Below are 130,133 nucleotides of genomic sequence, written 5' to 3' on the forward strand. Positions count from 1 at the left end.
TTACAGAAAGACCGAAATTTAAACATGCCTTTAGAAGTATAATGAGGAATGCAGTGAAAGATTTGTGGATGTTTCTTTTATAAAATCACTTAATGATTTAACATTTTATGTTATGGGTATATTTATATTGTGTTTTAAGCTGTGGTTTTAATTTTATGTTGCATTTGTAGCATTTTTAGATGCTTTAGGTTGTATGGCTGCAACCTCAGTCAGGGCTATCTTGTAAAAGATAATGTGATCTCAGTGGGACTTCCTGGCAAAATAAAGGTAATAATAATAATAAACAGTAGTGGCTATACATCCTTATAGTATAATATTGGCTCCAGCAATGATATGTTATTGCTTTTCATGTTTCTCTCCTTGCCCAGACTTTTCCCATCACTCTAGTACAAGATTTTTATGTATTTTCAGAAACCTGCAGGCTCTTTTAGATGTCTCCTGGTAAATGTGTAATGGGACCTCCGTGAGTGTAGCTAGTGGTTTGCATTTCATTGTTCTCTGTATTTGAAAAACACCTTTGTAGAACTTTTAGTAAATTATAGAGCTTGACAATGATACACTTGTCTCCTCAGCAGTGATCTTATCTTGGTCAGATAATTGTCAACTATGGAAAAAATTCTGTCTTCATCCACTTTACCTCCTTTGGTTTTTGAGTCTTTTGGTGTTGCTCAGCTCGCCATTCCTTCTTTTACGAATGAACTAAATTATTGATTTGGCCCTCCTAAAGCCTTTTCTATCTCTGATAGCTTCTTGTTCTCGTCAAATTCAGAAATTACAACGAAAAACTGTAAAATACAAACTCGACACTTTAACTTCAGATTTGATTTCTGCTTCATTTGTCATGAAATAAAAAGTGAATGGGCTTCATCTGGCCATGAAACTGCAATCAATGGTCCAATAAATAATGTGCCTCAAAAATGGGAGCCTGTGTATAAAAACTACTGTAATTTTCAAACATTTAATGCACAGTTGTTGTAATAATTAAAGATGAAAACCTGCACTTCAATCACTTCGTGTCTATTTGATTTAAAATCGATTGCAGTGGTGTACAGGGCCAAAACTATGAAAACCGTGTCAAACAAATATAGAACTAGCTGTAGATGCAAGGACGGCCTCGTACAAAAACCACTTGTCTTTGCAGATCTCTACAACTCTGCAGGGTTTTACTGTCCTTCGGCTCATTGTTTTGGCTTTATGGTCAGAAATATTTTCTGCTTTCATTCATTCTCACTGCTAGTTTCAAGTAGCAGCTCTAGCAACTGTTTACAAGTAGGCTTTGGTAAATCCACTGCAGAACACCTGCTTACTGTTTAATGAGAGACCCCTGGCGAGCTGGTGGAGGACAAAAACGGAGCTAAAGGTAGAATTTTTATAGATATTTCTATTAGCTGGGCGGAAATAGCCTACCTTAAATTGGATGTTGTTTACTACATCATAAGAAGTTTAGGGTATTGCCGAGGAAAGCGAGACTATAGTTTAAATACATGAAAATAAAATAAATAAATAAAAATCTTAACCAAACACAAACTGAATAAATCAAATAGTAAAATATTGTAGTAGAAACGAATAATTTTGAATGTGCTGAAATGTATTTCATCATTCATACATTTCAATTCAGCTGAGGTGGGCTGAATTTCTAAGCAGGTGACTCTTTTCCGTTTTTATACACGGAACGTGAATGCAGCGCAAAACTGCCCGAGTACGAGAGCGAAAGAGAGAGCAGATGAGCCCCAATGATCAGAAGCCGGGTCTTCTTTCAAACACACACACTCATACACACACTTCGCTCTACATCCCTCACACACAAATGCCAGCACACTCACACAAACGCGATCCAGTAACCACAGCTCCATCAGTCCAACCCGCTCGCTAGTGGCTGCCTTCGCCGACACGCAGAGCTGTGGCAGGAGCTCCTGCTGGCTCTGTAGCACAAAGCAGAGGTGAAGGGGAATCCGGGGACTCAATTTGGGAGGCAAGAGCTAATTCCGCGACATTGCTGGGAGGAGCAGAGAACGGTGAGGGAAGGTGAGTGAATGCACTTCGGTCCAGCTGCTGCTGCTGCTGCGGGAAGAGGAGGAGGAAGAAGAAGCCCAGCATCTGGAGAAGCTGGAGGACCAGCACTGTAACATCATCCTGCACAGACTCGGAGGAGACGGCCAGCGGAGACCAGGGTACCTCCAGGCTCAGATGTGGAGGGAGAGCCGGTCAACTTGTACTCCTGGGTGAGTCAAGTGCCATCTTTTCTTGCAATCAAACAAACACTTTTCCACACTCCTCTGTGATCCATTAATGTGCCACGAAACGAGACCGTGCACATGGCGTTTATCATTTGTGTCCCTCTTCTTTTCTGCATGTGTCTTTCACTCGTTCTTCCACTTTGCTATATTCAACTCGCACCTTAACAGACAACCTGATGAGCCCAAGGCTGCACCTGTAATCATCCACACATCCCATCCCCTCAGACACTTCTCACTCTGTTATGGTGCATTCCCGGCTGATTGATTTGCTCTCTAACTCAGTTGGACATCAGGTCTCATTATCTCGTGCTTTTCTATTGTCAACCTCGGGATGGTGTGCTAGTGCAACCATGCAAGCAGAGCCACTGTGTGTGTGTCATTGGTTACCATTTGTCAATTAGGTTTTGATGATCTAAACGAAGGAAGGGGGGAGGCAGCCTTTGATCGATCCCTGCAGTTGTCTCGGTGTGAGAAGCTCGGTGCCTGTCCTCCGCCTGGCATGTCTTAAACCCTCTGTCGGTGTTTGCTCAGCCCTCTCCCAGCTCTGTTTTTACTGCGCCTCTGCTCTGTTCTTAGTGCAGTCTCTGGAAGACGGATGATTATTTTAGGAAAATTCTGAATATAGTTTTGCTTTAATCTCTTTCCTCCTCTGGTCCAGCAGTGCTTGCATACATACTGTAACTGGCTGCTTTGTTGCTGAAATTGCACATTTGATGTGTTTCTGTTTTTAAGATAGTACAGGAGGGAATTGTAATTCCTGTGAGTTTGATCATCTGAGTATTTTGGGGGTGACTTGTTGACAGAGGAGGATAATGAGATGCAACAAAGGTCCCTGAAAGTACTCGAGTCCAAGCCTTTCGGACTACCCTGTTTTTATACCGTGACATTCACATCTCTACATTGATTCAGTCAGTCTGAGACTGGCCCTTTCAATGATTTTTAACTGTAGTGTCACTGCATGCTTGCCCCAGTTAATCGGTCACCGTTAAACCAATAAGAGGCGGGTAGAGAGCCGCAGAGTCGGTAATTTCACCAACATTCAAATGAAAATCATTTAAAACACCATGTTCCCTCTTTTCATGCGCTGTGACTGAAGAATTATGTTTGGTGTCCTGCAGTGGGGTGCCTTAGCTTTTGTTCAGTCACTGGCTGCTTTCGACCTGTTGAAGTGTCCTTGGACACTGGGTTCATGTTCGTCACTGGGTTCATGTTCGTCACTGGGTTCATACAGTAAGGGTCACATTGCAAATGCTTAATCTGCTTAAGGTACTGTAGGTGCAGTTCCTTTAACATCTTACATTCTTATTAATCCCAGGATTATTACTGGATTTATGCTGTGCATTTCGTGCCTCCATGTATCATCTTATAGATCTCTGCTGAGAGCAGTTACTTTAAAAAAACAAAATCAAGAAAAAACAGCAACTAAAGTGAAGGCAATTATGAAACAGCTCTTAATGGTACCCGAGGTGCCACTTAGCCTCCTTATTTGACAGATTTATGTGTCAGTAATGAAATGTCTGCAAAGTTCCTCAGAGTGCGTTATTAAAACAGGCCTGTTAGCCTTGTCCTTTACTACGCCTACACTTACCTTCTCATTTTGAACCTTTCTGTTGCACATAAAGCTGTCATCCAAGCTCAACAGTCACATTGGCTCAGCTTAACAGTGCCTCATTGTTTTCAACTCCACAGTATTTATGAGGGCAATAAAACAGAGATGCATCCACTGTCAGCAAGATGAGGGCATCGCTGCTCTTACAGGGAGGAGAGTGCAGAGGGAGGAAAAGGGAGGAGGAGGCATGCGATGCGGGACTGAAAGGAGAGAGTGCTCCTGCGAGTGGCTGTCCGATACCTGCAGGCAGGCTGGCGTGTCATCTGTCTGCGTTAAGATGTCCAGCTGGAATGATCGTCGGCCTGCGTCCGCTGGCCGGCCTCCCACAGACTACTGTAATGCCATTACAGACATTCAGACGGGGCTGTAACCTTAATGCAGAGCTTAGAGAGCACGTGGGCGTTACAAGTCTTTTTTAAAAATGAGATTTCTTCATTTCGCATTTGTTGTGACATTAGTGCCTGGTTGACCTCGTTACCTTAGAGCAGTAGTCCTATTTTGCCAGATGGACCACAACAGCCCTGTCAGATCAGTCCAATCGCATCCTCGAACTGAGTGCAGTTGGGATAAAATCTGACCAAAAAGATGGATTTTATTCACCTTCTAGTTGAAGGGAATTTTATCAATTTATCTGTTACTATTAGCTAATTCTGTACTCTGTCAGATGGCTAATCCTTTATTTAACATGTTAAACCAAATATTCCAGCTGCCTATCGCCACTTTTAGCTATTTTAAATAATATTTATAGTAGGGATCTAATGATGTAGCTCGGAGATTAGACCTGCTAGTGCTCACAGAGTACTGGCTAGAATTTAATGAAACTTACACGCAATGATCAAGGTCAAGGTCATTCTGCTTGTCACAAAAAACACTCCTCTTAGAGTAATGCTCAGCTTGTAGTTTCCTGTGTGTGACTGTTTGCAATCCTCCTTGACTTTTTAATAGATTTAAATTTTCATTAGTTTATAAAATACCTCCAACCAATGACTGCGAAGCCTATTACTTTCTTTCTGTACCTCACACATTATAATGACCTGTGAATTGTGATGATAATGAGTCGGACGAGCTACTACATCAGTGACGTTCTGGATTAATCATTTATTCATTACTTATAGAGGGTAAGATTTCCTTTATTCATCCCTGTAGGGAAGCTAGTTCTCCTCTTGTAACCCATCCTTATATTAGTAGTAGTTGCCAGCCACCGTGCCTTGTTCGAGAGCACATGACAGGAGAAAAAGTCCTGTATGTTTTTTTGATGCTGGGGGAAACTGGAGCTCCTGGAGCTATGCATTATACTATTTCACTGTTTATATATTACATTCAACTAACTATTTTAAGATTGCTCGAGCAGCTTGACAGTCTTTACGTAACTGTGGTTGCTGCAGAAACACCTGTGTCCCCTGGATGGCAATTACTGATCTCAATATATCACCTTATGAATGTGAACTGATCTTCAAATGGCATCTAGAATAATTTAGTGAAATTAGACTCTTGCCTGTGTGTGAGTGTGTGTGTGTGTACCTTTTTCCAGGGCTTAATCAAGGCCAAATGTGAGCGTTTTTATTCAAAATTATGCTCCCTGACCTGCGGAAAATAGGCTGAAGCTTTAGACGAATTAGTACGGCAGTGCAGTCATGAAGTGCCACACGCTGCAGTTTGTCATTGCAGGGCTGCTTATTTATGTGACTCTAATGGAGCCGCTAGTAACTACAGAGGCTTTCGTTAGATTTTTTTAAAAGCCATAGAATCAAAGCCAAAGAAATAAATCAACCCAGAACAATACAGATGCAATTTCTGTCACAGCCCACTCAGAAAATATATCTACCTTCAGTTTAAAACTACATTAGCTAATGTATTTTCTTTTTATTGCACAGCCTATTTATAATACCTCAACTTCTTGTATCATCTGTGTACTTTTGAAATTTTGCTCGTTTAAGCTGATGATGATTTTTCTAGAGTGACTTTGGAGGACACAGGCGAGATCCAGAGAGGAAGCGATGGCAGGAGAGAAGTGGTTTTTGCACTCTGGATGCTGCATATTTTATGTTTTCCGCGGCCTCTGGATGAAAGAATGTGTGATGAGACGGTCTTAGTAGTTACGTAAATAATAAGAGGAATCAAATGAGTCTCACGAGTGTCTGATTTTACACAGTTAAGAGGAGTTCAGAGATCACACTTTGTCTCATGCTTCTTGCATGAAGTCAGTTTGTTTGCCCAGCGCTCCTTAGGATGAGAACGTTTGTGGCGATGAATGCTTGACACCAGGCCAGCTGGATCTAAAAATGAAATCATCTATAAAACAACACAGAACAGAGAGATCAACTATTTAAACCTCTAATGTGTCTGAGCTGATACTGAACGTGTGTGTCAGAGAGCAAAGAGTCTCCATCACTGAGCTGTGCTAGGGCTTGAAGAGGAGGGTTTCTAGGGAGCTTATATACTTGTCAGACTCTCCGCCTCATTTCATTTTATGTATTTCTGCTGCTGCTGGCAGCTTAAAGTGGTGCGACCGGACGGCTATAAAACAAAATTTCTCAATATGGATCGACAATCATGGCTGAGATTGCTGGAGAAAATGGAGTTCAGGGCTCCTGCTCGGTGTCTCATCAGAGATGTTATCCTTAATAGCGTAAGAAATTATTTAAACAGGACTCTGAGGACTGCATATGGCAGTTCCTCAAAAAGAATGTCCTTAAATCAAGAATAATCCATCTGTCCAGTCAAAAATAATACATGATATATCATTAGCATAGCATTAGCAGTCTTGAATAAAGTAATAAGTGACACAGATAACTGTTTATTCAAGTTTTAAATTAGGTTTTAAATTGTATGCCAACTTCGTTCTGCTATTAAAAACGTAAAACATGGGCTCACTGTTGTGCCATCTTTGGGCAGTCTGGTATGAAAACTGTCCTTTTACATCTGAGATATAGATTCTGCATTTGACATCACTTGTTATAAGTTATCAGATGAAATGCTTGCAAAAGGAAACAACTAACCAGAGTAAATGTAAATGTATACTGTAATATTGGTTACCTGTCCTTTCTAACTGCTCAACCACCACCATAACACTTTATTCTCAGTCATAGCACTGAGAATAAAGTCACAGGAGTGATCAGCCTACCAAAATTCTCTCAGGAGGTCACAGAAGAACCAGAACAACATCTAAAGACCTGCAGGCATTGTCTGGCTCTGTTAAGGTCAGATGTCATGACTCAACCATAAAAAAGAGACTTGGCAAAAATGGCATGCAAGGAGAACACCACATCTGCCAACAAACATCTGGATGACCTCAGAGACTCCTGGGAAAATCTTCTGACTGATGAGACAGAAGCTGAACTTTCTGGAAGGTTTGAGTCCCGTTACATCTGCATCAGACTAACAGCGTTTCATAAAGAGAACATCCCAGCAGCAGTCGGTGGTAGTGATGGTGTGATGGTCTGGGCTGCTCGGTTTCTTCAGGACGACTCGCTGTAACTGAGGGAACCATGAATTCTGCTCCATACCAGAAAACCCTGAAGGAGGATTTCCGCTCATTACTTCATGTCCTGAAGCTCAAGGGCACTCAACAGTGACAAGTCCACCTCTGAATGGCTCAAACAACAAATGAATGTTTTGGAGAATCCAAGTCAAAGTCTGGACTTAAATCAGACTGTGCTGCTTCTGCGTGACCTTAAAGACGTTCATGTTGGAAAACCCTCCAATGTGTCTGAAGGTATCACAAACATTGCTGTTCTTGCCGCTAAGGGTGGAATAGCCAGTTATCAGGTTCAGGGGGTAATTACTTTGTACACAGTGCAACGGTAGGCTTGGATAGATTATTCCATAATAAATACATCTTTTTGAATTTTCATTATTTATTTACCTGTGTTATCGTTATGTAATATTAAAATTTGATGATAACCTGAAGAATGCCAGTGTGACAAGTAGGCAAAAAAGTAAGAAATCAAGAAGGGGGCAAACACTTTTTGCAGCACCTTAATTCAGTAGCATGGAAACACTCATCTCTGAAGGGCACCCGGTTGTTTTCATCTCACTGCAGAATCCTAAAGCATTATTTGTCTCCTTTGTTCAGGACGTGTTGAGAAACGTTTTGATTCTTCAAATGAAAAAGTACCCAGACTGTAAGAGATGTTAACTCTCTGAATACAGCTTGTTTTAAAAGCTGCCTTTTATCTATTTTACCCGTAACTCTCACATCATAAATTCACATTTAGCCCAAAGTAGAGTTCATGTTTTCAAAAGGATTTCAGAGTGTTTTTCTAAACACATCAATGGAAAATAACTTGCAGATAAAAATGTAAATTTACCTTTTCTACTTTGTATAAAGCGACTGATAGATTCCAGAAATATTATTACTTCACGCTTCGAGGGGCATCAGTCTTTCCAGCTCTGTCATTAAACTGCATTTGCAGCAGCTGAGCCAGGCGGTCGCGGCTTACTGTATCTGGGACCACTGCGTCAAGCCAGCTGTGTCCTATGGGCTGACTCAAGTTACACATATCTTTCATACCACAGACCCCGCACATGAGATCGCTTCATAATCAGCTCTCTTAAATTATGTAACTACGAGCACGATTAGATTAACGCATGAGTGTTTGCAGTCGCGACGTTTTCCCATTTTTCTTGCCCTCACATGCATTAAAACACATCACGATTAAACTGCAATACCTAATTAAACTTCCGCAGCTTTATCTTCAAGCACACCTGCACACCCTCATCCAGTCAACATCATCCACTAATTAATATTTAAATGCTTAATCAAATGTACCTTTTTTCCCCCCCTTTATAGTGTTCCCTCAGTCCAGATACGGTTGATGACTTTGGCTTAATGAGACCTTCATGTGTAGTGGTCAGAGTAGAGTATCAAGGAAGGGATTAATTAATCGGTCTTCAAATAGGTCCTGATGTTCACAATAGTTAAGAGTGTGTTCGATCCAGCTGATCTCTGAAAACACTCAGTTAAGTGTTTGTGCGGTGATGCTTATCTTTATATATTTAAATAGTGGCAATGCACATTAATTAACACGAGTGCTTTGGTACATCATGAAAGATTTGGCCAGAAATGCTTATTTTCATCTACAGTCACATGGCACATAAACATCCATGCATCTGTATTCAGTTCAGTTGCATCTATATAGCACCAAATCACAACAACAGTCATCTCGAGGCGCTTTATATTGTAAGGTAAAGACCCAGCAATAATAATGTTAATGTTAATAATAACGTTCATCCATCCATCCATCCATCCATTCGCTTCCGCTTATCCTTCCCAGGGTCGTGGGGGGCACTGGAGCCTATCCCAGCTGTCATAGGGCGAGAGGCGGGGAACACCTGTGCAGGTCGCGAGTCTGTCGCATAACGTTCATACATGTTTATTCAATTCAGGGCTGCTAAATTGGATATATTAATATATCCCAGCCGGCAGTGAGGGAGCTATGAAGAAAGTAGCAAAGAGCTAAATCGAGAAATATAAAAACAAATAAGATACAAAAGCTGAGATGATCAGGAATGGTAAAACTGTGGCATAACCATACGACAGTTAACAATACATTGAAAGAAGGACATAAGCACAATTACTAAAGCAAAGACAAATTATCATCGAGTCACACGGATGTTGGCTTTTGGATAGTATTTCAAGACAGAGTGTACTTTCTGTAAGCAGTATTTACAATTCTCTGTAGAAAATGATAAATGGTTCTTTTCTTCTCGAGCACTCAAAGCTCTTTATACAACACGGCTCATTCACAGGAGCACTTTCTTTCTACGTCCAAGTGATTTCTGTCTAACAGTCACACTCCGATAAGCAACTCTGGGTTCAGCATGTTCCCCAAGGATACTTTGGCATGCAGACTGGAGCGTCCAGGGATCGAACCACCAACCTCCTAATTAGTAGATGACCTGCACTACCGCCTCTCCCGAGCCACAGCCACCTGCTTAAATACTTAGTAGATGTGTTTAATTTTGCTCAAACACTTGGATATCTGCACGTTTGGCAGTGTTTTCCCAGTTTAATGTATTATATTTTGTTGAAATTGTAAAATGATGATGCTCATTCTTATGTAACGAGCCTTTTTGCAGATTTTGATGGGGTCCGACGTTGTTGTTTCCAGCTGGTGAGCCCATAGTGCATGTCGTAGCGTAAAATTGTTCCAGATGTGTATAAAGTTTGCCAAGCTGAACTGGATTCAGTTGACATCTTGTGTTTTTCACAGGAGCTATGAATCTGTTATTATGTCTAAGTGATTGCATCACTGCAATAGATGGCTTTCTCTCTGCTACTTCAACATCTTGGCCCGGATCAGCTAATTTTGCATTTATATCAAGATCAGTCGAGCAGAATATGAATACTCCGGCGCATCGCTTCCATGTCTACTTTCATCCGTGGAGCTTTTTTAGGTATTGTCTGTTTCTCTTACTCATCCTCATTAAATAATTGTTCTTTGAACCTACTAAAGCTATTTTAAATATCTGACTGAACCGTCTGTATAAATGAAGACTAAACACTCACGCCTCTTTGCATCTTCAGCTCACTCCACGACCTCCAACTCCCCTCTCTGTCTGCTCCGCGGATCACGCTGACAGAACTAAAGCTGACTTTTATCTCCTTTTCAGCTGTTGAACATAAATCAGATAATCAGTTGATCAAATCATTTTCCTGAAGTGGAGATCAGTGGAACAGGGAGATGAGATTGAACTGCGCAGTCAGGCTGCTCCTTCCTTTTATCCTCGCTTCACTTGCCTTATGTGTTGCGTCTTTTGTAGTATATTTTTGCTAGCTTGCGTGCACTTTAGTTGCTCCCTATAGAAACAAGAAATGGGAGCATTCGAACTGTAATTTAAACCTTGTTTATGCATGATTTCAAATCAGTGAACTTCACTTTCAGAATTGAATAACTGTTCATTCACGTGCTCATTGGATGATCCCATTTCCCGAGCTGATGAATCCTTCCTTCCAATGTGGAAACATTTTATTGTCCAGTTTTCGCTTAAATAGTGACTCGGAAATATGTGTAATGTTTCATTTCAGGTTGTATTTTTCAACACCTGCCAAGGACCACATATGTTTTTCTATTATGGCTTTATACGTAAAACCTTAGAACTGAGAGAGGATGTGCTTTCTTTTTACTTGATTACTTCTGGTCTGGGAACAATGAGTCTCCAGCAGTTTGCAGGTTTTGTGACAGCAAATTGGACACAGCAAAGCTAGCGGCCTCCCCCTGTTTTCAGTTAATGTAACCTGATGCTGCCTCCAGCTCAAACAAAATTAAATATAATTCTCAAAAGAACCTAAAAGAAGCTTTCAAGCATTTTTTAAAATTGAAATTTGGATCATAATTAGGAAGTGTCAAATAAAGGAATGGATTCGTGGATACAGCTTTAACTACTGGCTAACTTCTGCTCCCTAAATATATTCAAGAGACTCCTCATTTTTCAGATTTTGATCACCAGAGGTAAAAGAAAATTATTCCTCTTTAATAAATCAAAGGAGGTGACACTGAAGTCAAGTAAGACATATCAGACGTTACTGTGTTCATTAGAGCGTTTGAGCTTGTAGCTCGAAGGTGTTACGGCCGTGTGCCAGTGTAATACATAATTATGGAGATGTTAGTTTGAGCTGGTTTCCTTTTTCAAATAGTTTAACAAGATATAGAAATACCTCCACTTTATGAAAATGCTGAAGCTTTTTATAATGCTGAGAATTAAAGGTTAATTGATTTTTATTTACACATGCCTTGTTAATATTAGTCCACTTAAAACAGCAGCTATAGCAGAGTCCATAAAAGATGACCCTACTTGCCGTGCACTGAGAAGCAAGTGTGTTATTTTCATGCAGTGGTGGAGAGAGGGACAGTATATTTATAGGGGGAAGCTTTTTTCCAGGCTGTCATCTGAAAGGAAGAAAATCTCTCCCTGTTTTCTTCCTGCCTGATTTGAACTAATAAATGTGCAGCTGTAAATGTCCGTGTGTAACCGTGACAGATGGGTGTGATGAGATTGGGCTTAACAGACTGTGGTTCCTCTCATCTTCCCCCCCTTTGTGGGAGTGTACAGATTCGGTTTGCCTGTCAGACGTGTTTGATCAGAAGTAGTCTGCTGAGATTCTTTGCTTTGAACTAAATCACAGCTGTGGCAAGTTTCTTTTCTGTTGTTTAGGTCAATACCTTATGGAGGCTATACTCTACTCACAGAATAGCTGGAACATGGTGGGTACATTTTATATGTGGAGGTGGATTTCATGCTGCTTCTTAGAATTATGGGGTTATGTTTGTCGGTATAGATCACAATCTGTAGATCTGCGTAGCTATAAATATCCGTCCATGCGACTGTGCTTCTGCCTATGTACACAAGTGCATCGTTGCTCATGCTCTGTCACATTTTCGATCTCTGACAGGTGTACTCTCTGATGTGTGCTGTTTGCCACACTTTCGGGCGAAAAGGACAAGCCGGTTCTGGACATCAGGGGAATGTTATGAATTTATTATGCGAGCCAGACGACTACTGTTGCTTTACCCGTCTTCACGAGCCTGTCGCTCGTCTGTTTTGAATTATTCATCTTTTTTTTTTTTTCTTGGAAAACATTGATCACAGAATCAGGGATCAGCTCGCCTGCCTGACAACACACTGTCACAGCCTCTTTCACCTATTTCAAAGGCAGCCCTGCCTGCTTCCTTTTGCCTCTGTCAGCCTATTGTATGCATGCATACTGTCGCTTTCCTTCAAAGAACTCCTCTGCATCTCACTTTTGTCCCACAATCAAATCCTTCACAACCAATCCCTCATCAGAACCACTTTCAGTTTATCTCTCGACTGTCTCAGTGTGAGGAAGGCAGCATCTGCATCCCAGAGTAAACAGTTTCAAAAGAGCCTGTGAATAATTTGTATGTCTGACTGTAGCTGTGGTTCAGTCTGTTTGCACGGGTGAGGTTTTTAGCTTTTTTTTTTCTTCTTCTCCTTCTTTTTTTGGTGTGGCACAGTGTGTGCCTCTTACTCCATCCAGCATGCTGTTTCATCCCGGTACATCCGATGCTGAGTTCCTGCGTGATGCAGAACAGATTTATGTTTAATGTGCAGGCAGGACCCAATTACTGGGTGCCCAAAGCTATGCCTAGAGACTTTAAAGAGGTCCCTTTGCATGGCAGATAAAAGGCCACGATGCCGTAATCTGCCTTGGACTTGGTGAGATGGCGAGGCATGGTGACCTCCTTTAAGGACACTCATTGCTCATCCTTCGCGCTTGTACCGTGAACAGTTGTTTGTTTGTTTTGGGGGTAAATCCCCCCCAGCTCCCAGCCTTTTCTCCCACTAAGCCTTCATCACAGGTGCTGACAACCTGTGTCATTGTTGACGCCATAGAAAGCCTCATCTGAGAGCCTGTACATGTTTTTTTTTTTTTTGCAGAACTTATGTGTACCTTACAATTTCATTGTCAGTATGTAAGTGTTCAATTGGGTGCTCAGAGCGGTTCTATGGACAACGGCAGCAGCAGCACAGTCAGTGACAGATTCTCTTTTGAGTTCAGATTTACAACAGAGCGATAAGAGAGTGTGGCTGTCAACCACACACACACACACACACACACACACACACACACACACACACACACACACACGGTTGCAGTCCACGTTCCTCTGAAGTGCCTCACTTTTGACAAATCCATTTCTAAGGCTCTCTTTCTTCTGTGGCTCTGTCAGGATGTATAATCCCTCATCACCTTCCCTAAACCATTTCACATCTCTGCTTTCTGTTTTTATCTGTCACCCTGTAAAAAAAAAAAAAAAAGAAAACTTAAAAGAAGAAGCTCTTTTATTTCTATTTATAATTTCTTCTTGCGCACTCCTCTGCTTTCCTGTGCTCAATAACTGCTTTTCTTTCCTCTCGTTTCTCCTCGTTTTCTTGACTGCTTTGTTTCGTTTCCCTCATTGGTCAGCGCCTTCTTCTCTTTCCTGCCACTTGACTTCTTGAGTCCTTTTATCAGGCAGCTTGCTGCCACATTAGTTAATCTCTCAGAAGACGTGGCACAGATACTGAACATTCTGCTTCTTCTGCTTCAGCTCAAAGCTATAAACAAGAGTTTCTTTCCAGACTAAACATCCCCTCCTAGTGCGCACAAATCAAATAAAGGGATGAGCGAATAAATTTGGGATTTAACTTATGAATGATTATCGCCACAAGTTTTGTGCAGGGATTTGTGTGTTAGTGAAGCTTGAAGATTAATCAACAGCTGCTGTGAGACTCTGCGCCATGCAGATTCAGTGCCAGCGTCGATGCTCAAGATCCTCATAATTGCTTCCGAATTCTTACTGCAATTAGCGCTCTCGGATAATTACACCAAAATCCCAGACCACGCTATTCTCAAATTATTAGACCCGGGGCAACAGGAAGGAAGACATGCCACTCGCTCACAGCTCCAAACGGCACACAGTCGTTTTATTTGCTGCTGTTTTCATTCATGCGAAGACTGTAAATTGTGGGCAAAATAACGAGATTTAGTTAAAGTATTTTTTGTTTATCAGAATCAAAAACACACTTTAACCGAGGCTGCTTTTGACTGTCAGCCATCCCCACTTTGGCGCTCACCATCACCGTCTTAGCCGAAGTGAGATTAAAGCTGAGTGGAGGAGAGATGGGAAGGGGACCAGGCGGCGTGGCAGTTCCCATCGGCACGGGATTAGAGGGTGGGACTGCGAAGTAGGCCATACAAACAGGCTCAGCCGAAATATGGACAACAGGCCATAACATAGACAGAGCTGGATGGCCCAGTACATTTCATCAGCATGTCATTACGCTGTAATCCCGTTCAGGCCAGCGGCTATTCCTGCTGCATGTGTGTCAGACAGGGATAATTACTGGTCAGGAACACTTGTGGATATTTCTGTGTTATTTTCACCTTAATGTAGACTCACACTGATGTCAGAGGTGCCCTATTTTATCAGGAAATGCGTTCTGGAGCAAAATCGCTTTGCTCGTGTCAAATATCTGAAAGAGAAGTGATCAATTCTAGCGTTTGTTTGCATTTAAGGGAACAAAGCACTGACGGATAACAGCTGTGGAGATGTCACCGGTCTTGGTGTATTTTTCTTTTTTAAAACAAGGCTAGCTGTCAACGCTCTGTTTCTGCAGCACTGGTTTGTGTTGTATTCATTACTGAACGTAAGACGAGAGTGAGAGCTGGGTCTGCTCACTGCTGTGGAGTGAGCTGCGTAGAAATTCTTTACAGAAAACGATTTTAATATAGATGAGTGAACTCGTGGTTACTTCGGATAATCTCTCACATTCAAGGAGCGAGACGAGAAAGATATTCAGCTGTATTTTTGTATTCAAATAGGCATATTAAGATGATCTTCCTCAATGTAGTGTGAAACGATAGCAACACTGAAAATATCCAAATTGACAGAAACAGGAACTGAGATTGTGGATCCTTAATTTGAAGCAGATGTTAGTTATGAGCTGTTGATTTGGATGCTGATGACCTTTTATGACCTACCCTGCTGGAGCAGCAGCCTAATGAGACTCGTTACATGGAACAGCAACATCTTACAAAATATCAGTGACAACGATGAGCCGGTGCAGTTTAGAAACAGGGAGGTCAGGAATGCCAGACACATAGAAAAAACCTCCTGGTTGCAAATTATTGTTCACCTATGGTTTTAATGCCGTATTTCACATAAGCCACGTCAGCCTTATGACTAATCTGTAAAAATGCAATTAGGATATCTACAAAGAGCTGACAAAGCACATGGTGTAGTGAGCTTTACTCTGGAGGTAACCTAATATATCACATCTTTAAGTTAGATTTACTCTGGGTCTGTTTTTGCGTTTTCCAACATCTTGTTCCACTCCTGCTTCGGTAGTCCCAAATAAAATGTAAATATATAATAAAATAACATCATAGGAAGCAAGCTCAATGCCACTCTCATGTCTATATGCTAAATAAAACAGTAATGGCAGCAGTCTGTTAGCCTGACTCAGCACAAACATGAGAAACCGTATAGCCATAAAATTATTTATCATTATTATTTATATTTATTTAAATATATTTACATTTTATAGGAAATTTGCAATCGTGACACTTAAGATGTTATTGTCACTGATGACACACTACCTAATTTGAAGTGTGAATTTGGTGCCAGCTCAGTAGAGAGTGGAGTAGAGTGGTTGCCCCCATGATCGGAAGGTCGGAGGTTTGAATCCACTGAATGGCTACCCTGAGGTACCCCTGAACACTGCTCCCCGGTCGCGGGATTGGTGGCTGCCCACTGCTTCACTGAGTGAATGGGTTAAATGCAGAGTAATTTTCCCATGGTATACATTACTACTATTATTATTATTACAACATAAGTCAAATGTAAAAGTATCCTTGGTGCTTGCATTTTTACTGTAGCAATAACTAAATTAACCACCTTGTTACTCTTTGGGGCCTGCACATTACTGTCTTAACATTTACTTTTACTACCATGTTACTGCATCTGTAATTTGCATCTACCGTTTGCTCTTCCTGTCATATGGAGTGCAACCATTGAGCGCTCAAGCAGTGCTTGACTGAGTCATTAGTTTAGTTTTGGGTTGCACATCACCAGCTGGCCTCCCTTCGTGGCCTTGTTGTACTCCACAGTGTGTTTTTGTTGTTTGCACCTCTACAAACATACTTTTTGTTTGTATACTTTTTTAAAACATATTTTGCATTGTACTTTATTGATTAGAGGTTGTTGAAATAGTCCTGGGATGCTGACACTGCTCTCGCTCTCAGACATGTCCAGGCTTGTTTTGCTGTTGCGTGCACTATGGAACCTAAGCACAATAACATTCCAATACAACACTTTTTTAGCACACAAAACTTTATGAGAGTATTATCACGACACAGGCACTATATGCCATCTAGTAGTTCACCACATCGCATCTTTTAAAAGTCCTTCCTTCTTTTTCTCACTTCCACCGTGTCCTCAGCATCAGGACCGTGTGATGTCAGAACTTTAGGGGGGCAGCCAACATCTCTGACAGCCAAAGTCACCTCCACAGTGTGCAGTAGGCTCAGTGTTGTCACTATGCAAACTGCGCATCTTTGAAGATGAGGACATGTCACTGAACTTCTGTATTCAAGGTGAAGCCTCAACACCCTCTGAGTGCAGCTGTTTTCAGGGTTTCGGCATGTGAATTTGTTTCAACTTTTCCTAATCTCTTTTAGGTAAAGCAGTGCTGAGTGTCTAGGGTCCACAAGCTGTCTGAGTGTCTGTCATATGTCTGTCATCATCATCAATCATGCTGACTTGCTGTTGCTGTCTTCCAAAAAATGTCAGCATCAAGCTGCTATAAGGATTTATGCATCTGTCCCACGAGTGAATTAAATCCTCAGCTGCAGTTATGCTCATGCGTTAGATACCTAATTTGAAAAGTGATGAATGATTCAATTTATTTCAAAGAGTTTATCACAGAAACAGCCCAGGGAAAAGTGACTTTTTTATATCATTGAAATAAACTCATTTTACCCTGCCGAGTTTACAAGGATAAAAGTGATGAAGCAGCTGTGACTTATGTTTTTACAATAACAAGGGATTAAATCATCTTTTTCTTTTTTTTTATCAGAAAAGACAAACCCGCAGAGAATTACAGTGTGATTTGGCAGTTCCTCTGAGTCCGAAGTATCCTCATCGTATGTTTTGGATGACTGCATTAAACCTGGAACCCGGGAAAAACTTGTGATTAAACATTATTTATCTAAATGATTTTACAGCAAAGGTTTTTAGATATTTTCATGAATGTTGGAGGAAACTTAAAGAGTCAGAGAAAAGTGAATATTGAACTTACCAACCACAAGTGTCTGCTTAAAATGTTTAAGCTTGTTCTGAAAATGTGCTACCAATTATTCCTTTCTCTCGCCCTCGGGGTTTAGTGTAGCAGTTTGACTCCTTTCTGGTCAGGAAAAACTTGAACGCTCCAACTGGAGGGAAACTGGTGCCTTTTGTGAGTGATGCTTGGGTGCTGTCTAATTAGGCTTTTGACAGTTCATATTAGACTGGCAGAGGCTCAGTCAGCTGCTCTCTTCTTGAAAGTTGCGGATGGATGGCTGTAGGAGCTAACGCGGTGTGACTTGCAGCTATCGTCTCCGTCTGCCTCTCTGCTTATAACAAGCGCGTCCCTCACCTGGGACGTTCAGCAACACAATGGCTGATCTATGTGATTCTGTCAGTGCCTTTCAGAGACGTCTCTTCTTGCTTTATTACACATATAGAACAATCTTCACCCCACTGCTGTTGAGTGATGAATTATGAATAGACGTGAATCCAGCTGCACTGCTGCCCAGGTCTGAGGATTACTTTCAATTTGCACACCGCCCCCCTCGCCGCCTCGCACTGGTAGTCAGACTTCGTTTTCAAGGGACCTCCAGAGTATTAGATGGCCATCTGAAACTCTAACCCAATCACATAAAAACTTTAAGAAATTAATCTCCATTACAGATGAAACTAATTCACTAGTGGGTGAAAAGTAAGAAAACACAACATTGATCTGTGTCTAAGTGTGCGGCACTTGATGCTTCTCATAGTCCAGGTGTGCTACTCAGCAGTTAATATCTTGCTCCAGGCACGTCGTTACAAGCCAGTTTCAACTGACACAGTTCACAGATTTTTCATTTCCTAACTCAGACTCTCTTCACCAGTCCTGCAGCCCGGGCTAGTAGCAGCTGTCTGCTTAGCATCTACATTTATAAAATATGAACATTAGGCTGCCAACAAAGGACATTACTGTTTAGACAGTTAGCGACTAGCCGTGCACGTGTTCTGTGTATGCTGGATATAGTTACACAATATGCTCCTTATTTTCTACACAAGTGGCATCACTGCTTACACGACATCATTTCAGCCTTTCCGTCTGGAAGTAAGAGGGAGCTGCAGTGCGTATGTGACCCCTTTCAGATAGTTCTTGACTCCTGATCGTGCTTGTAATTGGCCCACTTGATGAGCAGGCGGCAGGCAGTGAAAGGGAAGTTGAGAGGACAGGAATCCTTTTAATGAATCCAATGAGAAGGACATGGAGAGCCTGCAGGCTTCAAGAAGGATTAAAGCAGGCGCCAGCAATTTTTTCCCTTATGATGCTTCCATGAGTCTCTCAAACCAAAGGGGAAAAAGAAAAGCGTTGAAGTATGTACGATTTACATCTTTTATAGACACCCCACGTTTGCCACAACTTGATTTTTAGCTGCTTTCTATTCAGCGTTTATGTTGTAAACAGGGTTGTTATAAAGGTCAGCATCCCTTACACACTAGCCTTTTAAGATACAACTCACACACACTCCCCTGCAGATCGAGGACAGTGGGAGCGTGAGTGAATATGCATGCATGTCTGTTTTCGTATCTCTGTGCATTCGACCATTTTCGTGCGTAAATTGGAACACGCAAATCTCTGCGTGTGTGTATGCGAAGTGCAAAGAACTGCAAGCGTGTGATGTGTGATGCCAGCCTAAAATGCCCCATCGTTGCCTCTCGTCTCTGAATGTGGCAGGCAGTGTGAGAGCGACCGAGAGCCGAGCCAACTGGCATGGAAAGAGCCTGGATTGAAGTGATGGCTGGTGACACTGCAGACAGGCCAGCCAGTCAGAAAATGGATGCCAACAGAGACACAGATCACACTCACCTCCACCTTCTAAGAACTTCTGGCTCTTGTCTCTTTGTCCTCTGTAAAAAAACAACAAACCCAAAAACAGGCAATATAGATTATACAGCTTTAGTTTTGCATTTATGGGAGAAATGACCTCAAATTAAGGGTCACAGTTAAAGTCTGCTGCCAACAGAGTAGCTAGTAATAATTTGAGCTTGTGAATATTACTCTTATTAACCTTTGACCTCAAGTTTTATTCATGCACAGAAGGAAAAAAAACCCTCTTTCCTGAGGGACTGGAGTCTGCATCATGATTTATTACTGCTTACTTACTTTTATTTATGGGATGACGGTCCTGAAATTACCCAGGATTTGTTTATTTCGCTGTGAGAATGGAGACCAAGTGATGAATTGTCACTGTTTGTACAAGTTTACAGGCGGAATCTGCTTTATGTGATTTAATTGGTAAAGAGGGGAAAAAACCCCAGCAGTAATGCTCGGCGTTATATTGGCCCAGGTTCTCTATTTCATAATGGAAACAAGAGAGCGCTATACAGTAATGGGTTGCATGTGTCATGCATACTAAACAGTCAAACTGGAGCAAATGACAACCAGCTATTTACTCTGAAGCTACAGAGAGACAGTGGATGTTTCCAAGTCATTACGTTTAGCATTTGATCAGGGTGCTTTCAAGGACATGAATCTCATAGTTAAATGGCCCGTGACGTCTTATTGTATCAACTTACTAGAAATTGCCAGACACAATCAGGGTGCTGACCAAATTCTACTCATGCATTTTTTTAAAATGTAAAAACAGTCGTGAAAGATCTGGACAAGGACAAATTAACATTTTTGTTCTCCTCGCTGAGCACAAACTGTTAGTCCTCCCAATTATGTCTTCTCTTTCCTGGTGGTCTGTCACTTCTCATCCCTGCTGAAGTCGTGTAACTAGCCCGAGAGGCTGCTCCAGGAGGGGTACTGCTGGTTGACTGACACAGTCTGATCACGAGGGCTTAAAGAGAGGTTGGCCATTTAATAGGCTAGCTGCCAGTGGCAGCCTGCCTATGCGGAAAGTGGGCCGAAAAGACAGACGGGTGACCGACTAGTGTCGCTCCACTGTGAAACCCATGTCTGTTGCTGGAGAACAGCAGAGCCAGAGGGGTTCCAGATGTCTCCATCATTTTTTTCAGTTGTGTTCATAATCACCTTTGTTGATTAATAACACAATCACGGTTAGAAGAAGATTCAGACAATGGGAGGTTCATTTGTAGATTTTTAAGTAGACTGATATCATGTCTCAAGTTAAGCTAAGCCTGAATTTAAGTAAATTTGAGTTACTAAGCAGAGTTTTATTTATATTTCAAATGATTATTATTTTTGTTTCCAGTTTTCAGTATTAGTTTTAGTTTTTATTAATAATGAGGAGCACATTTTTCAGAATTTGTACAGTAATTGAGTAATTGTACACTTTTTGAAGGTATTCAGTGTTTTGTTGCTATAACAATGTTGATTGTTCAATAAACCTCAGCCAGCTTCATACAGTGTGTGTATTTGACCGTAGCAAAGCATGTCCCTCTGCATTACAGTGATGGCCTGTGGCCTCTCTGAGCTTGGCATCGAATTTAATGTTCTTTGGAGCCACAGATCCCTTTGTGTTAAATCAAAGTGACTGCGCTCGGAGGGCTCAGATTGTGTGGGAGTGTTTGTGTAGGGACCCCAATATTTGTTTTAACCTTCAGCTGTGAACATGCCTCAGTACAAACTGATAAGATAGAAAACCGGGTCAGAGCCTGTCACGATAGTGTGTTTGTAAGGCATCGTGGCCCCCACCTGTTCTCTCATCTAAACTGAAAAACATCACAGAATGAAATCTCCTTCAGTGCAGTTTGAGGTATAATAAAATTAGAAAAAGATGCAAGTCCATTTTCTTCTATGCTATACTTTGTCCTTTGTTATGTAAATAAACGACCAAAACTTTATTATTATGCGTCAGAAGACAAAGGAAATATGGACCGAGAGGCAGGTTGCTATAAGGTATTTCTTTGAAGCTAAGATGTATCATTAAAGTTTAACTATTTTTATATCAGCTGAAGTATAAAACCAGTAACTGACCAATAATAATATTTTTGTTTCTCTATGTCTTTGGTTATGTAGCTATTTTAGCTCCAGGTAAGGTCAAAATTTCCATGTCAGTGGGTCATGACCACGCAGCATAACGTCATCAATTATTTAGCTCCTGGTTGTAGAAGCCTTTACGTCCATAAGCCCTGAAACAGGTCTCTCTTATTAAAGATTCATGGCACACATTCTTAATCACCCCTCTGTGTCCTTCGGTTTCAACGTTCATGCCTTGCATCGAACAGAAATGAAATTTAAGAATCTCCCTGGAACCCATTATAATAATGAGAGTCTTATTTGGCATCTTTAGACAAGCGTTTCATATCAATCTGCATCAGATGCTGAGGTGCAATGGAAATATTCGACATAACCGATCAGTTTGTAATGCAGTGCCCGGGGATGAAATCGCTTTAAATAGCTGTTTGTGTACCATTTCTCTCATCCATTCCTCTTTTAGCCTCAGTGTCCACAGAAAGGCCGTGTGCTCGAACACGAAGAGGCGTTTACTTGCGTAAATAAACAGCAATTCTTCTTCCTAAATTTGGAACTGCTTTTATATGAATGCCACAAATTCTCCACTCCAGCTTTTCTTCTTCGTCCTTGGCTGTGTCGGGTAGCGCGACCCTCCCGGTAACAATGATCCATCACTGTACTGCAAGGTGGAAGTTACAGGAACATTAGAGGGAACAAACAAGTCAGTCACATTTATCCCTGAGCTTGTTCTTGCTTACTAGTGTGTGTTTATTTGTGTGTTCCTTGGAACTTGCACTGCCATGGTCTTCAGGGTTTCCCTGCACAGACTGATGGACACTGACGAAGGCTTCCCTCAGTGTAAATGACTAATGTGTTTTCTCTGGAGGACACTTTCAGCACATACCACACACAGAGAGAGAGAGAGAGAGAGAGAGAGAGAGAGAGAGAGAGAGAGAGAGAGAGATCCGCTTATATAAACCGTATTGAGTGGGCACGGTGAAAATCAGCGAGCGCAGCCATTTGAGGAGCTTTTGTGGATGTTATGCCTCGGCCTGTGTGTCTTTCTGGAGGGTGCCTGCTTACACCTACACACTCCAACACGCTTCCTGCTCATTTGTCAGCTGTGTCCTACACCTGCAGATAAGTCTGCCAGTCTCATCCTCTGCTCTGCTTTAGCTGGTTCTGATTCAGGGCCTTGCTGTAGGCAACACAAACACACACAGACTCTTCTTCTGCTGCAGCAAGAATGACAGTGTTTACATAATGCCAATCAGCTTAAGTTGCTAGTTTTCAAGCTCTGATTGCTTTTGTGTAAAGAGAGACCAGGGAGGAGATGAGTTGGCAGTAAAGATAGTAAGTGAAATAAATCATGTAGTGGTTTCTGCAAGAAGAGGTGGTGGTGGGGTTGAGAAGTGGCAGAACATCTCAGCGAGCCTCCCCGCTGCTGTGGCCTCTGCCCACTCTAGTGTCTAATTATGGCGCTGTTGCTAGCTAACCTGCATTTGGTTTTTTTCGAGCTAAAAGCCACACATCTCCTGCTACACCCCCGCTCTCTGGGTATGTGCGATGTCTCAGATGGTAACTGGGCCGGAGTCAAAGAGCACATGAATTCCAGGTCACCTGCTCCGTCATCTGCACTTTAGAGACTCAGAGCTCAGGGGTTATTTACCACAGCTACGCGTACTAGAAGAAAACAACAAAATCTATCAACAAAAGCAAAACAGGCATGATTAATAAGAGCTAATGGATTCCTGGACATAGACTAAAACAGTGTTTTCAGTGCAAACAACACGCTTATTATCATCCTGATATTTGGTAATTTGCACTAAACACATACTAGAAGTGAGCCTGCTGAGGGTCACATCCTGTGATCCACATATCTGGATCAAAATCAAAAAGTTCTTAAACTCCATCCTGTGGTGATGTGTTAATAAGTTTTAAATCATTAATATTTGTTCAAAATGTTGTAAAACATGCACCCGAAAAGATGACATACACCATCAGGATGTCAGACAGCTGGATACCGCACAGTCAAATTTGAAACGTTTAATTAGTTTAATACTAATTAAATTTGAGTTCAGTATAAAAATTAATTAAGTGTGGGAATGATTCACCCTGAGAACTTAGGGGTCTTAGGAAGGTAGAAATGAAATTTTAATAACACCACATTCATTTTTGACAGCTCCTGACTAAAGTCTGCTTAAAGCTGATTCCATCCCATTAGACAGACATGTCCTGAATATTGTAACGTGGCTCTTACGAGGCTGTGGTTAATTCATGTGTGCATTAGGGTGCCCTGAGTTCCCCCAGAAAGTTTAATATTACATGTACCTTTGGTGCTCTTAAACATCAGAAATTATAGCTAGTTTCTAGAACTATTTTTTATTCAGAGCTTGGAGCCCCTCGTTATTTCGATAGTACGGGCTAAATTAAGTTGAACAACACAGTGCAGAGCAGCACAGGATTAAGCCATCGTCTGATTTTTGCTTGCCTTGTGTATATTCCGCTTTCATGGCAGCAGTTTGACTGTGTACTCATGCTTTTCATCTCCACAGGGACACTGACACGTGTGTTGATCTTGCATAAGCAAACTGCTGGTATTTTTCAGGTAATTTTTAGTCACAATTAACAGATCATTCCTACAGTTTCCCACATTCCTTTAAAAATATTCAAGTATTAGTTAAATTCAGATCCAGGTCGAGGAACACTCTGTGTTTGCCTCTTGAATTATCCATAGTTTGACGTATCACAGTAGAAAAGACATGCATGAATACAAAAGATTTAGCCATCATGTGCAAATTCTAATACAAATTGCACGCTTTTGTAAGCTTAGATGTCCAGAAATATAAAGCTGCTGCAGCTAACAGTGCAGCGTTCTCAGGAAAAAAATAAAATAAAATGAGTCCATCCCCCATGCATTTAAACACTGAGTCAACTCTGGAGTAGAAAATGACTTCAGGCAGTGAAGCTTTTTTTCTAACAGCATGTGCTAAATGTTGCCTGGCAACAAAAATAGTAAAACAAAAGACAACTGACCACTTGTCAGTGCTATGAATGTGTGCACATATTACACAAGCAATGTGTGAAATGACAGGCAGCTGTGATGGTGGTAAGTAACAGGAAATGGGACCTAAATGCACCTACACCAAGCAGGAAAGGGAGGGGGGGGGGCAGAAAATTCTACAGGTATGAAGCAGAAAGGATGTCCTACACATCAGCAACAGCACAGTATAATTGAGCTTAAAATACTTGTTAATAATTAGCAACATTTATCAAAGAGCTAATGAGCAGTGTCTCTGTAAACAGGAACAGCCGCTAGGGGCGGGAAACTTACTGAAGCTATCTGGTGGACAGGTGCATTTGAGCTTGATATGAAAAACAGGAGACTGGGAAGGACAGCGTTTCAAGGATGGGTGGGGGGAGATGGTGCAGCCGTTGCCATGGCAACATTAAACACCTACAGTATTGTCCTTTGGAAGCTTTGCGGTTCATATCAGAGCTGCATATTGATTCTGTCTGCGAGGCGTAGCTGATGTATCTCAGCTTGTTGAACATCCTCTGACTTCACAGATGAGTGTTTACATAACTGAACTTTACTGAGCAGCTCACTGACAGCCCCTGTATCCCATGGACCGGGTATTTTAAACCCTTCAGTTACTTTACTGACTCTAAAATAGTTAAAACTGGGACACGATCACGTTAGCACCGCTGTTCACAAGTTTTTTTTTTCTCTTCCTTTGGCGTCCGCTTTTGGAAGTCCTCCGTCCTCTTTAAAGTTTCTGTTTCACTAGTGTCGCTATTAATGACTCACGCCAGTACAATAGTGATCAGTTTTACAACTTGGCTGGTGAGAAACCACAAAATGTTACTCTTTTTAAAAATTCAGGGTGAAGTGAGTTATGAGTAACGAGGAAGAGTTGCTGTCAGTCACAGCTTTGTCAAGAGAAGCCACTCTTTAGCCTGAGCAGCAGCTTCACTGTAGCTCATTGAAATAGCCGAAGGTCAGCGGCAAACATAATAGTGCATAATCAGAGAGATGTGACACTGACTGTGCTCGGTGACTTTATATTTAAAACTCGTGGCATTACACAATTACTGCTATTAAAATAGAATATTTTAAATTATAATATTACCTATAGAAAAAAATAGCCTGTGAGAGTAAGTTTGTGCTAATAAAAGCAAACACTTGTGTGTTTCCTGCTGTTCATTTACATGTGAGTGTAGTAGCTTTACCTCATTGGTTAATAATGATCTCCACCACTGAACAACCATGACAAAATTTCACTTTAGCCACAAAGCTAACCATTGCACCATCCTCATTATACGGAAGGTTTTTAAAAATAGAAAGCAGAGCTCCTTAGCAGCTGACAGGCATATATTATCACCCAGCAGAAAACCATGCTAATACAGCCACAGTGTAAAGGCCATGCTCTCTGCCCCTAAGCTAGCTGGTCTGACTGGCACTCCTATAGGTCTGGGTACTAGTGCTGTGCAATACTGCAAATTTTGATATTGAAAGTAAATACAGAGCCATTATTGCAAATATCAATACCGATACTTTTTTACTTTATATATGTATATGTATATGTATATATATATATATATATATATATATATATATATATATATATATATATACATACACACACATATATATATACATACACACACATATATATATACATACATACACACACATATATATATACATACACACACACACACATATATATATATACATACATACACACACACACACACAGTAGAGTGCACACTTCTCTATCCACCTGCTGTTGACTTATGGTGCATTCTCTGGCCAGGGGCCTCTGGGCTTATTAGTGAATGTCTGCTACCAGATATGGGTTCGTAAAGCATGGCTATGTGACTGACAGAGAAACTGGAGACATTTTAAAAGCAGAGGACTGAGGACAGTAGGACTCTAGGGAGGAAGTTTGTGGCTAATACTCTGGTGGTGAATACTGAAAGAAATATTTTTACTTGTGCAGACGAGGTGAGTTTTTACTATTTTACCAGCATGACCCTGGGTCACACAGTCAAAACATGTCAGACCAACTAAAGACATGCTTGGCATGACATAAAGTCCTTGAAATCATGCAGACAAGTTCAGCAATTCAATTTAGAGGTCTATATGATGTATATTTTTTCCCCAAAAAACCAGTCCCCTTCTCATCAGCAATGGAAAGAATGAAATAGGAAATAGAAGCATCCTTCAGTGAGTGCTTTCCAACTTAAAACCTCATATTCTCTTAAGTTTTGTAAAGATCAGAGTCGAATGTTGGACCATCAAATGAAGTAAGATGATTTGCATTACGTTAGCGGTGCTCTATTTTAAAACGGCATTGTTTATGTCTGTGCCTTGGGAACATCTGCTTTGCCAGGCGATTAAATCTCTTAATTCTTTGCCATTTTCTTGCTACCAAACCATCTGCTGCGATTTGTTTTCCATGCACAAAGTCTGAGCCACAATCTAAACACTACCCATGGGTGCAGCGCGAGTTCTTGCTCCAGTGTCTACTGAGCCTCGTTAGATCGCAGTGAATAACACAAAATTTCTGGGTCGACTGCAAAAGGCTATGTGTCAGGCTGTTGCGTGTGGGTGAGAGTGTGTGGGATGTTTGGTATATCGCTTTCTGTCACAGCGTCTTTGATGGTGGCTCTCGAAAAATCAGTGTCATTAAGTCAATTTTAAAAACAATGTGCTCATTTAGCCCCGTCTCTTATCAGAGCTTTCTATACACATTTTCAGGTGTGTAACTGTATTTAGTGGCAGGTGGGGTATTGGGAATAATCATCTGTCAGCTAAGACGCATTGTAAATTTTCCAAGAGGAAATAGGTATAAATAATAGGTATTGTTTAAATATGCAATTGATAGCGTGGCAAACTAACGGTGGCTTTTGATCGTCTCTTAACACACAGTTAGCGTCATAATCAGGTACTAAAACAAGGTGAAATATGGAGTTACTTTCCATCCTACTTGTTAGTCTTTCACAATGGGTTTAAAAAGGATTGCCAATCTGCTGTCAAAGCATCAGCAGATAAAGACGTTAGGTGGGAGAGAGGGATTGTGCACGTGCATGTGTGTGTGTCATATGAAAACACTAGCAGATCAGCCTAGACAAGCTCCTCTCATGATAAGCCTCATGCCTCAGAGACTCGTGCAGATGATGTGATGGGAGTTATACTGAAGCACCCAGTCGTGGCCTCCTTCTGCAGTGCGAGACAGTGTCGGGCTTGTACTCAAAGACTCTGGGGTGGATGTACTGTGCTTTATGTCTATTGATTATTCAGTGTCGCTTTGATGTTTTAGTCACTCTGTTCACTTGCTTGTGTTTTCTTCTACAAAGTGTTAAGTATAGCTGTTAGTGTTCTGTTTCACAACATACGCTTTATGTGCACCATTTCAGGTATTTGCTGTTAAAGACTTTTGAGAGCCCACAATCACTTTAGCTTGCATGCATTTTAAGATTTCTCACATGGGGTGCTTTTAATACAATAGGTTCTCCATTTCCCCGTTTTCATTTACAATGCATGAGTTTCATACAGACAGGCTGGGGAGCAATATACCCTAACCATCATATATCAAATTGAGTCATGGCTATTAGAGGTTTTGTGCCACGGCAAGTGATTATAAAACCAGTAAGCTTACAATGCACAGTCGGCCATTGTAAGCCAAACTGTTTCAACTCAATGCCGAATCAGTCCTTTGAGGATTATCTTGGCATCCTGGCTTTAATTTCACTGCTGTGTCGGGTCAATTAGAGTTTGTAATTGTAATTCCGCTCATTTAGAGTGTTTGATTGCTGCTGTTTAAAGAGAGCTGACGCTAATGAATTTCTCTCACTATCTGTCTTTTTGTCTCCCCTCTCTTTCTGTTCTTGCCTTACTGTTTTTTTTTCTGTCTAACTCTTTCTATCCCTTCTTCTCGTTTTGCAGGTGTCTGGCCCAGTGATTCGACCCCAGACAGGAAACAAAGGAAGAGGAAGAAAGGATGGCCACGAGGGCGAGCCTGGGTCAGGATGTAGGCTGGCTGGTGCCTTTCCTTTTCTTGTTACTAATGATCACAGTGTCACCTGCCCAAAGCCAAGGATGTCCCCAGCGCTGTGAGTGCATTGCTAAGCTCAAGACTGTGTCTTGTTATGGTAAACGCTTGTCTGCACTGCCCGATGGAATCCCACTGGACACCAAGATCCTGGACTTGAGTGGGAATAAACTGCGTTGGGTAGAACACGGAGACCTGCTTCCATATTCACGTCTCGAAAAGCTAGACCTGAGTGAGAACATGATCAGTGTCCTGGAACCAAATGCTTTTTCTAGCCTTCAGAACCTTAAGTCGCTTTCACTGAGAGGTAACCAACTGAAGCTGGTCCCTATGGGAGCTTTCTCACGTCTCTCCAACCTAACTTCATTGGACCTTAGTGGGAATAAGATTGTAATTCTTTTGGACTTCACTTTCCAAGACTTGAGAAGTTTAAAGAACTTGGAGGTCGGCGACAATGATTTAGTTTATATCTCTAACAAGGCCTTTCTGGGTTTGGTGGGACTGAAGGAGCTGACAATTGAGAGGTGTAACCTGACTTCGGTGTCCAGTCAGTCTTTGTCTTACCTGCATAACTTGGTGACTCTGCGGCTCCGCTACCTCAGTATCTCTGCCTTAGAGGACCAAAACTTCCGGAAGCTGGGAAACCTGAGGGGCCTGGAGATCGATCACTGGCCCTTTTTGGAGTACATCTCTCCTCACAGCCTGCAGGGTCTCAACTTGTCCTGGCTGTCTATCACACACACCAACATCACCTCTGTGCCCACCTCTGCCCTGCGTAGTTTGGCTCACCTCACCAGCCTCAACCTATCTTACAACCCCATCACTGTGTTGGAGTCCTGGGCATTGCGGGATCTCGTAAGGCTGAAGGAGCTGCATCTAGTCAAAACCAACCTGGCAGTAGTGCAGCCCTATGCGCTCGGTGGTCTAAGGCAAATCCGCCTTCTTAACCTTTCCTCTAACAGCCTGGTGACCCTGGAGGAGGGAGCCTTTCAGTCTGTCAACACTCTGGAGACGCTGCGTTTGGATGGAAACCCTCTGGCCTGCGACTGCCGCTTGCTTTGGATCCTTCAGCGCAGGAAGACCCTGAACTTTGATGGTGCCTCCCCGGTGTGTATGACACCTGTTGAAGTGCAAGGACGTGCTCTCAATGCTTTCTCTGATTCAGCTCTCTTTGACCACTTTACTTGTCAAAAGCCCAAAATCCGCAACCGGAAACTGCAGCAGATATCTGCCCGCGAGGGACAGGTAGTGTCATTTATTTGCAGAGCAGAAGGTGAACCCACACCGGTGATATTCTGGATTTCTCCTCAGCGCCGCCGCATCACCACAAAGAGCAGCGGCCGCCTTACCGTGTTACCAGAAGGCACGCTAGAAATCCGCTATGCCCAGGTCACAGATAGTGGGACGTACATTTGCATAGCCAGCAATGCCGGTGGAAATGACACATATTTTGCCACACTTACAGTGAGTGGGCTGCCGCTGGATGCAGCCCTCATGGCCAACCGCACCTACTATGCTGGGGATCTTAATGACACAAATCTGAATGATACCAGAGTCTTCTTGAAGTTTACTCTGGACCTCAAGACGATCCTCATATCTACAGCCATGGGCTGTATCATGTTTCTGGGGGTAGTCCTTTTCTGTTTCATTCTGCTGTTTGTGTGGAGTCGAGGGCGAGGGCAGCACAAAAACAACTTCTCTGTAGAATATTCTTTTAGAAAAGTGGACGGGCCTGCAGCCAGTGGAGGACAAGGTGGAGCACGGAAGTTCAACATGAAAATGATTTGATATGTTTTAGTGTTCTCTCCTCAGTGCTGATTATAAGCACACATCAAAGTGGACTGCTGTGCTTGAAGAGCATCAACGTCAAATCTTTGCGAGACCTTGATATATTTCTATAGCTCTTTCTTGTGTATTCACATTATTGTGCAGAGAAAAGCTATATTATCATCGAATATGTTTTAAACTCTTGAACAGACTGTTAAAAGACCAATCGGCAAAGTCCCATCTACACTATCTTCATGCTCCGACCAGCTCAGTTCGAGGAATTCTCCCCCGTTTATCTCAAAAAGAATACACCCTTCTCCTCCGTCTGCTCTGTCTACAAACCGGTGAATACATAATATTAGGGTGGTGCTCAATAAATGCCAAGGACATGCCAATATGTATTTTAGTAGTTCCAGCTATATACTGCATATTTAGACTTATTCACAGTCATAAGTTGAGCGCAACAATATATTCGCTCTGCTTGAAGACATTTTGCTGATGGTGGGTTCGTACAGAATATATTACACTTAGAATACACTCTGCAACACTGCCAATTCGACCGGAAAGCACCAAGTAATATCACTGTCAGTCCAAAGGGACGGCAAAAAGAAGTTTCACATCAATAGTTACGGCTGGAAGTTGTTTAAAATAACATTCTACAGATTTTTAGCTACAGTGGGACCTGGTGCACAGTAATGTGGTGACAAATCAGCACATGCCAATACACGTTTGCTAGTCAGATTTCCCATTGTTGTTCAGTAAAGAACTACAGCTTCCTCCTAATCTGCAAACATGTGTATAAAATGAAATGCATGTACAGAGTTGGCTTCTTACTTTGAATAACTTGTATTATTTGTAAAGGAAACACTCATAGGGGTGCATAAGATGTATTATATATTTTGTAATTACTGACCTTGAAGTTCTTGTGGTCGTTTATAGTACTGTTGAGTGATTAATAAGGTTTTAATGTTATGCTGTTATTAAAGTGTTAAAGTCCTATTTGGAATGACTCATAACAGTTCAGTTAGAAGCGTTTTTATTTTTATTTCGTTTCGACTGAAACACAACCCACTCCCTGAGCTCACTGACTCAGCAAATCATGAAGGGCATTTGCATCAAGTTTCACTTCGTTTACCTATTTGTAGCTGTACAAATAACACGAAGGCTTGTCTGACCTGTGGCTGAAGAAACTCTAATTGCGTTTGAGGCATTCAGTGTGAATGTTTTTTAAAAACAATCTTTGCAAAACTCTAAATGACACCAGCCAAAGTCATTTGAGGAAAGCTTAATGATACAATCAACAACAAAAAGCTGCATGATAACTGTGACTAACATTGATGCCTAGATGCTGATAACAGAGGTCACCCGCATGCCGTTCTGCCCTCAAGCTCTATCTCATGATCTGTGGGTTTAGGGCTGGGACCCAATGTCATTATCACAAACCATTTATTTCTGTTTGGCTTTGACTGCTGATTTCTAACAGTGTTGTTCTGCTGCCCTCTGTTGACTAAGACGAGTATTGTACTTTTCACTATTTCTATAGTGCAAGCAGGGTTTTACTTAATATTAAGTCATTTTTTTTAAATTTCTCAAAAGGCAAATGTGGAATTCAGCAATGGTCGACCTAAATCAGCGCTGGAATTAAAAATGAATTTATTGTTGCTCAACAGTATACCCTGCCTCTTCAAACACACAAAACTGAGTCCCGTGTTTCAACAACATAGACACCGCACAACTAATTTTTCAGTTATTAATACTGAACTTTGAATACATCCGTGGACCGATCTCAAATCAGTTAGCCTTCCTGTTTGTATTTTTCAATATGTAAACACTTTGGTTTCAGTTTTAATTTTCTTTTCCTCCCCCCGATCCCTCCTGTAAATATGGAAACCACTGTGTATGGAAATTGTGCTATACTGTTTTGTACTTTACTGTTTTATAAATAATGAAGTCCACTGTTTATAAAGCATGTGATATTATCTGCTACAATCATGTCTTGTCCCCTGTTCCATTTTAATAGCAGCTGGCCAGCGAATCAGTCTGTATGGTGGTGGTCTCAGGAGTGTATCGATAGACCTGTGACCCAAACCCCCATGGAAATTTTGTTTAGAAGATTTTGTGCTTTTATTTGCTCCTCTTTCCCTAGGAAGTGCTCATATTTTAATTTCAAAAGAAAGTTGCATCAGAAGGATTGATGTGCTATCAGCACCACAAGTAAAGATATAGAGCTCAGCAGAGAGCATCCTTGTCCGGACTTGATGAATGAGTAAGCATGATATAGTGTCTGGGGAGGGTTATTACTGTTCATTTTCTATGCATTCGTCAAAAGTTACAAAAAATAAATTCATTTTTGTGAGCAGATAAAGTCAACTCTGCATTCACACTTTCAGATGTGTCTGTTGTGGGCTTTCAAGATTGTTACTCCTTAATCGTGTGGGTATGATGACTTAATCCATGGCAGTGAGTTTAATATAAAACAAAATCAAGCCCTGTTAGTGTTCACTGGGTAAATGAATTCATTTTGTACTGATATGACCAGTTATCTGACTGATAACTGGTCATATAAATGACACTTAAAGTTCTCAGCATTTTAACAGTCAGTATACAGCTTCACATTAAGAGTCCCATCCATTTTCTTCTCCTTATCCAGTTCAGGGTCATGGAGTGGAGGGATCAGGGGCTGAGAGGCATGGTACACCCTGAATAGAAAGCTAATCTGTTGGAGGGTTGAGAAAGAGACAGTCTCATATTCACATCTGCAGCCAATTTAGAATCGCAGGTTAGCCTAGCCTGTGCATGTTTTTGGACTGTGGGAGGAAGCCGCAATGTTTGGAGAGTACCCACGTAGGCACGGGTGAGAACACTGAAACTCCACACAGGACCGTGTGAGGCAACAGTGTGAACCACTGCCCCATTAAAATCCCCGTGCATTAAAAGTTTGTTTGAGTTATTTAGTTAAATTGCTTCCTCATCCAGGAATATTTTAACATTAAATTTCAATGTTACTTTATTTATTTCTATAGTACCAAATCAGAAGAACAGCTGTCTCAAGTTGCTTTATATTGTAAGGCGAAGACCCTACAGTAAGACAGAGAAAGCCCCAGCAAACAGACAAACCCCTATATATAGAAGCACTTTTTAACAGGAAAAAACTCTGGGCATAACCAGGCTCAGGGAGGGGAGGCCATCTGCTGAGACCAGTTGGGAGGGAAGGGAGGAAGATAGGGGAGCCAGAGATTAATATTAAATAAAGAATAAATGCAGAGAGGTGTATAAACACATGGTGAGTGAAAAAGAAACACTCAGTGCATCATGGGAATTCCCCGGCAACTTAGACCTACTGCAGCATAACTAAGGGTCACCTGATCCAGCCCTAACTATATGCTTTAGCAAAAGGAAAATTTTAAGCCTAATCTTGAAAGTAGAGATAGTGTCTGTCTCCTGAATCCATACTGGAAGCTGGTTCCACAGAAGAGGGGCCTGAAAACTGAAGGCTCTGCCTCCCGTTCTACTTTTAAATACTGTAGGAACAACAAGTATATTTATAAATTTGATTTTAACACGTTTATGTTCAAGATCTGTGGTATCATTGCTAGTCTGGAAGCCATGAGGGTTTCAGTATTTAAATTACACTGATGTCACGTGGAAAGCTGAAGCCTGCAGTACACATATACTGAAACTTTCAGTGATGTAAGACGCATTTTGCTTTTACTCATAGGCCTGTATTATTTTCTATCAAATTTTCCTCCTTTTTAAAAAAAATAGGGTCTCAAAATATATCTGGAGTTCATCTGCAAAACAACAACAACAACAAAACTGTAGATTTTATTTTGTATAAAGGTGAGCAAACAGGTCATAAGATCCCACATTTGCAAATGTGTTGACAAAAACACGCCACACGTTTACTGCCCCTTAGCCCAGATGACATCAAGGTGAGCATTATCTTTCAAAAGCTTTTCCCATAAACGTGAGTCCAAAATCACCCACAGGTATTTATCATAATCGCACCATGTTTGTGCCCCCAACTGTTGAAACCACTCAAACCACCACAAAATGTTTGAAAACGTGCAGAGAAGAGAAGCGTTCCTCAGAACTAGACGTATAAGCAATTTACCCCCAATGCATATCAGACATATCCATCCCCTGGAGGGGGGGAGGGGGTGTCATTCACACTTTAAGAATTTTTCTGTGTTTACCAGTCTAACACTTGGCTACTCATCAAGAATACAGACTAGAGTGACTCATCTCGCCTTATAAGGTTTTTTTTTTCATACCTCTGAAGGCACATGTGAAAGTGAATGGTTTTTGCACCTACAATGACTCTACAATGAGTCACCTCTGATCGTTACGTTCTTGTTAAATTTTGATCATCACATCTCATCCGTTTTTATACTAGGAATGAGAATACCTTTACCGCTCATCTGTGTCACACGTGTGGAAGCCTGTGCATTTGTTATGACTGTCCCCTCTTTCTCTCAGGTCTTTCTAGTGATGTCTCACCTATATACACCTCTTAGCCTGACGCAGGGGAAGATATCTGAAAAAAGTGACCATGAACAAGAATTTTGGTATTTAATAACATTTGTTTTTCTTTTTTTAGATATCGAGTAGCTGATTATGTAGGTACTGTATGTAAAAGAGAAAGGACTTATTGATAATTAGCTTTTTAAGACCCCTGCTGCAATCGAATCAATAGCGTTTATGCGAATAGATAAAAACAGGCTTCCGTGTTAAATATTATTCTGCTATTTACAGTCAAGATAGGATTTTAACAAAACCTTGTTGAAATTGAATTTTAAATTTTTACATTTTCTTTGAAAACAAATTATTATGACAGTTTTTTTTCATTTGTAACTTCAAAGTAATATACCTGAAACTCCTTCCGCCTTTGCTGAGCACTGACTGTGGCTACCTATGCAGATTTCGGCGGTCTCTGAAGAGACATAACGAACATGTCAGATGTGTCATCACCTGCTTTAGATGCCAGAATTAGTGTGAAATGACATCATTACTCAGTTGGGTCTGCCTTGCATTTATACCATTTATTAATTTATTTGGAGTAGACAAAAGTGGCAAAATACAGAGCGTGTTAAAACCCTGCCCTGAACTACCTTCTTCATTTGGCTGCCAGAGGAAATGATGTCAGAATGCACTTTAACACAGAGATACCCAGCTTCTGCTTCAGCAAGGTTATTTCCATCCGTACCATGGGAACAAGCATAAAGTGGCTGAAATGATGTAACACAGTGGGTGTGTGCATGTGTGTGTGTGTGTGTGTGTGGGGGGTTCGTAATCACACGTTTTTTTGCTACCATGTTGTTGAGGTGTGGTGGTCTAAATGGGAATGCAGTGGTTAGCAGTTGTTAAAAAAAACAATTCACCTGCTGCAACATGTGCGCCGCTTTTCATTTGCTTGCAGCGCTTCTGATAAGCTTTTCAAAAAGCACACCTGCACTATGCACCTGTAAATTTGTGCGTAATAAATATGTATTTGCATTCATTATCCAAATCCTGTGCCCCACAAAAGGTTTCAAAGGTTGCATTTCACACAAGTTTAAGGCAAGATCTTACATCTGAATCATTAGTTTGAACAAAGACTGCTGATGTACAGTGTCTCCTGCCACAGCTGCTCGTTGGTGAGGGTGAGGGTGAAAAAGAGGAAAGTAACAATTTGCAAGCGCAGGTTCTAGTTTAAGTAGAGAACAAATGCAGGGCAGCTAAACTGAGCCTAGTTTCTTGCTTCAAAATCCCCAAACCTTCCCACATGTTCTGATAAAGAGTTTCTCAAAAGTTTAATAGATTACTGTTGATTACTGAGCTAGCATATGACTGAGAGTTGAACAAGAAAAGTGTGCAAATCAGTACTAGTTAGTGTTTGCAATGTGTCATCTCAGAGTGGTGATTTGTCTTGGGAATTGTCATTTTTGTACTGGTTTAGATTTTAACTAGTAGTGAGATGACATTTATTGATACCTGTGTTTGTCAGTGTTATGATTTAGTTTGCTACTGTGACTGGAATAAAAAGTCTACGATCAAGTTCAAACAGTTCAAATTGTTTTCAGTTATATCACAACATAAAGTGGTTAAAGTAGTTGTAGATTAGCACGCTCTTTCATGCCAGCAGGTCGCACAAAGAATTACCAGCAACCACCGATGGCTGCATGTCAAAAACTGTGGTTCTAATATGAATAATACAGAAATAAATCAATAAAGGCAACGTGGAAAAATACACACTGAGATGCAAATAAAAGAACACACTTAGATGCATATCATTCATATTGTAGTCATACTACAAAAACAACACAGCTGAAACATTTCCAATGTGTTTTGAAAAATATGTGTTCATTTCCAGAAATTTAGAACTGTGACGCCAAAAGGGAGGGAAAGTTGTGTAATACTTCAAAAAACATCCTCTGGAATATCTCACTACTAACTGAAGTTAACTGTCAGTGTCAGAGGGATGGAGTTTCTGAGAACTAAAAGGATTTCCCCGTGCTGCAAAAACACTGTGTGGGCATGAGTTCAGCAATGTATGACAAGGCCTTGTCAACATAAAATTGGTGAATTTATCATTTGTGATGCTTAAACGACTCAAAGATTCTAGAAAAACTTCTGAACACAATAGACAAGGTCAAAAACCAATAAAGGAAAAGATACGTGTGTATAACATGACGCGCGACTAATTGATTCTGTACCACACGGGCTCGGGAACGTCAATCATCTGACCACAGAACAGCTTTCCACTGAAGCCCAGCCTTAGTTCTGGTCCAGAGGAGACAGCAGCGTTTCTGGAAGTGTTCACGAGCCCGTGCACTCATTCAGAATGACAGAATCATCCTTGTTTTTATGTAGTGCTGCACGAGGGCCCAAATATGACAGTGATCCAGTGCAGACTTTCAGCCGTGTGCCTCCTGCACAGAGATTTCTCTAGATTCTCAGAATCGTTTGAAGATGTTATGTACTATAGATAATCAGATTTTCATTATCTTAGCTGTAAAATTTCACTTTGAATTTGTACATAGAGAAACATCCCTCTAAAATAGTTCTGTGTTTTTTCCAGATTGCTAAACTTTTGCCGATCTTTATACCCAATCATGTTGTTGACCTGCTGCCACTTAAACTAAATAGCTGCAAAATGCTCACCCAGTTTTCTCTTCACTTAGTTTTCTATTTTTAGTTAGATATGAAGTTGAAATGATGGTTGCTCATCCAGCACTGTTTTACTTTTAGGCTACAGTCTAATATGTTACCTTTAAAAAATAATAAAAATGTAACATGCACAAATATGAAGACCAAAAGCCGTTTTCTCTAAAGCTATTGGAAAATGTATTTCAGGCTATGAATATGGTATCACTAACTGCTGGATCAGCACCTAAATGTGAGACTCAAAATTTACGCTAATGAACAAATAAAGATAAATAAGGTCGAATGCTGAGAATATAAAAATCCAAAATGGGGTAACTAAGCAGGAACACACAATGGCACATTGACAGACACCCGGAAGAAGGAAAAAGGGAAACTGAGGCTACGCATAAACACAAAGTAATCAAGAAGAGTACAAGCAGCAGGGTAACAACGCACAGCTGAAACAAATTAAGACAATAACAAGGAAAGACAAACCAACGGTGAGGCACAAGAGGCTAATAACTAACAGAAGAAAACAGGAAGTCACTAAAAGGGGAATCACATAACATACAAGAGGGTACTAAACACAAGGAGTCGAACAGTAATAAAACTCCAGTCCAACGAAAATACTAAACAAGACACAAAATGTCAAACAGAAGCTAAACCAAAGAGCATAAACTAAAACTCGATGTGAGAAAAATCTACAGACAAATGGAAACTAATAGGCAGCAAATATGCTTATAAAATATAGCCTACAGCATTTCAGTATGTCTCTGCTAATTTTATATGCAGTGGTTCTGTACATGATAATTATAGAAGTTACTAAATAGAAAATAAACAGTGTCTGCTCTTTATGTTTGAGAGGCATGAAGTCTCAGGGAGCCTGCCTGCCACTGAATAAAAACAAACAACATAACCCAAATATAATTCTGCACTGTTTTTATACGTAGTAGTATTTCAGTATGCCTGACTGTGATGACAGTGTGCAAATGGAAAATTCTGGGCCTTTGAGTTATTGCGTTGGACCAGTCTAATGATAATATACTGATTACTATATTGATATGTAACCAGTACAGAGAGGAGAAATAATCATGATTCATTCATTGCTCATTATTCTTTTCAAAAGATCAAACTGTCATACAGCAACCAGATCTCTGTTTAGAGCACTTGCTCTGGCTGGGCTGACCCAGCGAGGCTGTGATTGAGGTCACAGCTCGGACTTTGTCTGCAGTTGTGGTGACACGTATGATGCTATATGTTGCTTTACTGTAACTTGCTTGCTTTCATTTGATGTAACTGAAGTCACCAGTATATCTCAATCAGGGTTTCACCAAATATAAACTTAGGCCACCCCCACCTCCCTCCAGCCCTTGAAATTGAACTTGCTGTTCTGGTCCCTTGACCACTATAGCAGTGCAGCTTTGCTGTAATAGTTTTGTGTTCATACAAAACTATTTTTAGAAAGCCAAGTTTTATTTAGTGTTTTTTCTGATCACTTCAATTTCACCACTACAAAAAAGAAAACAATATATCATAAACTAGTCTTAATAACAGATCTCATAGATCAGAACCACTGGTGATCAGCTAAAACATAACCCTGGCTGTGTGTAGCCCAGAGGTAAAACAAAGTTATTTAGGAAAAAAAATTTTTTTTATTTTATTTGTTTAATCTAATGTCCACAAATGCTTAAAGAGCACCACGAGTACTTCGGCAGCTTTAAAAACCTGTAAGTGCATCTCACTCTGAAATTACCACATTTTCTCTGTTTTAACTACATGGAAGTTTTGTTTAGCCACCAGATCAGTAGCTTCCTGCGCTGCTTAAGCTCACTGGGATGAGTCGGCGACCACAATGCCGTATGGCTGAGGGCGCGTAAAAATAATTTGCGGCATGCCTCCCCCCTCTTTCTGTCCACTGTTCCTATTTGAAAAAGGCTAAAAAAAAATAGCTTATAGCTTGCTAGCTGTCCGTCAGACTCCTGTTGGCTGTACTCTTGATGAGAAATATAACCCAGCTAATAGCTTAAGGGGAATAACAGCTGCCTGTTATTTCAGTTGGATGTCTGCTGATAACAAAGTTAGGCGTTACCCGTGAGAGACAATTATGACAAATAAGAAGCAAGCAAACAGGTGGGATTTCTATTGCTCACTCTTTATTGAATGCAAATTGTTTCCGAACATAGTCCAAGTTCCAATTTACTTTTGCTTATCTGATGTTGCTTCGTAATTGATGTTAAATAGCTGGTTAAGTTATTTTAAAGTAGTGTGATATTATAAAAAGAGTTCATCTGCAGTCAGCTGCTGTCTCTCTGTTGACACTGAATGTTTCTTTGAGTTTGTCTTTGAGCCACTGGGACTGGCTGCCTGCCTGGCCAGCAGCACTGTCAATGAGCCAGCAACCCGCTACAGCCGGGGTGGCTGGCTGCTGACTCAAAAACACACTGAAACACAAGCCAAATCCAAGAAAGGGGTCACAGCTACTGTTTTTGTAAATCCTATGCAATAGTTCTGTTTTTATCTCTATGAGGTTAGACTGTCACACTTTATTAGCAAAGCCCCAAAAAACCTTAAGCATGGACACAGAGGCCCAGGGGTGGGCAATCTTCATGGTTCAAGTCAGAGAAGTGTTTTTTATCTTTGTGAGCACTGTGTCAAAGAATAAAGCAAAGACTTTGTTCAAAATGCTGTTATTCATCTGTTTTAATCAATTTTACGTGTAAAAATATTAAAAACAATGTCAGGGTTCTGAAGGTTAATGGAACAAAAACAAATTGTGGGCACAGTATGGAAGAACATGACTACATCTGCTCACACGGCAAAACAGATCATCTTATACTTCACTCTTTCCGTTTGGAGGCAGACTGTGGCCTACAGTTTGTAAAGGCAGTGTGTGATATGATGACAGAGAAGTTTAATTGTAAATTCTGCATTAACACCAGTGAAACATCGTGACACCGGACACACATCTGTAGCTCAGTCACAGTTTTGCATAACATTAACAGATTTCTGAACTGAGAGTGGTGGGCAAAGGTGAGCGTGTGTTGTTATCGTCACTGACCCACATGTGTGCGTTTTATTCTTTGTATACTTTCTCAGGAAAGTACCAAACAGCGAACTGCACAAACACCACAGCATCGTGTTCTGTGAAGTTAAACAGCATGAATGGACTGTATGGAAAAAATTGTACTCCTACTTTAGAATGTTCTTTATGTGGCTGCAATGGGAATGGTCAGCAACTTAGAGCTGACAGCTGATTCTGTAGGAACAAAAAGTGGAGAGGGGGGGAGGTTTGCATGCTGCACACACTTGAAAAGTTCTCATTTTGAAAGGGCTGCGCACCTTGAGCCGTTAGTTCCCAGCAATAACGTTACATCGTCAGCAGGCATGTATGACAGTACTGAAAAAGAAATAACACATTTGTTTCTTGGTCGATGAAGCTGTACGCTAGATTCGTCCTTCTGTGTTTCACAGTCAGTCAGACATGTATTGTCTTTGTGGAGAATGGACTCTGCCTGCTCTGGCGATGATTTTATGAGGCGGAGGTGGGCAAGACATGGACAGCAGCCCTGGAACCTGCTGCTCCTCCTCTTCATCTGAGGGGGTTCTTGTTGCCATGGGCTTCAGTAGAGGACCTATGGGATGAGGGGAATGGGTTGGCAGGAGATTTCGAGGAAGCACAAGGGGCTTGAGGATGCCAGAGCCGCTAGTAGCTGGTCTGTTGAAATACGAATAGCCTCTCATCGTATGAAGGGCGTATGCAGGGATCAGAAAGGAGTTAGAAGGCTGGTGACTGGGCAGGACAGAAGAGTCTCTACCACCCCAGTAGTAGTTTCTCTGCAGGGATTGTTGGTGGGTGCTGGTGGTGCTTACAGGCTGGCTGCTGCTGTTGAAATGGCATTGCAGTGGATTACTTTGTTGGCCTGTGTACGCTGCAGGGTGAACCAAGCCAAAGTGAAGCTTGATGGCCATTAACTCAGCACTGAGCCTGGCGTTTTCTTCTTTCAGAGCCATGAGATGAGTCTCCAGCACATAGTCATTCATCCTTCTCTTCTCCCGTGACCGCTTGGCAGCTTCGTTGTTCTTGCGACGTTTCTCCCAGTAGAGCTCATCCTTCTTTTCTTCAGGTATGAACTCCCTCTTGCGACGGGGTCCTTTACGTACCAGATCGTTTTCCATGTGTAAAACATGGTTTTCTTGGCCCCCGTGAAAAGCTAGCGGTAGGGACTCCATGCTAAATGAAGAGCGAGTCACAACAGAGACCTGAAATCGAATAGAGGAGAGCAGTTAGTGGAGCTGAAGCGAGCAGCTGAGTAAGCAATGAGTTCTTTATCAGGAAACTACTCTGCAGTTTTTTAATGAATAATGAGACAAATTTTAACAAACTGTCAATGTGACACCGCTCTACACTCCTGCAAAGGTTGGTCAGAATTCAATAAAGACGTTTTGAAATATCACGTTTACAGAATGACGCACGTGCAAACGCTACCAAAAACGTCCTTGGTGGAGGTAATTATAGATATAGCTTTACATTAAACAAACAGGAACCACAAAATATTTATGCTTTGAGGTTCTTTTCAAATAACATGACGATTTCCTGTATCCTTACAGCTGTACTGTGCGCTGTCAACATATAGAAAGTACCGTGTGAAGATTTAAAATATGTCACATTTGACCTCTGACCTCTCCTTCAAGGTCAATAGATAAGTCGACGTGATAATAGTGCTGCGTTGAGCTGTTTAAAACTGTTTCTAATTACCGTTGTTTATATTGACAGCATAAGGGAATATGAGAAATGATATAGGGGGATTCAAAATATTACTTTGGACTTCTGACCTCTTCTTCAAGGTCAAACTTCAGTAAAATGTCTTATGTTTAAAATTCTGCTGCCTGTTTGTCCTGACAACATTTAGGAGATGATTGTGGTATTTGAGGATTCTGAGTATCGTTTGCATCCAAATATCACGTCACATTTGACCTCTGATCTCACTTTTAATTTCATATCTGCCTTTCTTTCAAGATGATCCTCAAATATGTTAAATATTTAAAGAAAGTATCGTCAAGAGAGAGAATGAGCTAATCAGAGATATGCTGCAGAATATAGTTAGTTATTTACAAATCAGTACCCGTTATCCATTACCTATTTTAAATGCACTTTAAAGGAACGAGGAAAACAAGGTGAACATACACCAAATGCAATCCTAGTCCCTTAAAAGGAAGTCGCGCGCACAGAGCGAGCTGCCTCGGTGAAGGTTTGAACGCTCTGAGTGATTCTTGTCATTAAACACATTTATAATCTGAATATGTCTTACATTTGGATTCTTACACTTACGGATGCAGTTTCAGGGTCTGGTTAAAGAAAACAGCAGACACTTCTCCATATTTTTGTCACATTGTTAGGGCAAGCTGTTTAATCGCACCACTGAGAAAACAGATTAGCCGCTGATGACAACGGCATGCTGTTGCAGTGCTAGTCCCTAATCTTATAATGTGTTGAGTAATAGAGGCACATATACTTTGTGTATTTGCAACTTTGTGTTTGTTTGTCTCGCTTTAAGCATATAAATGGCTAATGTTCAGATATAAAGGGCTTTTTAAAAAATCGGATATAATTGTATAAAATGCTGCACGTGCCTGTAGAGGCTGTCCATCTATGGCAGACCATTTTCATACCATTATGTTTTTTTTCCTCTCCAAAAATATTTAGAGGCTATTACAGTTCAGTACTTTATTACACTCTGTCTAGCACCTCGAGACCCACAACCCCCTTTCCTGAACTAGCCTCACCACCTACCTGTCTCAATATGAAACGTATGAAAATAATAAGGCTGGAAACAATACATAGAATGGCAAGATTGTGGCTTTGTGTGTTAGCTCCATATTCCATACTGAGTCATCAGTGTGCTTTGTCTGCATCATGGCTGATGAGGAGCCAAATTAGAGGAGTTTGCATTTGTGATTTTACAGATCTGTGTTGTCAAAACCAAATAAAAATACTCGTCGAGCCTTTCTCTTTTTACTTTTATATCTGTGAAACCAAATAAAACGCTTCTTAACGGAAACTTTTCACGCGAGGTTTTACGCGACCGAGAAGATGCTGTCGCACCAAGCGGCTTTTAGTTCAGCTGAGGTGACCTAAGCTCGGCGTATGCAAATTACGCATAGGTATCTTTAGTTAACGTGAAGTCAAACAATGCTTCATGTTTCTCACTTTGTCTCCCCCTCATCTTCCTCTTTGATCGCCTTGTCCTTCTAGTCACTGCTTCCCCTCTCCAGCACTTTCATCTTTGTGCGTCACTTTGTTGCGTGAACAAACGTGCAGCCAGTAAGAGTTTGTCCATTTTGCTGTACATCTACCTCGAATCCTTCTTTAAATGAATAGAATAGGAGGAATACTGACTGCTGCTAATGAATTATCTTTTATTCACGTGGGTTTGTGGGTGGTTTTTATGGGAAGCTGTGCAAGATGGGTGAACAATGTGTTAAAAACCACAGCCAGCCTCCTGTACGTGCAATCAGAAACACACATAGACTCATACAGGCTAGGCTTACACTTATCTCTTTTAACTCATTGATGTTTCATTCACACCTTATTCTTGCTCACAATATAATACCTGATAAGTGTTTTTTTTAAATCATACACTGCACAGTACTTTATGATAGTAGTCAATTGTGACACCTCATAGAAGAGCTGCAAAAAAAGCTGTCACTCAGGATGTCACACATATAGCATGCTCTTAAATGCAAACAATAACTTCACAGCTTATTACTTACCGTGCAATGCCCTGCAAGGCTGTAGAATGGCCTTTTTTTTATTTCAGTTGTACAAAATGAAAGTACTTTCTTAGCATGTCGAGTGACCGTACAGTCAGACTTTGCCAGAGGCAACAAAACTGTAGTTTCAAAGAGGCCATGTACCGTGTGTGTAGTGGTGAGAGTACACATTGGTTAAAAATATTCAAACCTTTGCCCAGAGAAACCCCGTGTGTTTCTGTGTGAGAACGTGCACACCTGCAAACTGGTGTCTGACACAAAAACTACTTGTTGTACATTAAAAAAAAAAAGAAAAGCAACAGCAGGAAGAGCGAAAACAATAATCACAAAGGAAGACACAGACAAAGAGAAAATAAAAAAAGAGAGGGTTCCTGAGTGAAATCTCTCTTGAGGCCAACCCCGCTCTCTACTCTGCTGCACATTTGCACCTGTTTCTTATCGACTAATTATAGCCCGCCTGCTTTTTAGTAAGGAACTCTCAGACTTCTTCTTTTGGTGTCTATCCGTTTTCTCACACTCTAACATCTGTTGTTGTGTTGCTCTGTACCCTGCCAAGCTTTGTTAAAATAAGTGCTCATAGGAAAAGTTGGTCAGTCCATATTCTGTGGCTTTCCACCTCAATGTACTCTATTCACATCACCTTGAAACTGCCATTAGTATGAGAGAATTCCCTGTTGGGTGGATAAAGAACTCGCCTCCGTTCTTGCTTTTAACCGTCTTGTAATGCAATGCATTTCTTGATGAGCAGATAAAATACAAACTACCATCCTCACAATGCTTTGCATGCAGTAAATATGTTCCGAAACATCAGGCGTTCTGCCTTTTTTGTAATTTTCCTGACTTTACGTGAAAAATATTTTTTCCTCATTGTTTAGTCAGCCATACCGACATAAACATTTTATTATTCAAGTGTCACAAATTATGATTCGTATCACAAAATAAACATTTAGCTTCATGACTGGCTATAACATTTGCATAAATGTGCTAGACTTGTGATCGCACTACTTTTTGAAACCTTTTGGATTTATACTTGAAGTCTTCCGGTCGCTCATAGCGAGCGTTACTAGCAACCGCTGCTACCAAAGTGCTTGACCTTTATTTACTTCTGAGTGGACAGTGAACCTTCACTTACTAGTAAAATCATTTTATGCTTTCATAAAACACACTTTCACTTTCTGCAAACTTGTGATGTTTGCAGCTCCGATCAAACTCAGGCTTCATACGGGCAAAATGTCCCAACTATATCACGTGTAAAATATTACTAAGTGACCAAGACGCGGGTATCGTCATTGCAGTAAGTAGAATTTTATTAAAAATGTTCAGCTTTGGGTGAGACCACTTCTTAGTCTGAGAAGTATGCACGATGATGGATTGGTAACTTATGAATTAATAAATGTTTAAAAACTCCCACTTTCTCATATCTACAGCACAGCGCAGCATCTAAGAGCGGGCCAAGACATTTTCCTCCACATCATGGTCGAATTGATTGGATCAGAAGCGATTCATTCGTGACATTGTTTTTGAGAACATCACGATTAGTTGTCCCATTTTTTAAGACTTCAGTTTGATACGGATTTGCTAAAATTGCACGAAGTATCCAGTTTCGCCTTCCCTCGCAATGGTAAAGAATCCCTCCAAAAATGGGGATCTGCATGCGGGGCTAGCTCGGCTTCAAAAGTCAACGATCTCTGAGTTGGGCCGAGCCCCACGTTTGGTCATTTTCATGCAAATCCATCCCGGACTTTTTGAATAATTCCACTAGCAAATAGAGAAACATACAGATACAAACTGAATGACTCACGTAAACACAACTGCAGGGATGACATACAACAATTCACATGAGCTATAGATCATCCAACATCATATCTTACTGTTGTTCTGTGCTCTATTCTAACTTTGTATATCTTTTCACCTTTCATGAAACAAACGTTCGTTTTTTCTGAGATAGCTAAATAACCTCCAGAGCGTTCGTATTCTGATATAACTGTGAGGTCATTGCAGAACATCAAAAAGTATTTTTTATTCCTAACCTTGGTAGATTATTTAAAAAAATACAGCTAACAGAAATACGTCGTTTGCTGTAGAGAAGCTCCATGTACACAACTGTGCTCCTCTTGCACATAGTTACACAGTGCAAACACTTCCTCTTCCTCAAACAACTGTCACCAGATAATAGAATATAGAATAAATACCTGATTTCATTTTGAATTAAGAAAATGACACTTTACAAGTCTGGCTGCTTAATTCTGCTTTTGGTCGCGAGTGAAGTGAAACGATTCAAAGGTTTGCTGAGCTGACAATTTCACAGAATACACAGTTATGTTTTGCTGTGATCACAGCAAGACCAGTTGTGCACGCGTTGATAAATGTCCGTCCCTTAGTCACTAACACCTCAACCATTTCCTTCATTCGGTCTTTTTACTTTTAACATACATGGTCAGTGCCAGTATATGTGAGAAAATGTGCTTCAGGCCTTACCTTCTGCAAGCGTATCCACAAGATCTGCTGCCGTCGAGCTGCCAGTGAACTGTTTCAGAGAGGTCTCGCTCTTGCCCTAATGTACAACTTAGAGTGCCGAACTCTTCTGTTAGACACTGTCAAGCAATTAATGCACATATGAGTCGAGTGGGGATCATAATACTTTGTTGCTTTCAGTCCTACCCACTCACCTCTCTCTTTTTTGCTTTGCTCTCAGCCTTTTTTAACGCGCTGTTTTCCTGTCTTTAACTCTGGCTGTCCACCTCTGTTGTCGCATGAAAAGTGTCTGACTGCTTTCCTTGATGTCGATCATATTGTGGTGGTAGTGGCTTGCCCACACAGGGGTCTCCCCTGTATGATGCTGCTTTCAATTTTAGGCATATTTGGTCGATAGCATGCCAAAACTAAATGAAAACATGCATCTAATGCCCTAGAGTTTAGTAAAGCTATATGATTTTTTTTTTTTAAATCTCTAGAGTAAATGCATTGTTAGCGTCTTTACAGCATTTTGTTCGTACTGCAGCTGTACTATGATACTTTGCTCAGTGAAATGTTTTAACCACATGTTAAAATTCAGTCACATACCTGATGTCTCGTTCCAGAAAAGCTTGGGCGCAGCAGTAGTTGCGGCAGTCTTAGTAATATGAGACGTTTTAGAGATAAAAGCCACAACAGCCAGGTAATGATATGACCATCAGTTCTGTGTTGTTCAGATATTTAGCGTAAAGCATAAGTGTGAGGAGACGTGACTAAAACTTTATGTGTGACTTTTAAATAAATCTTTGGCACCTCAGATTCGCAGAAAATGCAGAAGTGTTTGTGACTTATGAGAGTGTATTTCAAGCCTCTGCTCAGTTAATCTTCTTCTTGTCCAAATTTAGAATCTTTTGTTATAATATAATAATTCCTGTGTCAAAATGACTTTGACACAGGAATTAAAATGCATGCTTTTGTCGTGACTGGAAATTTTACTTCAACGCCCATTTCTATGTATAGCCAGTGTCACATGTAGACAGATTTTTGGCTTCCTGTTGTGATGCGTGTAAGTCCTTAATGTTAGAAAAATAAGCACGAGAGGTCCACGTGGAGGCAAAAATGCTTTCTTTTTCAAAGGGCTGAAAGAGAGTTCCTTTTATGCTAAAATGTTATTTTCTAAACTCGCACGTAAACTTATTTTCAGTCCATCTCTCTGTGTCGGATGGACGAACACTGGGACGCACTCAGTTTGTCAAAGCTGGAACGTGTCTTACACAAAGACATGAATTTGACATCACGAGCCATGACGGACGAGTTCCAGTACGTTAAACAGGACATTCAGTCATCGTTTTTTTTCTGTTTTTAACTTTAACACCTGGGATGCCTTAATTTAGGCCGTCCTTTTTCAAGAAAGGAGGTCAAGCATTTATTCAGAGGAGAGTAAAGTTCAAATCCATGATTGAATTGGGTTGACCAGATCCAAACAAATTAAATCTGGGTCAAAGGATATGATTTTGTCTGACAATATAGGTCATGTCACCAGTTTGTCATTTATGACATATCCCATGAAAAGAATTTAACCCATGACACACAAACGCACAAACTATACAGGTCACAGTTTGGGCACTGGTCACAGGAAGGTTAAAAGTTTGTTTTAATGATGAGCTTGTCTTCTTACATTTTTTTTAGATGTGACTAACAATAAAAAACCTTATTGCTATTTCAGCTGCTGCTGTGCCTGATACTAATCTTTGGGTTTTAATAGGGATGCATCGGCACGTCTCTTTTTTAACCACAAGTTTCTTCAAAGACTTATGTGTACTGACTTTTGTAAACTAAAACCACTCAAAATGTGGAACAGTGTCTGAGTGTGTTGAGTTTCAGGAGAAGGCATACAAATGTCACATAAGCTCACGTAAAATAGAACATCCGGTCTCCTTAATTTAAAATAATATTCTTTCTTTGAAGTCTGAATAAAAATATGCGATGTGAATATATTGGTAGCATTAATATTAGTTTACGTTTACTTTATTTAGTTATTTACTCTAAAACCGGTGTATGTGTGAAAAATGCATACATACTACTGGAGAGGCAGAAATTATTCCACAAAACGAAATCCATCTGCCACACCGTTTGTGTTGTAGCGCCCTCTGCTGGAGGCTTCGGGATCGTGCATGGGTATTTAAGAGCCGATTGCGATGGCACTGCGTAGCAGGTCAGAGATGACATGATGCTCCATTCGCCTAACAAGTGAAAGATCCTGTTGCGAGAGGATACCCGGATCTTTCTTTTTTTTTTGGTGGGTGGGGGGGGGGGGGGGGGGGGGGGATTCCATCAAGAAGGGCATAAAAAGGGATTAAAAAATAAGAATATATATATATATATATATATATATATATATATATATATATATATATATATATATATATATACACTAAGTATATTTTGTACTTTATACTTAGACAAGTATAAAAGTAATACTTTTTATACTTAGAGTATATTCTAAGTATATTCTTAGAGTTTTATACTTACTTTTCGACTTAAAGCATTACTTTTATACTTGATTGTAAAATGACTAACAGGACTATTCGAATGCATGGATATACATTCATATATTAAAGACCCTATTCTAACAAAAGCATAGCATTTAAAGATTTAAACATTACCCAGATGTGGTGTCTCACTGAAATGTGGTGGATTGTGTCTCACTGAGCTGCTGACCCACAAATAAACGGTTCAACGTTCAGTTTTCCATCGAGTCGAATTGTGCTGGGAAATCACGCAGTGGGGATAAAGGGGAATACCGAGTCAGCACGCACAGTTTCACTGGTGCAGTCGCTGTGTTTTTCTTTTTGTTTGTTTGTTTTTCATCACTGGCAAAGGGTAAAAATGTACAAGAAATACCTGTACTGCAATGAAATTAAATAATCTGAATGAAAAAGAAAAGTCCGGAATAACATTAAAAAACAAAAACGAAAAAACAGCTTGTGTGTTTATTACATTATACATTAATATTTCATTGTATGAAACAAATTCAGACAAAGAGCGGGAGCGCAAAAGCTTCATTCAAACAGAATAAAACCACAGAAAATCGTGCCGTGTAGCTCGTGGTAAAATACATTGTTCATGGCTGATCTTTCGGGGAACATAGGCCACGTGAAGGCTGTTTATTTCGTTTTTTAATTGTTCGTATTTTCATTATGACCCACTGCACACGTTTCATTCTTTTTGGACTGCATATTTACTGGCAAACAAAAAAAAAAAACAGCTGAAAAAGCCTTCACCTCACATCTCATTTGGACGCATATGGAATCACGTTAAGTTTGGGGATTTTTTAAAAACTTCTTGTAAGTTACACCTTAACAGTTAAACTGTCCAGTCAGCGTCCCCCAGAACTGAGATGCATCCCGAGCTGAGACAAACCAGGCGTTGCACTGCTGAACCGACTCTTCAGCCCCCTCTGAATGTGCGCCTCCACACCGACACCCTGGCTTTGCCTTTCTTGTAAGTGGAGAGGCAGGCCGGAGTAGACGGCCGACGGAGCCAGGTAGGAGGACCCCCAGGGCAGAAGAAGATTATTACACACAGCCGAGTGGTTCAGCTGGGGCACCAGCCAGTTTTGGGGTGGGTACGAGAGCGCAGAGGCATGGTGGAGAGTGTCAGGAGAGGACATGATTGCTGAGAAGGAAGAGACGGGTGGGGAAGATACACTGGGAGAGATGGGGATTACATCGACGGAGGAGACCTGGCGCTGGGCATCCACTCCTACCTCCCCTGACCTTCCGCTCCCTAAACTATCTCGGAGCGAAAGGACACCGGAGCCGGTGAGAGGAAGGATGCCTGGCTGTGTCCCACAATTGCGATGGCTTAGTGGATTAAAAAGACCTCTAGTTGAGCCAAAACAAGGGAGCTTGGACTCATACTGGTTCAGTGCAGTTTCCTGTTGTCGCACAGCCCTGATCCCTGCCTGGAAGAGAGAAGGGGTGTGGGGAGGTATGGGCGACAAGGGCAGAGTGGGCGCTAGGACAGGCGCAGTTGATGTCGCAGAGGGAGAGGGTGCTTTGGTTTTTTCTATGCTCAGGGTACTGATGTACTGCAGGTTAAGGACTTGAGCCCGCAGCTGGGCGTTCTCCTCGCTCAGAGCCAGTAGCTGGCCCTCTATCATCAGGTCATTCAGCCTCCTCTTCTCCCTGGACCGCTTGGCCGCCTCGTTGTTCTTGCGTCGCTTGTCCCAGTAGCTGGCATCTTTCTTATCGTCTGGGATCATCTCCCTCTTCCGGCGCGTAACGGGGGTGAAGTGGCTACTGTAGGCCTGTAAGCGCATGAGACGTCGAGCCAGGAGGGAGGACCGAGTCCCAGCCAGGAGCCGAGGCTCCGTGTCCGTGTACCCACTGCTCTCAACTGAGGAGGAGGGCTGGCAAGGAGCATCTGTCCCGGCACCGTCAGGGCTTTTCGGGGAGCTCATGACACTAGTGGAGGGAAACAAGTGTCAGTCAAGCAGCATGCATACATCCATGCATCAAGCATAAATCTGACCCCGTTAGCTGCACCTGAATCACCTAAAGCAATGATTGCTGCATAAGTTTCGATTCATAACTAATGCTGAGAAAAATCTGCGTGAATGAAACTCGTTTACGTTTATTTTGAGCATTTTTGAGTTGAATGTACTTCACACATTTGACGAAACGCGTAGTTTACTGACGTTGAAAAGCGAGTTAATAATCTGTAAATTCAATGTGCATTAATCTAAACAGCCTTACTCCACCACAACGTTAAATGATGTCGGCACATACGACAGTGTCGGTGCCTTTTCATTTAAAACAGTTTCTAACCTTCTTAAGATTAAGACAGATACATTAAAAGTTAGCCTCGAGGGAACTTTACGCGAGCATACTGAATGTGAGCGTTCACGTTTTAAAGCCTTAGAATTAGACAGCGTCGTAAAGTTGAACTGACACTGACCTGATTGGAAGGATGACACCTGTGGGACTGTTAGAAGCCGGGACTTTGAGCGTCTCTTGCAGCTCTGCAAACACACACACACAAGAAGAGCGACATACAGTTTTACGCGCAGCACTTGGAAAAGTGACTTAATCTTTTTTAAGTTTGTGGGTGTTACATGGGGTGAAACAGAGAAAGGGCTGAACTTACCATTCACTCACAATCAGCGGTGATGTGGAGAGCAGAGCTGCTGGGCGGTGCGCACATATAGGCCACACGGATAGCCAATCACACTGTGCTGTCTGTTTCATTCTGTGGAAACCGATCTGGCAACTTTAACTTGGAGTGCGGAAGTCCAAGAGAGCTGTGTGTGGCCACGATCTAACCAACAGGTGTTACTGAAATGAGTCGATTTGGATCAACCGTCCTACTTATTACTTTTGTAAAATTACAGCACATCGGTCGACGTGTCTAGAACAGTCGCACTGTGACACCACTGTTCAGTAAGCTTTACTCATTAGTAGAAAACATGGTTTGGTTTACGACATGATTATGTTTGACTTTGAGATTTGTTTGACATGTATTTATCTATTTGTTTTGAATGACGTGATGAAATGAAATAAAACACTGAAACAAATCCCAGAAAGCACGAGCTATATTTAGAGAGATTTAGAGATTTTTTTTTCTTTTTTTTTTTCTTCTTTTTTTTTTTTTTCCATTAAAAAGTTCGCTCCACATCACGGTGTTGCTCAGCATGTGGCGCATCTTCTCAAATGGAGACTGCGGGAACTGTAACAAAAGCTTTAACTTCTCATGGATTTTGCACCTGTAACTCCTCCTTAAATGAAGGTTATGGCGCACATAACTGCTAATCACGTGCTCACAGTTAAATTTCAGGACGGACTTTGAATGGGTCCAGTCATCCACTAGTCCAGCCTCAGGAAGGATGCAGGGAATCACTAAAGTCCAGATTTGTAATTTAGCGTTCCCTGTATTTATTTATTTTTTTAATTAGACAAATCACATTGAAGGATAAATTGCCGGTCAGTTTAAATTCCTTTTTGCTATATTAAAAGGAAAATTTCAAGAGGCAATTCCTGCTGAATGCTTCAGATTGTGGGAATTTCTTTTCCCATTGCTGGATTTGCTCATTCCAGCCATCTGATAAAGCAGGACTTTAGAATCTGTAAGCACCATCTGTGCCTTGCAGTGTTAATGTTTTATTCTAAAATGTCAGGACGTTGTGGTCATGTTAACATGACCACAATACACACACAACTCTTGTTCACTTCCACACGTGTCTACAAAAATAGGTAGCTGTACAGTGAGTATTTTACACATACAAATCTACTTTAATAAATGTGATTCGTTAAACCCTTTTTTGTGCCTTTGGCGAGTCTCTCCCCAGTATTCATCTATCCATATTTAATTTAGTCACATGGTGTGGAATTCCATTTAGTTATGCGCCTGATTTTTATTCTAGCTTTTTCAATGTCACTAATCTTCACTGGTGCAGACAGACGTGATTCCCCACATCTCTCATTCTTCTCCAGTTGTTCGTTTGTGTTGTATTTTTCCATTTAAGAGTGTGTTAAGGTTCACAATTGAGGAGGGAGAGTACAAACCACTCTTGGTCCAGAGGATCTTGGTCAAGTGGCAAATCCACCTGTCCGTCTATTGGTGAAAAAAACAAAATGTTTCATAACACAACCAAGAAGGCTGTTGTTTGAATCCTGCCTCACCCGAGCTGCCAGAGATGAATCACTGTCTGCAGGGGACAGGGGCAAAGTGCACCAGGGTACATTAGGTTGTCTGCGGAGAGCACTGAAATCTCCAGCCTGGCAGCTGCCTAAGCATTAAAAAGTTTGAGAAGCACAGGTGAAACCTAATGATCCACCTCTCCTTTTCTGTTCACATTCTAATTGTAGTCTGGGTATTCTTTTGAAAGGCTGCAAAAGAGCAGCTTCTCGCGAGAAGACACAGAAGCCGAACAGCAACCAGAATGGAAAACCACACTGTACAACATCACTCTTCTGCAGTTGGTGCTGAAGACTTCTTTGTAGCGTGCAGAGTGAGGGGGCTGTCCATATCACAGGGGGTGTCCTATCAGATGTGTGTTTGTTAAAAACTCCAGTAGAGTTTTCTGTCTGACTCATCATAACCGCATCAGCCACAGTCGCTCATGTTCCAACAGTCTTCTTTTAGTAAGAACGTTGTCTCCAGATTTTTAAAGACATAGTACCTGTCAGGTTGTATTGGTTCCCGGATATTAGTTTGATGGCTTTGAAAAGAGACAAACTATCATGCACAGAAAACACAGAAACAAACATGCGCACACACATATACATATATGCAGGTGAAGACTACAGTGTAGCCTCAACTTGTAGCAGTAACAGGAAGCAGGTGTTATAAATATGATAGCATCCAAATTATTAATAAATACAGGGCTGATTTCTTTTTAGACAGACAGCGATCCAATTTACTCGACTGTGTCTCTCAGCACTGTGTGAATCTGGACCTTTTCGAGGATAGTTTATTATCACTGTTAAAAAAAAAATGCATGCTTAGAAAACATTGTGATATGAAGGGCCTGCATAATTTGGTGCACTCCCACGTTTGTGTGTGGCAACACCCACATCCTGACTGCATGTTGCAGATGATTCTTTTATGTGGATTACTCAGCGCCAGCAGTATAAGTCCTGTTGGCTTTATAATGCTTCAGTGTCTAATTGAGAGAACACTTCTGAACGTTTGACCATTATCTGTATTTCTTTCGTACCAGTGATTACTCGACTGACATCATGCTGCCGGCAGCTTTGATTTTTATCGAAAATATGGATGCAGAGGGCCTTCAAACATTTGTTAAAGGCTGTATTCCTTTTACCAATAAATCTTTTGAAAAAGCTAATGATTTAGTCATTTCCAGGTTTTAATTACCCAGCCTGTGCACCACTAGTACATTTATCCTCACAGACAGGATTTCTAATTAATTTCGTAAAGGATTCATGAATTGTTTAGACAGCTGGCTGCAGGCTAAGAAAGAAGGATTCTCAAACAGATGTTGATCACATCCGATGATTGTGACAAAGAACACCAGTTGACCTCTATTCCTTATTCTTCTTCTTTCAGCTGCTCGCTTTAGGGTTTACCAAAGCAGATCATCTGCCTCCATTTCCTCCTGTCCCAGCATCCTCCTCAATCACACCCACCCTCTGCACGTCCTCCTTTACTACATCCATGAATCTTCTCTGAGGTCTTCCTTTTTTCCTCCTGCGTGGCAGCTCAATCTTTATCATCCTTTGTCCAATATATCCACTCTCCCTCTTCTGCACATGTACAAAACATCTCAGCCTTGCTCAGCTTTTCTTATTTTGTCTCCAAACTGCTCAGCCTGAGCTATCTCTCCTGATCGCTTCCAACAAAAATCTTCAGCTCTGCCACCTCCAGCTCAGCCTCCTGTCTTTGTGTCACCGTCACCATCTCCAAACCATACATCACTGCAGGTCTCACTACTATCTCCTAAACCTTCCCTTTCCTATTCAACCCTGCCGGCACTCCTTTCTTGATCTCTCTCATACTCTCTCTGTTGCTTTGGATGGTTGACCTCCGCCAACATTCCCAAAACAAGAATCTGTAGGGCTCCTTCTTTCCTATAACATGGTGTGACGCATCAGCTTTATCCATCTGTCCAGCTCTGCACATCACCTTTGTTCTCGAAAATCTGTGCTCACTCTCTAAGATTGTGTTAAGCAGTCTGGTTAAAATGTCCACTGCCCTCTCTCCAAAACACCTCCATACCTGCAGAGGTATGTCATCTGCACCAACTGCCTTTCCACTCTTCCATCTCCTCATAGCTGTCCTCACTTCCTCACTACTAATCCTCTGCACTTCTTGATTCACTAACTGTCCTCTATTCATCCATCCTACTTTCTCATGTTCTCCATCTATCAGCTCCTCAAAGTGCTATCTGCACGCATATGTTTCGTTTTCATCATGGCACAAATCTGAACACATGCGCTAATGTTAATATGCATGCACAAGAATATGACAGCCCAGTCTGCGTTCAACTTTGTGAGTTGTTCAGCTCACTAGAGAATTCCAGTCTTACCAAATCTGTTTTTAATGCCTTGTAGATTAGAATTTTGGGGTACCACTCACTACAAAGCCCTGTAAATCACAAATGCACTGTGGACAGATAGAGATTATGATCTTAGTGACTAAGAAAGAAAGAGAAGTAAATGTTCTAAAAGTGTGTTTACACTTTGCTAGTGTTCACCAGGTGCCAAATGCATCTTTCCACAAGTGCAACAAGTGTTTTGCACATACGTGCCTCCCCATCACTCTCCTCGTCATATGTCTAAATGAGGTTGTGAAAAACACAAAGACAAGTGACCTACTGTCTAAATAAAAGAATCAGTGAATTTGAGCTTTACTACACTGGCCATGCGCACAGCAAAAAAGGAAGTGTGATAACTGATGTCTCTTTTGTTGTTTTTGGCACATTACGCCACAAAGAGAAAGTTATTCTGCTTGTTTTTGTCTTTGTCTTTACCTTGTGCATTAAAAGTGTATATATGTATATATTCTTTCTTCCTCATACCCACTTTAAGTGTTACCATGACCTTTCTAAATGCCTCAGACAGTTGTACATAGACATTAGTTTTGTTGGGAGAGCTTGAGTTGTGTTTTCATCTTCATGGTAAATGAACTGACTCTTATATAGCACTTTTCTACTTGACCTAAGCACTCAGGGCACTTTAAACTTGCGTCAAAATCCTCACTCCTACAGAACCAGCTCCTTAATCACAGCGTTGCCTCATCTGAAAGCATACTCTGCCTCATTGTCCTTTGTTTTTTACACTATTTACAGAAATGAACATTGTGCTGTAGTTACCAAATCTGTAAGCTGGTTCACTGAGGTCATTAACCCATCAGGAAAAAGATTTACTGAGTCTGGCGCTGTTTTTCTGTAGACTTACACAGTTTACCGGCTAGAAAGAATGCCAGTTTAAAGCACTTCTGTATTGTTTTCTATAATGGAGGTTAGGGGTTCCATTACCCTACTCCTATATCTATATAAATGCAGTGGCTCAGGAGTAGAGCAGGTCAACCACTAATCAAAAGGTTGGCTGGGTTGGGCAAGAGCCCCATGTTACAAAGAAACACTTAAAGATCGGAAAAGGTTCTTGTGTGGATGGAGGTGACCGGGTGCGTGAGGGTTGTAGAAATCAGTCCGTTCCCAATACGATTCATAGCATAAGCTAAAGAAAAATCTACACATTTATTGTTTGCGATTGAGTTTAGTTAATATTTTTAAGCATTATTCAAGCGATACCTGTAGGAGGTGAGGAATCAGAGACGGAGTGGCCATCCTTCCTGTGTTGAAAAGAAAACTTTACCAGAACTGCAAGTTTGTTGTAGACTGTAGTCTTCACCAGTGTGTATGTGTGTGTGTGTTTTTTGTGCATTAATATTAGGAGCTCAGTTACCTCATGGGTAAATTAGCATGAAAGATAAGGAGAATTTAGTCAAGCTATTTTTAATATTTGTAATTACTTAAAGCATACTGCTTCTGATATTGAATTAATTATAGAAATTTGTACAGTGTATATAAATAAATATCTATTGAAGTCACGCTTGTTTAAAAGTATTGTTTCAGCATTGTGTCTCTTAGTTTGAACTCAAAGCGTCTTCCAGTGAAACTGACATCATTACTTTTCAGATCACCACTCTGAGTCTCTCGGGTGCTTTTGGACATGTGTGATATGCGTGTGATAACGTGTGATAAGATATCAAATACATGTGTCCAGGATGACATGAGGAGTGTTTTTAACTGTAACTCGTGGAAGGCTAGTTTTGTGTGGCCAGCGAGTAAAATTTGGTGTTGGAAATGAGCATAAATGGTCTCGCTTATATATCGATGTGTTTATTGGTGGTTTGCAATAGACAGGCAGAAGCTAGAAAAAAGGAAAGTGACCTGTGATGTAATGCTGGGTTTTTTCATCTGCTTGTGAGGGTGTTTATCAGCTAGGTTAAAGTAAGCTAAGTGGGGTTTTTCTCTTGTTGTTGTTGTTGTTGTTGTTGTTATTATTGTACAGGAATAATAATATGGAGATTGATATGAGTATAATAATTCCACTTTAACTCAGGCAGAACTCATATTCCTTCGTTAGTGTCTGTCAGGACGGCTGTCTGAATATGCAGGCAGCAGACTTTAGCCAATGCAGAGGTCAAGGAGATCCCTTTATGTGCAGTCCTAAGAAAAAACGAGTTGTATCTGTTATTCCATGGCAGGGGCTAAGCTAATCGAGGGTGACTTGTGATTAATGCTGAAACACTCGAGGATTCCAGGGCACACAAGCGATGATGTGTGGAAATGAGCATAAATGGTGGAAATTTCAATAAATGGTCATCTTTATCATCAAAGTCACTCAAACGTCACTCAGAGCTAGTGCCCAGATAGATAAGATGTAGAAAAAACATATGGCTAGTGGAACTGTTTACCACTACTGATTCGTTTAGACAATACTACTGTAATAACTTTGTCATAATGATGAATTGAGTAAATCGTTGGACACGTGGGCCGTTGTCTCAAAAGTACTGCGAGAGAGAATGGAAAGATTTTTTTACAGTGTTTTTACTTTGAGGGAGTCACAGTACAAACTTGTTATATTATTTGGTTGTTTTTCAAATCAGCTCTCGCCCAGGTACCCCTACTTTAAGCAGCACCCTCCAAACCACAGTTTTACCATTACTAACGTGTTTCAGTGCACCCACACAGTTCACTTCACTGTGATACCACCAGGTGAGTCATCACTGGGGCGGTTAGTTTAATCAGTTTGTTCCTGTAAACTTTGATGTTGTTGTTGTTGTTATGTCAGCCCTACTCCCCGCACACCCCCATTCCCCTCACACACTCACACACACGCAGACACACACAGATGTTTTGCTTTTAACAAGCTCCTGTCCCCTTTGCTTTGCTCTGGTTCTAACCTGACCTATTTAAGGTGAGTTTGTATGTCATATCAGACCCCATGTCTTCTGCAAACCCCTCCAAGGAGGTAATTTGTGTGATTGTTGAGGTTGATGTTTGCTGGCCTGATTCCTACTCCTTAATTCACAGCTCAGCTGTTAACCACTTTTTACAGGAAGTTGAGCCTCAGCGAGTATGAAGAGGATATCGCCTCCTCATACTCGACTGCAGTGTGACTTTTGTACAGCGTCACATGACAACTTTACAGTAGTAATGTAGGCCCCTGAGAAATAAGGGCATTGTGTAGCTTCCCACAACATGGGGCTTTCTCACACTTACTGTGCTGTTGATACATGAGTGGCCTGAGGATCATGCACTGCTGAGATCCTGTGAGATACAGTAGAAGATGAGAACACACATAAGCTCATTAGGCATGTAATAAAAGCTCTGGGCGTTCCCCCCCCCCCCCCCCCCCCCGACTATTTGATAAATAGCGCAGTGATAATGAATGTGTCTGTTTTGCCACCTGTGGTTTTTACTGTCAGTGTAAGATTTGTATAAAGTTGTAACTGTGATGTGTTTAAAATAAAAGTCAGCCTAAAACAACCTATCACTTTGCACCCTTGCTTTGTCAAGTAGCAGCAAAGTAACTAACTTATTTAAAAGTATTTCAGTCATAATCTGCCATTTTTAGAGCTCAGCACATCAACCATTATAATCTCCTGAAACGAGTTGTGTGTTGATTGCTGCGGTCGTTATTGCAGTGTTTAGCCCCCTTCGGGTTTAGCAGTTTGCATGTTTCCATTTTGTATTGAGCAAGATATGAGGAAGTTAAACTTGTCATCTGTTTTTCTCACTAACTACCGCAGTAAGACTGTGAATCTAACAAGATGCAATCTAAATAGGGTTTTTTTTTTAATATTAAGTGATGTCTTTATCTATTGGTCACTTCTGGGTATTTAAAAGGTGTTAAAACAAATAAAGGGATCACTAATGTTTACAGAGGCTGGTTCTTGTTGGCAGCTAGCATGCATACATACATGAGCAATACCCCATAATGTGCTTTTTGTTTATTTTTTATTTTTAGCAGTCCAGCTCTATCAGTGACCACTAAGTGACCTCCAGTCTGGTATCAAGGCCTCATCTTTGCGTAACTGGCAGTGTTTTTACCAATGTGAAGTTTAGGAGAGCACGTTTCTGCTTAAAATGTCCACGTTTCATTATTTACTTTGATGATTTTTGTAACATAAGCTTTTGTGTTGCATGACTTTGAAACGCTGTAATTTCTAATATTTGCGTATTTTGACATATTGCCTTGAACCTTGACCAAACCCGCAGGCTCGAAGAGACAAATCCACTTTTCGTTAATGGCTCTGAGGTTTGCAGCCGTGTTGGCCAACGGTTAAACTGTTGGTGGGAACAGTCTGGCCTATCGATTGTCATTTGTTTGTGGAGGCCTTGAAGCACCCATTCCACACCACTGGCACATCACCTTAACCACTCTGCGTTGCAGCCCAGCTGTAAAAATAGATAGGAAAGATTGCCCTAGATATGCACACGCACTCACATAGAGACACATATAAGAAATAAGATACACACACACCTTCAGGTGTAGATGTGTGGCGTTTGTGGGGGGGACCTCACTTAGGAAAGAGCAATGGAGACAAAGAGATATGAAACCACAAAAAGTGCATTTAACTGACATTGAGTGAGCATCAATTCAGCAAACTGACTTTTGTTCGGGGTTGCCACTGTTTATAAATTCACCCTTTTTGACCTTCAATTGATGCTTGATCTGCAGTGGGTGCTCACCTCCACCAGGTGGCATTAGATTCATGAGGAAGTTCAAAACACTTGTTAGAAAGCCCCTAAATAAGAGGAGGAGACAGGAGAAGACTGGTGTATATCAAATAATTTAAAACGTTCCTTTACTTACATACATTAGGTTTTCTAAACTATCAAAGAAAAATGGATGAGCTCATACTTGAGCTGGATTGCTTAAGATCCAAATACATACATATGCAAATATCAGCAAAGGCAATAAAGCTTTAAAAAAAAAAGAAAAAGAAAATCTCCTTATAGAGCATTGAGCAAATACTCAAGGCCAGGATTCACCAAAAAATCGTTAATTCTGCCGCTGTTTAAACTCAGCACTCGGAGACTGACACCTGTTTAATTTGTGTGCACATTTAAAAGTATTTTGCAGATAGAAAGAAAGACTGTGTGTCGGCTGTGCCTGCCTTATCTGAAAGTTTCACAGCGTTCACATTCCTGTAAACTGATACTCCCACTGCTGACACAATGGCCGTGCTGTCATATCCTCATGAGGACGTTCTGGCTCATTCAAGTTATTTGGCTTAGATTCTTTTAAAATCACTAATTGTGCTTTATTCACATTTGAGATTTAAACAGTGATCTGTTATGCATGTGAGGGTTTGATGCCCCTCCTACGTTACCTTCTTTTTCCTCAGGTACAGTGCTCGGGGAGTACAGTCTGTTACTGGAGTCTTCACATGGGAGAACGAGAAAGGTGGAGTCATGTTGCACAGGCAGGGATAAAGGAGGGAGACAGGTAGCGCAGATTTGAGCTATGTAAAGCAGCTGAAGAATGGTTGTGAAAACACTCGTGTTAATGTCTGGTTGTGGTCTGTGGAGTCAGTATTAATGACTAAGCTAAACAGATGTTTGTAATGTTTTTTACACAGGCTCGTGGACTGTGCAGCAGACAATGGAGGTAAATTTGTGACTTAAAGAAAACTGTATGTTTATATGTTATTACTTAAGAATGACAGAGTTACTGTTCACAGCAGTACAAACAGGATTAATGATTAGTGAAAAGAGTTTAATATTCTCCCAGGCTTTCTGTTATTCTTATTTTTTAAAAGGCTCAGACGGTTGTTTCTTAGCAACAGGTAAAATTTAGCATACAAATCTTCTGTTGATGAGTCTGTTTTGTCTTTGTTTTAGTAAAACTTTGCAGATTTAATGCAGCTGGTTGGATCTGAAAATCCTCGCGCCTCTCTCACCAGGACTGCTCGTTAGCTTCCAGATTCAGCAGGAAGATCAGGTACTCGTCTCAGTATTTTATCATACATGTGTCAGCCTGCTGTTGCCCTCAGGTTGCCTCAGTAACCTTTTGCTTATGTCAGAGGGTAGTTAATCAAGTATGAGTACGTTTTACAGAGAACTGTCTTTTTAAATCAGCAGCAGGGATTTATAAGTAACATAACACAGTGTAAGTACACAACTGATAAACCAAGAACGTACTACCGAAGGGTGTGAACGTCCAGCACATCTCCCATATCCAATCCAGCCCATTGGTATCTTTGTAAACAGTAGAAATTGCAGAGATTTAATTAATAATTCAAATGATTTTACATAAAATAAACCGCTATTCCTACTGTGGCCATTCCAGCACCATTGCGCAAGAATGGAAAAGTAAGCAAAGGCTGAAGTATTCATAGATCTTGACAAGTTGCTTGAATAATGTGGTAAAATACTCAGTGTGAATGTTTTGCCTTAGGAGATTCACTGGGTTCTATAACATGTCATTTATGTGTAATAAGGGCAGGTAGACTTACTCTTAAAAACTGAGGTGTAGAGTTAAAATTTGCCTTATTTTTCTTGAGACATCCCACAATGTTTATCATCTGTTTTGTAACAAGGTGGTTCATTAAACATGTTTTCACACAGTGTAGTGGAATGGTGTCAGGTGTTGTGCATATATTATGCTTTTTTCTCACAGATTTCGATTCTATTTGTGGGATTGGCAGTGTTGTGACAAATAACATTTCCAGTGAGTCTTCCGTCCTGTGGATGAACTCCAACTGTTATTGGTTGCTCTTGTTGTGCTTTCCGGCCTGAGATAGTGGCAAATGAACCAGTTCCTGCTGTTAGTTCTGTTAGAGTGACCCTCCAGAGAATAACAAAGATTATAATCATGAAATCCAGCCCAAGATGAGTCTGTCTTCTAGCAGGATGAGAGACGCAAACACCTGAATAACAGGTGATGGCTGAATCTTGCTACATAAACGACCTAGCAAGCTGGTAAGGAACACATGAGCTGGTTAGCGGCCACCAAATGTCCAAAAAAAAGACAAAATTATCTGCTCATAGTTTGTTTCCAGGATTTCAGAGTTCACAAAAGATGAAAAAGACAAGTTGTTTCTTATCTTCTCCAAATTAAGTCAATATTGCTAAAGAATCATGGTCATGAGATGGCAAATTCTACTAAATTTAGTTATTAATGTTTTTTGTTATGTGTTTTTTTCCCCCCTGCATAACAGTGTTTATTGAAAAAGGGTTCCTGTTTATTAAATTGAGTATTTTTTATAAGCAATAAAAGTGCTTTAATAGATTTTTAATGATATGCTTTAATATGAGACACTACTGAGGCCCACAAGTGGAAATAGTCGGTGTTCCTTTTAAATAAGCAAGTACTGTTCATAATTTCAAAGTGATATTTTACAATTAAAAGCATATTTTACGTCCAAATCTATATGAGAACCTCACTTTTAGGGTTCAATTTTGAGTTTAAAGCGCTGGACTGCAATTCAAATGTTTTTTACAGGTTAAAAATGAGAGTTTTAGAATATTTCACAATAATCAACAATGATGTAAATGAAAATATAGTACTGTAAATGAATACACAACACAAGCGTTTTTTAGCACAAATACAGAAAAAAGTACCATAAAATAAACTGCAGTAATAATGCTATAGATGAGTTCACAGTTAAAATACTATAATCAGTGTCAGTGGAAAATACAATAAAAGTGCAGTAAAAACAGAGTAAAAATACTATAAATGAGATTACAGTAGAAGTACTGTGAAAGATATTAGAGCAATACTCTAAATGGAACGTACAGTAAAGTACTCCTTAATTTGTAGACATGTTACCTGTAACTCTGTGAGTGAGGAGCAGTTAAACGAGTTAAACTTTATGGCTTTCCAATTTTTTAAATGGCCCAGATGGTTGTTACTTAGAAACAGGTCAAATTTAGCATACAAATCTTCTGTTGATGAGTCTGTTTTTTCTTTGTTTTAGTAAAACTTTGCAGATTTAATGCAGCTGGTTGGATCCGAACATCCTCGCGCCTCTTTCACCAGGACTGCTCGTTAGCTTCCAGATTCAGCAGGAAGATCAGGTACTCGTCTCAGTATTTTATCATACATGTGTCAGCCTGCTGTTGCCCTCAGGTTGCCTTAGTAACCTGTTGTTTATGCCACGGTGTAGTTAATCAAGTATGAGTACGCTTTACAGAGAACTGGGTAGTCTTTTTAAATCAGCACATCAGCAGTAACAAAGTGTAAGTACACGACTGATAAACCAAGAATGTACTACCGAAGGGATTGAATGTTCCACAGCACATCTCCCGTATCCATTGGATACGCAATAATATTCAAATGATTAAATGAAATAAATCATAATTCCTGCTGTGGCCATTCCGTACCATTTATCATCTCCTCTCTAACTGGGTGTTTTTTCAAGTGTAAATATGTTTCTGTTTTTGTGTTTTTTCCACTAAAACATGGTGAAAGAAGGTGAAAGAAGGTGAAATCTACTTTTCCAATAGGTTATTTTGATGAGCTCAGCCCTATTCAGATCAAATTGCTGCCTGTGTGGTCACTGAACTGCGATGAGTTTGCATGTCTGCTGATAAAACATATTTCTACTTTGTGTAGCAGCAAACAGGAGTCTGCAAGCGTCCAAGTCTTCATCAACATCATGGTCAATGAAAGTGCTGAATCTGGTACGTCTCTTTTGATCTTTGTACTTTATTTCAGACACCGTATTCATATCTGTGTTCATAAGATCCGTCCAGAAAGAAATGCAGTTGGATGTCAGTTTTGATTTGCAACCTTCACATCCACGCTGATTTTTTTTTTCTTATAGTAGATAAAGTTTCTTTAGCAGATGTTGTTTGAGTATTTTTTTTACTTTCTTAAGACTCTAAGTGGGGGATATGAGGAGAGGACTGACAGAGGTACTATACAGCATCCACCTGCATGAAAACGCACAGTGCAGGAAATTCTTTGCATCTGTAATCACTGTTAAAAATGACTCATAAAAATCACTTTATGTAAATGTTGTCTAAGATCACAGAGTTTTTCTGACAGGCTTCACATGGGAGGTGAGAGCAAACAGCCGCCACTACCACAAACCAAAACAGAAGAAATCCTTTCTGTGCTTCCGTTGGGGGAGATCCGCTGTGAGTCAGCCATCCCACACGAAAACCTTACACCTGCTGATACATTCAGAGTCAGGCTGATGCGCTGATGTTTGCATGTGTGTCTTCTACCTGCCCCTCTCCATGGCTCTCCGCATCGGTTGCCAGGACAATGTGGTGCGCAGCTACAAGTACACCCCTTTGACGTTCCTGCCCCTGACGCTATTTGAACAGTTCCAGCGAGCAGCCAATGTCTATTATCTCCTCATCTTGGTGTTGCAGGTCAGATGAAGGCTCTGCTGTGGCGTCTCGCTTTGTTTTTACATGCTATGAATCCAAAAATCCTGCTTTGTGTGCTTCTGTCAGCTCAGCTTTAACAAATGCATAATTTAATATGCTGACATTTTTACATTTTACACCTGATATAGCATGCTGCTAATTTTCTATATTTCACTTTTTCTTTTTTTTTTACTAGTGAGCGTGATCACAAACCAGCTCGTATTTGGTTAATGTAGCTTGTCAAAATGAACTTAACTCAGCAGACATTTGCAAGCATTTTGCATAGTTTATATTAATGGTGGAGGAACTTTATCTGGATGATGTGGCTGACGCGTGCTTGTGTTTGCATGTGGTTTCAAGTGTGTCCCTGCCATCTCATCAGTACCATGGTACATCACCATCATCCCGCTGATCTCCATTCTCTCACTGAGAGGGCTGAAAGACCTCAGCAACGACATGGTGAGGCTTCCCGTCCCTCTCTGAGCTGCATGTTTCCGCTCACACAGATAAAGGAGTTTGAATATAAGTATGTGACCGGGCTCACGCATGCTTTTATGCCCATGCCACTTACTTGTTTCTCTCCTTCACTGTCCTCATTGACTCCTTGTCCTCTCCTCATTGACGGAACCAGTCATCCCAGTAGCATTAATTTATCTCTCCCATCATTAAAGCCTTTCCTTTTAAATGCAGGTGTGATGTTTTGCATGGAGAATTCCCTGGTTAAGTGCATCGCTGAGTTACGGTCGTTAACAGCTCTGGGTGAAATGCTTGCTTGACCCCTCTCTATTGACTAATCATTTAGTGGAGGGTGTAAATCTCCCAGCTGGTGTCACTGTAGAGCCCCGTAATGGCATTTCTCCTTTCTCCTCTTTTCTTCTCAACCTTTCATGGCCACCCTCACTCCCTCTCGCTTGCTCCTTGTCCATCACTCTTACCCTCCACCCTTGTCATGCTTCCCAGCAATTGCTCATTCTCTTTTACTCTCCTTCCATCTGTCTCCGTCCTTCTCTCCCTACATCCGATACAGGCAAGAAGACGCAGTGACTCTGAGATTAACTCCAGACCCTGTGACATTCTCATTTCCCAAAGGTGAGGACAAAGGCGGGGTTATTCTCTCAGGAGCCAACACATCTCCACTTTGAAACAGACCTCTAATGAACCTCTAATGAAGTGTGAATGAGTGAATCCCTGGATAGTCCCGTTTTCGCATTAGAGCAGGGCAAATGCACTGAGCAGTTTCCCCACTTATTGAAAGATAAGAACTATGACCAGCCTCTTAATGACACATGTTTTTTAACTTCTACTGTTTCTGAGAATATTATGTTGCAAATATTACACATATTACAGAAGAATTGTACTATTTCATGTAATCATCGCTGTCCTGCAAAGAACTAACAAACTAAATGCACAAAAAAACACAACCAGTGTAAAGATGATTCATTGTTTTTGTAATTAAACAGTATGAATCTGTAAATTCCTGCCCTGAACAAAACTTTAATTTGAATGTTGGTTACTAATTATGTTTTTATGTGTTGCTTTTTAAAACATTTTGCTTGAGTTTGTCTAGAAAACCATTCAAAAGGGTTTTTTCTTCTCAATCGTTCAGTTCTCGTCTGTTCTCTGTCTCAGTTTTCAAATGAAGAAGTGGAAAGACGTGTGTGTGGGGGATGTGCTGCGGATCCACAAAGACCAAGTCTTCCCAGTGAGCTTCTTGATTCATAAAACGTAGAAATGTGCAGCAATTTTTATTTGTCCTTGTTTCGAGAATATAATAACAATAATATTGTTAGAAAATACAGTACACGGTAAAAAAAAAAAACCAGTATATTCTTAGGATAGCTGGATCCAACTGGATTTAGTGCGTGCTTTGTGTCAGTTTGTGTTTCCACACCTTCGCCCTCATCACCCTCTCTGCTTTGTTTTAACGTTTTCTGTTTTCCCACCCAGGCCGATCTTCTTCTTTTATGTAGCTCAGAGCCTCACAGTCTGTGTTACGTGGAGACGGCTGATATAGATGGGTAAAGAGACACAATCAGTCCGGTCCCTGAATAATTCTCTTAAAATGTATTGGCACCGCACACACTGATGTAAATGCAGAAACGTTTATGATGCTTAAAGTAGACAGTAACAGTAATGATACATTTTCTAAGTCTTTGAACAGGACAATAAAAATGCTTCAAATATGGGCGTCAAAAAATGTTTGTGAAGGAGAAAATTTGAAAACATGACATAAATGTAACATCTTTATTAATAGAGGAGGCAGAGGTGTGACTGTATGTGTCAGTGCATACAAATCGTCTTTTATTGAACTCATAAACTACAGAATTAAGACCGTACGACTGCCCTCATCCATATAACCAAAACATTAATTTGTGTTTTCAGTATTTTCAGTGTATTGATGCTCTTTTGTTTGACTTTGTAATGAACACTTCCGTTTTTTTCTTCATTTAGAGAAACCAACCTCAAGTACCGACAGGCGCTCAGCGCTACACACGAAGATCTGACCTCTAATCCCTCAGAGGAGGCCCTCAGTTCCTTTGATGGTGAATAAACCTATTTTTATTAAAAATACAGATGTGCATTTATAAAAACCAAATAGTAAGAGTGAGATCTAATGTGATTTTTTTTCCCCCAGGTGTTGTACGCTGTGAGGAACCCAACAACCGCTTGTACACCTTCAGAGGTCAGCTGCAGTGGCGGGGAGAGGGTCTCCTGTTGGACAGCGAGCACATCCTGCTGAGGGGAACAGTCCTACGCAACACAACCTTTGCGTACGGCTTGGCTATCTACACCGGTACTCTTTAGATGGGAAAGAGGAGTGGAACTATGTCATCTGTGTTCAGAAAACTGTTACTTTAGTGCACAGCGATATCACTTTTACACAATGTTCCCAGATCTGCTATGTTCACCTTGCACTCTTGCCTCCACTCACTTCAGTGACAAATGTTATTATGAGGAATACAATCTGCTGCTAATAATGGTCCTGATTACCTCACTCTTATAGCTGTGGGCGTCTGGCAGATTATAGGCTCTTCCTGTCTTTTGAGTCATCATTGATTTGACATTATTGGACGAGGCAGAAGTGTCACGGATTCCATAGCTTTGACCCTTCCCGTTCTGGTTAAGCAGATCAGTACATCAAATTTATCCAGAGATGAGTTTCATACTATTAATCTGAAGCTGCCCACTGGTGTAACCCCAGTTAAGCCTGACAATAACTCTAAGCAAACTCGCACTCGACATAACCTGCTTCCATCAAAGCTTGCATGTTGTTGCTGTTGTAGGGCTGAGTTCAAATCAGTTTTCTGCCCTAGAATGGTTTTGTCATTTCTGCACACAAAGTTCAGCGACTTTCCACAGTCTGCGAGATTGAGACAGCATCGTCGGAAAACATAATGTGATACTTTATTGATCCCTGCAAAGAAAAACTCTCTCTTCCCCTGACCTCCCTGCACCTGGGTCAGAAACCCCCAGATCTGCTAGGAATTCAGCGTCTCGCTCAAGGGCACATCAGCAGAAGCTTGTTGACATGCGGGCTTGAACTCTCACCCTCTGGCTGCTTGACCGTCTACTCAATCAGCCCGGTCAGCAATAGCATCTAATAGTGGTGTTTTTAACGGCAGGCGCAGACACGAAGATCCTGAGGAACAGCGGGAAAGTGAAACTGAAGAGGACTCAGATGGAAAAAGTTTTTAACAAAGTGGTGATGGGGGTGAGTGCATGGAGGGCATGAGAATAACAACCACGAGACATTTTCTGCAGTTTTTATATACCCTGTGTGTCTGTGCTCTGTCTAGATAGTCCTGTGTGTGCTGCTGGCAGCTCTGTTCCTTGCCATTGGCAGTGGCGTGTTTTCTGCTCAGCTCATGAGACAGAATAGCGTTCTGTCTGCTCTGGTGTTTAACAGCAATGCTGTCTACACCGGATTCCTCATCTACTGGAGCTACATCATCCTTCTCAGCCCAGCCATGCCTATAGCCCTCTACATCTCGTTAGTTCCATCTACAATACTGCAATCATTTGTGGGTGGGGAGAAAAGTGGGTATGCACATCTGCGTGCGTGTGTTGGGTTATTATGCATGCATGTGTGTGTGCCTGCAGGTTTGAGCTGGTCCACACGGTCCACAGCCTGTTTATTGGCTGGGATTTGGAGATGTATTGGCAGCAGGCAGACAAACCGGCTCAGGCTAGGAATACCTCACTGAACGAGGAGCTCGGCCAAGTGGGATACCTGCTGAGTGACAAAACTGGAACACTAACCCAGAATCGCCTGCTCGTCAGACAATGCTGCATAGCTGGGGAAATCTATGGTAACAAGAGCTCCTTCTTTTACAGATTACTGACCTGAAAGTGTGTCGTGACTAAACAAAACACTATATTTAATGTGATATTTTAATTTTTCAGCTTAAAGCAGGCCAGACCATGTTCTGGTCATGCCACATGGGCAGGTGGATGTTTGGACAAGCCAAATACTCTGCTTTACAAAAGCAAAACTCATTAACAGAGAATACATCAGATGATTTTGCACAGATGTTTAGAATCTGTGTTTTAAAATGTAATTGCAAAGTGCCCAGTTATGCAGTTTTTATTTGGATGAAGCCACCATGTCTGGATTGGTTGAGAGATAGAAGTTGTCAGTTAAGATTAGCAATTTTGGTTAATGTCATAAAGTGTGGCAATTGTTATTTTATTTTTGCTGTTTGCACTTCCTCAAGGCTTTGTAAACCCACAAAGGTTTTTATGTTGTTATCTTCTGTGTTAAGCACAATGAGTTTAGGTGTAGTGAAATGTGCTATATTAATAAAATTGGCATTTAAACATGGGATCGACTCACTTTTGGAGTCAGCTTAAAGTAGCACAGAAGTAGCACAGAAAGAACTGCGTGTCTTTGTTGCTCAGCCGCTGATACAAAGTCACACACGAAAGCTTTAAATCAGTTTTTCTCATCAGCGTGACACAACTTTAGCAGCAATGACCCAGTTTGTTCCCCTAAGAATACTTTGTTAGCAACTAATGGTCCAACAGTACAGCCTGTGCCCAGTAATGTGTGAGGTTACATGCTGAGTTATTATTTGCAGCAATTTCCTTCATTAAAAACTCGTACAAGGTAAAGGTAAGTTCAAATTAGACAGCAAAGATTTACAGTTGAACAAAGACGACTCTGGAGAAAGATGCTTACATCATAAACCTCATCCCTCGAGAAAGGCCAGCGGAGACTCCTAACATGCTCAGTGCAACAGTAACCCCAACATTCACCATCACAGGAGAATATTAATACCAACCTTCACCACAGATGACACTTTCTTTTTTCTTTCTTTAAAACATATATATTAATAAATAAATGTCTTATTTTATACATTTACAGGTGATGCCTCAGTCGGGGCAGAGGATGTAGAGGTAAACAATTACACTTTTTTATATGTACTTAACCTTATTCTAAGGTATTCCCTAAAGATCCTTCAGTATATGTTTGAAATGATATCATCTTATATTCTACCTCTTTCCCCGCCTTTGGGCAGCCCATGGATTTAAGCTGGAATCCTTTCTCCTGTGGTGGCCTGTTTATGTCAGCCCCAGCCCTCGTGGACAGACTTAGAGGGAACCAGTGTCCGCTCAGCAGACAGTTCCTTACAGCGCTGGCTTTATGCCATACTGTCATGACAGAGTGGAAGAAACGTAAGGCTTTGCACATGTCGTGAGTCCGTAATGTTTTTTACCTAAGTTGTGAATTTTGTCAACTTAACTAAAGTTAAATAAAGATTAAAGGTTTTTTTTCTCTGCTATTATCTAAGAAAACCTGTAAATCACTAATCTGAATGTGCATGGCAGAATAACTGTGGTCCTTTTCTGGAAGACAACATGTTTTCCTCCTTTGTGCACTAACCGCGTTCCCACAGAGACTCCAGTTTACCAGGCTGCGTCCCCAGATGAGGAAGCACTTGTTGGTGCTGCCAGAGAGCTGGGCTGGGTCTTTCTTTCTAGGGCGAGAGATTTTATTGTTGTCTCAGAGCTGGGCGTCACTCGCAGGTATCAGCTCCTTGCACTGCTGGACTTCACCAGTCAGAGGAGACGCATGTCTGTATTGGGTGAGAGCAGCTCTTGTTAAACACACGCATATAATAGCTTTTTTCATTTGGCTCACACAGGTTTGATTCTAAGTCAAACAGCCTTTTGTTATTTCTTAGACATCCTTTTGTTTAGTCCATACTAAGAGGGGGTTTTTGCCTTTAGTGCGGGAGCCAGAAGGTGGAATAAAGTTGTACTGTAAAGGGGCAGATATAGTGATCCTGGAGAGACTGCAGAAGGACTCTCCACATCAGGAAAGGACTGAAAGAGCTCTAGAGGTAAAGCATTCCTGTTTTGAATCACTATGCTAAGCTAAATTAACGTAATGTTTTTTCCGTCCTGTTAACAGTTATCACGTACTCTGCATTTGCTCTCAAATTTCTGTGACTGCGATGTGTGCAAGTCTACACAGACTAAAACTACATTATCTTCCACTACAGTTATCATTTGTCACATCATCAAACCATCTACACACTATACTGAAGGCTCTTAATCAATGATTAGTAGGTTTTCAAGAACGGATCCAACCAGTCGTTACTAGCTAATGAGATAGCTGAGGCATCCCTGATTATCGCTTGTTTTTTTTCTTCCAGTTCTGCCTGAAGGATTACTCAGTAAATAACGTCAGCCTATCAAAAACCAATCTAACTTATCTTCTGTCAGCTGTTTGCCGAGGCCTGTCTGCGGACACTGTGCGTTGCGGTTCGATCTGTTCCTGAAGCATCATGGGAGCAGTGGAACAAAACTCTGGCTCAGTCTGCCACCATGGTCACCTGCGACCGTGACGCGCTGCTGGAAAAATTATATGACGAGATGGAAATGGACCTGCAGGTGGGCTCGTGCTCAGTGTGGTTTTATATATTGTCAGTTCTTCATTTAAAGGGTTCTAATAATGTTAATGCTTAAAGATTTCAGCCCTTTATTTTCCCCAAAATTTATTTTCGCATTTGTGGAGCTGAGCGCAGACTGATTTAAAAAAAAATTTTCTTCGTTAAAACCTGTTTTATAAGGTTAAACTTGACCAAGTTTCTCACATTATTTTTGACTCTGATGCAGTCATACAACTTTAGACTACAATCACAAAGATCTGGTTTCACCATACACCATTTTCAGTGAATGAATCTCATGCAAAGCTTGAGGTCAGTCATGAGTTGTCCTACCACGCTCGGCACATCAAAACAGAGTTCCACTGTGACGTCCAAAATTTTAATTTACTTTTTACGTTTCATAATATTTAAAATATTCTATATTAAAATGCAAATGTGTTTCTTTTTATCTATATTTGTTTATTATTTTTATTGCCCATTGTTTGGTTTAGTAACAGCAAATAGATTACTGATTTGAAGCATGTTTGTAAGTGATTAAACGTCTAACCAAACTGCACTGGGTTTGCAAGAAACTGTTGATTGACCACAGTCCACTCAGCATTATCACCACAAGCTAAAAACAGAAAATTTGCCTGCATCAGTAAAGGGGGCAAAAGTCGCAGGTCAGACCCGTAAGCTTTTTGTGTATTTTCCCCTATAGCTGAGAGGTTAACTGCATGAGGATTTGAGGCAAAACACTGCAGTGTTCTTGCACTTTATGCATCAGAAACTGTTCAATAAACTGCATTTTTAAACATACCTTTGAGAGATATTTGTAGACAGTTAATTAAGATAACAAACACTGGGGATGTTTGAAAGTCTGGTAGTTTGTGATGGCGTCGTTTATTCTCAGTCTGCTCTCTGCTGCATCACTATTTTGTGGAAACTGCATGAACTGCAGTGCATGCAACAAGCACACAACACATTGATAACATTATTGCCTGCAGCAATACAGTCTTTCTCACTGTGACTTTGGTTGCTTCTCTAAAATGATAATCAATTTGAAGGATGTCTGTTCCAACACATTGCAGGAGTTTTAGGGCACGCACAAATGCACAGGTAGGCACTCTTCCCCGGAAGAAGTCTTTAGTCTAATTTAAAGGGCTGATTTCATATTTTTATGGGCATAGTCATAGAACTTTGTGGTATGAAATATGTATGTAATATTTAAAAATGTGAATATGCTGTATGGATGCTGAAATTAAGTCTTGCTTTAGCTGCTGGGGGTGACGGCAATTGAGGACCGACTTCAGGATGGAGTGCCTGAAACCATTGCTCTACTTCAAGAGGCCGGGATTAAAGTATGGGTACTGACTGGAGACAAAAAAGGTATTATGATAAGCTGTGACACAACAAGGAGCATGGCATAAATTCTGAACGTGTCATAAAAATAAAGTTTCACAGTGGTTTCTGTGTTATTCTGATTCCATCTGTGACTTCTTTCCTTGTGTTTGTAGAGACTGCAGTGAATATTGGATATTCTTGCAAACTACTGGATCCTGATAGCAGAATAGTAGAATGGGACGAGCTGAGGTTAGCAGTGTTAGAAATACACAGACACATCCAACCACATGCACATACACACGCTCACACCATCCCATTGATCTTTGTTTGTTTGCCCCTGCAGACAGATACTCCAGTCCCCAGATCCACGGGTCAGTTTCTTTAAGCCCAGACAGACAGAGCTGTGGGCTGTAGACAAGGAGATGGCTGTAGCAAAGACTTCCGTGGTCCTCACCGGACCTGAGCTGGTAAACACACCAACCTGTGCTATACATAGACAATGTAAAGTTTTGTAAATCTTATGATTTGCGGACGATTTGGTTTCATGAGAAGTTGTATTCTGCAGAGACATGGAGAGGCGATATTAAAAGGTGTTGAGCAGTAGATTCTTCTGTTTCTTCTTCTTTTAGGACTAATTTCTTGCGCCCAGTGGAATGATCAAACAAGAAATCATTAGTTTTACATTAATTGGAGATAAATTATCTGAATTTCAGGAGCGGGACCACAACTCCAAACATGCTGCTTCCAGTTCTCATCTATGTTTGTTCCCCCACTTCTACAAACTGTTCGTTCTCGTTTTCGTGCCTCACCCTCTCTCAACTTTTCAATTCTTTAACTCATTCACTTCTATTTAGTACATGAGGATCTGCAAGGCCCGGGAGCTGCCGCCAGTCCCCTTCGAGGGTTTTGTTGTAGGGTTATGTACAGTGAGGTGGTTAAAGTAATTTTTTAAACTCTAGAAAGTCTTCTGTTTGTTACTATCAGGCCTTTATTTCTTTATTTCAGTTCTTGTTTTTTATTAAGCCTGGATTTGTTGTTTTTGAGAATTCTGATTGGTTCCTTCATAGTTTCTCGGTTCTTAGTTTTGTTGATCATTTAGCGTTGATCTTCATTTATTCACTAGTACTTGTGCCTTCAGTTTGCGTTAGTTACTGCTTGTATTTAAAGAGTTTCTTAGTTCCTCTGTTTTCTTCCTGCATTATCTCCTCTGTAAAGTTCAAATTTCTGTGTTTCCTTGTTTTTAATCATGTTTTGCTTTACTTTTGACTTCTCTCCTGTTTCATACCTTTAGTTTTACTCCCCCCTCTGTCTCTGTCTAAATTAAGCTCAGTTTTGTCTCATTACCCTCCTGTTCCTGCTTCCTTGATTACCCTCTTGTGTATAAATAGTCCAGTCCTTCCCCTCACTCTTTGTCTGAGCATCTGTTAACGTCCTCTTTGAGTCTATTGCCTTTTGGATTTTGTATCTTGGACTTTGCATCAGCCATAATAAATGACTTTGTTATTTAAGTCTCCCTCGCATCTACGCATTTGTGTTGTTTTCCCCAGACAGAGTTTGACCAGAGGCCAGAGTGGGGGGCCACATTCATGAGCCTGGCAGAACATTGTCAGTCTGTGCTGTGCTGCCGCGTAACACCTGCACAGAAGGCCGAAATCGTCACGTTGGTGAGAAAACATACCAGCTCAGTGACCATGAGCATTGGTGATGGTGCCAATGATGTCAATATGATCAAGAGTAAGGGTTTATTTGTAGTTCTACAATATAAAAAAGTAAAAATAAATCAGTGTGCTCTGACCATTTGTGTTCATGTTTTAACATTTGCCTCCTTCCTCTTTCCTCAACACCAGCGGCTCATGTTGGTGTGGGTCTGGCAGGAGTGGAGGGAGGTCAGGCGGTGCAGAATGCAGACTTTGCATTGGCCCAGTTCAGGTTTCTGCAGCGGCTGCTTCTCGTCCATGGCCGCTGGTCCTACTGGCGCATTTCCCTCTTCTTGCGCTATTTCCTGTTTAAGACCTGCAGTTTTGCCCTTGTGCATCTATGGTTTGGTTTCTTCAATGGCTTCAGTGCTCAGGTTAGACAAAAACAGATATTAAATTATGCCAGTTAAAGCCTTATAGTCACGGCATGAAGTGAGGTTCAAAAAATTACGTTTCTCTCACAGTCTCTGTATGAATCATGGTTCATCGCTTTATACACGATTTTCTACAGTGCATACCCAATTCTTTGCCTGGCCTTTTTTGAACAGGTGAGCTGGAGAGTTTATTTTAAACTAAAAGAAGATAAGTGTGAATGTCTAAACAATAAAAATCGCCTCTTTCTTTTTTAGGATGTCAGCGCAGAAAAAAGCTTAAATTTTCCCGAGTTGTACAAGTGTGGACAGAGACATGAGCTCGTGAGCCCTCTCAAGTTGTCCTTGTCACTCCTGCATGCTGTGTATGCATCGCTCGTTTTCGCCTTCATCCCGCTCTGCGTTTTCGACAACACGGTCTTTGACTACCAGACGATGGCGATCACGGTTTCCATGGCAGTTACGTTCACTGCCATGATTGAGGTCAGGATGTCTTATGGTTTTGTGTGTACATGGGCAATGCCAATAAAGGGCTATTCTATTCTTTTTTTCATAGATGCAGTTGTCACAGTGAAACAGAAAGTGTAACATTTTTAACTGATTTATATTTATAATAACCACGGTTAAATGTTTTGTAGATAGTTAATTAAGTTTTTTGTGAATGTTATGTTATGAAAACTTCATAATGTTTACAAAATGTTTTATAATTAATTACCTATTCATCTATAGCCACTGTTGGAATACATATTTAATCATTTGAAAGCGATCATTAAAAGTGAAGGCCTTCCCGCTGAAGGCAATCACTTTCTGGCAGACGATCACTTTTTGGCACAACACCTGGAGATAAGGGGGCAAAACAATCACATTAATGCTGCTGTTTGGTTGAGGCAGAATAAAATAGTCGTGGTAAGACAATCACACGACCACTTTAAGATGACAAAGCAACAAGGTGATATATACCACGTAAAACCAGAGTCATAATAAACAATATATACACAGACATATATACACACATATATAGTTTCGCCACGTTTACTGTCTAAGGAGAGCGTTAGAAAGCACTCTCTGCTTATGACCAAAAAATAAAAAAACAAAACAAAAAACAGCCCGTTTGTGTTGGTGGAAAAATGCACCATGTCGACCAATCAAAAAATGATATGGCACCATGACATTTGGTTGTTTAGGAAGAGGGGGAAAGAGAGAGAGAGAGCGCGAGTTTTAAAATGTGAGAGATTTGTGACGTTTAGCGTGTTTGGAGTGTGTAGTTAATGTGTTGTCTTGTGTATCTCCAAAAGTTGATTCTGTTCATCTGGACGTAGCATTTTCAGTGGAAGAAACGTTTCGTCACTCATCCAAGTGACGTCTTCAGTCTCAGCTGACTGCAGGCTTCTTATTCTGAATTCTGCAAATTCTCATGAGCATTGCATAATTATGATGAAGGGACTGACCTCCCAGCCCATTGTTCCTTCAGTGGGCTGGTTTCAGTAATTATGCAAATGTACTGTTTATAAGATTGGGGAAACCTGCAGTCAGCTGAGACTGAAGAAGTCACTTGGATGAGTGACAAAATGTTTCTCCCACTGAAAACGCTATGTTCAGATGAACAGAATCAACTTTTGGAGATTTACTTACTAGGGGTGCAACAGTACTCGTATTGATATTGAACCGTTTGATACAGTGCTTTCGGTTTGGTACGCATATGTATCGAACAATACAAATTTTTTTATTTACTTTATCAACTTTTCTTCTGAAGATGCTATCTGTGTTGAGCGCTTAGTGGATCTGCGCTCAACTACTCCGCCTAGGCTGCACTGTCGAGTGCCGCGGTAGCTCGTTAACGGAGATTTGCCGCGTTATGGCGTTAATGTCACTTTAATGAGATTAACGCTGACAGCACTAGTGGGAACACAACGAATATGACTGCACATTTACACCGACATCATCCTAGTGCAAAGACAAGTGGAAGCAGACAAAAACAACAAGCACGCATGCTACAAACTTTACCCGAGTCATTTAGACAGCCGTTAGCACATGAGTCTCCTTATGGGGACCTGATATGTTTAATATGCTGCTGAGAATATAGCCCAGAAGAAGCATAGCTTTTATTTTGGAAAGAGCCATTTCTCTGTAATAAGCTCTCTTTTCCAAATATGAGTGATTTCTCGATCAGATAGATTTATTTTTATTATTATTTTGTTGTTTCAGCAAGATTAAATTTAAAAACTGTACTTTTGAGTAAAAATATATATTTATAATTTTAATAAATGACAAATTAAAAAGGCATGAACATTTTTTTGTATTGAAAAAATATCAAACCGTGACACCAAAGTATCTAACCAAACCGAACTGTGAATTTTGTGTATCGTTGCACCCCTATTACTTACTTGGATGATTGAGCATGCATCAAGACGTTGTGTTGTGTAGTTAGTGTGTAGTGTTGTGAATAGTTTTGTGTTGAGTGTCAGAACAATGAGGCGACTGCCGTCTCCAGGTAGAAAACAGGAGGAGTGATACACCTGCTGTCAGACCTGCAGGTATCAGGCTGAGATGTTCTCCTTTATAGTGGACAGAAATTATTTTTTTGGAGCGGCACAAATAATTTGTGCGGCATTTTATTGAATCCAGAACAGCTGATTGTTCTGTAAATAGTTTGAAATGGTTTGAAAAAAAGGGTAAAAGGAAAATGGCTGCAAATAACTTTGTTGTTCGAAAAACTTGTGCATCTAATTAAAAAATGTACAATTTATATTTGCATTTAAAGTTATAAAATATGATTCAATAAACATGTTTGTGGTTATCACAGTAACATATGTAACATTTTCTACTAGGATTTTATGGTTTTTTTTTCTCTGATTTTAGATCAATTGTGTTAATACAGTATGTCAAAATGAAAACATGACTGTAAATTCAGACACGTGAGGTTGTGCTGAAAAGGATGATACCAAACAAGGCAAAGTAAATCGTTTTTAAAGGTGAAATGTAGAGGGAAAATCAAAAGTGTTTAAAATGGCCAATTATACCCTGGACCCCAGAGAGTGAAACCTTTATTTAAAGTAATGCAATAGTTACTTTTCAAGTAATTAATAACTTTTAGAATCTTGTAAATCAGTTACTAACTCGGTTACTTTTTTGAAGAATTAACTAGTAACTATAATTAATTACTTTTTCAAAGTAACTTGCCCAACACTGGTGATCTGAATGTAATTATTTTTTTCTTCTTTTTTTCTAACACTGATCTAAATAGGAATGATCTGACCTTAGAAAACGTAATTATATAATTTAATTTTTATTTACAGTAATTGAACTATCTGCTGGTCCGTTATTTCGTATAGACTTACTATATGATTATATAAATGTTTACTATTCGGTCTCCTTTCTGACATGAACACTGTACTGCATATCCAGTTGGACTTTTATCCTTTAATGTGTTTCCACGTCTCAGATTATTCTGCTGACCAGATACTGGACCAAGTTCAACATAGCAGCTGTAATTGTCTCCGTGGGGCTGTTCTTCATCTGTACCAGGATCACCCACAACCGCTTCCTTTTTGAGCAATCACCCAAGGAATATATATTTCTTGGTATTCAGCACAGGCCTATTATTATTTGTTTGTCACTCTTGTGAGATTTTGCTTTAAGATGTCACATAACATCCTATTGTTGGACTAAAAATCAAAAAAGAAAACATGCAATAACAAGGAGCTGATTTCAATTTGTCTTTAGAAAATTGTGGCTCTCTATCCATTTCTGTCTAAAGATATAGTTGCTCTATCTTTGTCCTTTTATCAGGTGCGTCTGATTACGCCTTCACTGATCCAGTTGTGTGGCTCACAGCTCTGCTTGTTGCCTGGACAGCTGTTTTGCCCTCAGTGACTGCTCACGCCCTCAGTGTCATCCTCAACGCCCACGACAAACACAAGGTGATCTTTTTGTGCATGGGAGAGTATGAACGGAGGATCTACTTGTGTATCTTTTTGAAAAGGAATACTTCTCAAAAGGAAAAGCTAAAAATGTAAATTGTATGTCCATTTAGGTTTCGAGTCACTGAATGTCATGCTCCATATCTCACAGTTTGCTCAGTTTATGCCATCTCTCTGTCAAAAGAGAGAAGGTGTAAAAAGGGCCATAAAAACTGAGAAAAACTGTAGACTCATAAACTGCAGCTCTTGACAGGAAACACACAGAAACTTTGTCCTCACAGTCAACAATCACAGCGCATACCACGCCAAACAACCTGCAGCAGCTCGTAAAAACTCTGCCAATCTCAAGTTATTCTTTCTCTGTTATTATCTGATCGTTTTCTAGTCATGTGCTGCAGTTTATTGTGAGCTTATTTTCAAAGAACCGGCAGACTCAGATGCAGTACACTAGACCAGAGAGCGAAGTTCAAAGAATTACTGAATAATGCAGCAGTTGCAGCGATGATCAGAAAATCATCAGAGACGGGATTCAACAAAGGCTGCATGGAGCACGAGGGGATCCTCAGACCACAGAGGTTGACAGAGAGTCTGTTGAGAAGTGGGTTGGCAAAGGGGTTGTGAGCACAGCATGCTGATTAGCCGATGCACCCAAGGTGTGCCGCCTGAGGAAAAAGACAGGAACCGGACAACACAGAGACACAGATACACCTTACCTACAGGTGCTGTGCTGGTGCCCAAGTCCAAAGCAGAGGTGAGAGAGCGTGAGAGACAGAGGAGGGAAAAGAGGACCAGAGAAAAGGAGCTTTAATAAGAAGACACTGGAGACAGAAAGGAGATCATGCTTGCAGTTGTAGCTGCTGCTGACATGCCCAGCCATCATCTCCGGTTCAGTTTACTGAGTTTCTTGTTACTCTTGGGTTAAAAGAAACAAAAAACACCCCCAAAAACCTTATATAAAGTAAACAGTCGCTGATATGTTTCTCCCCTTCTGTGACCCAGGTCCACAGTGTATCCCATCAGTCAGTGGAACTGAGGTCTCGTTTCAGAAGGGGGACGCCTCTCCGCCGTTCCTCTTATGCTGTCTCTCAGGGAGCTGGGTCCGGACGCCACATCACCTCAGCGACACACATGAGAAAGTGACTGCAAGTCATAACTGCGCTGTCTCAAAGGCGAAAAGCGACTGACTGTGTGAAACATACGTAATGGAGAGCTGCATTAAAAGTTTTTGTAACAGATAACATCTATCGTCTGCTCCTGCAGCAAACTTTTCTGTGTCTTTCAGTGTTTTGCGTATGGTTCTGTGGGCAGTTCTGTTACACTATTGTACAGATGCTATTTCGAAATAAAGTTAATGATATAATGTACAAAATATATTATGCATCATAAATCTTGTTTATTATCTTCGCATTGGCACTTTGGATCTGTTCAAACAGAGGTAAAAATCAAATCTCCATCTGCTGAGGTTACAGCGGATTTCCTTTGAGGATCGAACCAAACACAATAAACTGACAGCATAGCCTTGTTTTACAATTGTTTTATTTGTTAATTTATTTCAAAACACGCAATTTACCCATATTATCCTTTTAAGTTTTTATTTTTCTGTAACAGTTATTACTCAGATTATTCTCCTTCTCAAAAGTCTCAACTAGAATGAAACTAAAAGTCCTCCACAGGCTCTCCGGCTTCTGCAGTGGGAGGAGGGGGAAAAAGGCTTTCTGAATAGACGCGAGTGGGTTTTTCCCTCGTTTATGTGGGTGCGGAGATGTGTGACGGGTTTACGCTGGGGTATGTGCATGTACACGTGTGTTCGTGTGTGTGTTTAAGTGCAATAAGTGGAATGTCCACACGGCCGGGAAATCACAGGACCCGTAGAGCTGAACATTGTCTTCTAGGTTTGGCAGCCAGATTGTCATACCTCTGATTTCATCTTTGGTTTCAGCAAACACTCTCAAAAGGCAGACTCACCCTCTCCAGCATGTGCCTGTGTCTGTTTGTGTGTCTGTCTGTCTGTCCGAGTGCAATATAAGCCACCATCTCCAGACGACTTTGTAAACTTAAGTAGGTACAATGAAAGTGTCTTTGCATTGATTGTGGCCCTTCCTTGGCGCTGGGGACAAAGACAGTCGAACATTGTAGAACGATGGAGCCATGAGTGTGGTGGATCGGCTTGCAAACATCAGCATGGACTCCATTTTGATGTCAGTGGCAGTTTGGGGCGTTCGTGTAAAGTTAAGTGATCTCAGTGTGGTGAAACATGGGATGCTGTAGTGCTCTTGTGTCCCCAGCCACTCTCACCATAACCTGAGTGACTGGGGTTACTCCGCCCACACTGGGCTCATGGGATTGGTTAATTGGCCGAGTAAATGGCTGTGAAGGTCAAAATGAGTGGGAGCGTTTAAATGTCGCGGATGGAAGGGAGAGGGGGTTGAGGGTTACACTCTGACCCAGCAGCAACAATTAGGATTGGGGGGGTCAGGTGTTTGCATAGTTCTCTGTGCAAAAGCCACCAACCGGAGCCATTTTTTAATTCCTCGCGGCTGGTTACATCGTCATTACATTAGCAGGACATTGTGGTGGGTGATGGGAAACATGGTCTTTGCACCACAGCTCTTTTTTGCACTGCTGCGTCGGACTACAATGGTGGCGGGGAACTGGTCATGCGATCGTCGGTTCGAGGGGTTTGAGCTGTGAGATCTGGTCGAGATGGGACGAAGGATGAACGAGTGAGTGGGGCAGTCGTTTGGCAGTCGGGCACTACAGCATGTCACGATTCAGAGAGCCTCTTTTCCGCGTGATTTTGTTCTTCCGTCCTTCCCTTCCTCTGGCCTGCCCTCTCTCTACCTTTTTTCTTGTTTTGAAACTGATTGTCTTCTACCATCACAAAGACACTTGGTTCTGATTGATTAACAGGTAACAGAAGAGGGAGAGCACAGTGTGACTGGGGGTGTCTACATCAGTCCCACCGGCAACCTATTCAATCCCACAGAGAAATGACACGAATATGCTGTTTGACAGTAGATGCGGACGACACTTCAGGCGGGATGATCGGTTGCCACATGGTACTGCGGTTGGTCGGTCAGTAAGAAATGGTTTCAGATTTTTGCATGACAAATATTGCAACCCATAGCAAAGGAACAGAAAATAGAAATAGTCTTCCACATAGGTAGAAATGAACACATATACATTGTACACAGACCGAAGGAAAGCATGTAGACAGACGTACAGGTATCGGAAGGCCGCTCAGGTCTGAGTGTGTCCCTGTGATTAACTCCAAGTAAACAGCCTGTCTTTGGAAAAGCAAGACACACGTTTCAGGACCCGAGTGAGGACCGCAAGCTGAGGAATGAAGATTGAATGCGATTGATTGGGAGGAGAGGAGTTTGACCTCCCCCAGCACACACTGCCCCCTACTGTTTGGATTTATATACATCAAAGAAACATTGGGGAAAGGGGAAGGGTTGCAACAACACATGCACACAACCAGTGAATCCAACAGTGACAGAAATTCTAAAACAAAGACCCCTCCAACGCCTAAAACCCAAATCCTCCCACCCTGTTTTGTTTATTTTTGATAACCAAACTATTACCCCCACCCTTCTCCCCCCACACCCAAGTCTTTCCATCCTCCTCCTCTCCCCACAAAATCACAGGTCATTCCTGTTGGTTTCTATACAGTTATACAATATCCATGCACAAAAGAAAAAAAAGTGCACCTTCTTTTCAACAGGAGGTGCTGGTCTTTAATATTCTAAGAACATCAGGAGCACTTGAACACACCCAGGAACCTTCAGAAGTAACTGTGAAACTGTTTTTTTTTTCTTTTTGTTTTTTCAGAGAAAAGACAACTGAAAGGCAGAAGAAAGCTAACAATGGATATAAGGTTATTCCTCCTTTGGTTTAACATCAAATTTTTGGTTTATAATTCAACCCAAATCACATTTTTGTCATTTCTCTCTCTCTTTCTTTCTTTTTTTTTTGTTGTTTCTTTGAATGTAGGCGTCTGTGAGAGAGCTTTGAACTAAACATCTGAAGCGAGCAGCTCTCGCTCGTCTCCCTCTATTCTCGCCTTCTCTTCTGTCTCTTCTTTTTCTCGCGTGACCCTCCACAGAAACATTCACAATGTCTTTTCCTTTATGAAAACAGTAAGTACATGCCGTAGCAAAAAACAAACGAGAGAACGTACGAGAAAAATAAGCAAACGAATAAAAGGAATTTAACAGTATAAAGCTTCAAGTCACAAGTTCCAAAACTAACTATCATAGTATCATACTTTCATAATCATTGTTATCATTAGCAGTATTATTTTCAGTTTAAATTACATAAAGTTTACATGAAAGGTTTTTGAGGTATTTCAGAATTAATTGTCAACACACGCCTACCAAGTCCTAGCACTAGCCAGGGGGAAAGTTGACTGGACAGACAAGGTGGAGGGAGGGAGGAGAGAGTGTGTGTCTATAAACTGTCAGCGAGTCTTCCACACTTTTCCAGTGCAGCCTCTGTGCTTGCACGCAGTGGGGAGAAAGAAAGCCATTTGGCATTTAAGATTTTATAACAACAGCCCTCTGGGTGCTTACAGCCGCCGCCTCTTTACCCTTCTCTTTCTCTGTTACACAAAAATATCTCTGATGTGAGGAAGGTAAAGCGGCCGAGAGCGTAAGCAGGCCGGGCGGAAAGCAAAAGAGAAACACGAAGGCTGAGAGCTAGCAGAAGATCGACGATACGGCAACGAAGACTCCGACAGATTAAGGAGTAACATATAATTTTGTTTCAAATAAATAGCGTATAGAAAATGTTTTATAGACTTTCTACATGATAAAGTGCTTGTATTCTAGTGTATCAAGATGGAAAGTCAATATGGGAGAAAATGCTGACACAGCCCCCACTCTGTGTCCCTCTCTTTGGCCCCCCTTTCTGTCCATCCAATTATGGGTGCATTGTCTGTGTGAGCACACGCTTGTAAGTGGGTATGCCGCTATATGCATGCATCTGTGTGTGTGTGTTGGTGTGTGGGTGTGTGTCCAGTGCAGTCCCACCCGTGGTTGAAGGGAAAAGGCACTCAACTCTGTCTGCAAGGCAGCCACCTCCTCCTATGTGGCACAATGCAGTCTGACTGCGCTGTTAGTAGGAACATGTGTGTGTGTGTGCGTGTGTGCATAATATCATAAGTGTGTTTGTAACAGTTTGGGGCAAAGAGGGGGGGCTCTCGTTTTTTTGGTTTGTGTCCCCCTAGGCAGTTTGTGACTGGTAGGCTGCAGTATCTTTGGTATTAGTGGCGGTTTCACAAACCACTCAGCTTAGTGAGGTAGCCACATTGGTTCTCACTACTACAAACGTCATTTTGTCAGTGTCATTCCTAAAGCTGAATCTAGCTATTTATCTATGCTCACTGAACTGTATACCACAAGTCAATTTAAGCTCATCATCCTTTGGCGACGTTAACTCACTGCTTACAGCAACGTGAAGTTAGTCAGTACCTCCTGATCAGCTCCTCTACAATGACCACCTCTTATCTAATCTGCACTGCTAATCTGACTACATTGTTGGAAATGCTACAGTTGCATCTTAAGACCACACAGATAACTACGGAGTCCCAAGCGTAAACGCCCCACGCCACCACCACCACCCCACCCTCCAATAAAACATAGCGAGTCAGCCAGGACATTTGGAGGTCATGTTTTGTCCCTCTTAATTTTACCCCATCCTCAGGGCTCAGCTTTAAAGGGGCGTGGGGGCTGAGAGTACCACAGTTCCGACATGAAATGCCAAAGGAGAGAAAGTGTCTGTCATTTATTCTTCTCTTCAGCAGCTCCCTGTTTCTCTTGTCTTTTCTCTTTCTTGTGGTAAATGTCCTGCAGGTCTATATTCACACAGAATGCAAAAAAGAAAAAGAAACAAAACCACGTCCTTCGTTGGCCTCAGTCCTTGCATCCTTCTTTTTTCCCTTTTAAAAAGTCCTTCCTTTTTTTGTTTCTGATTTATCAACAAGGTGCCATACTTATGCACAACAGAGCACAATAGTAACAAGAAATAGAAACTTTGTGTCTATGGTACTAATTAAATACCCGCATCAATATAGAGAGGAAGGGGGCGAGGGGTTGGAGGGGGAAATGGGGTTAGAGGGACAGAGGAGGTAGAGAACCAAAGATAGAATGAGAGATTTTCTTCTGCTTCAAAATGTGTCCAGTTATGCGTTGGAAACATTTTGTGTTGCACTGTATGTTTGGTGTCTTTCTCATTTGAGGTTTGGTTATTGTTTGCCTTTAAAATCAGATTCTTGTTTTTTTCTTTTCTTTTACTAAAAAAGTATAATTTCATTCAGTTAAAAGCTGATTGTTGGGCACTATGGCACACACCGCCCATCATCTGCAGGGCGCACTGTAACCGTGTGTTAACCATCGCACCGTTTTCTCTGACTCGCATTAAGGCAGTAAGCATTGGCACTAATTGTTGTAGCATTTTAACAGCTGAGTGTGGTGTTTAGCTTTGGGCTAGCTACTGATAACCCTTGTGTGGGAATAACCAGGTTTGACAGAAATCACATCTGTTGAATTTTTTTTTTCTGCAAGCAGATGAAATGAATGAATGGAAAATCAATGATTTCATAAAACCTCTGAAAACTAATCTAAATGAAACCTCCACTGCACCACTGATGTGTCTTACTTAGGATGCCTTTCTGTTACATTTTACTCTGTTGTACTTTCCCCTTCCTCTCTTTGTGTAATTTTCTTGTATTCCGTTTGGATTGCCCAAATAAATCCCTGCCTTTGCAAAATCCCTGCATTTTCAGCATTCAGGCTAACCATCCCCCTCCTCCGGCTTCACCAGTGCTGGTTGGATGAGGAACAACAATAGGATAATGGTTAGCTATTGATCTGCCTTCAAAGAGCTGCGAGGCCTGAATGTGTTGTGCCATGACTTCTCCTCAGCATCTAGTGGCTGTTCCCTCCCTCTTCTCCACTCTGAACCCCCCTTGCTCTGCTGGATGCCGGTCTCTGCTTTCAACAGCAGGGGGCACTGTTGCTCTGCCAGCGCAGGCAAGGCTGACGAGGTGTGCTTGCTGCTGATGCTGCTAATGCTGCTGCTGCTGCTGCTGTAGTGAGGCCTTTGTGTCCCCATTTCCACTGGGTCTCATGTGCTCCTCTTACATTCTGCTTTTCCTATGCAGCTGTAATGTAGTTGGCTGGATGCCCGAGCGTGTTGTTGTCATCGTTCGGTTCTCAGTTATTGATTAGAGGAAAAGCTCCCAGCAGAACAAAGAGCATGTCCAGACATCTCACCCGCCTCTCCTGTTGGTCAGAGAAACGCAGACTCTGGGCTCAGGCTAAGAGTAACAACGACACGTCTCCCTGCAGGCCTCCCAACATCTGTGCAAAAAATATACGAGACCTGGGCCTGGAAGACCTGAGTATCTACTGGCGAGTGTCTTGAGTTTCACCTTCATGAGGGGGTCAAGGCCTCGCTCCCTCTCTGTCTGCATCGATTCATTTTTCAATTCATTAGTTTGCCGTATGATCAGGCCGAGCTGCTCTCTGAAATGGCTGGCCATCAGGGAATACCTTTGGCTGAGGAATGAAGGAGACTGCGGGAGGAGGAGGAGGAGGGGGGAGGTAGAGGCAGAGAACTGGAAAGCCTTGTTGTTTTTTTCATGGGCTGCGTTGTTTTCTTCATGACGGCCTTGTGTGTGTGCAGGATGGGGCTCTGATAATAAGGCTATGTGCTGTTCTGTTTTCAGATTTATTGCCGTTCTTTTGCCCTTGTTGCTTCCGTGTGCCGCTGTGTGTGTGTGTGTGTGTGTGTGTGTGTGTGTGTGTGTGTGTGTGTGTGTGTGTGTGTGTGTGTGTGTGAGTGTGTGTGGGGGGGGGGGGGGGGAACAGCGAGGAGGCAGACACAAAGGAGGTGAGTTGAGAGGAAAAAGCAGAATCAGTGGCTACTTGGGTGGTGAAGGAGGAGGCCTGCATCATGTAGATACCGCCCAACAGAAACGTCAAATCTTTGGTGTCGCTTTGCTTTGTCAGATGCCATAAAAATTATTTTCTCTCAAAAAAAAAGGGAAAAAAAAGACAAAATCAATGATTGTCCTTGTGTGTGAGAAATGCAGAGTGGACCTGACTTCACACTTCACCTTTTTAGATTATGCTTGTTTCAGGTGAGAGCTTGAAATTTTAACTGATGTAAAAGATGATTGCATGGCACAAAGGATTTTTATATCGTGTAGAGGACACCTTCAGGCGCTCCGGGCCTGGCAGGGCTGTTACAGACAGGCTTCGCAGGGAATTTCCAGCGTCGCCTGTTGTTCCGGCCTGGTCCCTCGGCCCGCCGAAGGCCCTCTCCTGCTTCTCTCAGGCCTTGGAGAAGGTGGTGGCAGAGGTGCCTGGCTGCCCGGGGCTGGTACCGTGGTCATCGTGCCAGCGGTCCACACAGCGGCGGCGAGCATTCATGAAGAAGTTGCTGACGGTGCTGAGCTCCAAGCCGAGCTGCTGGGAGATGGTGATCTGCATTTCCTTGGATGGACGCTTGTTCTCCTTGAAGATGGCGATGAGTGTGCGGCGCTGCAGGTCAGTGAAGACTAGACGCTGTTTCTTGGGCGCCGTGTTGCGGTCCTTGTGTTGCTCCTGTTCTTTGCGCTTGCAGGCTTGGTGTGGATTGTACAGGTGGGAGGGATGGGAATGAGAGTGGGAGGCAAAGAGGAGAAAGAAAACACAACGCAAGGTAAATATACAAAAGTGATCATTTTCATGAAGTGAGAGCTGGAGGTGGAGGGAATTAAAGTGCGTAAACTATAATTACCCTGTACTTAAACACATAAAACTGGTTCATACACCAGTGGAGATGCTATGGCTCCATCTCTATTGCCATATTAAAGTTGATTTAAAGCTAATCCATGCCTCCTGCCCAGTGGGACTATTCCTTCCATCCTGCAGAGTGCAGACAGGGACCCAGCCTGCGGTGAGAGAGAGAGAGATTGGGGGGGTGGGGGGCGCACTGGCTGTTGCCTGCTAGCTGGAGACACTGCTGTTTGATTCAATATTAATGCAGTTTGAGTCGCAATGGGGGACTGAGTGACTGTTGCACAAAAGTAAGCATTTTGTGTTTGAGTGTGCGTGTGTGGAAATGAAAGATAAAGGAGGGGCAAATGCAGGGAAAGAATAGGTTGGAGAGAGAAAAACAGAAAAGAAGCAGGAGTAAGACAAAGCGTGTGTGTGTGTGTGTATGTGTTTGTGTGTGTGTGTATGTGCGTGCATGCGCGAGTGTGTGCAAGAACTAAAGAGAGTAGCTGAGATGAAGAGGGAGGGGTTGCGAGTGAAGGAGAAAGCGAGATATTGACCGACTTTGCTGTAGGAATTGGGGGGTTCTCTGTAGGGACTGAGGTCAGAATCCCCCCCCCCAGCAGGTCTACAGTCTGCTACTTCAAACAGAGCCCACTGGAGCCCACTCTATTGAGCTCTGAGAGGGTATTTATAACCCCCCCCCCCCCCCCCCCCCCCCGCACACCCCCACCCCTCCCAAACACAAACAGTGGAGAGGTGCTTGCACTGGCTGCTATGAGCCCCTTCCCATACACAGAGCAATTTTCAAAAGAAAACACGCTGAGTGTACTCTTCTACGTTTGGGAGGGTGTCCGAGGGGGTGATGGGGTTGCGTGCTGCAAACGCAGAAATTAATAGTTAATGGGATGTAGGTAAGTGTGTTGTAAGTATTTGTAGGACACGGGTGGAAAGCAGCAGACAGGTGGAAGGTAAAAGGGAGAAATGGCGCCCAGAGATGGTGTAGGAGGAGTGTGTGTATGTGTGTGTGAGGTTAAGGCACCACCTCTGCAGCCACATGTTCCCCTGCTGACTGAGGATCGAATCCTGCCAGAACGCACTGTGTGTCCCTCTCAGCTTCCCTACTGTCTCAATAAAACGGGAGCAAATTGGAGAGAGAAAGCGAGCGGGAAAGATGCCATCCCTATGGGGTCTCCACCTGCTGCTGCTGGTATTGTCTGATACTTTCATACTCGCCTTCAGTAATGTCTCACTCTCACGCTGTGTGTGTGTGTGTGTCTTGATGCATTTAAGGACAGATTTCTTTTTTTATATTCTCCTTGTGTGTGTGTGTGTGTGTGTGTGTGTGTGTGTGTGTGTGTGTGTGTGTGTGTGTGTGTGTGTGTGTGTGTGTGTGTGTGTGTGTGTGTGAGGAGGCTGTGATTATGCTGAAGTGGCTGGAGCCAAGCAGTAGCGCTGTGTGTCTAATTACAGTGGAGCAGAGCCCATTGATCAGCCATTGCAGTCCAATCTGTTTACTACAGATGTCTAACCTGCACACTTGCGCATCCATCATATTCATATTTCACATCAACACTGCTGCTATATATATCAGGCAAACATGCTAATATGCCACATACAAATTTGTCCATGCTTGTACGAACAGCGAGCGTATCATCATGTATAATACTTTGATTTATTAAAGGTTTAAGAGTAGTAATGATGGTGAGAAAAGGGAGGAGGAGGATGCCATTTCTTTAGTGTCTGAAATGATTCACAATAAGAAAAAAGTAGGACACTAAAGAATCAGAAAGACTACAACGAGAAAGCATATTCTTACTACATCATCATGTATTTATTGTATTTCTCTTTCTTGAAGATACTCTAAAAATGCCAAAGTAAATCCCACCTGGTAGTTCCAGGGATAAATATTGACAGGCTAGCTTATATCCCGGATTTCTTTGTCTCCTAAACCGATAAAAGTTCATATTTAAGATGTTTTCTTTTTCCCAATAAATGGAGCTGCTTACTTCATTCTAATGTATATGAACAGTTCATCATTTGTGTCTTCCTTTATAAAGAAACTCTGCTGAGAATTACTCTTTCAGTCACGTCAGAGTTTGAACATCAAGGTTCCAGTGATAAAGCTTAAGTGCTCAAACATTTCCAGGTGTGATGAAATCTCTATTTATTCTATACTCGACAACTTGTACTGGATCATCACGGCCATCGGGGAGAAGCGTACAGCCCATCAGAGACATGCCAGACAGTATGGATTAAACGTGTGTGCAAGAGGATTCGTTTCCCAGCAGGACAATGAGCCTAACATGTATCTAAGCTCCACCGGGCTTTTTTGAAGTCCGAGGAGGAGCAGCAGAGCAGTGCTGACATGTGTGACATGTCTGCTCCTATTCGAAACACAGAACCTCTGGAATGGTCGTGAAGAGTGCTGAGTTAATCATTTTTTCTTATAAAAGCTAAAAATACTAAATAACATTCAGCTTCATTTAAAATAGTTTTTTCAAGCTGGATTTTTAAATACGCTTCCCAAGATACCTGTGTTTATTAATGTAGCTCCTCGTTACACATGAGCATGGACTGCATCTCATACAAGAGTATTTTTGTTATGGGTTTTGCTGCTTTTAGTACAGCTTCTTCTATTTTTATCAATATAGATTGATTACTGTCTTTAGGTTAATAATAATAATAATAATAATGATGATATTTAATATATATTACAACACTCAGTTCTCCATTCATCTTATGCAGCTTCCAGCTGGTATGAGCAGCTTTACTTCCTCCTGTCTAACTTTTTTCTTCCTGTGTGGTTTGTCCAGACACACACACACAACCTCACACCAAAAATAGGACCCCTGTAAAAATCCCATCCAGCCAAATACAACAGCTTTAATGTTTTAAACGCTTTCAAAAATGTTTTCTCATTTATTTGTATTACGATTTATCAAACCGCATCATATCTCAAAGAGTTCCTAATGGTTAAATGTTCTCTCCAATGCCTAAAAGGTAAGAAACACACATCCAAACGTTTTCGCCGTGAGTGCACCTGTGCGTGGGGAAGATGCAGAGTCAGCAGGACGAGTGTTTCTCTCTTAATGTGCCTCCACAGCAAGCTGACACAGTCCCGGACTCTCTCCACATCTTCTCCACCGGATAGTCACGTTCTGCCACCTCATCGACCGCTTGCTTTGTTCCGTTTCTGTCGGTAGGTGTCGCTCTCGTCGTGGCCCGGCTGCACGGGGCGCCATAGCGCGCTGCCTTTGCTACAGGCGCTGGATTTAGTAATCGATATCGATCGATCGGTGAGGAAGGGGGCCCTGATTACTGAACCAAGCTCGGCGTAGAAAAGAAAAAAATCGATCATTGCAGCTTTTAGAGCTACAGTAGGCACCGAGCAGAGAGACGGACATAAACTCATGCACAAAGAGCAGCCGGACAGGAGCAGAAATCCTGATTTGGCGCTGGGTGTTTTCCGAGGTGCGCGTGATGCTGATAAAAAGAGAAATGAGATTTCTATTTCTCGCTTTGGAGCTGAGAGCAGGAGCTGACCTACTTTGGAAGAATCCCTCGAGCTCCTCGCTAACATAGAAAGATTGATTCTCACAGCCACGTTTGTCCCGCGTGCCGCTATTTTACGCACGTACATCATATACAGGCTACACAGGTGTAATATCATTGACCATGAATATGCGCACGCAGTGGAAGTCCAGTTAATCCTCGTGAATGTCAGCGAATGTCCCCGCAGACTGACCCGTGCCTCCAGACATATGGAATTCTTTAATAATGCCTTTATGCGCGGATGAAAACGGTATAAGTTAGACTCATTTCTTTTCCACTGATGACATTAATATTCTTTGCTTCACGACAAACCAAGCGAGGTTAAGAGAAAGGCCCTGGGTGTCCAATATCGATCGATAGATTCGTGAATAATTCGTGTGTGAAATTCACTTCGTCCAATTAATTATGCCTCGGAGGGGGGAGTGGGCCTGGAGAGGAGATTCATGAAAGGGGCTGGAGACGTGAGAGCGCACCGGGCAGGAAGCGGAGTGATGATCCAGCTTTCTGTGCTGCTGAAACCCGAGCAGGAAAAGGAGTAAATTATCATCACCCGCTTCAGCTGTGATTTCTGCGCCCGGCTGAATACTCACAGCTGTCTTCACAAGGCCTCCTCGATCCCTGCAGATGTGAGCTCATCTGGAGCATTAATCATTTATCGATCATCGCTGCCCTTCCTGCTCATAATGAGAAAGTCAAACCGCCTAATATTGTGCCTGTATGAAACCACGATTACACATCTGCATAAAGAAACAGCCCTGCTTGTTTTCTAAACTTCTCTGGTTGGCCCTGTTTGTGATCCCTGGAAAGGAGACGAGGTCAACAGCGTATGCTGATTTAATTAATTTACCAATAAACATGTTTACGGGTTACGGTTGGGTGCCTTTATATGTATGCACACACACACACACACACACACACACACACACACACACACACACACACACACACACACACACACATACAGTGCCTCCCCTTTATTGTTGGAATGCAGTGCTGTCCTCACTAATAATCTATGCAGGCTGCTTGTAGCTGTACTCTTCTTCACATGGAGCATGCGTGATTGGGCAGTTTGGCGTTAAAGCTTCGGCCTGTTTATTAAGTGACGTCTCTGCTGCTTTGCATGGGCTATTGCTCTAAAGATTGATAGCAGTGTGCATATATATCCACACGGCCCTCTCTGCAGACTGTGGCATTCGGTTGCAGGGAAGTGCCAAGCTCTCACTCTCTCTCTCTCTCTCTTTCTCTCTCGCCAGGCCAAAACACTTCCTGCTCAATACTCCTTAATGTAATGAGTGAGAATTGGTGTTAATATACTGATAAAGCGGCACAATTTGTTTGTTTGCCTTCTCCTGCGACTCAGCTGCGAGGCATTTCTGTTCTAGCCCTTCAATAACACTCAACCTGAACTCAGTTACACCTTCGCCCACATTCCACCTTCAAGTCCGCGAGACTCTCTGCTGCCTGAAACGTTTGAAGCTAGCCTTTACCTTTAGATTTGCTGTATTAGCTCTCACAACACTCTCATGCATGCACTGGAATTTGGATTTTCGTGTTAATTAGAGGATTTTTTAAAAATACATTTTTTAAAGATCCGTGTCAGCCTGAGATGCTCGAAAAGCTCTTTCGGTGCTGTTTTCATCCCAGCTCGCTATTAGTGAACCCAAGAAACTGCGCAGCGCTAAGAACATTCAATAATGAGCCGAGGCTGATGACTGTGATCATCACGCTTCTTATGAGGTTTTGGATAATTAAAAGCACTCAGCCATTTAAGCGCTGGACCGAGAGCACGGAGCTGAAATTTACCCCGCATTACTTTTTTTTTGTTTAATAGCAGCCCTGTTCTGCACGCGCCATTTATTGTTATGAGTGGGTCCATTGTTAGAGTGATAATCTTATCTGTGATTATCATCGATTTCAGTGATAATTGCTTGAGTTATGTGTGATAGCTGTAATCATGATTCTTTTTTTATTATTACTGTGAATGTACAGACAGGTGGCCATAGGGATGCTTTCCCACAAACAACAGGTGGGAGTTTATTTTTTTTTCTTTAAAAAAAATAATATTTTTGGAGGTTTTTTGGTTAAATTTTGCTTTTACTGAATTCTGTTAAATTAACTTTCATATTTATGTTAAATCTTGTTAAGTAGTCGAAATGATAAACTATTTAATTTCTTTAATTTTTTTTATATAATTTCACCCCAGCAGCAAATTATTCTCATAAAACGAATCAGCATTTAATTAATTAAATAACCATGTAGTTTAATATTGAACCATCACGATCATTTACTGTAAATCAGATGTGGGGTGAAAATTATAAAAGAATATTTACCGACTTTGTTTTCTGTTCGAATCCCACACCATTGTTTTCAACTTTTAAATCTCGCGGGACTGGCAGGATCTGCGGACTTTAATTACCTTATTTTTATATTTGCACTCCTGAGTGGATGTGTACACATTTGTGCGCCATTTGAGGGTTTCATATACTTGATTTCTCAGAAACAAAATATCTTCAAATGTCAGCTGGCCGCCGAGCTGTCACTTCTCTGCTAATTTTTTATTTGTCGCAGGAGAATCATCACACTGATCTGCAGTCGGATGATACTGTTTACTCTCGACGGGGACGCAGACAGGTTTTCAATATGCAGGATTTTCCAGATTCAGTTCAATACCGTCCTCACTCAATCATGCGAAGAGAGAGTCAACACAAATATTTCCAGCCCTTATTTCCCAGCCCGTTATTGCACCCATGTAATTGCATTTATCTGATTTATTCTCTCCAATGCAAGACAAAGGATATTAAAATGGAGAAAATATATTATATAATAAAATAAGGCGATGTGTCTTTATCTGTTACAAAATGCACATTTTGAATGTAATGTTTAATTTTATATTATGTAGTCCTTTTAACACTGATGTATCGCTTGAGTTTTACTTTAAAAAGTGTGTCAATTATGTTTAGGTTTTTATTTTTGTACAGTAAGATATAAAATATATTTTATTTAACTGGTTTTCTATTTTTGTGTGCAAAGTTTTTGATCAGCAAACAGCAGCGATTATTATTGAACGGTAGTTCAATAATAATACCAGTAGCAGTAATAAAATTTATAGTAATAATATTAATAAAAAAATAATAATGATGATAATAATAATTTTGTTTTGATACACAAGGATATTCTATAATAATCTCTCACACACGCCTCAAAGTCAGAAATCCTGAAAAACGGAAATGCAGCGTCAGCGCATTCACGTCCCTCACCAAAGCAACAAATTAACCAAATTATTAATTTTAGCTTAAACCCGAAGGCAGTTCGTTATATTTAATAACATGTAACACAAAGGCTGCAAAGGCTGACATCGATTCATTCATCAATTGATTTCACAGTCGTTTTGTTCCTTTGTTGATCTGTGTGGGGTTGCCCAACCGGAGTTTCGGGTTGCATCTGTGGGTACGATAAGCGGTGTGTGTGTGTGTGTGTGTGTGTGTGTGTGTGTGTGTGTGTGTGTGTGTGTGTGTGTGTGTTGCGGTTTGGTTGTGATCGACCCTAGGAAGACTTAAGGCTCCGTACATACGAACCATCTGCAGGCTTCTTTCTTTCTTCCCAGATATGATTTTTACCTATTTTTTATTTTATTTTATTTTTATTTTTACATCCAAAACATTGTTTACAAACTGTTTTACAGTGTGAGCTAAATGTCAGTTAAATCATTTAATCTTCTTTTGTGTCTGTCAAATATTTTCCCCTTTGGCGAGAGAAACAAATTTACAAAAGATGGATTTTTGCGATTATTTCTTATTTGAGTTTTTCACTCAAATTCATAATCTGTCTTTCTACCTTATGGATCTCCTTTAATGCGATGCTATATTACTTTTTATTTTATTATTATTATTATTATTTAAAGTCTTACAATGATCAAATGGATATCCGCCCTTTTCGTCTTTAATTGCTCGGACAGTGTCCTTGCCTTCTGTTCTTATCCTGCGCATTAAACGAGCCATTATCGGGCCTTTAATAACCGATGGCCTGTCAGAGCGCCAGATAAGAGGGGAGTGTGCGGAAACGCTGCTGCTTCGACGCCGCTGGACACTGATTTATAACTAGCGGTGGTTTTGGTTACTCAAATCCCCAATCACCCCTAAAAAAGTAATCTGTTACTTATTTCCTGAAGTATCAGAGACATTTGGAAAATAGCACAGCGAATCACTGTCTGGAATAAATCAGGGCTGATGACGAACTTGAACAGATCACGATAAAATTAACAATTTGGAGCGAGTGAAAAGACGCCTGGCAGAAATGTCGGCACTGTGCACGAGCACAGGAGCTAGCAGAGCATGTGGTTTTTTTTTCCGGGGCACCCCGGCGTTACATAACTCCGGTCAACATTTTAATTGCTCACCAGCTGCTCTTTGGAGTCCTCACTTACTGATGCTCTTATGCAAACCACCACAGCCTGCAGACAAAGGCCCGCGGTGTCATTATAAAAGGTGTTGTTATAATAACACCTGTTATAACGACATTATAACGGCGATATTGTCCGTTATCATGCCTCAGCTCCACTGACAATTAGCTCATTTCACATTTAAAATCCTTTTGTGCACCTATTGAACTCCAAAGCGCGTGCACGAACAGCGAGATTAAATTAGGTTTGTCTTTGCTTTGGACCTTTTGTGTTTTTACTTGGAAGTAGGGGACGCGCGCGGTGCCATTAACCCTCTGATGCGATCCGCGTGCATGCCGTTGACTCTGCCAGCAATTTGATTTAAAGGTCATTCTCTCCTATCGATCCGGTTTGGAGAGGGGGCGACTGAGCAGCGTAGGAATTGATCATCTAAAATAGAAGAGACGGTATTGGAGACTGTACGGAGCGCTGCTGCATTTATAATTGCTAACCACGCACCCCGTGTGAATTGGAACGTGCGCGCGCTGTGAGAGGAACGGGTGAAGACGTGGGAGAGACGACGCGGGCTCCGGCTTCAGTCAGGCTAATCTGATTTCTATTAAAATGACATTATTTTGAATAATAAGGTCGACGTGGTCAGAGCCGGCTATGCGGGACGGCCAGTGTGGGTGGGATGTGTGATGAGCAAAAAGAGGTTAAACGACTGTGAACTGTGAGTCGTCTCTCGCTGCTAATCCCACTATAGCACAGCCTTAAAGGGAAGCCAAACTCTCAGACTTTCACTTGACAGCTCCGTAAGATTCGTCCTGTTATGTGTTATGAAAGGTGAGCTGTTAATGGGAGGGAGGGTGTTGCATGGCGGAGATGGAGGGGGTTGCATGGCCGCATGGCGCAGCTCCAGAGATGGGAAGGAGATGCCGGGGAATGGAAATCGATACAGATTCAGGGCTCACCAGATCGGCCTTAACAATTGGCGCAGACGCACTCTGCATCCCGATCACACACATACTGGAGAGATGAAATGGAGGAGGCGACAATTGCGAGGTGCTGGTGGTAAAACACTATCCTGTGGGAATTAACGTATATGGTTTTGCTTTGTGCTGTTTTGCAGTTCCAGCATGACTCCAGCAGTGCATTATTATGAGTCCTCATTTCACACTCGAACATCAGGATTCCTCTAAATGTGTTTGTTTAGGAGTCCAGCCAGCCTCTCCACACGAGGCTACAGATAATGTCATTTCATTTGGAGTGAGCTTCACTGAACTCGGGATTTAAACAAAATAGCCTCGAGGTATAACCTCAAGAAAATGACTGTTGCCCTCCCACCAGGGGATTGAAAAGGCGATGCTTGTACACGCGTGTCTCAGTACTTACAGCACATGATGCTGTGCTTAACGAACAACGAAGCTCTGAAACCACAGCTGCACTGTTTACTCCCCTATCTTCCCCTCATACATCAATTATTAACGTACCAATCGATTATTTCGCAGGCCAGCATCAAGCCATCTTTTCATGTAAAAAAAAATGCTGTTTGAGATTATCCCTCATCAATCACTTCTTAATGTTTCTACCAGTGAAACCCGTTATACTAGATTAAAAAAAAAAAACATCACACCTTTTAGGCATTTTTATTACGTCAGGATATTTCCGTGAAAATCCCAAAATAAAGATGACCTCCACTTTGTATCTGCAGCTGCTAAAAGAAGCTGGAGATGTGATTTAAATGGAAACCCCGATGGGCTCCGTGCTGGACTGGAAAGTAGGATGCGTGGTGGTGTGATTGACGCGATTGTGGATTGTAATATTGATCGTTGGGTGGAAGCTGTTGGATGAAATAATGGTGTTTAGAGGCCACAAGAACGGTATCAAGTATGTATTTGGAAAACTCCAGATCACCACCTTCGACTGTCCTCAAACCTGCGGTGGATATTTCAGCACTCTGGACAGCGCCAGAAACTGACCAGCAGGAAAACGCTTTGTGGACATAAACACAAAGCTTTAACCACCTTCTGTGTGCCACACACAAACCAACACACATCGATTTAATTTAAAGAAAAGCAACAATTTAATTAAAATATACAAAACACCCAGAATTCATCAGTTTGATATAAAAGCCCGAGTTTATCTCAAAATGATGAACCCCTAACCAAAATTAAGACCGTGCGTTGTAAGGAATGGAAATGGGCTGGGGATCTTAATAAATACATATATTTACCCAGGAAAATGAATGGATTAGTGCAGAGAGGAAAGGGCGCAGAGTGACGCTGATGGGGGGGATGGTGGTGGATGAGCTGGAGTATAGCTCCAGGATTAGGCCTGTGTAAACTGCATGTAGTCCATTGAAACATGAATAGAGGCCTCCCACCGTCATTCTCGACAATGTTTTTCCTCTGTGTCCTGTGGGTCTTGACCTCCACACCCTGGCACGTGCTCCGGCCATTTAGATGGAAATGAACCGCTTCTTTTTGACAGAGAGGGAGAGAGAGAAAGGGGGGACCCTGGCATGCCATGGCACATTATCACTGGTAAATGGAAGGAAACGAAGCGGGTATTCCTGGAAGGTAGGAATGTATTTTTTCTGATGATATTTTCCGTGTTGTCCAACATCTGTTGGAAAAACGTGAACATTACCCGGGTGCACGAACCCCCAAAGAACAAACAAGGGATTATACACCGCATAAACAAACAGAACATGATAACAGGAAAGAAAAATATGTGCAGGGGCGTTTTTTTAAACCAGCTGTCCCCTTTCCCAACCTTTTCCGGCTCCCGCCTTCCCCCCCTCCCTTCTGCTCCAGGGGAGAAACCAATGGGAGAGAGTGCTGAGGCGGGATAATTGATAGATGCACTGGCTATCCTTATCGATCAGGGCTGTATTGACTCGACCAAATACATTGAGATGGAGTGTGGAATTCAACACAGATGCAAAGACGAATTGTTTTCATCGTTAATGCGATCTTTAAATGCCCCCCAAACCTCACTCTGCCCGCGTCTCTCTTAAAGCTGCCCGCTTACACAACAGCCGTCTGCATAATATATGTTCAGAGTGTGGAAATGCCTTTTGTTTACGTGGCCAGTGTGTTACAGGTCTGCATATGAAGAACACGGTAAGTGGAGAAAGCATTAGGAGATGTTAAGCGTGAAGGACACACATCCCCCCTCCAAACGTGCCCACCTTTGCTCTGCTTTTCCTGTCGGCAGTGAATTGTCATGTGTGTGCGCGCGGACACTGGTATTTTCGCATTAGCTAAGCAGGGCAGCTGCATTGATTCGTGTGACTGTGATGAATTTGGAATAGTAATTTGAATTTATTGATTGATGTGGCCGAGCGAGTATGGCCCAGCCTCACTTTCAGCATCCAAACCCCCACCCGCCTCCCCCAACTCCCACTCCCAACCCACATGAAAGCCGAGGATAATTGTGATTTTAAATGCAATGAGTAAAATGTTGCTCCCTGCATTTACATACGAGTCATTTGTCATTTTAACCCACCTAGAGTGTCCTTGCTTCTGCTGTGGCAGCAGGTTGATGCACAGTGAAGGCTTAAGAATCAGCTTTTTCCAAAAAGAAGTATTTATTAATTGTGTGGTGGGAATTTCGAATAAACTTCATTTATTCATTTAATGTTGATAACATTTGCACTTTCTGGTAAACTAAAATGTGGTAAAACAGTGCAGCTCTTATTTTCGTTCACCACTGAGCACCTCTAGTCTGTCCTGGACCTGAGCACATTCAAATATGCGGCAGCCGTGTGCTGCACAGGACTGTGCCACTCCAGCACGCTAGTTGAATTGAGGGTTTTATCCTGGTGCCGGGTGTGGAAGATATAAAACCCCACTGCCCAATTAGCTTTAACAGCAGTGGCACTTAAAGAGACAATTGTGGAGTGTTTAAATCTTTATTTACCAGAACCCCACTAAATACGCAAAGGAACAATTTACATGCCATTAAGTGCTTTTCAATAGGGCATTGACTGGAACTAAAATATGCCACTATATCTGCTTAATTGAACTGTTCACTGAAATACGACGCAGAAGCGCTGATTGACGTTTGGAAGAGCAGCGCGTCTAAACAAGGCCTTTACAGAAACATCAATGATGGGGGACCTTTCACTCACATCTTTGTATTAACTCCACCGTAGAGCTTGTTTTCATTTATATCCTATTAATCAGGTTGCAAGTGTTAAAGACTTTAAAGTAGGCAGAGATTTGGGTTCAAATCACAGCCTTTAATGTGACAATCTTTGCGCGATAAAAATCGAAACGATGGATCAAAGTGGCGAACCATTCAGAAAACCGAAATGCTGAGGCAGAGAGGGTTTGTGCCACATTTAGTATTTGTCCTGTTAAGCTGAGATCTCATATAACTTCACAAACAGCAATAAACAATTTCTCAGCACAATGACTAAATAGGCCTTAAATCAAATTAGTAGACAGAGATCCCAGAGAGAAGAGGGGACAACACAGACCAGAGAAAGACGCATCTGTTTGTGTCTTACAGATCCAGATCGATCATTTATCACTGCGCTACTCTGAAAGGGGACGCCTGGACCTGGAATATTGATCCATAGGAGGTCATGCTCCCCAGGCTCTTTGGCCAGGCCTCAGACGATCCTTGTTTGTGACCACGCGCATATTTGACAAGGAGAGAGCCAAAGAATTAGATGAGGTTTGTTAAATAAATAAAACTGGGTGTTCGGGGCACAATGATATCAAAGTATAGCGTTTACCTTTCAAGTAAGATTTAATCAATTTCACTTCTCGCTCTGAGTTCCTTTGTTTCGCCTCTTTCTGCGTGCATGTGTGTGTGTGTGTGTGTGTGTGTGTGTGTGTGTGTGTGTGTGTGTGTGTGTGTGTGTGTGTGTGAGTGAGAGAGAGAGGGGGGGGGGGGGAGAGTGAGACAGAGGAAGATGGATGCACGCATGCATACTGTACTCGTGCGTAAACGTGCGTAAAGCCAAAAGTGTCTGAGCAGACTCGGTTTGGTTTGGAGTCTGTCTGTTTATGACAGACAGCGCTTCTCTTTTGTTTATCACACAATGTATATTTATATTACTGTGCATTGTAGCATCAATCAAAATATAGATCTCTCTAAACATTTAACACCTCAACTGTCATGATGAACTTTTACTCGATACAATCGACTAATAACTTCTACTAATGTCTATTTGAGCTGCTATTGACAGTCTCGCCACATTGACTTCTAATTGATCCCTCCACATCACTCAGGCTGTCTCCTCACTCACCTGCAAGCCTCAGCGCTGACATCCGCTGGAACTCGGGCTCCTGGAGCCACTTCCACATCCTCCTGAACGTCTCTCGGCCCGACTTGAGTTTACTCCAAGGTTTAGGATTCCGCAGCAGGTCAGACAGAGTTCCCTGGGACCGACACAAGATCCTCTGAGCAAAGATGGCCTGGGGGATGCTGTAGCGCTTGAGCTCTGCTGTTATTCGCTGTGCCACCTCCTTGGTGTTTATCTCTTCCACCTGCCCTGACCCAGCACCTTGCCCGCCTCCCACCACCGTCTGCCTGTCTCGGTCTGAGAGCATGGATCCGTTTGCCTGAGAGTGCGGATGGCTGTGATGGTGTATACCGTTCAAGGATGTCATTAGCCCGCCCCCGTGACCCCCGAGACCGCGGGCCAAGTGCTCTTCACCCCTGGACAGCATGGCTGCGTGAGACTCGAACCCCCCCGAGGAGAGCATCTTGTCGTTGGAGAGGTGAGCTCCGGGACCGTAGGCGCTGAGAGTCTGCTGGGAGCTGTGCAAAGACCCGAGCCCGTTGGACAGGGGTGACAAGGGCTGCCCCATCCCGGACATATCTTTGGGGTAGTGGCCATAGAGGTTACTCATAGAGGCGAGGCTTCGGTCGTCTCTCATCAGGGTGAAGCTGCCGCTGACATTCCCAGCTGCAAGTCTCTGGTGTGCTGGATGGTGGTGAGCATGCGGGTGTGGATGGTGAAATTTCTCCGAGACCGTGGATATGGGGGGCAGGTGCTGTAGCGGCGTCAGCGTTGTGTAGGTGCTGCTCAGGCTCATCCCGGAGTCGCACGACATGGTCATAGCCGGATGCAGGGGGCCAGACAAAGCGTGGTCTGGGCGATAGTCCCCCGCTCCCTCCAGTATCGAGGCCATGCTGGACACCATGGCTGACCGCCCGTGCGACACCAAGTTCCGATGCGACGCCGACGACTGGCGCGCGTGCGGGGAGTTCATTAAGTCGCTGGTTTGATGGGAGTGAGATACACCGTGCAGATTTCCGATGTTTTCCATTGTCAGCTCCATCGTTGAAAGGATCTTTATTTCCACCCCTCGCGCCACTCTCTCGCTCTCCCTCTCTCTCCCACTCCCTCTGTCGCTCTATCTCGCGCTCCTTTCCAATAAATTTGAAACGATTTCAAAGCCAAGCCATTGATTGGAGTTGCCTCTCCGCAGTCAATCCAGCATGGTTTTAAAGGATCGGGTCCCGGCCGCCAAACAAACCGCTGCTCGGTGCGTGAAGGTGTCTGCGCCTGCCTGGTTTCTCTCCGCTGAGCACCTTCTACTATACCCAAAGCGCTGCTCGGCTCGCTGTGTGTATATTGACGTGCCCGCGCTCCTGTTAAAATGAGACCGAGCCTGAGCCTGTGCGCAAGTGCGCGCCCCCGTGGCCTATCCTCGCACTCGCGAACCCTGTCTGGGGCCAATCTGACGTCACTGGCCCCCGTGTCAGGGCTCGCTCGCGTTGTAAAGCGTGGACCCTCAAATCCTCGAAAAGATTGCGTTAGACGCGTTAGATAAAAGACAGAATGCGCAACATTTACACTCAGATGGATAAGAAGGACCCGCTCCTTGTTTTGTCTGATAAAAGTGTTTCACAGGCGCCAGCAGCACATGTGATAGCTGTGTTGGAGGTTAAACATGTCACAACAGATCACGAGGGCAGGTAAAAAAGCACATCTGGAAGTGCAAGTCATGCCTAACAGTCTTGGTTTTTCCAACTGTAAATTAAGCATGCGCTATTTAGTGCTACATATTCAAAGGATTGTGTTTATATAGACAATAAAATATTTAACAGTGCAATAAAACGTGTGAATTACAGCCTTAAGACCCGTGTCTGACCTTTGACACTTACTTTACAGCCACTTTCCTAAAGCACACATCTGAAATTTTTGCTTATACTCATAACTTTTTTAAAGAAAAGTTTTGGGGTTTTTTTTCCTCTAGCAAATGTTTCTGAATAAATTTGTCGAGCTTTATTTCATCATTGCCTCCAGGCTTTGACCCCTTTCGCTTCTTTGCTCCACGAATTCAGGCCACGAAAATCAAACTCTCTCACACAAATTCCTACATGATATCCCTTCAAAACTTCTGCGTAAAACTTGCTTGGTGCTCGCTGGTGTCAATCCAGTTCAGCAATCTATCAATATCAGCGTATGTATGGATCAGGGGATCCATCGATAGGTTGGTGCCTATTGCAGAGGCCCGCAGTATGGATACCATATAGCAGCTTGTTGAGATCGAGTGATTGGATTGTGTGAAATGGGAGAAATAATAGGTAGTGGAGAGCATAAAACTTCACTGAGGTCGTTAAATACTTTTTCAGCTACTATAAGCACCAAGTACATTTAGTACGTTGTGTACTGCTGCTTGTCACTAGGTAAAATCTGTCGCATACATAACTAATAATTCAATAATCAATTTGTTAAAGCACGCACAGTGTTTTTGACTTGATGACCTGTTACAGTGGTGATTTTCCGTTACGTCACTAAATGCCCAAAATTTACCAAATGAGTCTATGGCAACGTGAAGTTCAGTAAAAAAAAAGAAATAAATGAATAAAAATAAAATAAAATAAGAATAAGTAATACATTTAATTTATTTTATATAAATAAATAGATAAATAGGTGCATATAATAAACTGCCGTGTGCAGTCTATATATGCAGTTGTGTGAGGACACATAGAATGAAATTTGCTCATTAATCTCCTAAAATCACAACATAAACACCTCTGTGAAATCTGTAAACTCTGTGTGTGTGTGTGTGTGTGTGTGTGTGTGTGTGTGTGTGTGTGTGTGTGTGTGTGTGTGTGTGTGTGCAGTAACCAGCAGTCCCGTGTAAGTCGTTAGTTGCTGCTGCACTCTGTGAACACAGTTATCAAGTGAGGAGCCATGGCATTTACACCGATGTTATGTAAAATGAGCCCATTAGGATTTCGACCCGAAGCTGGGGAAAAAATAGTCTAACACTCCAGAAAGTGGCATCACTAATCATTTGCAAATTGCATAAAATAATTTCCCTGAGCAGTGTTTACCAACTGTTAGGTCACGGCCATCCATTACTTCACCGATGAATTGTGATATCACAACACCGTGGCCTTGGCACACAGCTCTCCTGCAAAGGATGACCCTAAAAACTGTGTCTTTGCTGATTGCCAACGGGGGATGGTGGCTTTTGGCTTGTGCCATCAGGAGAACAGCAGTGTCCGCTTGGGTTAATGTCCCTGTATTGATCCCAGCAACCACTGCTATCGAAAATGAATTACCGAAGCCCGCACAGCAGCGAATCCGTCATCTGTGCTCAGCCAGCCGGCCAGAGCAGCTTATTGGTCGCGGTGGTGATGGATGTTAACTTTCATTGTTGGCTCCCTGCTCCTAATTCACCAGGGTTTACAACCCAAAACAACGCGCTGAAAAGTTTTATGCTTTCACCAAGAACTTGTAAACTCAATAGCTAAAGCTCCCCCTTCGTCTGTCAGTCTTCTTTCAAATCTGAGTCTGTTATTAGGCCACATGTGCGGGTCATCTTTACTCAGGTGAGGCCTACGACTCCAGCAGGGCGTGGGGAAGTGAAGTGATCAGGACACGTCGCGTATTCCAGACAGTTCTTTAGTTTTGCGCTACTTCATCAAACCTCGTTCACAGAAAGCCAAAATAAAATTTGAATTGAAAAAAAAAAAACCAGCCATTTCCCCAGACCCCCCTCAAAAATCCATGCATCCGCCTAGAGCTTAGTTTTAATTTGTATTTTAATGTACTCTTTTCGAATACCTAAATAAGCATATCCTATGGCAAATACAATATGAAATATTAACTGTGTCAATACCTGCGGTGTGACTGGGGCGATGCCGCGCAGACCCGGTGATTTATTTCATATTAATAATAGCGGGCGAGGCGGTGGCCTCAGCACCACGTTGGCATCGACTTCACACACACACACACACACACACACACACACACACACACACACACACACACACACACACACACACACACACACACCGCAACGATTGTGCAGCAATGTTTGTGTGTTTTGATTTCCTTGTTATTAACATCAAATTATATTTTTTAAAAGTTAAACATTTCTAAAAGTATGTGTGAGTTTGTAAAGTCACCGCTGGAGTCTGTAATGAGGCCTCAAAGCGTTTTGTTTTTATCTTTAAGCACTGCTGTCCTCTGCTGATCAACTAATCAATAGTGAACCCTCAACCCGGAGCTTCGATCAATGTATTTGTGAAAGATCGATAGTGGCCAAAAAAATGTAACCTGTGAAAAAGGCTCAAGTTACGTCTGTCCAGTGATGTGTTTGACCTGTGTCAACAGGCATTTTCATTACAGGAAGCAGTTTAAGCCCTGCTACTCATGTGTCTGAGTGCTGGAAACTGCAGACTGCACACCACAATTTATTTTTCGCTGCGTGAAATTCTCTTTCGAAAATTATTATTATTATTATTATTATTATTATTATTATTATTATTATTTATTTATTTATTTTTAAAACAAAGCCACACATGAGAAAATTTCCAAGACAAAATTTCATTTTATGTAATTGTAACACAAAGACTTTTTGTTTTTTGAATCGGCCCAGCGCTTCTGTAAGCTTGTCTATTTTCCCAGGAATCACTCGATAAAGACAGACTAATCTTTTCATGACTTCTTGAATGACTCCGTGGCTGATGCATCACGCTTAATGTATTCTAAAGTATATTTACTTGAAACTGGCTATTGGCAAAAGTTAAGTAGCAGTGTTTAGTAATGTCGCATTGATCAGGCCTCTGAGCAAGTCAGCGGGACGGGGCTCTGCTGCACTCATCCCAGTAGCTACACACACACACGCGCGCCGGTGTGGCCTTCCTGGAGACTAAACTTACCACATGTATCTTGTTTGCCAGTGGCTTTACTTTAAGTAAGTGTGTGTGTGTGTGTGTGTGTGTGTGTGTGTGTGAGAGAGAGAGAGAGAGAGAGAGAGAGAGAGAGAGAGAGAGAGAGAGAGAGAGAGAGATAACTGTTAAACAGTCACAAATACGACATCATAATTTCACATGGTCGGCAAAACGCCAAATGTATTCCAATTATTCAGCGTTTGTGTCGCTCAGCTGTGCACGCGGTGCTTTTTCAGTGCTGGATTTTCGTCCTAATTTTATAAACCTGATCTTTTTTCTACAGACCTTTAACTTTTACAGCCTCGCCTTCAAACATTTTCTGTAAAGTTTCAATAAGCTACAGGCCAAATCAATGTCACCCTGCATTTTGAATGTTCCATGTTTGTCCTGTTAAATCTTTAAACGGCAGCCCACTGTTTAACAGTTTGTTTCACAGTCAGAGCTCTGCAGCCAAGTTTAAAAGACCTAAATGCTGAAAAAAAGAATGGCTTGCACATTGAATAGCTGTGTTTGTAAAGCGTTTGCCTGCAGTTTGTTAAGGAATTAGTGTGTTGCCATAGATTATTATTTAAGTACATTTGCATTTGAAAGCGTCCAGCAATAGAGGACCATAGTGATCAATAGCCCTGGTGCCATATTGATCTATCCGCAGTCTGATCGACTGGCAGAAAGAATTGGACGCACGTTTCTTCTCTGCTCTCGGTTTCAATAGACATGAAAACAAACTTGTATAGAAACGGAGCGTACAGCAGGCCGCTTCGCCTCTAAAAATATTTAGGACAACAGATGCCAAAAACAGGCCTGATATGCCCCCCAAAGACTAATCAATAACCAGCACGGTAGCTGCGTCTTCATATGGTTTTATCATAAATTATACTGAGACATATAAAGCAGACTCTGAGATGAAATGCTTAAAAATGCATTTGATTTTTTAAGGAAAAAAAAAGATTATTTGTATTAGAGCTGTTTTTAGTTTAGCTTTTGATAGTCCACGCTTTCCTGAAATTTCCTTGTGTGTCTCTTGTCATTCAGAAAGTTCGGTTACGTTACATGGCGTGCAACAAAACAGGAAAAGCGCGTTCAAAGGTTTCCGCCCGTCTTTGTCACGTGATTTAATTAAAACAAACGCAATTTGAAATAACGGCACCCGGAAAAAAAATTCCAGAATTTATACTAAAGTTTAAAAAAATCCTAAAGGTCATTTAACTCCTGCAGATATATTCTAATTCCAACTAGCCTGGCGAAATAACCATCACTCAGGTATGTTCACGTGATGTCACTGCAATCAATAGAGCTACTAATCACAAACACATTCAATACACTATCGATCTGATCGGGGTAAATGTTATACGGATTAACTCGCTTTTTCTCTCGGATTCATCCAACTTCTGCTGGCAACACCACGATGCTGCGTGTGATGACGGCACGATACGCAAACACGAAACAAGAGAGAATTCAACCTGTTAAACAGCTTCGTTTGTTTCATTTGCTGTGCATATAATATTAGTCTGTGCACTTCCGGTCTTATCAAAAATATCGAAACCGAGTAAAAGAGACAAGCTATTGAATTTCTTTCATGTTTCACCGTGAAATTATTTCCCAGCGTTTCTGAGAGGATGTCATTTATATAAAGTGGGGAAATATATATTTTGCAGTATTAAATGAAACTTACTGCACAACTCTACTGTTTTTCAAAAAACTTTTATTTTTATATATATATATATATATAAAATACATTAAGGAAAAGGCACAACGCTTAAATTACACTTCTTACTCATTCACATTAATCTGCAAACTGAGAGAACATTTGGGGAACTTCACAGCACCTGGGGGGGCTGCGTGGGTGTGTGCATCTGTAACTGACTGCTATGGGACTAAGATTGTAAGTGATACTACTATCTGTGTGTGTGTGTGTGTGTGTGTGTGTGTGTGTGTGTGTGTGTGTGTGTGTGTGTGTGTGTGTCCATTGCAACCCATAGTCCTTAATTTAAATTTAAACTTGCTGCCTTTATATTTGTGTTTATGAAGCAGTATAATTTTAGTATGTATTTCTATGATAGATAGATAGATAGATAGATAGATAGATAGATAGATAGATAGATAGATAGATAGATAGATAGATAGATAGATAGATAGATAGATAGATAGATAGATAGATAGATAGATAAACGGAACAACAAGTAAAGTGACTCGGTTTGAACCAAACTCAAGTGCCTTTGGATTTATTTATTTTATTTAGTGTTTGCAGTCCTTTGCTGTGTGTATCTGATTGACGATATAAGTGGTGGAATAATTGTTGTGAGCAATACACACGTCAGTGTGTGTCTGCAGAACTGTGTGTATAAATGTGCATATGTTAACTGTAGGCTACCTGTTTAATAGATGTAAGGTATATAGTATATAGTACATAGTACGGTGTGTTTATAATTTTTCTATACATATAGGTTTGGATTTCCCTAATCTACAGACATTTTTATTTTTGTGGTTTAACTCCAGGATTAGAGGCAAAACAGACAACAATGCCGATGTGTATTATCCTACATCACCTATAGGCCTTAGCTAATACGTCCATACATTTATTCAGCTTTTTAGATTGTAGATTAAAATGATTATAGATTGTAATGTGTATGTATTATCTCACAAGCTAGTTAAGAGCATTATACATTGTTCTTCTCCCACTGCCCTTGTGGTTTTAAACTACACAGCTTTTCCCCCTCTTAAGTACTGCGCACGCTGGATTTATTAGGCTTAAAGAATAGTCTACACATCTTCCTCAAAGGGGATCAGACATTAAGTGTAGATCAAAAGGATAAGGTCTTAAAAACAGAACAATGCTTTTCGCACAACACTTTTTCTAATTCCCACATGCATGTTAATTCGGGGATTGTACATAGACCTTTTAGCCTTTTGTTTCAATTTATACTCACGCGCACATTAACTCTCATGGACAGAGGGGTTTTACACTCCCCGTGTTTTTATAAAAACTGTGCCCAAGATAGTGGAAATATTTTGATTTGCATGAAAATCTTGTCATAGGAATCCTGGTTATGATACAAAGTGAGGGAACTGGACACAGCACAACCATGTGACCTAAAAAGTAATATAAATGCTGTATTTAGAGCCTGAACACTGCAAGTGTTTTGTTTTTTTCTTCCGTTCTCATTTTGTGGAGACACGGAAGAGGAGGCGTTGATAAATTTAAAGTGCAGGCTCAGTCCGCTGTGCTTTTGTATTTTCTCAGAGACGGCTCACTGTATGAAACAGTGACACAGCTTCAGGGAAAGTGATGGACTGCTCGGTCGGATTTGTAACATTCACAAACACAAAACAGAGCCAGTGACCTACTAGTCATTCATGTATATATCTTCTACGTAGCACTCATAATTCTTATTCTCATGTATATATCTCATGTATATCTCATGCACATATCTTTCTTTCTACATAGCACTTTAATTCTTATTGTCTGCACTGAAGCACCGCAGCAATTTCCTAATGTTGTAAACCTCAACATCTGGCAATAAACCCATTCTGATTTCTGATTTCTGATTTCTGATTCTGGCTCCGAGATCAAACATTTTTTGGTTTACTGCGAGTGCAGCTCATGTCTGCTTTTATGAGACGGTGTAAATGGTGAAATATTTCTCTGCCAGTATCATTTTGTTTTCTTGTAAACTGTAAGTTGTAAAACCTCAGAAGCAAAGTGTGAAAGGGAAATGTGAACCACTGGCTTTTGGTTTAACCCCCCCCCCCCAACTACCCATATACACAACTATACGTGCCCCCCCACACCTCTTTTCCACCTAACCACCCACCCCTCCCTCAGTGAAACTCCCACCCTACACACCCGATCGAGCAACCGTTGCTAAGCGACAGAGGGAGAGATGGATTGAGGAGACATAGTCAATCAATTCTACAGAGAGAGGGTGAGAGAGGAAGGGAGGCAAGGGGGAGAGAGAGAAGGGAGGGAGTGAGAAGGTAAAAGAAAGAGAGAGAGAAGAAGAAGAAGAAGAAGAAGAAGAAGAAGAAGAAAGCTAGAGGAGAGGAGGGGAGGACAGGATGCAGAGTGATTGCAGTCGTATTGAGGCTCCAGTTCGGTCTGAAGACACTCTTTTGAAACATCTATCTTTGTTAACTGTACCATGCCTCCGAAAATAAATCCATCTCTGCAGCTGTCCACCCTTCCATCTTTGTCCAAGTGCTTTACTTTAATACTTTTATCACTACAAATTACAGTCTGCACAAGCAGCCTGTGTTTAATATTCCCTCACTCAAAAGAGAGTTAATTGTATATTGCATGCACTCTTTCTCTCCGGGCTCCCTCTCTTTCTCCATTAGTCACTGCTGCACGCACACACATGGACACACAAACACGCAGACGCCCGGCAACACCACATGCCCCTCTGTGTGTCTGTGTGTGTGCAGAACTGGGTGTTGAGCGCATCGACTGAGTATCGATCCCACCACTCACCTCCCTGCAGTCAGCTCTTGTCCTACATAGCATGCCCTGTCTGATTTCTCCCTTAATGGCTTTTATCCAGCTCCAATCTTTATTTAAACTGAAAAGTAGGAATTAGCACCCACTTCTATCCTGGTCTCTCTTACCTTTTCTTTTCATTGTCATCGTGGAGTGAGTATCGGCAACTATCGGTCCATTGACCCTTCTCTCTTCCTCTTCTGGCTATGACTGCCTTCCCACTTAGAGGTGTGCAAAACAGTAGTTTGTTTCCTGGCTTCTTACTGTTCTTTACATGTGCTATATACAGATATGCCCCATGTAGTAGCGCAACTAATTTCTGCTATTAATTAAGCTGCCGAACCCTGTGTCGATTCATTGATCAAGAGTTTGGTCCACAAAATGTCAGAAAATCGTCAAACATGTCCATCACAAGCTGGGGCCAACATCTGCCTGTGACTTGTTTTAATTAAGGAATAGTTAATAATGCGATCATTACGAAAAATCAAGTAGAAAAGTTATTGATTGATCATCAAAACTGTATTTATTACATTTGTGCTAGCTGAACACTAAGTTAAGGGTAGGTCAGCTGCTTGCACGTGTATGCACAGATGTCAAGATTGACCCTCATAAAGATGCTACAGTATGAGCGAGCAGAGATAATGCACGGTCCTTCTGCTGTCAGTGAGGCTGAAGAAACTACAGAGACTGCTTTTGGAGACAACCTTTTTTATCTGATAAATGTGCCTTATAAGCACGTGGTCTTTAACTAACTAATAATTGCAGGACTAGCTGTATGCAACTTGTTACCGCTGTGTTATTTGAATTAAATGCCATTAATCAATCATAACTGGGGTCACGAGGCAAGTCAAGTTATTTAAAATGTTTTTATCCCCCCCTTGCATTGTCATAGCAACAGGGCAGACATCTCAGATGAGCAGCATTTATTCTGCACAGACTACTTTTCATATCGATAGCCCTTCCTTATTGTGATCAGCCAGCCACAGCCTAGGGAGGAACCCTCTCCGTGCCGTCATCCCTTTCGATTTGATTTGATTTGTTGCTCATAGAGGGAAGTGATGGGAGAGACTCTTATCTTGGCTGAGCAGAAACAAGCCATACCAAATAAGACACATCGGACTATCTGTGCTGGCACACACAATGGGGATTAATTGATCTCCTAATACCACAGATAAATCAATCCCTTCCTTCCCCCCTGAGCTCTTCGGCCAATTGGACAGCCCGCCATTTGATCAACAGAGCATCTCTAGCCAATGAGAGGAGAGCCAGATCTTGACTGACAGCGAGCCCGGAAAAAGGTTAGGGAGAGGGGAGTCCATCAGAAAGCTACTGGCAGCAGGAGTGAAAGTGGGGGCTGTGGTGTAGTCTGTGTTGAGTATAAAGCAATCCACAGAGAGCACAAACATGCTCAGAGGTGGAGTCAGGCTGCATAAGAAGATGTTCTAAGTAATAAAGGTTATCTTTGCTTCTAAATGTAATAAAGACGGAGAGGAACCATTTATTTTCAGAGGTGAGGAGCAGAGAAAGACAGAGAAAACAGCATATGACTATGAATGAAATGCAAGACAACAAAATAAAAGAATAAGAGAACAGATTGCTCTGATTTTACACATTAAAAATCCTTAAGAAAAATCTCGCCGTCACATCTTTTTGCAGCCGCTCGGCTGCCGACCACGCTGCTACATCGCCAGTCAAGACATCAGCCATTTTCTCACAGTTACCCCATCTTATCTCCACCTTCGTTTGATCCATCTCCATTAGACTCTCCCCTATACGGCCCACCACCACCATCATTCTCACTCTTTCACTTCTTTTGTATCTCCCCCACCCAATCCTCTTCTTATCAGCACCTTGGCATTTCTGTCATTCCCACAAACACTATTTTCCTCATACAGCTCATATAATAACAGGCTAAAAATATGCCTTCTGTTTTTTCTTTCCAGTATTGATTTTGCCCGTAGCATTGTCTATGGAGAGAGAGAGCGAGAAAGGGAAAGAGAGAGAGGAGAAAGACAGAGGGCGGGGGAGAGAAATGAAGTAGAAACAACTGGGAAAAGAATTACTTTCTACGTATGTGGTAATGCTCTCACCTTTCCTATTTTACTTAAGTGGAAAACCATACTCTGCTTTACCACAGTGAAATATCTTTCAATTAAAAGGTAAACGCATTTACGGAGGTCCTTTCTCTGGCATTTTCACCACTCAACATCTCAGAGCACCAAAGCACTCATACGCTGTATGCATTTAATAATAAACCGCTGGAATTAGAGAAACCTTACCATTGCAAATGTGGCCCAGTTCAGCTTTTCAGGGAAAATGGTTGGCTCTTTTGGCACTGGTGTGTAATGGGAATGGAGAGAGTTGATCAATAGGCTATTGATCGTAGCTGGCCAGAGTCTGGGGAATTGAGAGTGAGAATAGAGGGGAGTTAGGGTGGGGGTTGGCTCCAGGTTGAATTTTTAAAATGCTCTATTTCAGAGATGACAAATAGTCTATTTGAAAAGGGAGAGACAAAGGCATAGAGAGAGAGATAGCGTCATAAAGAGCCGGAGAAAGAGTTTCTGCTTGTGTAGCTCTCTGTGCAGAGAACTGAGACCTCCCTGTTTCCCAGAAGTTACAGTATTTTGGACGGGAGATGCTGAACTACAAAGACAAAGGGAGCAAGGACTTCTCAGGCTACAGCAGCTTGTGTGTATTCTGGCGGCTAGAAGAAGAGGAGGAGGGGGCTTATTATAAAAAAAATCCTTCAGATCTAGAGACGGCGCTTTAAAAAGAGCATGCAGACAAATATTTCACACCAGAATCCTGCATCTGAAATCACGCTTAATCTCATGTTTCATTTACACAACTATGTACTTTGATTGCAGGAATTTTATTTGCCAGTATCTCGTTTGTAGGTCATCGCATAAATTTAGCTTTTAAAGCAAGTCACTTACGTAAAGCTCAGAATGCAATTGTTCATGTTTGCCTCCGTAATGACACAGTATACTACACTTGGTTTGTGCTACATGATTTCAAACATTGAGCATCAGGTCACCAGGTCATCAGCCCCCCCCCCCCCCCCCCCCCCCCCCAAAAAGTTTAACATAGTCCAAAACTATACAACGATTCATCCTGAACCCCTCAACAGTCAGCCACCTGGATATATATATTTCCAAAACATTTTAAAAACATTTCACTTTCAGAAGCTCGATTAACACATTAATCTTAACTAAATGAGAAACTAAATCTACACTTTGATAGTAAACCCAAAGAATTATTATTCTAAAGAGGCTAGTTTTTGTTTAAATTTGCCTTTTGCTTGTTCGAGGCTTATTAATTTATATCTGGCACCAAAAAAAGTTGAGATTTTATCCCTCTCTTCCAAATTTTCTTCAGCTCGGGATCTACATTGGAATCACGTATGCATGTTACAAATACACACGCAGGCTTGTAAACACGGAGATACAAGCATTACTCGTAAACATTACCCAACTCAACTGCAGGCAATGGAGAGCAGTTAGAGCACCGGTCAGTAAACACCCTTGAGAGGAACCTATACCTCCGTAAAAATTCAGCTGTAAATAATGTATTGAATGCAAACTTAAGGTCCATGGGGAGATATGGATAGGCTCATTACTCTTTTAGTTTGCTGGCCTTTTACATGGTCCGCACAGCTCTCAACAATCGACTCCAGATGCTCCCTCTCTCTGTTTTGATTTAAAGATGCTTTTACCTGCGGATATTGTTGTGGATATAGGTATTGTTTTTTATTTCCTACACATCGCCCTGAGGTTTGAAGGCTGTTAACTCGTGGACCCACCCACAAGCTCTGTGCCCTGTTAAGGTGTGTGTGTGTTATCTGTAGTAGTTGAGGTGAATATGCGTCCTATGTCTGTGTGCCCTGTCCGGGATGCATTGATCTCGAAGCAGGATGTCAAACATTTTAACGCCGATCTTGTCCTTGTTATTGCCTCGCACATCACGGTTGTTAATGCATTAAAAATCGTTTGTCCCTATCTTTCCAAACTTATCTCACCCTACTGCCCTGAGCAACACAAGAATACCCCTCCGGTGTAACATGCTCACCACTCTCACCCCCCTCCCTCCACCCTTTGTTTCCAACCATGTCCCTCCATCCTTTGTCTCAATCAATCTTTACGACACCCGGTTGCATCTCTCTAATGTTTCCGGACTTGACCGTATCCCCGTTCAAAAATTCTTAATTAAGCCCGTTCTGTATGTTTACCGTCGGGTAAATTACAATCTGACAGGGCTAATAAAACAACATTGGCGAGAGAAGGCCAAGAGGAGCATGTGCTATGACCCTTACCTCTTTCACCTGTCTCTATCTCCGCCTCAGCTTATCTCCCTCCATCCCCACCTCTTCATATCTCCATATTTTCTACCTCACAGGGTTTGAGGCAGGAAGGGAGGGGATGGGAAGAGACACAGGGTTTTGTCAGCAGTTGGTCCATCGCTGTCAGCGTGACTATTCGTTTTAAATACTCACATGTCATTACGCTGACATATCTTGGTAATGCCATTCAAGCTGCTTGATTCTCGTCTTTGATTATTAAGATTCATGAACCTGCCTGCATGTCAACTCTTACAGATATGAGTCATATATCTGCATTCACATCAGCATCTTTCTTCATTTAGGTATTGACGCATGCAGTGTTCTCACATTCTGCGATCTATAGCATTCACAAGTGTGTGTGTTATATCTCTATTTCTGTGCAGTTTTCTCTGATCACTCGAGAACTGCCATTTGCTTTCATGTTTAAGAGTGATGGAGCGAGGGCACGTCACGAGAACTGCTTGAACACTAAGGAGGACAAAAACAGCAGGGCTGAGCCCAGCAGCACCGAATACGCTGACCTTGTAACGTACACACAAATAATATGTACGACAACTCGCCTGATGAATGAAAATCAAATGGGACTTTTTATAGATTTGTTTAAAGCGTCTATGTCCTAAATAACTGCTACGCTTTATTTGCATGCAGGTTTTCAGTATGTGGTGTGACTGAAACAAGTGCTGTATACTCAGTAAAATAGGTGTCATTGTTATTATTGCTATCTTTTAATAATTTTTTAGTCATCATTTTTGTAATAATCATTTAATAATATTTTTTATCACTACATTGTTATTCTGGTCATCATTCTGGGTGACACACAATGTCTTTTAAATGTGCTATGCAAATAAATTTGACTTGACTATTTTTCTGTTGGTAGAAAAAAGGTTACGAGTGAGACTGAGCCTGTTTCTCAGAATGCAAAAACAAAAAACTGACTTCATGAACAGCAGAGAACGCTAACAGTGAGTAATTAATCTGTAGTAAATGCAATGCATGTACTAAAATAAATATTCTTACTCATCTTCAGAAGCACCAGCTGTGCATCGTGACGCACATTGTTTCACTGTGCAACGTGCATGGGTTATTTTATTTGTGTTATCACATTATGTTAGGTCTTGTGTAAAATTATGAATCCAAATCCAACCAATGTAAGCTGCTCTTTATAGAGAAATCTAGATATCTGATGGCGGCCTGGACCGGCATTTTTTCAGAATACATGTCAATGCTCACAAAGATCTGGTGGAAGAATTTAAATCTGGTGACTTCAAAAGCCATTGCAATATGATTCTTATAATTTTCATACTCATCAGCCGTGCAGCGACCCCTTGTGCCCTTTGAAATGTTTAATCATAGAAAAAAGCAATGACTCTGTATAGATTATCAGTGACCTCTGCCTCTAACTCAGGCAAACAAAATGCCCATCAGATCCTTTTACTTTAGGAGAGTTTAATCTTTGTATAAAAAGGTCTAATTTCTTTCGACTCGTCTCCCTTCACTGAGGCACTACACACTTGGATTTGATCTGCTCGTCAGAGAGATGTTCAAATACCAAGCTGCAGCAGTAGCCTAATTGTTTATAATGCATGCCTAAAGTTTCCAGCATAGCATTGTTTAACAAGGGCGTCATGATTGTGGAAAACATCAGAAGAAAGTTTCAGTCCTGTTATTCTCTGCAGTGGCAGTCCTTTTCAGCTTCCAGTGGTGACTCTCAAACTCCTTCTAGCATTCCTCAAGAAAGTCACTCTCCAGTCATTAGCAATAATAAAGAAATCAAGCTAAAATTTATTGGATCAAAGATGAGTATAAGAGCATCAACAAACTGTTGTTTATTTATTATCCTTTAAAAAAAATCATATTAATTAGATCAGATTTCAGTTTAAAGTTGTCCACACCGAGCATGCTGAAAATCGCTGCCTCGGTACCATAAAATAAATATATCAAGCACCGTCCACGAAGAAATCAAAAATAACTTAATCAAATTTACAGAATTTGCTAAATAAACAGATTTTGTGGTGGTCACTGAATAACTTCTCAGGAGGAGAAACAAAGCCAAAAAGATCTGGGTTTGCTAAAATATGATATGAGATAAGCAGAAGTGAGAATGACTTAAACAAAGACTAAAAAATGGTGGTGGGAATATTCAAGTCGGGGAATTCTTTTTTACCACAGAGTTGGACATGTTTTATTGGAAAATTGACTGCACTCAGTTCTTCCGAGACATGCTCCATCTTCAAAATATATGCGTCTCAGTGGAAAAGGATTAATACTGTAAAAAATGTCTCTCCTTTTCTGGGATTCAACTTTTCACTCAAATTGTTAAGCAGATATTATCAATTGCAATAAGATGCCGCCCCTCTCCGAGCCTGTTTCTGCCGGAGGTTTCTTCCTGTTAAAAGGGAGTTTTGCCTTCCCACTGTCGCCAAAGCACTTTTCTCATAGGGGGTCATATGATTGTTGGGTATTTCTCTGTATGTATTATTGCAAGGTCTACCTTACAATATAAAGCGTCTTGAGGCAACTGTTGTTGTGATTTGAATTGATCTGAATAGAACTGAATTGAATTGAATTGAATTGAATAAAGCTTTTTTTCATACAATTTAAAACAAAAACTGACGTATCTTCGTTAGCGCTCTCAGACTTTTGAACTCCACTGTGTGCATATTAAACAACTGGGTTATTCTGGAGAAGCAGCCCTGCAATGCTCCCAAACCAAACCCTCCTTTTAAACTCAGAACAACTAGCAGGACAGAGCTATAGTTTACTTTACTTCATCAAAATCTACATGAACACCAAACTGTATTCTTATAATATGGAGCCAAGTTCAGGAGATGAACCGATTTAAAATCTTCTAATAAAGTTCCCAAGAAACGGGTACTTAACAAAATGAAGATTATGTATTTTGTGCTTTCCGTTTTCTCGAGATGAGATGAGTGTAGCGCTTTTAAGGACAACACACTTGATCACGGGAGCTTTGTGACAATGTCACACAAACAGTCCGACTGAAGTGGGTGGTTCAGTGGACTCATATGTGATGGCAATGTATGCAACCGTGTGTGTGTTCTTGCAGTTTGTATATCGCACTAGACCACCTGACAGCTACCAAGCCCTGTGGGATGGCACTGTTGTGTCTTACACTTGGCTGAACATATACAGCACATCAGAGGTGTAACAAATCCATTCCTGGCTGCCAGAACCTTTCAGAGTTTCTGTGCCTGTGAACAACACATCTTCAGGTTTCCACACCTCAGAGCTGATGTGTGTCTGACACAGAGACACGGATGAGATTTAGCCTCACAGAGAAGTGTGTGACTTTGAGGAAAGACATTGGGGCTTGGAAAGTGTGTTTTCAAGAACTAGCACGATGTGTGTGTGTGTGTGTGTGTGTGTGTGTGTGTGTGTGTGTGTGTGTGTGTGTGTGTGTGTGTGTGTGTGTGTGTGTGTGTGTGTCTCTAAATGCTGTCTTTAGAGTGGGTTAATCAGAGTGGAGGTTGAGGAGAGTGTCAGTGTCTCCGGTGAAGAGTCCTTGAGCCCTCTCTCTTTCTGTGTTGACACCTCTTAACCTCAGTCTATCATCTCTCGCATTCGCACACTTCACTTCTATTGACACTTGCTACTGCAGCTCTCCAAAGAGCCGAGGAGAATCCACTACAGTGACTGTCTGTGTGAGGGACGCCTCGGAGAGAAGGAAGGATTATACGCTACATACGGAACCAGAACCGATAGGATTTGCTGCTTGTTTGGTTTCTTTACAAAGGAAAAAAAAATGACTGGGTTAGCCGTAGATCAGGAATTAGAAGCTGTCTCTCAGCCTCGGTCTAAAAGTGCTGAATCCTCATATGCATCCATGCATCCATTTGTGGATTAATCGCCCCCTCTTTGTTTTCCTAATGTTGGGTAGTGTATGTGTTCTTTGGTGTCACTGGCTAGTGTAAGTGGGGTCAGGAGCTCGAGGTCAACTAAGAAGAGGTCAAATGTCATAGAGCAGAGGGTCTTGTTAAAATACCTTTTAGCCTCCTTCAGGGATATTATGTAATGGCTCTGGGAATAGGTTAGGTTGCAGGTTTTGACGCTTTTGTTGTGGATGATATACAGTATGTGTTTACGCCAGATGTAAATTCAGGACCCTTTTTAAAAAATCAAAATGCAAAGGAAGTGCTGTGAGGTCAGCAGGCGTTATAAGAGGTCAAGTTTCTGTGTTTTTGTGCAGTATTTTGGCCTGGAGGTTGCATCTTAGGGGGAAACAATCACTCTGTGTAACACCTTCGAGGGTTGTCAGCTAGCTTACTGATGCAAAATGATTTTCTTCATGTTAAAAATTAAAATCTTCAAAAGCTCTTCTTGCAAAATCTTTTTTTTCTTCTATGACAGAAACACTGGCTCTTCCAAAGAGGTTAGAGTAAAACTGGGTTGTTCTGATCAATATATTGGAGGCATTTGAATATCAATACAATAAACTCGCTGTCTTCAATCTTAATTTTTAATATGGTGATAATAAGTGTATTAATTTTCATAACTTTAGCTCAATAACTTTGGAATATGAGTGATGGTGGCCCATTTTTGCACGGCTCCGCTCTGTGCTGCCATTGATCACTCCTGTGCCTTTTTCTCTGCCTCTTGCTTTGTCCTCCAGTCTCTCCCTCTTTCCTTCCCCTCACACCATTGCACTGTAAAATTCATCCTTATTCTCCGCTTCAGCAAGCTAACTGTGCGCACTACCTTTTATCAGTCCAGAACTGTTAAATTAATAAATTGATATTGACGAGCTATCAGCCGGAGGGATAAATTATTTGGGAGCAGAAGGCTAGGGTCACATGACTTTTAGTACACACGATTCTGTAATTATTCCCCACGAGAAGAACCGTGGTGTGGTGCATTGCCCTTCTCCCCCCAGAAATGAAGCACCATGCACACACACACGTGAGGACCTATAAATATCCTGACACACAGCGGATTGTGGAGGCTGTGGGAATACTGATGATCATTACTGCTATCATAACCATCATGATACAGGATGCCAGCCTACTGCAGATTATATGTTATCATTAAAATTTACACAAAATTGAGGTATAAAATTAGAATGTGGGGCTCACACATGAATGCAAGATATACTATACCGTACCTTACATTGCTGGCGGCTGAAGTGCAATGTAAAACAAGGAATGAAGCACCTGCAGCTGACCGTCTTCATTCGGTAAGAAATGCAAATGAGAGGTGCAAACTGCGAGGGAGGTGAGCGCTGCAGATGAAGCCAGCAGCGCACATGTCAAGGGTGCCAATCATGGTAGTGCTCTTGTTGCCCTCCGGCCATCGCTGACCTTTTGACCCTGGCCGTGGCCTAAATGTCAGGGGTCACGCATCAGGGTCAAAGGGGACCACTGCAAGACCCTGGCCAGGGATGGATCACTATGGCAACGGTACTCACTATAGGAGGAGAGATGGGGGTGGCATGCATTCTGTTTGCTATGATCATGCAAAGGGAAACACACACAAGGATAAGCATCACATCTGTGCTTTCTTTTCCTAAAAGTCAAGTTAACCCCAAAAAGTTTCCAGTGTGCACCCACCCACCTACCTACCCCCCCACACACACACACACACACATTCACAGCTGGACAAAACTCATGAAATCCTATGTGAACAAGAGGAAATCATGCTACTTAGCCACACCTACATTATGGTTTTGGCCAGCACACCAGGGCCTGGTTTTACTTTGTTTTTGTGTTTTTATGACTCATTGGGGATGCATGGCTAAATAATCGCATTGGAAATTAATTTCCATAATAAAAAATGAAAAAATGGCAATAAAAAGCAAACCTTTAGCCCAGTTAAATGTGCCTAAATATTATCTGCTACAAACATATCATGCATCACGTCTTCTTAACAGGAAAATCCGAAAAGGTTGGCGGGTTGAATAAATTCAAACTTTGCAACATCGACTTACATTAAATGGTCGAAAAGCTGCGGGAAATATTCGCTTGCACCTTGCGTCATCTAGTGGTCGGATCCGACCTCTCCCTCTGTCCTGCTGCTCGGCACCTCAGCACGGGGGAAAGAAGGGGGGAAAACCCCACTAGTCTGCTTTTGTCTCCGGGGAGCTCCGGTCGATGCCTCGTCCCACCATATGTCTGATCGCAGCTGCCAATCAACAGGTCAACGCGACCCCGGGGAGACAGACACTGGTGGGGAGAGATCAAACAGTGGACCTCGGGGATGGCAGATGCAGATGAAAAAAAAAGGCAATAAAACATTGCTTCAAAGATGGCAACGGTGCACTGGGAGGCAAATTATTGTTAACAGTAATCTGCAGAATAGCGCCTCGCATTTTGATCGATTGACTATTATGGAGTCTTTGAAGCCGAAGTAACGCCGGGCTATTGTTCATAGTGGGACACAACCAGAGAAAAGTAGCTGGTTTTGGTTCAACTATAGCGCTTCCCAAGACTTAAATACTACTTACTTCTATGCAATCATGCTTTCTAATAGAGCTGCAATTTAGGCTCTCCAGCCTTTAGAGCCTATTGAGAGCTATTCAGCTGCAGTCCCACAGCCACAACTTACAGAGACAAATAATTAAGTGAATGAAGACAAAAAGCGAATACTAAATAAGCTGTTCTTAATATTGCAAGTTTGACATTTAATTGCATTTACTTGCATTTTTTTTAAATATACATTCATTTTCAGCCTTCACTGGATGAAACAGTATCATTATTTCTTGATTTACAACCTGCTGAACACCAGCTTATATATATATATATATATATATATATATATGTGTGTGTGTGTGTGTGTGTGTGTGTGTGTGTGTGTGTGTGTGTGTGTGTGTGTGTGTGTGTGTGTGTGTCAGAGCTGTACGTGAGCCAAGGACCCCTGCTTAAATAAAAATACATAATCTTTAGGATTTAAAGTGTTAAGAAAGGGAACTTTTTATATCAACACATATTGAAATTTATAGATTTTTAATACACTGAATTAAGGCTGTTAAATCTATTTATGACTATTTATGATTATCAGTGTCCATCTGAATTTCTTTTGACATTTCGCTGAGCATTATCATTTCAAATAAGAGAAAGGCAGGGAGGACATGTCCTAGAGTGACACATTCCCTTAAATCAGTCACAATCGGTGGGTTGAATAACTGAGCTACAAATGTAGTCAGAGAAATGTGTTCACAGGACAGACAACAACAGCTATATGGTGAAAACTATAAAATCCTGCACATGAAAAATCATTTTTTTCTAGCTGGCTGTATAGCTTCAGCCTCCCTCCTGTGTTGTGTGAACAATGATACACTCTGCCTATAGTCAAATCAGCGCGATACATACAAACTAAAGGGAAGCAGCTTTGGAATGCTGCTGTAAATGTCGTGTATTAAAACACGGCCATAATGTTTCATCGCCATCTCAGCAGGACTGATCTTCTTACCTCACTCTCTGCTAATCAGCAACAAATCTTTGGGCCTTAATCTACGGCCCCCTGCACCCTTCCGCCCATCTCATTAGATTAACAAAACGACATACGCATATGAACACACACACACACTCACACACACAGAGCTCATGACCTCAATCTGATTCTCCTTAAAACGTTAATTATAATCTGGTATGATTATGTTGAACTAAGGTGACGTTACGCACAATATTTTATCTGGAAGAAAATGCAAAAGACCGCTCTGGTTGGCTCTTACGTCTTTAATATGTCAAATAGCTACAAAAAAGAACAAAAACACTGTCAATGAACTTCTCTTCATGTGACGTTTGAATGATTTTAAAACTGATTGTGTCTGTTTATTTAAACAGTTTGGGAATTCTATGTGTGTGCATCGTACACTAATGCATGTTTGTATGCCTCTGTTTGTGCGCGCGAGTGTGTGTGTGTGTGCGCACGCGAGTGTGTGTGTGTACAGCAAACATATGCAACCAAATTAAAGCCTTAAAGCTGTTGAATTGAAGAGGATTTTAAGCAGATACCAAATCATGGGAATTAAGCAAATTAGGTCTCTAATTAGCCGCTGACATTGAATAGGAAGATTTGGCGAACAAAAAATAATTAGATGGTTTTGTCATTGTTCTAATGAACATCGTCAGAAAATAATTGCTCTGCATAGCTCCTGCTCCCTCTCTTGCTCTCTGAATTTATCCCTGTTTGTCCATTCAGATTCTAATCTAATGTCAAATACTGCTTTATTCAAATATTCAATAATTTGCAAATAAGAAGCCCCGTGAGCCGAGACAAACAAACTTCAGAAAAGTCAATGTATGATCTAATCCTCTTAGGCTGAGGCACTGTGGATGTAAATGCCAACCTTTGCAAGTCAGAGAGGAATTTCACTATTGATGTAAAGCCAGACAGGCAAAGACTGACTTGATTCTTAGTGTGGCAACATTTTGATGTCACAAAATAACAACACTGGATGAACTGTCCAGCTTTAAAGTTTCAATCATATGTGCCGTGTTGCACAAAAAGACACATCCACAGATGTTTACATCACCATTACGGCTTCTACACTCCCCTTATTTTGACAGGGACTCTGGCTTAGTGTGTTCAAAAAATGTTTGATACATAAGATAAATTTCAGTGTTTGAATAGCTTTAATATTCTACTTTATGACATTCATCCTCATGTAGGGTTCTTCTCCTGCAGCCTGAAGGTCAGTGGCAGCCCTTACACAGCCTGCCAGCTCAATAAAGAAAGCGCACTACTTTAAATTTATCAGTTATTTTTGTCATATAGCAGCACATAAAGAGAACCAGGGAGCTTTTATTGTTCAGTTTACTTGTCTGTTATAGATTTCACAAAAAGTGCTAATGTCAAGGAATGCTACGGCCACCACACTAGTAGTTTAAAAAGCTGTAACCAGCACCAAATGCCAAAAAACAGCATATAACACAATCCACTGAACAGATGCATTACAAACACTAACAGTGTTTGATGAGTGCAGTTTTCCTGTGCAGTCCTCAATCACACACTGCCTCTCTAAACTGGCATTCAGTTGTCAAACCCCTAAGACCCCCTGATCTGCATACACTCCCTTAAATACCCTCCCACTTCTCCCCAGTTAATCAGTGCCCCCTCCTCTCAATCTCTCACTGCCTCCTTCCCTTTCCTCCGCTTCCTTCATCCCTGACCTCCCGTGGTTCCCCTCTTTCTGCAGCCGAGGTTACGGATTACACTGTGTGATAAGCTTCCTATTTCTTGAAACTATTTAGGATTGCTGAGATTATCTGGCCTCATTTCCTTGGGAGTTGGCTTTGGAAAGCCTGATTTTAGTCTCTTAATGCAAAAGATTTTGCATCGCGACAGCTTTGACTAATTAGCATCTAACACCGGGTGGTATTTTAGCAAGGGCTCACTTTTAGCAACATCCGCACACACACACCCTCTGCACACACACATGCACGCAGAGCTGACAACACACTTTTTAATGAGCTGATTCCAAACACTTTATTTTTGTTATTCTAAAACATTCTAAATATAAACTCAAGAAGGGCCACAGCTTTAAGACATTCATTTTATTGAATCATCAAATGCCCTAAAATCACTTTGTTCTTACTCATTAACAAGCATATAAACATAATGTAATATTGCCAGAGGGCATTTCAGTTTTAACATCACCTAATGATATAATCATTAGATTAAAAAATTTCTCTTTTAAGTAATAGTGTTTCAGGGCCAAACTGTTAGTATAGTATACCTCAACAGTACAAACAATTCAATCTCAGGGTACAGAGGCATTTAGGCCCAGGTGGAGCCCAATTTGTGGCTGCATGCTGGACCAAGGCCAGTAGAGTCTGGGTGCCAAGCATTGAAGAGGAAGTGCAGAGGCCTGAGGACAGCACCAGCAGGTTGTTCTGTGGGGACGGACAATGGCGGGGTGGTAGGGCGAGCTCAGGGAGGAAAGTGGGAGCTGTCCTGGCACCCTGCGTACCCTCCGTCTTGCCCTTCGGCAGTGGTAGTCTCCATTGGAAAAGTCCTGATAGTTCGATGGGTGGATCGCCCAGAAGTGGCCTTTACCGTTGTCGCTCCGGCCCGCTTTGATGAAACAGTCGTTTAGGGACAAATTGTGACGCACGCTGTTCCTCCAGTTTTTGTCCTGCGAACAAGAAAACAAATATGTCAGGTCAAAATTAAAGCAGGGGTCAAACAATGTGTCCCCATTGGAAAATTAACATAAGGGGCTGCTAAGTATCACTGATCCGCTTCAGGATGTCACCTTGTCCTGTTGTTGGCAGCATGAGCTGTGGCGTGTCAAGACCGTATATGATCTGAGTAAGTCACAACACCCTGAGTTACCTTTTTAGCACGTCAAACCAGTGATCAACTTTAATCCACTAGGCTTCACCCAATCTGTTGTAGCACCTGGTAAAGGCAGAGGCAGTTTGCAACCTAGCAACAGGATTACTTTATTTGTGATTTCGCCAACAACAAGATCATCTAGTGTCCCTGTGAGCACCTAATTGCCTAACCACTCAGACAGATTACCAGCGCCAAGTAGGTCGCTTTATTTGCGAAAATGGCAGCCACTTTAGTTTTCAGAGACTGAATTAAGCACATTTGGGGAACGATGTTTTTCTGTTTTTCTGTTTTCCTGTTTTAACAACATCAGCAAACATCTGCTTGGAAATTCTGCTTCGAATTATCGCCCAGTTTCACTTTGAGTTCCTGTACGGTATATCTATCGCTATGTGCTACATACATAGAAAACCACTAGACATGAACATACCTTACTCTTGAAGTATGGGTAATGGTCCATGATCCACTGGTAGATGTCACACAGAAGCAGTTTCTTCTGCTCAGACGCCAGGATCGCTTTGGAGATGAGTGCAATGTATGACTGGTTGGGTTTGTCCGCAGACTTCTCTGTACCGCAGCTCGCAGACGTGGTGGTAGTGGTGGTGGTCACTTCCTCCTCCCCCTCCTCTTTTTGGTCTTCATCCCCCTCATCTTCTTTGGCTTTCCTTTTTTCAGCATCTACCTCTGACCTCTGTAGACCCTTGTCTTGGATCTCACAGCGAATCCCCACCTCTTCGAGTTTAGGATTCTGACGACCTGGCATGTCGTTCGTTATCTGCTCTGCAGCACGACTTGCTGTTGCATCGTCTTTAGAAGCTTTGGCTCCTTTATTAAAGAGCAGGTAGTCAATTGTGAAGCTCAGTCCCAGTCTGTCTCTGCTTCCGTTGCGGCTGCTTCTTTCCTCCATTGTCATTTCTGAATTAAAATATCTCAAGCTCATGGCAGAGGTTTTATTGATTTCAAGCTGACTATTGAACAGGTGTCAGGTCATGAATAAAAAATATCGCTCCCAAACGTCTTCTCAAAACTGTGTATCTAAGTTGCACAGCATGTCTATTGTTCTTTAAAATTAGGAGCCTTCATAAAGCCAGCGTCTCGCTGCCACTAAATTCTTTCACCGAAGACTTACTGTTGACAAGATCACAGATAAAGATGAGCCTCTCAACTGTTGTTAACCTTGATGCGCTCACGAGTGACCCAGTCTCAACCTGTGGAAATGACGTCAGTCGCCAAGACTAAATGCGGACGCTTCGTTTGCCAAGAAATATTCGGTAAATCTTTTCGATTCTTTGATAACCCTGTCAATCCAAACCTATCACTTGGTATCCGTCAGCCTTTTGCTCCCGAATCAAAGAGTTGTGCTTCAAAGATGTGAAGGTGACTCTATTTATATGACTGTGATTTTATCCCTCACAGAAAGGGGCAAAGGAGGCACAGGGGAGGTCCAAGTGGGGGGTCTCAATTGAGGCGGATTATTTTTATTAACCTAAGCAAATCTTTGTAATTACGGGAGATTAAACACTCAAGATTTAGTAAGACATGGTGTGCAAAGGATGGATGTTAGGTGGATGTAGAATCAAAGGCCTTTTAGATGCCAGAGTTATCCTGTTAAAGTCGTTTTGTCCAGGATACTGTCCAAAGAATTACTTCAATTACCATCGAGGAGTAATTAATGGGTCAACTTCAGCACGTTGGAGATAAGTCACGTCTTTATTTGCAAAGACCATTAATGTCTCTTGCAGCCATCGACGGCGACGAGGTTACAGAAAAGTGAAGCGTATGAATGACAAATTAGAAAGGTTCACTTCCCGTTCTTGATATAAACTCTTTTAATATTGGATCGTTCAACATCTTTATTTAATTTGTTACCAAATACCTTTTATTACTTCAATTATTAGATAGTGGAAAAAAATTTTTTTAACATGTAACAATAAATTACTGCATATATACATGATTATTTTTAGTTCAGCTAACATAATTATATATTTTGTTTAAAATCTGTCTTAAAGATAAAAAACTGTCTGTGGTTACTATTAAACTGTATTATATTGTGTTCTGTAACTGTGCAGGATATTTTACTGGCTAATATAGTTTATTTTTTCTGTATGCAAATAATTATTTCCTTTGACTTGAAAATTTGTTATTTCATTAAGTCGTTCATTTCTACATTTGATTAAGATTTATCTTTTAATGAAGGTTTTGTTTCAGATCCTTATGGAATAAAAATCTCCTTTAAATCAATTTTGACATGTTGTTTGAACATTTCTAAACCTTTCTCTGTAAGTATGTTGTAATGTCAACAAAAAGGAGATTTGGCTGAATCAGATTCAGCCAAATAAATATCAGATTTATTTATGTTACAATGTACATCATGCTTCAAACTGCTGAAATTAACATTTTTGGCAATGTTAATTGATTTCATAGTTACAGAAAGGTATTGTTTGTGTGTTTTTGATCAGTGGAAAATTTCTTCAAGCAACACCACATTATGTGCATACTCTCTGCCTGCTTCTTCTAGTGCTTAACTGAAACTGTATCAGACTTACAGTCTATGGTAGGCTATACAGTCACCAGCCACTCTGTTAGGCACACCAGTAATGTGACATGATTGCATGACACAGTGCTACAGATTTGCCAGTAAAACTTTATGGGTGTATTTCCCCTCTAATAAACATATATTTCAACATAGTTTATTTTAAATTACAATATAATTATATTTACATACAAATACTTAAAGGTAGGTGCACTAGAATAAGGGGGTTTGGATGGAGAAACATTTTTCGTTTTTCCACAAAATTAACATGAAATTCCACCCTACTTAAAATGCAGTACCCCTAATTCTTTTACTTGTTGATAAATTTAAATAAAATGTTGTCATTTTAAATAAAACACATTGAAATTCCTTTTAATTACAGGGGAGTTACACCTTTAGTTGCAGATAGTATTATAAAGTGTTACCGATTTTCAGCTGCACATCCATTATGTGAATCTTCATTTTACCATATCCCAAAAATGCTCTGCTGGACTGAGATCTGGTGACTGTGGGCGCTGTTTGAATACTCCCGTGTTCAACAAAGTCATCTGAGATCATTTGAACTTTGTGATGTCATGCATTGTCCTGCTGGAAGACATTGCAGTACACTGTGGTCATAAAAAGGATGGACGTGGTCAGCAAGAAACACTCATAAAACCTGTGGTGTTTAAACAATACTCAGTTGCTACTAAGGACCCCAAAATGTGCCAAGTAAATAGCCCCCATACCATGACACCAATAACAGCAGTCTGAACCAATGATACAAAGCAGGGTGGATCCATGCTTTCATTGTTCACCCCAGTTCTGACACTTGCATCCAAACGTAGCAGAAATTGAGACTGTCATTTTGTCCAGTTTTTCTGAGATCACTCAAACTTTAGTCTCATTTTCTTAGCTGACAGAAGGGTCAACATGTGTGTTCAGAGATGCTCTTCTGCCTCGGTTGTAACGAGTGGTTAACTGAGTTTCTTTAGCTTGCTTGTAAGTTCCAAACAGTCTGGCCAGAACCCCTTCTCACTGGATATTTTCTCCTTTTCAAGGAAAATAACAGTAGATCAACAGTTTCTGAAATACTCAATCCAACACATCAGATACTGAAACCCATATCGTGGAGATAGTCATCTAAATTACCTTTCTACACCATTCTGGTGCTCAGAATTTCAACAGCTCATCTTTACCACGTCTATGTGATATTTGCATTAACAGGCATTTGAACAAGAGTACCTAAAAAAGTTTATTTGAATCAGTGTGTGACAGTTATTCAACCTAAATGTTTTTTTATTCTGAATATCTCTGGGATCTTACACAAATAAAAGTGTATTTTCAGCAGAGAATGGATAACGATGTAACTGTTTTAACATTAAGTATAATTAACCCACCCTGTTCTCGTAGCATTTACAGCTTTAGCCTGTAGGCATCAGCAGTATGGTGATCTGCTTTGTTCTTTCAGTTTAACAGAGGGGATGCACTTAATCACAGTCAGGTCAAATCATGGACCATATTGCCCTCTTCTGTTTAAGTAATGGAACAAGACACGCATGCACAACATTAAAACACCACTCTATGCAACCTTTCAAGCTATCATTGTAATTAGTTTTATTAAATTATTTTCAGCCTCATACTACGTTTTTGTAGTCACTGCAGTGACTACAAAAACGTGAAGAGTTAGAATTCTAAAAATAACAGCCTTTACTGTGTAAAACATGAAGCTGAGATTATGGGTTTTGTTTTGAGGGGGAGGTGCACTAAACAGAGAATGAATGCATGAATGACTGAAGTAAGGGAATCTCAGATTTCCCATTTAGGTTTTATTTGTAATTTAAATTAATAGAATCTTTTTTTTGTAAGTCAGCACAGAAGCAGAGCAATCTGTTCTTTTTGAAATACAGCACTGCCTTATTGACGTTTCCCATCCAAAACGGAGCCACAACAAAACACGCCATGTTATTACATGATACTGCAATTCCCTCAATTGATTTTGGTTTTTCCATGAGGCTATTCTTTGCCCACATGTGAAGAGTTTTGGAAAAGCAGGGCTGGATCATCAATCGGAGCAGATATTTCCCTCAGCAAACATATTTCCATTTTGCTGATGTCTCAACACAACCTGGCATTTGTGATTCAGAGTAGGTATTGCAGGACTATACCTACAGTCTAAGTGTGTTTTTATTAATAAGTCGTTTTAATTTAATTATGAACATGCCTCAGACAAAGCATTAACGCCACATCTCACGGCTGGTCGACTAACCTGAAATGGAATTTTTTGCTCGGACGGGAATTGAAGGGACCATGCGACCCAATCCGTTTGACAGCCCATGCTTTCCCGTCACGCTGAATTTAAACTATCTTTAAGACACGAGTTCA

The 130,133-nt window shown here is 41.4% G+C and overlaps 6 protein-coding genes across 10 annotated transcripts; 2 read left to right on the plus strand and 4 right to left on the minus strand.

The window, feature by feature from the left end:
- Nucleotides 1-1,704: 1,704 nt before the first annotated feature.
- On the plus strand, nt 1,705-36,402 carry lingo3a (leucine rich repeat and Ig domain containing 3a). 2 transcript variants are annotated; one of them, XM_085448543.1, is made up of 2 exons: nt 1,705-2,222; nt 28,487-36,402. In XM_085448543.1, exon 2 carries the CDS (start codon nt 28,542-28,544, stop codon nt 30,378-30,380), a length of 1,839 nt encoding a protein of 612 aa, XP_085304669.1. In that variant the 5' UTR covers nt 1,705-2,222; nt 28,487-28,541; the 3' UTR covers nt 30,381-36,402. The 2 variants fall into 2 exon arrangements, with proteins under 2 accessions (XP_085304669.1, XP_085304670.1); XM_085448544.1 differs by lacking the exon at nt 1,705-2,222 and adding an exon at nt 24,588-24,640.
- Nucleotides 36,403-39,998: 3,596 nt separating this feature from the next.
- nfil3-4 (nuclear factor, interleukin 3 regulated, member 4) lies at nt 39,999-47,001 on the minus strand. The gene is made up of 2 exons (XM_085449443.1): nt 46,734-47,001; nt 39,999-41,744 (listed from the first exon to the last, which is right to left on the minus strand). The coding sequence occupies exon 2, from the start codon at nt 41,712-41,714 to the stop codon at nt 40,956-40,958; it is 759 nt and encodes a 252-aa protein (XP_085305569.1). The 5' UTR covers nt 41,715-41,744; nt 46,734-47,001; the 3' UTR covers nt 39,999-40,955.
- A 3,022-nt stretch (nt 47,002-50,023) lies between these two features.
- Nucleotides 50,024-51,174, minus strand: LOC146680395 (uncharacterized). Its single transcript, XM_085449744.1, has one exon. It carries the CDS (start codon nt 51,172-51,174, stop codon nt 50,089-50,091), a length of 1,086 nt encoding a protein of 361 aa, XP_085305870.1. The 3' UTR covers nt 50,024-50,088.
- Nucleotides 51,175-60,927: 9,753 nt separating this feature from the next.
- Nucleotides 60,928-80,808, plus strand: atp8b3 (ATPase phospholipid transporting 8B3). 4 transcript variants are annotated; one of them, XM_085447328.1, is made up of 31 exons: nt 61,222-61,357; nt 61,591-61,690; nt 63,669-63,768; nt 64,307-64,374; nt 64,572-64,608; nt 64,742-64,833; nt 64,960-65,073; nt 65,431-65,529; nt 66,098-66,159; nt 66,700-66,772; nt 67,018-67,088; nt 67,522-67,613; nt 67,706-67,864; nt 68,694-68,782; nt 68,868-69,061; nt 69,172-69,380; nt 70,436-70,467; nt 70,590-70,746; nt 70,968-71,156; nt 71,302-71,414; nt 71,800-71,967; nt 73,220-73,331; nt 73,460-73,535; nt 73,630-73,753; nt 74,834-75,020; nt 75,134-75,357; nt 75,448-75,531; nt 75,613-75,837; nt 78,797-78,935; nt 79,144-79,274; nt 80,274-80,808. In XM_085447328.1, exons 4-31 carry the CDS (start codon nt 64,357-64,359, stop codon nt 80,412-80,414), a joined length of 3,411 nt encoding a protein of 1,136 aa, XP_085303454.1. In that variant the 5' UTR covers nt 61,222-61,357; nt 61,591-61,690; nt 63,669-63,768; nt 64,307-64,356; the 3' UTR covers nt 80,415-80,808. The 4 variants fall into 4 exon arrangements, with proteins under 4 accessions (XP_085303452.1, XP_085303453.1, XP_085303454.1 ...); XM_085447329.1 differs by having other exon boundaries at nt 64,310-64,374; XM_085447326.1 differs by lacking the exons at nt 61,591-61,690; nt 64,572-64,608 and adding an exon at nt 60,928-61,195 and having other exon boundaries at nt 61,329-61,357.
- A 6,536-nt stretch (nt 80,809-87,344) lies between these two features.
- On the minus strand, nt 87,345-102,472 carry onecut3a (one cut homeobox 3a). Its single transcript, XM_085448089.1, has 2 exons — nt 101,239-102,472; nt 87,345-87,906 (listed from the first exon to the last, which is right to left on the minus strand). The coding sequence occupies exons 1-2, from the start codon at nt 102,275-102,277 to the stop codon at nt 87,614-87,616; spliced, it is 1,332 nt and encodes a 443-aa protein (XP_085304215.1). The 5' UTR covers nt 102,278-102,472; the 3' UTR covers nt 87,345-87,613.
- Nucleotides 102,473-124,544: 22,072 nt separating this feature from the next.
- foxq2 (forkhead box Q2) lies at nt 124,545-126,191 on the minus strand. Its single transcript, XM_085449592.1, has 2 exons — nt 125,667-126,191; nt 124,545-125,036 (listed from the first exon to the last, which is right to left on the minus strand). Exons 1-2 carry the CDS (start codon nt 126,174-126,176, stop codon nt 124,662-124,664), a joined length of 885 nt encoding a protein of 294 aa, XP_085305718.1. The 5' UTR covers nt 126,177-126,191; the 3' UTR covers nt 124,545-124,661.
- Nucleotides 126,192-130,133: the final 3,942 nt, after the last annotated feature.

Source organism: Copadichromis virginalis, linkage group LG23 (genome assembly GCF_057382275.1).
Source record: "Copadichromis virginalis isolate Kocher_CV1m ecotype Utaka linkage group LG23, C_Virginalis_male_GT1.1, whole genome shotgun sequence".
Lineage (NCBI taxonomy): Eukaryota > Metazoa > Chordata > Actinopteri > Cichliformes > Cichlidae > Copadichromis > Copadichromis virginalis.

Coding starts and splice junctions, on each gene's coding strand:
- lingo3a (XM_085448543.1), top strand. CDS start 28,542: ATGGCCACGAGGGCGAGCCTGGGTCAGGATGTAGGCTGGCTGGTGCCT.
- nfil3-4 (XM_085449443.1), bottom strand. CDS start 41,714: ATGGAGTCCCTACCGCTAGCTTTTCACGGGGGCCAAGAAAACCATGTT.
- LOC146680395 (XM_085449744.1), bottom strand. CDS start 51,174: ATGAGCTCCCCGAAAAGCCCTGACGGTGCCGGGACAGATGCTCCTTGC.
- atp8b3 (XM_085447326.1), top strand. CDS start 61,062: ATGCCCCTCCTACGTTACCTTCTTTTTCCTCAGGTACAGTGCTCGGGG. Junction 63,769..64,306: donor AGATTCAGCAGGAAGATCAG/GTACTCGTCTCA, acceptor TACTTTGTGTAG/CAGCAAACAGGAGTCTGCAA. Junction 64,834..64,959: donor TCCGTTGGGGGAGATCCGCT/GTGAGTCAGCCA, acceptor ATCGGTTGCCAG/GACAATGTGGTGCGCAGCTA.
- onecut3a (XM_085448089.1), bottom strand. CDS start 102,277: ATGGAGCTGACAATGGAAAACATCGGAAATCTGCACGGTGTATCTCAC. Junction 87,907..101,238: donor GTCAGCGCTGAGGCTTGCAG/GTGAGTGAGGAG, acceptor ATCCACACCAAG/CCTGCAAGCGCAAAGAACAG.
- foxq2 (XM_085449592.1), bottom strand. CDS start 126,176: ATGAGCTTGAGATATTTTAATTCAGAAATGACAATGGAGGAAAGAAGC. Junction 125,037..125,666: donor ACCCATACTTCAAGAGTAAG/GTATGTTCATGT, acceptor TCTTGTTCGCAG/GACAAAAACTGGAGGAACAG.